Source organism: Anabrus simplex, chromosome 2 (assembly GCF_040414725.1).
Source record: "Anabrus simplex isolate iqAnaSimp1 chromosome 2, ASM4041472v1, whole genome shotgun sequence".
Lineage (NCBI taxonomy): Eukaryota > Metazoa > Arthropoda > Insecta > Orthoptera > Tettigoniidae > Anabrus > Anabrus simplex.
In genome coordinates this window covers 296,635,354-296,779,532 of record NC_090266.1, presented here as the reverse complement: position 1 = coordinate 296,779,532, position 144,179 = coordinate 296,635,354, and positions in this window count along the sequence as shown.

Here is a 144,179-nt window from a genome sequence, read left to right as displayed (position 1 = left end):
CACTGTGCCCTTCCCTTTTTAACACCCGTCAAGTACATTTTATAATCTCCTATCTCTTCCTCGTTATATCCCCTAACCCGAATATCATTAACTCCTGTTTTTTTTGCGAGTTGCTTAACGTCGCACCGACACAGATAGGTCTTATGGCGACGATGAGACAGGAAAGGGCTGGGAGTGGCAAAGAAACGGCCGTGGTCTTAATTAAAGTACAGCCCCGGTATTTACCTGGTGTGAAAATGGGGAAACCACGGGAAACCATCTTCAGGGCTGTCGACAGTGGGGTTCGAACACATTATCTCCCGTATACTAGTTACTGGCCGCATTTAAGCGACAGCAGCTATCGAACTCGGTCATTAACTCCTAACACATCCAGACGCATCCTCTTTGCTGACTCAGTCAGTTCGTTTTTCTTTCTTCCATAAGCCCCAGTAATATTGACAACTCCCCATCGAATTCCATTTCGTTCGCCAAGTTATTTTCAAGGAGTCCTTCGCCTGTCAAATGGGAGTAGGACTCCGTTACTCTGATAGGTCCAAGGCTTGTTTAATACGATCCGAGCGTCCTCGATGAAAAATTCTGTGAAGCAGGATGCTTCCCTTGCTTACACATAGTCCAAGTGAGGATCTCTGCTCTAACGGGTTAGGGACCACCGTAGGATTGCATAATCTTGGCTGCCTGAACACAAGGAAGGCCATGATTCAGAATATGTCCGAAATGCCCACCTCCTTCCCTTAGCAACTGGTATCCCGTACCTCAGGGCCACTTACTAGGCCACTCAGCCGTTGCTCATTGTTCAGGAACTAGAACGTGACTACAGTAACCCATACCATGAACCATGTGTTTGTTTAATGACTGCATATTTTATGATTTAAATAGAATGAGTTCCCGATACGTGAGATCAGGTAGTCTATCATTTCAACGTTCAGTATGCTGGATATCGACCTTGATTCTTGCATCCTGGTAGCCTGAGCAACAGTAGTGTATGCTGCTAATTATACAGTTCAACCATGGAAATTACGGGACTAGATTACATAAACTGACGCTCAAGTTAACGCAATTCCCTACCATTCATTCTAGGTACCGTGTTACTTCCTGTGGGAGTCACCAATGTGTTGTTTCTCGTAACAATTACCGTATCTTGAGCGAACACGCTACTGTTATCCAAGCGTTCAATTGAGCCAATATAATCTTCATCAATCACTCGAGCAGCGTAGTCCATACACATGGACGTTATCTCTGGAATTTTACATGACTGGACATGGCTAATGCGTCATTCATTGAGCCACTTATCCGGTAATATAATGTATACTTCGCTAATTCTGAGTAATCTCCTGTCTGCAAGTAACAACGAGCTACAAATTTTGTCTTTTTGAAGGTAGCTGCTAATTAATCCGCACTAAACATGCCCACTTGACACGCAGTGTGTACCGCTTCCGTTTCAGCCTTTGGAAATTTCGGTGACGATGGCTTTTCACTTCTAATGTGGAAATGTTATCTTAAACAAAATAGATGAGTATAGCTACGTACACATTACAATTACCAGTGATGTTAAAAGCAAGATGAATTAAAAATAGAACTATCTAAACAAAGGAATTGTATTTCGAAAGAAAAGAAATTTATTTCTCTTAGATGTGGCTATATATTAAATAGCAGCAGCATTAAATAGAATTGATACATGGACAGTATCTGCTGTAGGGAGAATGGAATTGCTGTCCGTGACTGTGAGAGAAGTGTGTTTATCCATTCATTCTGGCATGAACACAGTTCAATCTTGGGGGCATCCATTCATCAATTCATAATGCATGTAACTATCTCCGTTTTTTATGGTTATCCGCGACTGGGAGGGAGGACTAGGAATCTAGTCCATTCATTCATGCCCTCAGTATTTCATTAATTTATTCATTCGTTTAGGCAGTCAGGATTTCATTCATATTGATGTGCTCAATTCAGTCCATCAAAGCATCTACGCAACCAAGCAATAATTCATTCATCATTGAATGCTTTCTCCCAAGTTCGTGGCTATCCGTAATAGGGTGAGATGAGTACTATTCATTCATGCATAACCACAATTCAACCATGAAACCATCCATTTGCCAATTCATGCAGTCATCTACGCATTCAATTCAGTCATATTGTATGTTGTAATAGTTATAAGAGTTGTGACACAAAAGTATCGGTAAGCACTAAGTAAACTAAGGAAGGGAAAGATAGTCCTAGACTGTACAGCATAGTTAACGTCTAGGACAAAATGAATTATATTTAGTGTAGTAAAAGTCAAATAATAGAAAGAGGAAAACGTAATGCATATATCGAATTTAGTGAATTGCAACAAAAGAATGCTCTCACCCCAGTACAAGGAGACCCGGAACTAGGGTATGGAAGTATTTTGTTCTGTTTATTATATTGTAAGAACAGAACTGAAGTCTTTGAAATGTGTAGTTAGAGATAAATGTTGAAACTGGGATGTGTCAATAGTATGACTAATTAATATAAATGGAATAAACTAGGTCAACAATTTCGTAAAATTTCACTATATAAAGTTGGAGGCTAATGGGACAAATCTTGAGACGCCCTGAGCTCTCTTATTCAAAATTGAAGGGCAGTGTGAGGAACAGTAGCGAAGCCAGGATGGGGCGATGGAAGGTGTTATAGTTCACAAAATGATGATAGAACGTAACGAAGGTGCTTGTGCGTGTGTGGTTCTGGTACAAGTCAATTATGTTGAAATTCAGATTGCACTACCGGTACACTAAAAATATCTTACATTAAAACACAGAACAAAAACAATATGATTATGGTGAACTGTTTTAATGCGAATGCTATGTTCAGATTAAAATCTTAAATCCAACTTTTGAGGCTTCTTAGAAAATAGATTAAAGAAATCAGTTGGTTTTACAATTTTGTGTGTGTGAATGTGCACAAGAGTCAACCACTTGAATCGACTTTCATAGTTTATTGTCAGTTTCTTTTTATGTTCATTTGTAAAAATTCCACAGTGGAAGTGGGGGGGGACTTCGAATCCCCAGTAATACCACCTCCGTTTGCTACGCCCTTTGTGAGGAATAAGGAGGTTAATGCATGAATATGAGAGACTATGTGGTCTGTAGAGTGCAATAGAAATTAAAAGAATAAGAGGGTGGTGTGGCATAGAGTGCTGCACGAGATCTGTGTACAGTATATGGACCGGTGACCAAAACAACTTGTAGAGATGATTGAACACGAATGCAAGTCTTAAGGTGAATGGTGTACCTAGGCATTTTATGATTATATAACTTACCACAGTATTGTATGGTGTTCAAGTTGGGTAAAAGCGGTGTACATTCAGTATACTGAATGTCTGAATTACCGAGCTCGATAGCTGCAGTCGCTTAAATGCGGCCAGTATCCAGTATTCGGGAGACAGTAGGTTCGAACCCCACTGTCGGCAGCCCTGAAAATGGTTTTCCGTAGTTTCCCATTTTCACACCAGGCAAATGCTGGGGCTGTACCATAATTAAGGCCACGGCCGCTTCCTTCCCACTCCTAGCCCTTTCCTGTCCCATCGTCGCCATAAGACCTATCTGTGTCGGTGCGACGTAAAGCAACTAGCAAAAAAAATGTCTGAATTATGTTTTCCTAACCATTCCTATTCGAGAATTGCCTCAATAAAAGATACCTTCGTGGTATGGGTTAAACGCCACATAATTTAATTAATTAAGTATCCGGCGCACTGTAAGAAGACCTACTTCCACATGTACTGCATCGTGTATGTCTTTTGTTCGGAGTACCATGTCAACCCGAAATTCATTCACGACCATCCACATAGTGAAGTAGAAGAACAATGACAGCCCAGATCAAACTACCATCTTCCAGTCTTCTAAAGTCCAGTTTACATGCTCGTTCCATCTGCTGAGCCACTGAGCTGATCACGCACTCACATTTTTCTTTACCTCATACCTGGAGAGACATAAGAAATTTGTATCGTAAATGATATCAGAAATGTATTTGTATATATATTTTATATATTAGGGTTTACGAGTATGTAGAAGAATGTATGCCAACAGAACATGATTATTACATGCATGCCTTGGGCAGTCGAGGCCACTCTTCTAATGATTTACTTGAACTGGCCTTTCCAAGAATGATAATTAAATTGGTAAATGTGCTCATTTTGATTCTACCGAGCTCGATAACTGCAGTCGCTTAAGTGCGGCCAGTATCCAGTATTCGGGAGATAGTAGGTTCGAACCCCACTGTCGGCAGCCCTGAAAATGGTTTTCCGTGGTTTCCCATTTTCACACCAGGCAAATGCTAGGGCTGTACCTTAATTAAGGCCATGGCCGCTTCCTTCCCACTCCTAGCCCTTTCCTGTCCCAGCGTCGCCGTAAGACCTATCTGTGTCGGTGCGACGTAAAACAACTAGCATTTTGATTCTCTTCATGTGGATTTGCCAAATTTTCGAAATAATTTCACCCATAGATTCAAAGTCGAACCAATTCTACTGCTAGGTGCAGAATACAGCATAGTCTCATTTGAGAAAAGCGATGTTAGTACATTTAGTTCAGCAAAAAGTGACTCCCTCCAAAACTAAAAAATGTATATTGTTAGCCTCTGATTGTCATTACTGAAAGTGAAATACTATTTGGGTTATCTGCAATGATTTCGATTTTATTTTAGGTTAACATTTAGCTGGCCTACCCTGCATATGCCCCACCAGATTTTTGGAATGATCGAAGTCACTCTGGGAGATTAAGAACCGTCTAATGTGGGTTAATTGGTCGTCTGTTATACCTATCAGAAAATCATTCTACGATAAAAAACAGAACTGCTAGTATGAAGAGAACAGTGATCTCCAAAAGATGTATATCAGCGAACCATTAAGAAGATAATTTCTCACTGATCGTAGTTGATACACGTAGGTTTACAGACTAAACTATAAAAAACACAACAGTCCATAGAGGTTAATAATAATAATAATAATAATAATAATAATAATAATAATAATAATAATAATGGTAATCGTAATAACAATAATATAATAATAAATTTTGTCGTCGAATTCTGACGAGATGATTTAAATCATTTCGTGAAATTCCTTTCCTAAACAATCCATGAGTAAATAGAGTTTCTTATTTCCTCATTTTCAGGAATATTGTTCATATGTTTTTGCACGTGACTGGATTTAAAATAATTTACACCAGTAGCCTTCTAACTATGAGCAAAAGCTGAGTCTATAAGCTGAAGTATAGGAGTGTATGGCAGCAAGTACTCATGGAGGTAATGAATAGCAGACTGCTCTCGTCCCCTTTGCGATCTCTCATCGCATATGGAAAACATACTTTCAGGGCATTCATAAAACATTTCCTCATGAAAGATGAAACGTCACGAGGAGACCGGAATGTGAGCTTATGCAGCAGCGAGGCGTGTCTTATCGCTGGGAAGAGCGAGAACTCTACAGCAACACTCTGAATGTGACACCTCTCGTCATTATTCAAAAGTAATTTTGTAACAAAGTCCACATCATGCCTCATTTTGCTCATGCATCAGTCGAGAAAATAGAATTTCTTATTAGGAGAGAAGTCCCTGATGGTACTGACACCTTGAACAATTCAAATTTCTGCAGGTGAATATCTTTATTGGAAATATTTCTAAGCTTCTTCTGGCAAAGAAATTCTCAGCACGTAATAACATTACAATTACAGTTTTGTCGATTATTTTCGAAAGCACAAGTGTAAATTACACAGCTATATTTTATTGGGAGTTAAGATATTATCTCAGTTTTCGATTTATCCGAACACCATAAAATTCATGTACAGGTTATCGTTACCTTTCAGCATGACAGCGAATATATTCAAAATTGTGTATATCTCATCCGCTCGGAGAAGTTCTACTTTAAAGCAAGCTGGGATAGGTTACGACTCTCACAAGACGTGAAAAGTGTGAGCGAGTCGTAAAATAGTGGTGGAGTGAACAACAGCTTTGTCAAAGGAAGTTTCGAAATACTGTCAAATGGAACGTACGCGTACGCAAATAGAGATTTTCAAACGCTGAGAATTTGAAATAGATTTATTAGGCATGAACAAAAACTTTCCGTTTGAGGGCGTTATGGCAGTGGACGTGCAATATATCGCGACTCCGATGCGGGTATACTGTATAAACACGGACATCTAGGCAAAGGGATTAGGGCGGCAGTAGTGTCGTGTCGAGGCGCGTGTGTTAAATGCGCCCAAGTGAACTATGGCGATGTTATTACTGGGACCTTTACCGTTAACTCCCATAGCTCATGGGACAATGTGACGACGCAAATTTACCCCGACCGGGTCATAAACACGTGGGACCACGCGCCACAGAAGTTAACAGTCAAGAAACCTTTTCTGTCTAGTGACAAATGTCGCCTCATTTAGATTGAAATGACTAATCCGAACACGTGAGATGACAAATGCCCTATTTGACATAGCGAGGTCAACCGCTACCCTTCCGTTCCAAAACATGAGCACGAGCCTCTCAAGGCTATGGTGCGTCCGCAGCTACGAATTACAACCAACTCAAATCTAACTTATAGGCATAAACTGAACGGAAGAGGTAAGGATGCTAATTCCGGCAAAGATAGGCACAACAAAATTTTTCTGAAGGTTTAATTAGCTCTCGTTGAAACACACTTTGCACACTACAATCTTGGTGATTAAGTTCATTAATCTTCAAAGATACATTTGACATTGAATAAAGCAACGGGAAATCAATTCCGTGTTATCAATTAAGTCAACCTTCGGTCCACATCTTCACAAGTGTCTCTATGTGGATTATTGAAATTACGGTGTCAAATTTTACTTACTGACTAAACAATCCATACATATATTAATTAAGAACATGAGTGTTCCTTCACTCGATTCAAATAATTTGAGGAAGCTTGAATTACCTTTCTAAGTTTTAACTTTGTAACACTGCTTTTGTTGTTGATCAACCCTACAGTTCATTCCGGCTGTTGAATACGACACAAAAATAATTTTACCCTTCTAAATTTCATCATAATATAACATTTGACTATTTACAGTGATAAGTTAAGACCTTGCGAATGCGCTATATTCCCGTGGGAAGACTCCCAATTTACATATTCAAAACACTGATTTACTCTGAAATTAGTCTTAGAGTGGCCACCAAAATTAAATATAGTACGAATGAATTATATGTAAAATATAAATTAAAAGAATGCAATAAACATATTCCACATAATACCAACATAATCCTAGGAATAAGAAAAGTAAACAAAACTCTGGTGGAAACGAATCACCACATTTGATGAACCTACTGTACCTGTCATAAGGGTCTCTACCCCTTCACTTGAAATAAACTACAAATGGATTCTCACGAAATCTAACTTCAATAAAGCAATGATTATAAAAATATCAAATTCAAACACTTCTACAACCTGGAAGAGAAAACATATACCACACGCATTGGCTGCATTTATTTACATGTAGCTGTGTGACTAACGGTCCTCATCGTGCCTGCAAGGTTCGAAGTGGTGGCCTCGGTTTTGACATCATTTGGGACCCTGTAAAACAAATCTCTAGCTGTTGCGTTCTTAAGGGTAACAATTAAATATTCCAACATTAGTTTTATCATAATTTGTTACAAATGTGGAAACCAATTTAAAATATATCGTCTACTGAAGATGAATGCTATGTCTGAAAAAACTGCACTTCTCCACCAGTCAGTATAGAGACCTTGGGTCGCCTGTCTTCCCCTTTAAAGGCTCCTCACCCTCGGGTAGACCTTCATAAATTATTTGGACAGGGCTCACGCCACGGGACAAAAACCTCTTTGAAACAAACATCTCCACAAATAAATACGTACTCAATGCATCCTCAGCGGCTCATTATTTCAACGTAATAAACTGATGCACTTATTATATGCTAAAATCAGCTTAGGTGTTCATTATATTTTATAAATATTTCTCAATATAATGCCGCTATATCATTTCAATATATCTCAATCTTACAGAAGGCCAGAGTTCAGACATAGTTTCCTACCTAACATAGTTAACATGGTTTCCCCATCTTACAGGCTAACATTAAACGTATTCTCAAATAGAGATATAAGACTGTATATTTATAATGAATTGAATCTACTTTCAGTAAAGTCAGCATTTACTATCAAACCAATTAAATAAATGTAATTAAAATAAGAAAAAATTACATGGGACTAACTAATGTGGGAGGGTGGATTTCGAAAACCGGCACGAGGTATTCTTCACACACAGATCATACGCCCACTTATAATCTAACATGCAACAACTCTACTACATTACATTATAGATACAGTGCCCTACCTATCCCCACATTTAAAACACTGCCCGGGCAACGGTGAAGATCCTACCGTCATATTATCCTGACTCATATTGAATAATTAATTCATTAATTCATTCATTAATTAATTCGTTAATAATTAATTCATTAATTAATTAATAGATTTTCTCCATCTTTCCTATCAGCACTCTTGATCACTAATATCCCCAGTACATGTTCATGCAATTAAATAAAATGGGCTAAAATACATGCAATTATCCTAACTTATTCCCTTTCCAAATAACCTCAAGTAAGAAAGTTTAAAAAAATTCCTACTGACCACTGTAAGCAAACAAATCTGATAATTTAATATTTATAAAAGATACTAACCCTATCCTTAAATTCACTATATACACTGACTGACAGAGCAAATGCAACACCAAGAAGGAGTGGTCAGAACTTTATGCCAATTGCAGGGTAGACTGACGTCACTGAGGTATGCTCATGATGTGAAATGCGCCGCTGTGCTGCGCACGTAGCGAACGATAAATGGGACACGGCGTTGGCGAATGGCCCACTTCGTACCGTGATTTCTCAGCCGACAGTCATTGTAGAACGTGTTGTCGTGTGCCACAGGACACGTGTATAGCTAAGAATGCCAGGCCGCCGTCAACGGAGGCATTTCCAGCAGACAGACGACTTTACGAGGGGTATGGTGATCGGGCTGAGAAGGGCAGGTTGGTCGCTTCGTCAAATCGCAGCCGATACCCATAGGGATGTGTCCACGGTGCAGCGCCTGTGGCGAAGATGGTTGGCGCAGGGACATGTGGCACGTGCGAGGGGTCCAGGCGCAGCCCGAGTGACGTCAGCACGCGAGGATCGGCGCATCCGCCGCCAAGCGGTGGCAGCCCCGCACGCCACGTCAACCGCCATTCTTCAGCATGTGCAAGACACCCTGGCTGTTCCAATATCGACCAGAACAATTTCCCGTCGATTGGTTGAAAGAGGCCTGCACTCCCGGCGTCCGCTCAGAAGACTACCATTGACTCCACAGCATAGACGAGCACGCCTGGCATGGTGCCGGGCTAGAGCGACTTGGATGAGGGAATGGCGGAACGTCGTGTTCTCCGATGAGTCACGCTTCTGTTCTGTCAGTGATAGTCACCGCAGACGAGTGTGGCGTCGGCGTGGAGAAAGGTCAAATCCGGCAGTAACTGTGGAGCGCCCTACCGCTAGACAACGCGGCATCATGGTTTGGGGCGCTATTGCGTATGATTCCACGTCACCTCTAGTGCGTATTCAAGGCACGTCAAATGCCCACCGCTACGTGCAGCATGTGCTGCGGCCGGTGGCACTCTCGTACCTTCAGGGGCTGCCCAATGCTCTGTTTCAGCAGGATAATGCCCGCCCACACACTGCTCGCATCTCCCAACAGGCTCTACGAGGTGTACAGATGCTTCCGTGGCCAGCGTACTCTCCGGATCTCTCACCAATCGAACACGTGTGGGATCTCATTGGACGCCGTTTGCAAACTCTGCCCCAGCCTCGTACGGACGACCAACTGTGGCAAATGGTTGACAGAGAATGGAGAACCATCCCTCAGGACACCATCCGCACTCTTATTGACTCTGTACCTCGACGTGTTTCTGCGTGCATCGCCGCTCGCGGTGGTCCTACATCCTACTGAGTCGATGCCGTGCGCATTGTGTAACCTGCATATCGGTTTGAAATAAACATCAATTATTCGTCCGTGCCGTCTCTGTTTTTTCCCCAACTTTCATCCCTTTCGAACCACTCCTTCTTGGTGTTGCATTTGCTCTGTCAGTCAGTGTATTTACAAAGGGAATATTAGCATTACAAAGTCATAACTGGTACTCAACAGCCATTAAAAGTCCTCCATCGTCCGAGCCCGCAAGGGACCCGCCTGGTGAGTTTAGTCCATGGCTGCGCCTTGAAGGATCACGGGTTCAAAACGTCCCTAGATGACTCTTGATGTATCCATGGTCTTGAGTTCGTGAACACTGGAAAGATACTATTCACACCACGTTTCACTAATACTCTTTATCCACACGTCACAGTTAGAGCTTCCCTAATATAGTTATGATTGCGATCTTCCGCAGAATGAAAATTGCAGATTTGTTAATCTTATTCCGATACAAATAAGGTTACATCAATCAGACCAAACTAATACAACATCACTGTTTTAACACTCTCGTTTATATCAACATTTTCTATACAAAGAACAGGAAAGCCCGACCAGAAAACGACCGTCTGGTCTCCCCATAAACTGCCTGTTGACTAACTAACCACCCTGAGAAGTGCGAGCATATATGGACTCACATGGAGTGGGGGTTGAACAGAGGTACTGTTCCCCCTCCAACTTTGAGATCTCCAGATCCGCTAAGTATATGGAAATCAGCGATGCGGCAAATTGTGTGGCTCACCAATCACTAATATTAGATTTAATTCGGAATGCAAAACGATCAGTGTTTTAGTAGTAATTCGGTCGTCTAAATCAAGAGCCCAACGGGGAACCCCTGTTGGTTGTCTGCTTCACAGCTAGCGTCAGAACGCTACAGCCGGTTACGTAATTTCTTTGGGACGTAAATTCAAAAATAAAATTATATTATTTTAATTTATAATTTTTTCAATGACCCAATAATCTTGCTGTTACTTCGACGTGTGCTTCATAGTTCAAGCGTTATTATCCCGAAAGTGCTTCTAAAATCACCTCCTCACGTTGGCTCTCCTGTGAGTCGGCATTTGTTTTAGGGGTGGAGTCAGCAGAAACGATTTTTCTTCCTTGTCTTCCCTCATCACGCGCACTCAGTTGGGGGGTTTTATAAGCCAGGTTAGGCGCCAGGGTGGCGAAGATGTTACGCAACATGATGCAAGTGAGCTCCCGTACTGAGAAAGAAGCTCCAAGCATACACACTCCCCACATATTAATTTCCGAATGACTATTCAATGTGACGATACGGTCACATTACCAAATGCATCCAAAAAGGACCAACGTGCTGTTATTCTGTTCTTGGCTACCGAACGACAAACGCCGGTGGACATCCATCGGAGAATGAAGATTGTGTATGGGGCAGCCATGTCTGTCGAAAACCACCGTTGTGGAATGGTGCACCGAGTTCCGTGCGGGTCGCGTTTCGACACAAGATGCCGGTCGATCTGGAAGGCCAGACTCATCCATCACGGACAACAAACAACATGCGATTATCAAGCCTTCGGTCCCTTCAAAGAGGTCTTGAACTGTCCACTCCTTCTGTCGGAGGAGGATGTGCAGCAGGCGGTTGAGGACTTCTTCACGCAGCAGTGTACGGTGTTTTACCACACGGGGATCTTCAATCGGGTGCGTTGGTGGGATGAGTTCCTCAATGATCACGGCGATTTTGCCTGATTGGCACCCGATTCATGACAGTACGGCCGTCGAACGGAAACTTTTTGATCGCCCCTAATATGTTTATACTAGAATTTGTATCAGTTCTTCGCAAGGGGATTTGCAGTGGATTACATGTTTCCTTCAGGTATGTATGCGAAGTAACATGGCTCTATTCACACGTTTAATGCGACGTGTTAAAATTATATTTTCCTACGTTAGCCTGGGGGCGGAGGGGTAACAAAAATATGATGAAGCTGAACAAATTCAAGAGAGAGAGATTGAGAACGATTTCCGAATTTATTGTACGGTACAGTTCTTGGTCCGATGTTGAGCGAAATTTTCCTTGGTTCTCATGTTGCATATTGTATCTCTGACCGCTTGCATAGCGCTCTGACTTTGATGATACCTATCCTATCGAAAAGAGTAAAATGGCTCCTTAGTTTTTCCCGTTGCCCACCTTGAAGTGACATGTACGCATGCCCCACGGGCCTTGGACTAAAAATCCAAATTTTCGTAACCATTTACGTTATTATCCCTCGTCAGATAAATACGTACATGGCATGAAGGACAGGAAATAACATATTCTTAAGCGTTTGTTATTTATTTGTTATTTATTTATAATTTATTTCGGTTTTTTGATAGACCTAATGCCGACGAAAATATTTCAGAATAATCTTCCTCTAAATATCAACTCCATGTGATTACTATGATACCATATGCACCTGGTAACACAATCCTAAGTGAGTACATTCCAAATAAATAGTTTGATTGAAATAAGTCTACCAGTCTTCCACTTTTAGGAATATACAAAGAGACAGACAGACAGACAGACCGAAAGACAGATACCAAAGGACATGTTCTACCTCATGTTTCCTCGGTGTTCAGATACATTAAGTGGGGTTAAGTTTCAAGCTGGGAGAAGTACTATGCATCATCTGATTTTCTCCTGATATGAATCTTTCAAATACCTGTAGGTGTGCGAGGGGATCGGTCGCTGACTGCAGAGCATTAAGCCCGTAGCAAATAGTATTATTTCCGTAATTTGAAGAGTGAGCGAAATTATTTACATGACAAAAATTACTTAAAATGGAGGGGCGTTTCACATAGTCCACAGATTTTGCATATAATGAACAGCCGTAAGAGAAAATTGAAAATAAACCTCTTCTTGTCTTCATATAAACCCCCAGTCTGTTCTGTGATTTTAAATGATACACATATCGAAACCTGATCGTGGACGATTCGACTCTAAATATAAAGTTTGGTAGAGATATAGTCAATAGAGTAAAATAAAATTGAAAAGGACCCTCTTCTGGTCTTCCTATAAACGCTCAGTATGTTCAGTAGTTTTTAAACAATATGCGTATGAGAACCTGGTCCTGAATGTGTAGATTCTAAACATGATTTTTGGTCGAGAAGTAATCATTAGTGTAAGAGAAAATTGAAAAAACTCTTCTGATCTTCTTATAGACCCCCAGTCTGTTCAGTGATTTTAAATATTTTGCGTTTCGAAGCCTGCTCCTAGATAAGTACTCTAAATATGACGTTTGGTCGAAATATAATCAATAGTGTTGAGAAAATTGGAAAAAGTCTTCTGGTCTTCCCGTAAACCTCCAGTCTGTTCGGTGATTTTTTAAATTATTTGCATATCAAATCCTGGTACTGAAAGAATAGACCCTAAATATGAAGTTTGGTCGAGATATATTCAATAGTATAAAAGAAAATTGAAAAATATATCTTCTGTTCTTTGTATAAACCCCCAGTCTGTTCAGTGATTTTTAAATGATTTGCATGTCGAGACCAGTTCTTGGATGAGTAGGCTCACAATTTGATGTTTGGTTGAGATCTATTTAGCCTTTTGCGCGTGATGGTGGAACAAACAGACTAACATACAAACAAACAGACAAACAGACAAAACAGACACGTAAGCTAAAAACTACTGATATGATTTCGGGTTGAACCAAAACGGATAAATATATCGAAATTTGGGAAAAATAAATAACATTACAGGTAGCGAACCCTTTGAATTTTATTTATAAGATTTCCTACATTCCTGTAACTGATCGTATAAATGAAACATTCAACTGCGTATATAGGAAAGTTATTGTCAGATGAATTTAAAATGATGTTCTCCATCAGTGCATTGTCCTCGACGCTCTTGTACCTTAGTGGACGTTAGAAATGTGTATGGAAGGAAGTAGTAGGTCTTCATGACAGAACACTGAGCTGGTCATGCCACAGGGTGGTGTCATCTTCTTCAGAGCAAGAGCTGAAATGTAAATTTCACTTATGTAGACACGATATTTACACGTGTTTCTTCAGACTCGAACGACATATCCGAAACATTCATGCTGTTGAAAGAAAACTTCGATATCGTTAAATGAGACCAACAACCACTTAAGAACATTAAATCCATTACAGTCTAGCTACCATCAAATCATCTAACAAGACATTGCCTGGTTAGGAATCAAATAAATATGGCATTGAGTTTCAGTAACCCACCAATAGCACTTGAAAAGTATGAAGAGGACGTTGAAATTATTTTCGATAAATATCTTAGCAGATCGGAACATGCTACAAAATGGAATTGTTTAGGAATTTTCTGTTCGTTACATTTCCTAATAATAATAATTTCGTGTGGCTATTTCTAGCCGAGTGCAGCCCTTGTAAGGCAGACCCTCCGATGAGGGTGGGTGGCATCTGCCATGTGTAGGTAACTGCGTGTTATTGTGGTGTAGGATAGTGTTATATGTGGTGTGTGAGTTGCAGGGATGTTGAGGACAGCACAAACCCCCAGCCCCCGAGCCAATGGAATTAACCAATGAAGGTTAAAATCCCCGACCCGGCCGGAAATCGAACCCGGGACCCTCTGAACCGAAGGCCAGTACGCTGACCATTCAGCCAACGAGTCCGACGTTACATTTCCTGAAACGAATGAAAGACTAGGGGATGTCAGTTACGTGTATTTGTAAAAGGGGTTTATATAACCAATATTCTACTTGTGTGACGTAGTTAACTATAATTTGGGCATGATAGGTGAGTATCATCGTCACTGGCTTCCCACTTGTTCGCATCTCGGTCAGTGCACGTGGGATTTTCCGTATGGTAAATCACATTCCTGTGGTTCGGATTCCACATAAAACTGGAAGTATTGTGGCTATGATCAATAACTACATTCTCACAAAGCTACAAGCTTCCCTTGTCGCTCACTTGCTTTGAACTACAACAATTATGAATAATACATAGTATATTTTGACTAGAAAATCAACTTGCTCTAAACGTTTCAATTAAGTCCTGGGTAAGCCTATTCCTTTGTCAAATAACGAATATAAGATAAAATGATTGATGCAGATATCGTGTAGTTGCCGTTCCGCACTATGCTTTGCAGTCCATACTACCTTAAAATAGCTCTGTGCTTCAGGTAGTTATTCATAGTCGGTATTTCTAATTCTATGGCCGGCTGTATAGCCCCATTAATTATGTGCTTGTTTTTAGTCTCAGAATGTGTGTGAATAAATGCCGAAATAGAAGGTAGCGTAAAAAGTGTATTTAAATGGGATGGATCCTTGGTAGTAGTTTTCTTGGCTCGTGGTAGCAGTACTCTCAATGAGCCATTTGTACTAGAGACTGGCAGTGGTCTGCGGGGTCATTCTCCATAACGAGAGTTTCATGCTTCACTGTGGAAAATGCCGGAATGATAATGAAACACTGCTACGCCAAAACTTTCAAACTCGCTTATCTAGAGTCTACTCAAGACCCAAGTGGTCCCTTTGATGTTAGCCAGACTTCTGGTCAGTGAAGAGGCTTCCGCAGCGGTAAATAGTTCCCCATGTTTGTTGCTTTTTGCTGCAGTCCGGAGCTTCCCTCAGTCTGGTTAGATATTCTAGTGAACTGACTTGACCAATTATATTTTTTGCGCTGTAAAAATATGGAAAATATTTCACACGTTGCATGTTATTCCGGTTCCTTACCAACTCCTACATTTCATACGTAGATGGCTGTGAATAGTTATTGTTCTCGGTGGCGTATATAGCAAAATAAATAATTATTTAACATGAGTCTGATATCTTATTGCATTGTGTAATTTTAAGCTTTGTTCGGGTTTATTCCATTGCTGTTTAGTTCGCGTAATGTTTACGGCGTTGAAGATGGATCCAAGAAAACTGTTGGCAGTACTGGCTGCAATAGCATGTTCAATATTCATAATGGCTGCCAGCCGTGAGCAACACGTGGGTGATGCCGTGACGCTTGAGTCGCAAGTGAAATACTTGTTTGTTTTTTTTTTGTTTTTTTTTGCAAGGGGCTTTACGTCGCACCGACACAGATAGGTCTTATGGCGACGATGGGATAGGAAAGACCTAGGAGTTGGAAGGAAGCGGCCGTGGCCTTAATTAAGGTACAGCCCCAGCATTTGCCTGGTGTGAAAATGGGAAACCACGGAAAACCATCTTCAGGGCTGCCGATAGTGGGATTCGAACCTACTATCTCCCGGATGCAAGCTCACAGCCACGCCCCTCTACGCGCACGGCCAACTCGCCCGGTGTGAAATACTTTAAAGATAATAAAAGTCGGGGAGGGATTAAGTAGGATATCTAAACACATTTTTATGAACGTTTACAGTAGCGTACGAGATGAGAATCCACTGTGGACTGTGGAAGAAGTGGTGAAAAACCCACGCAAGCTGACCGGCGTTTCTACGTACAGAGTTTACACGGCTCGCGCGTAATTTAAAGGAATTCGTATGTTTTCTTGTGGTACCATATCGTATTTGCTGGCCTGTGGTTGTTTATGTATGTCGTGAGGATTTCCGACGATACGTCTCCCTAAAGTCGCTGAAAATTTAGTTTTAAGTAAGTGTTCAAATTATGCAAACAAACAATTAGGTGATAAGGAAACTGAAACAAAACGTAACTCAGCTAAGCTGAATGCCAGATTTATGTGACAGAAGAGGTTAGTTTGTTTGACTGTTCGTCAGTTGGCCTATGTGTTAGCTCAGTTCGAACTATGCACTCGCCTTAAGTAAAACAGGAAGGGCCATAACACGGTATGGGTATAGGGTCCTTAGCGTACTCGAAATAATAATAATAATAATAATAATAATAATAATAATAATAATAATAATAATATGCCGGGCTTAGTGGCTCAGACGGTTGAGGCGCTGGCCTTCTGACCCCAACTTGACAGGTTCGATCCTGGATCAGTCCGGTGCTATTTGAAGGTGCTCAAATACGTCAGCCTCGTGTCGGTAGATTTACTGGCACGTAAAAGAACTCCTGCGGAACAAAATTCCGGCACCTTGGCGTCTCCGAAAACCGTAAAAGAGTAGTTAGTGGGACGTAGAGCAAATAACATAATAATAATAATAATAATAATAATAATAATAATAATAATAATAATAATAATAATAATAATAATAATAATAATAATTTATACTTCATGTTCGTAACTGCCCTCTATCTGCAGAAATGTTGTCATGAGGGGATCATGAGTTCGTTTATACCTTCCGAATGAAGAGACCACAATATTTACAACATTCCTGGAAACACTGCATTTTGCAATCCGAGTCATTGGTGGGTTTTCAGCTTGTTGAACTGTGAGAAACTGCCACTAACATTCTTTGCACGAGAGCGGAATCGTATACTTATGTTGTAAGTTCCCATGTGCCTCACACAAATTGCATTATGAAATAAAAATAAACCTTGCTTCTCGTGCCTCGGTATTCGTCAGTAATCTGTAGGTTTTCCATGGTCAATAAAGGAATGAATAGGTATGGTACGGAATCAAAGTACAAATATGTGAAAAAAAAGTGATTTATTTTGATGCTTCACTATTTCAGAATGAAGTACTTGTCACATAGACGCACGGCGTCAATAATAAGCTGGTTGTGGCGGAGATGGAGAACAGAGACGGGAAGGGGAACAGGGGACGTGCTCACATGCGGAAGGATACTTTTCCTAAGCTCTTGAGTTGTCTTTCAGCATAGATGTCGGGAGGGGCTCTCCCATCAGTTCAGAGTTTCTTTTTACAGTTTGCATCACGTTCCACCGGCACAAGTAGGTCTTATGGTGACAGTGACATAGGAGTGGGACGGAAACGGCTGTGGCCTTAATAAGGTACTGTGCAGCCCCAACATTTGCCTGGTGCGAAAATGTAAAACCACGGAAAAACATCTTCAGGGCTGCCGGCATTAGGTTTCGAACACACTATCTCCTGAGTACAAGCTGATATCTACGTGAATCATTTGCGTGGTAGGCCAGAGTTTATGTTGCAGTCAGTGTATATGTCTTATACAGTAGACAATTAGTATTCCCGTTCCAAAAGTGAGTCATACAAACATCATTCCAAATCATCAAAATGACACTGGAAAGCTAGGACAGGTGAAGGCAAAATTAAATGAAAATATTTACATTTTACGAAACTTTTCAAATACTTCAAGTTCAGTATGCGCAGAGTTATCTCAAATTGTGGATCCTCTGACAAATCAGTGCGTTGATTATGTTCAATGTCTGCAATGTTTTGTCACATTAACATAAAAGTAATTCGAGTTCACCTCTCACAAGACTTATTTGTTCCAAATCCAGACCTAAGAAGCCGACGACAGGAATGTTTACACCTCTGTGTCCTCGATTTAAGACCCCTTGGAACCGTAGAGGGAAAACATCCTTTTAATCGGGAGAAATGTGCGGAGTTGTAGCTGCCGAGAGCATAATTACTACCATGAACAAGAAATGCGGACTGAAAAATACAGAGAATACAATTATCTGACAGTTACTTCTCACCACATAAATGTCAGTTGGGCATTTGAAGAATGTACTTATCATGACCAAATTTTTTAAGAATAGAGGTGAAAACGGATTAAATATTAGAGAATTAGAATCGAACCTACATTACAATGAACTAGGGAATGTAACCTTCGTCTCAGACGAAAGGGGCGAATATTAAATCAACACAATACGATTACAAAAGTTTAGCTTTTCCTCTCATTATACTAATACTCTTCTAAAGTACGTGTTTAAATCAAAGAAGAAAAGATAGAAACTAGATTTATAGACTTGTATTTGGCTATGAAAGCGTCCAAACGCACCGCGACTCAGTTGGAAAAGAGTGGTTTGGCAACAAAACAAAACTAGACTGTCTGTCAGTATACAGAGACGAGTTGGAACAGCTGTGCTCGATATATATACGACAATATACTAATGTTACTAGGCAGTGAAAAGAGTGGATCCCCAATGGAAAACTTCAATCAAGGCCTTGCCCAATGCGTGATTGGTTTTCTGAGACCTTAAAAAGAAGTGGCACAGATACTGGAAAGAGAGAACTTTCCTACTTTTCATCAGGTTCTCCTTTATCTACAGAAGCTGTTGAAACATTTGGAGGAAATAGAAGGCGAATGACAATTAAGTCTATGCTTAAAGGGTAAGATTCTGATAAACGTTAGTTATTACGTACAGCCGGTAACTCCACTTATTTGATGATTCATTTCGTAAGGACACTGAAAAAAGAGCATGGAGATTGATACCGCCTTAACCTGGATGTCACAATGACTCAAAACAGCAATATCTCTATGGTCGACTTTCCCCATTTAAATATTTTCTCATCCGACTAGAAATAAGATGTTCAAATTAATGTCAGAGGAGATGCATGAAAAGGTAAATCATATGGCCTAAATAAGTTATTAAAACTGTAAAACTATAACATTATAATTAAAGTATGGAGGCTTTCACGGCCGGTGTCAATATAATAAAAGTCTTCCGGGCTATTATGCCGTGGTCCACTCCTCTCGCTTCTCCCAGACGTTTTAACTAGAGGAGTGGACCACGGCATAATAGCACGGAAGATTTTTATTATATAACATTATAACTCATTGAGCCTCTGTGGCTCAGGCGGCAGCGCACCGGCCTGTCAGCACTGGGTTCCGACGTTCAAATCCCGGTAATTCCATGTAAGATTTGTGCTGGACAAAGCGGCGGTGGGACGGGTTTTTCTCCGGGTACTCCGGTTTTCCCTGTCATCTTTCATTCCGACAACACTCTTCAATATTATTTCATTTCATCTGTCATTCATTAATCATTGACCCAGAAGAGTGCGACAGGCTTCGGCAGCCAGCACAATTCCTATCCTCGCCGCTAGATGGGGGCTTCATTCATCCCATTCCTGACCCGGTCGAATGACTGGAAACAGGCTGTGGATTTTTCATATTATAACTCATATGTTAATGTTCAGAAAATGGAACAGAGGAAACGTCCGAAAAATTAAGTCTGTGTCTTACCGTGACGAATGGTTTCCGATTCCTGCAGGAAGCGATGGAGTTAGAATATTAATGTTAATGTTACAGAAATGTCAAAATGCTTATGTACTATTTCTCTTTGTGGTGTGATAGCTATAAGCACTGTATTATTGCTCAATATTCTCGCAAATTATTTATACAGAAGGAGATTTCATATTTCTTAGGAAGTATGATTTCATTCCATTTCCTATACTTGTCAATGACGTACAGTGCTAATATTATAATACTAATGTCTCAGTCCACAGATATCCGACTCGTTGGCTGAATGGTCAGCGTACTGGCCTTCGGTTCAGAGGCTCCCGGGTTCGATTCCCGGCCGGGTCGGGGATTTTAACCTTCATTGGTTAATTCCAATGGCCCGGGGGGCTGGGTGTTTGTGCTGTCCCCAACATCCCTGCAACACACGCCCCACACATAACACTATACTCCACCACAATAACACGCAGTTACCTACACACATGGCAGATGCCGCCCACCCTCATCAAAGTGTCTGCCTTACAAGGAATGCACTCGGCTAGAAATAGCCACACGAAATTATTATTATTATTATTATTATTATTATTATTATTATTATTATTATTATTATTATTATTATTATTATTATTATTATTATTATTATTATTATTCCTCAGATTTATGTCTTCATAAGTTCATTGCACTCGTGAGATAGTGACTCCGAACTACTCCCTGGGAGGACTTGCAGAATTCCTCCAGTTGTTACCCGTTCTTACACTGGGCAAATTAGATTTTCATTAAGGATTCGACAGCTACCTTCCCAATACTAGGCCTTTATCATCTGAGTTTCAACGGAAACCTGCATTAGTTAGCATCATCTTAAATCATTCGCAGGGGACGTATTAACTGCGCGGCATAGACACTGGTTTCTCACCCAGACACCCGCGGTTTGAGTTCCAACCAATCCATTTTAGATCCTTGAAATAAAAACTCACGTCCCCTGGTTCGGCTTCCCCGTTAAACTGGATCTCATAGAACCACAAGCTTGCCTGCTTGAACAATTTGCAAATAAGGAAATGCTTGCTATTTGACACTGTTATTTGTTCACACTGTGGTCAGGACAGCATACAGTATATCCGTTCACATCGGCATAGCAGTAAGATAAAAGAGACTGGCGGATACCTGTGTACAGCGAATTAAGCTGCAAGTGACACGTTCTCGCTTACTTCAGTGATCAAAGGGCACGCTCACTGCTTTGCTATACGGGGTCTCCCGTCTAAACTAAGACAGAAAGCACGCTGTTTGTACTCTGCGCTATGGCAGTTGCCTCAGCCAAACTTACGTCGCACACGGCCGCCCTGCTTTAAGCGTGTGCATGAAATCTTACCTTATAAAAGACTAAGAAATGTACCCGTGCTTTGCTACGGTGTTCTACATTGTATTCGAATATCGAAGTAAATACTGTGCGTGCAGTAAATGAGATTGTTTTAAAATTACATGTCTCTTGGCGTTATCCGAGAAACACCATGGGGAGGTCCCCATACGCGTGTTTGTTACGGATTTGTGATATAACGGCAGGCTCACTTGCCCACTGCCATTCACAATCGAGTTGGGAAATTTACCTTAAAATTGCAGGCACCAATGCCTACTGCGCGGTCACAATCGATTTGAGGAGTTTTCGTTACAATGGCAGCCCCCTTTCCTACTTTCAGACAGATAACAGTTGAGGAGTTCTTATTATAATGGCAGGCAACTACCCTACTATCAGTCGAAATTGAGTTGTGCAGTTATCATTATAATGTCAGGCCCCTTTTCCTACTGCCAGCCAACTTACTGCCAGTCACACCAAGTTGGTGAGTTTCTATCAAAATAGCAGGCCACTATTCCTAATGATAGTCACATTTTAGATGACGACATTTGTTTATAATGGCGGGCACCCTTGCCTACTGCCAAACACAATCGGATAGGGGAGTTTTAAACAAAACTGCATGCTCCCTTGCCTTCTGCAAGTCAAATCGAGAAGTGAAGTATTCATTACAATGGTAGACCTTCGTTACTAATGCTAGTTACACAGGAGTTGGAGAAGAACACCATTCCTACTGCCAGTCAAAGTCGGTGTGGGGAGTACTGATTGCAATAGCAGGCACACCCATTCTCGATCGCTACAAACCGACATCAGTGAATATTTATATAGATCGACATACGAAAGTATATGCGTGTTTACAATATTGCAGACCTTCATTTACAGATTAACTGTTGCTAAACGTACGCCATATCGACAAAGGATTATACAATCAGACGCCGGATTTAGTGGCCTAAATGGCTGGTCCTATGATACGTCATCTATTCTTGGGTCAGATTGAGTTAGAAACGTGGAACAGGGTAAAGGTTTTGTATTACTTTTCAGATAATTATCTGACAGCTATATACATAGCATTTAGCTCACATATGGCTACTGGGTGGGCCTATTTTCGTGAAGAATTTGATGATTCTATATTTCCTATAAGTAATTGAAAGTATGAATTATGCATGTGAAAAGTCCAAATTTACTTAACATCGATTAATAGAGAAAAATCGAACGTAAAAGGGATACAGATACCGACAAAAAGTCATAAGAGCAAGGTTGTAGATCATTCCAAATTGAACGAAGATTGTGCAATCCGTTATGTGATAGGACTTTCCAAAGGTCTGCACCATCATTAAAATTGCCTCCACATTTCGATATTCTTCGGGGATAAAAAGTGAAAAATTTAAAGATCTTGGAAGTTTTCCGTCCGTTTCAGGCTAAAACGTATAATTTTGTCAAATTTCAATTTTCTTTTTAGTCTGGCTGATTATACCGCAATCTGGATTTTGGGCAAGGAGGGTAAAAATGAGGAGGACTTTCAGGAAACTAAACCAAAGAAATGCAGATGGTCATTATTACCCCTTAAACGGAAAGCTGTACGAAAATTTCGCAAAATAGTCAATGCAGAGGCATACAGTCGTTACGATTTTATTTATATAGATAGATAAGTAATCAGCTCCACGTACATCTTTTGGGCTATGTCCCCTGCACTTAACCTGCAAAACTGACCATTCATGATATCTTCATTATTAATCCTCCTGACGAAAAAATGCACATGACAAAAGTTTTAGAGATGGAATTCCATCTCGTTTGGTCGATTTCCAGTCAGGTTGGTCTTGTACTGTATATATTGTGGAAGAGTAAAATCACCATTTCGGTTCCCTATAAACCACCAGTCCATTCCGGGAACATAAAATGTCATTGACCTTTAAAACCTACCTTTGGACAGGTGGATGCTAAATATAAAGTTTGGTTCGAATATCTTCAGTAGTTTTCAAATTGTAAGAAATACGCTTTACACGCACCCGCTCTTGATTTAAGTCCCATGGGACTTGTATCGAAAAACGGTCCGTTAATGATGTCTCCCTTATTAATCGTCGTATCGAAATGATGCGCATGAGAACAAAGGTTTAGAAATTAATTTCCATTAAGGCAGGTAGATTTCCATGAAGTTTGTTTGTGTATATTTTGCGGGAGTGCAAAATCACTGTTTCGGTTTCGCATAAACCCCCAGTCATTTCAGGGATTTAGAAACAATATTTGCCCTAAAACCTACCCAATTACAGGTGGATTCTAAATATGAAGTTTGGTGGATATATATCCAGTAGATTGTAGCACTCCCGTACATACGGAGTAATTAAGGAAGAAAATAATACAGTTAGGAAAGTTGAACTTAATAGAACATGGATTATAACTGAGGACAGCCGGATAACGACAAATATGTAAATGCCAAGTGAATGTATTGGAAAATCAAATGCCCCTCAATAAATTATGCTGGTGTGAGTTATGGATGTAATAAAGCCGTAACAGAGGAGAAATTTAGGCGCAGTGATTCTTAGGTAAACATATATTAAGATGACTAATGGTGTTATTACTTAATCTATTCGAGGAATGTTATAACCTCCAACGATATTCCGCCAATTTCCCGCAGCTAGGCCGATTGACGCCTCTCTTGCCTTATACCCAAGGAACAACCACGAATTTAAAAGCATGATGAGGAAAATGGCAATACGTTATTTCCCTGCTGGCAAGCAGTCAGAGACATTGTCATGGTAACCTGTAGGTTCGTTGTCGGTCTGTCGGTCACTCAATGTAGAGCATGATTCCCGCAGAAAATAGTAAATTTCTCCGTCATGTGAAGAGTAAGGTAAATTATGAACATAACGAAAGTTGTTTATAGTGAAGAGGCGTTTTACGTACAGTCCACTGAATTTACAGAAAATCAGTAGTATAAGAGAAAATGGAGGAAAACCGTTCTGGTTTTCCTATAAACCACCCGTCTATTGAAAGATTTTAAAATGATATGCATATCAAAACCTTCCCCGGGATGAGTATACTCTAAGTGTGAAGTTTGGTTGAGATCTATCCAGCCGTTTCGACGTGATGGTGGAACAGACAAACAGACAAACAGACACGAAAAGTAAAAACCACCGATTCGGTTTTGAGTTGACCTAAAACGGATAAATATCTGAAAAATTTGCAAAACAAAAGAAATTACAGACAGCGGACCCCCTACAACATTATTTATATAGATGCTGGAAGTGTCGTCCTTCCTGGGTTGTACAGGCACTGTATCTGGTAACCACACTCTGGCTGAGGCGAGTGAGTTTTGCCACTGTATGTTTCTGTTAGCAGCTAAGATTCAGACTGGCGACTGATGCTTGCGGGGTCGAACACGTGCACGCTGCTTGCAAGGTCAAGAACTATGCGCGCGCCTCCAATACTGCAGCTTACTTATTGGAGAGTAAAAACTTGGCTTGGACGGTTTTAGTTTAAATGGGAAACCCTGTACGTGCACACGTCGTAGCGAATGTTCGGATGTCTTCGAGACGTAACATTCTGGTATATAGTTCAATTCATTTCTGTGACATCAGACAAACAACACATAACGATTTAACCTAGCTACTTCACAGGAAGGAATGCATTTATCATTGAGATTTTTCCTGTTCTTAGATAAGTAGCCTACAGGAGGCAGCTGGACGGGTTGGTGCTCATCCTAGGTCTGTCGAGCGGTGAATGAGGCAAAGAAAATTAAGGTTGTAGTTTTATGTCTCTGTAGATATCATTATCATAGCCACGGGAGGATAGTGCAGTGGTGTACGTCAAGGCAAATTGGTGGCACTGGTAAAAATTGAGTTTCCTACAAGTCGGTAGAAGATCATTGAAGTGAACGTACCCAATGGACTGTTAGAATTCAGGCAAGTGACTCATTTTCAAGGGCGCTCGTACACAGTGAATCCAGTTCTTTTTGTGGTCAGACTGCTGTCAAAGGGGCACTTTCTACTTAAAATTAAGTTAGATCGTAATTACGATCAGGTAATCTTCTCTTACAAGACATCCTTCAGTTAGTCAAATGAGAGACCGGCACTTTTCTACAGGCGGAAGCACGAATCCGACCAGAGTTCAGAGGTCACAGCTATGGGGCGACTAATTTCGTTCAAAGTTCAGGAGGTTGATCTACATCTATATATATATATATATAATAAGAGTCTTGTCTGTACATTGCTCAGAATTTGAAAATAATGGTATTTCTGTATCGGCCATGTCCACAGTAACAAGGAAATGCACTTTGAACATTTTCGTAATTTCTGTCTGTCTGTCTGTCTGTCTGTCTGTCTGTCTGTGTGCACGCATCACTAGAAAACGGATAAAGAGAATTTAATGAAAATCGGTATGCAAAGTCGAAGAATAAGTCGCTATAATCTAAGCTATAAATAATTATAGTTTAGGGCAAGGCCTAAAATTTAATTTTCAAATATTTATGTTATTAGTGGCCCTATATTATTAAAAATTGGTAATGAAAGTGGTGGAGTAAGTCGCTATAATCTAGGCTATAAAAATGTTTATTCACGCTGAGTGAAATGGTAGTTTAGAGGAAGTCCTAATATTTAATTCTTAAATATTTACGTCATTAGTGGTCTTATCTCATTGAGGAAAATGGTATACAAAGTCGGAAAATGAGCCACTAAAATCTAGGCTATAAATTATTTTATTCACGCTGAATAAAATGGAAGTTTAAGGGAAGGCCTAAAATTTATTTCTCAAATATTTATGTTATTAGTGGTCGTATCGATAAATACTACATAACCGAAGTTATACAGAATTAAATTTCCGACCATTTATGTCTTATACATTTTTACCGTACCGGCTATGATAACACAGATATTCATAAAGTTGTGTTATTGTTGCTAAGTCCATATCGACGCCGAGCCACGAGAAAATGTGTTAACTGAATTTAATGAAAATCGGTATATAGAGTCGGATAATAAGGAACTACAGTCTAAGTTATAAACAATTTTAATCACCTTGGATAAAATTGTAGTTTACGGGAAGGCGCCTTAAATTTAATATTTAATTGCCTATATTTTTGGTCCTATGGAAATGTATTAAATAAAAAAATTACAGAGAATATAATTTCGGATCATTTATGTTTTATTAAGTTTTACCGTACTGATTATGATGAGTGGTCATCCGGGAGATAGTAGGTTCGAATCCCACTATCGGCAGCCCTGAAAATGGTTTTCCGTGGTTTCCCATTTTCACACCAGGCAAATGCTGGGGCTGTACCTTAATTAAGGCCACGGCCGCTTCCTTCCAACTCCTAGGCCTTTCCTATCCCATCGTCGCCATAAGACCTATCTGTGTCGGCGCGACGTAAAGCCCCTAGCAAAAAAAAAAAAATGATGAGTGGTATTTACGAGTCGGAAGAAAACTGAATGTGAAGGCCTATATTATCGAAAGCGCATAACATCTATATACATAAAATAAGAGTTTTGTCTGTACATTGCTCAGAATTTGAAAAGAATGGTATTTCTGTATCGGTCATGTCCACAGTAACATGAAAATGCATTTTTTACTTTTCCGTAATTTCTGTCTGTCTGTCTATCTGTCTGTCTGTCTGTCTGTCTGTCTGTCTGTCTGTCTGTCTGTCTGTCTGTCTGTCTGTCTGTATGTATGTACACGCATCACGAGAAAACGGCTGAAGAGAATTTAATGAAAATCGGAATGTAAAGTCGGGTGATGAACCGCTACAATCTAGGCTATAAATTATTTTAATCACGCCAAGTGAAACGGTAGTTTAGGGGAAGGCCTGAAATTTAATTCTCAAATATTTATGTTATTAGTGATCGAGTCTTAATGAAAATTGCTAGACAAAGACGGGAAATAAGTCGCTACAATATAGGCTATACACGCTGAGAAAAATGGTAGTTTAGGGGAAGGTCTGAAATATAATTGTCAAATATTTATTTTATTACTGGTCGTATCTTCACGAAAATTGGTATGCAAAGTCGGGGAATAGGTCGCTATAATCTAGGCTATCAATAATGTTATTCCCACTGAGTGAAATGGTAGTTTAGGGGAAGGCCTGAAATGTAATATATATATATATATATTGAACCCATAATTCTACGGTGAGAAAAATTTTCATTTTTCTCAAATATTTATTTGGTATTCAGAAACTACTGTATGTTTGAGGGCAGCCATTTTGCGCTCCCAAGAGCCCGATGTTGCGTGGGGAGGTTCTTCCTTCCCGGCGAGCTCGTGGATTGCCGGGACACCTCGGCGGGGCTCGAGTGCCCGACAATTCTTTTAATCCATGGAATTCTGCACCACGAGGGATTTTGATAATATAGTAAATGAAGAAATAAATGAGCAAAATTATTCATACACCCTCTGTGAAGGTAGAGACACCAGGGAAAATTTTAAAGTGCAGTTAAGCCCAAGTACATGGTAGCGTGAGACCAGCGAACTAGCTACACGTGCCAAGGTCATGGAAGGAAGAAAACGCGCGAAACGCACGGGCAGAAATAATTTATTTCTCCTGTTGTGAGTGTAGAAAAATTATAAAATTAACATCGAACATAAGTGCAAGTCTGTCCGGAGTTCTGGGACAAATCTTATCAAAATTGGTCTATTAGAAGCAAATTTGGCAGATTTCACAACCAAGCCTCATAGAGGGGATAGCGTCCTTCCGGAAATTATAAAAGAAACCCCCCACCGTAGATTTTTCAGTGTCGATCTGGAACTTGAAGCCGCGGGAGCTTGTGCCCGTCGTCATTAGAAATTCGCGCCAGATTGACCGACAATAATTCAATACATGTTCGTGGCTAAAGTCCATATATGTAGTTAAGAAGAAAAGTGATTGGAGAAGCTGTGAACGTTTGCAGACGAACTGGGAAGGTGTAGGCTGGTTGAAAATTACACAGCAGATTTTATTTTTATCATTTCCTGTACTCTTGTAAGTGAAGAAGGTCTGGGGGAAGCGATTCAAAATAGTTCTACTCCCTTATCGGCCGAACACCTGTTCTTGTTGAAACAACGGGGAGAGAAACCACTCTGGGAGGCGCATCAGACAGTTAGAGTCGACTGCAGAACGAGGGAAGTTCGTGGTGCAAGTTACAAAGAAAGTGCATTATTTATGGTAATTTTAATCTCGTGTGTGTGTGAAGGGTAGTGTTTGGATGAGTGAAATGTTGAAAATGAAAATGTTGTCTGTGAAAATGAGTGGTTAAGTACGAGGTTGCTGGAGATGATGTAATCAGAATGCTGAGAATGTCACCAATGTGCAGGTCTGTCTATTTTACATTATGTTGTAGTTAGTTAGTTAGTTACTGTCTGTCCTAACAAAATTTCCAGATGATTGTCGGGTGATATTCGAAAATTATCAGGCGAAAGGCGTTGTGAATTTTGGTCAGCGTGTGTAAATTTCAGTGTGTAAATTTCATGTCAAGAACGGTAAAATGCGACGCTTAAAATTTTGTGTCGAGATGAGATATCATTCAAAGTGCGGATTTGTGAACGTTATAAGTGTAAATTTGTCGTGGCGAATATTGTAATTTCAGGTGTCAGTTGCATTTAGAAACGCTGGTTAATAATAATAATAATAATAATAATAATAATAATAATAATAATAATGTTTACCGCGGGATAAGGAAATTCTTCTCTGTTAAATTACATTTAACCAGTTATTTCTACAAGGATCGTAAGCATATTTAGATAATGTCAATAAAATTTGTTAGAGTCGCAGTCGTTAATGGGAAGGAAATTGTGAGACATCGTGTATACTTGAATTGCGAAAGGTCGATGTGTGCTCTTGGATTCTTGAGGTCCGAAAGTCTTAATAATAGTAAGGTAAGAGATGTGTTTAATGATGGTTGTCGTTTTCACCAGGGGATCGAAGTATGAAAAAGGGTCGTGAAGGAAAGGGGATTGAGAGCGATGGATTGATATGTACGTGGAGATGAGAGAGAAGTAGTACCGCTGAAATAAAGCGAGGAGAAAGTGTGTTGAGACAAGTTGTATTTTTGTAGAAGAAGTATTTAGAAACAGGCTGTGTGAAACAGGCTGTATTGTTTTCCGCAATCAATCCGAATTTGAGACGACTATGGTGTGAATTTATAGAAAGATTCCAAGTGAAAACGACTCTTGTAAAATGTTACAGTCTGGGTAGTACACATCCAGTGATCTATGTTACGTAAAGCCCGCATGGATGATAAGAGAACGAACAATCTTCAGGATCAGAGAGCACTTTGGACACACGGTTGGGTTATATTTAATTTGTTCATTGGGGAGGTCATGGATAAGATGGTTGGAATTGATGATAGGCGATCTGAGAATTTCGAATGCGATGGTGATGATTATTATTTTGAAGGCGTCCACTAAAAGGGTACACGTGTGTGGGGAATTTTAATTTGCTTCCCTAATACTTCAGTGCACAGGCTGAGATTGTGTTCGAGGTGGAGAACCGTTCGTCACGTTTATTTATTTTTTTGAGTTCACATATTATAATGAGGTAGACACTTACTGTATTTTTCGAGAGGTAGACACTTGCTGTATTTCGACTTGCATTCATTTGATAATAGAGACGTGGGTTCCGTCGTGCATATTTGTTTGACGAAATCTAGTGTTAAATATCAGAGTTGTTTGAGAATTGCATTTCGCCTGATATGTTAAGGGAGACGTAGTACGACCCACTTTGACGCCCGACGATAGATTTAGGACGTCACGTGTTTATTCTTGGAGTCATTGATGATGAGACGTCCTAGGTCACGCCCGACGATAGGACTTGGAAGGCATCATGTATATACTGATTAGGTTTAGGGTGTACAGATTTCAAGTGAGCCCGACGATAGGTCTGGGATGGTAGCTGTACACACTCAAATCTCAGTTTAGAATTTTTTTCTTTTGTTTCTTTTGTGAAGTGGCCTGGTTGAAGGTAGCCATTACAGTGCGATATGATTTATTGTAGAGGGTCTATGCGAAGCTCTCATTGAGATAACGGGACTGCTGTTGACAAACGAGGGCTGTCCAAGTGTGGGACATCGACCCGATCTAGATTAAATATTTTTACTGTGTTTCTTCGTGCGTGTTAAGCTGTATGACTTCTAGATGTTAATTTATTTTTACGGACTTTATTGTTTCCTCGTCTTGACGTCCGTTTTCATTGATAGTGTGCATATTGACACTCAGTGTTTTAGAATGAGACTTGAGTTGCGAATGCGGTTTCGATTCGTCAGCCAGTAATTTATATTATTTTCACCTTGTCGTATTTTCATTCTTATTCATAGTTAGAGTAAGTAAGTAATCACTTTACCAGTAGTGTGTTGGGACAGACAGTAAATAGAGAGATCTGTACTGGTAGCATTGTTTTTCAAGGGAAAGAATTCCTTAAAATTGTAGTAAATTTTAGCGTGGACTGGTAAATTTATTAAGCATAATAAACCCATTTCTAACCTGAAAATCGGTTCAATAATAATATTTTCAAGTGACTTTTCACTTTTTGATTAACTTCAGTGTTTGGCATTTCTTCCAAATGCATGATTAGTAAGTGTTTCCTGCATTTCGCAGTTTTGTTCCTTTAGAACGACTTAACGTAAGATCCTCCCGGATCATGTTGTTGTTGGTTCCTTCCGAACAGTTGTTTGGGTGATGCACGTTTAGCATCGGGAGTACCTTATCACTTAAGGGTGTCATGAATGACAAATACATGGTGGAATTTTATTTCAATTGTGAATGATGCCATTAACTTGTAGTGAACACCATGCTTTCCCATAATATTTCGCAACCTATCCAAAGCAACTGATAGTCAGTTTGGTTCGATTAAGGGTCCATTCGGCGGATGTTCCGTATCCGTGAAGGGTATTTGACTGGTGGATAACCTTAATTAAGAGAAGATCAGGCGTTCTACTTGTTGAAAGTCAGATTTTCCACGGATCGTGTGGATTAACTCTCAGTTCTCGTTTGGAATGATAGGTGCCCGGTTTTCAGGTCTTCCCTTTTTCAGTTTTTCAGTTTCGCTGTCCACTAACATATTAGCTTCTCTGAAGCAACTCTTCGACATTGGAAGAAACGAAGTGACGTTATGTAATGTGACTGTGTTAGGAACTTTTCAAAATCAATAATTAAATGTTTTTATGTTTTGTGGCAAGAATGCATATTAAATTAACGATGTTATCGTGCTCTTTCAGTTTAAATAAAAGTTAGTAAGCACATTTTTGCTCCTCATTTCAAGTAGTTAGGCTTTCTTCTGAACCCCATCGTTTGGTTAAGATCGTGACCGAATTTATTCCCGCAACGACCCAAGATTTAAGAGTTCAAAATTGTTCTACTATAGCAGCCGTGGCCGACCAACGATGGAATGGTAAGTTCAAGGGTTCAGTAGAAGTGGCGCCATCAACTTTGGGGCCTTAATGTCACGATAACGATGAGGAGCCCAAAGTCACGATAACGATACGATGCCACGATAACGATAATGAAATTATCCATTGAAAATAAATGTTAGGAAAATATAAAATAATGTTGAGGCTTAAGCCACATTATAAATAATACAAGCGGGTGAAAATTATGGCTGAGCCACAGTTAAACGAATTATGCCCAATGAGAGTGCTTGATATTAACACGTTTAATGAGGAGCGTAACTACTTGGTAGATAATAATAATAATAACAGTCACAATGCATTTTAGGAAATTAGTATTTAAAGCTATATTGAAGCTTATGTCATGTTGCCAATATAAATTTTGGAAGTGGTAACGCTGAATTACATTCAAAGTTTATGCGTTAACATGTTCGTTATTTACTTAATTTACGGAAGCGAAACCATTTGGGATATTTATCCAGAGTAAATTATTAACTTTAGAATTTTCTTTTTATTAAACAAGTTTGTGATACCAGCCACCTAAACAAAATTTTATGAGACAACTGTTGGAATGTTGTCAGTTTCGGTATTAAATTATAATAGCGTTTGTATGTGAAAACGCAGTAGGTAGTGAATTCTTTCCCTAGTAGTTTGGAGTATTCTGGTTGCATCAACAGCCAGCGTACTCATTATTGTATTCTTTGTGGTATTGTGAGATGGAAGGTCAGGCGACCTTGGAGAAGTTAATGCAGATGATAGAGGACATGAAAGTCCAGAATGAGAGTTTAAATAGTAAGACAAATGAGAACTTGAATAGTAAGATAGACAGTTTGGATAATAAGATGGAAGGTTTGAGGGAGGACACGAAAGTCCAGAGTGAGAATTTGAGAGAGGACATGAAGGCTCATAACGAAAGTTTGGATGGTAAGATTGAGGAGTTGCAGTCTAGTTTGAAAGACACTCGTGAGGAGTTACAGAGTAGTATTGAGGATACCCAGGCTAGGTGTAAAGAGTCTAGTGATGAGTTGAAGGCTGGATTGAAGAACGTAGTTCAGGAGACATACACTATGTGCACCGAACTTAAAGAGGAAGTCAGGGGTGAGATAGGTAAACTCAACCAGCGTTTTGATGATAGCCGAGTGGAAATTAGGGATGAAATTGACAAACAATTTGCGGAAGTGCAGGTCAATTTAAAGAACGATTTTGACAAACAGTTTTCCAAAATCCATGACAGTTTAAAAACCGATATGGACAAGCGTTTTGACGAAAGCCACGACATGTACAGTAGGTTATGCGATAGTCAGGATGAGATGAGAAAGGAACTTGACAAGCATTTACTGGAAAGTCAGGCGGCGCATAAGCAGCTGATCGACAGCCAGGTTGAATTTAAGGACGACATTACACAACAGGTCGTAGAGATGCGGATCTCCAGTGATAAGGAAAAGGGGAAAACGTTAACCATAATAGAGGAACAACGTCAAATATTATCTGCGGACATTCAGTCACTGAACAACAAGGTAGATAAAATTAGTGTGGAATTGGAGAGTCAGGTATTGTCAAAAACCGAAACCATGGAGAAGAAACTGTTGCAAGTTAATGAGGAAGCAATTAGTAAACTCCAAGCGGCTAATGAGGACTCCGAAATTTTAATTAAAGAAATTCAAGAGGAGCTAGTTGAAATGAAAACTGAACATACCAGGGAATTCAATGACAGGCAAATTAGTATAGAACAGGATTTAAGGGAAATCACGTCAGCCCAGGAAGAGACAGACAAGAAAGTTGGGTTCATTAAGAGCGAAGTGAGCAGTTGGATTAGCAGCGTGGTAGATATGCAGTCCAAGGTGGACAAAGTATTAAGTCAAACCTCGACAGCTGTTAACTCTGACCTTGGTGGTCAATTGCCAAATGTCAATCATGTGAATAATAACGGTCAGAGCTCGAATGTAGATACTAGTCGATCTCAAAGCTCAGGGGTCACCAACGTTATTAACATGATCAAGTTACATGAGGACCAGCCTAAGAAATTTAATGGAGGTCCACATACCACGCCGAAGGGATTTCTTAAGGATCTCAGGGAGTACATCCGGGACGCCAAGATTCCTGAGGAACGTCAGTTGAGGGTAGCTGAAAGATATTTAGAGGGGGCACCACTTTTATGGTTTAAAGGCTTCCGATACCACTTTGATACCTTTGATGAATTCCAGAGGGCGTTTCTCAATAAATTTTGGAGTACGGAAATTCAGCAGAGTCTTAGATTAGAGCTATACTCACGTCGTTATAATGCAATAGGCCCTACAAAGTTTAGTGAATATTTTATTGCACAAATGGTAAAGTTCAGAGAACTTGAGGCGCCGCCCTCGGAGCAAGAGTTGGTACAGGCCATCCAGAAGCAGTTACCTCCCGAAGTACAAAGGATGCTCATTGCATCAAAGGTAGAGACCCCTATGCAGGCAGAAATGATCCTTAGGCAATTGGATCATACCCATAATCAAATAGCACCCAGAGGGGGACGATCGCACGAGCAACATGTAAACACTGTTAGCCAGGTTCCAGAGGGAAGTCCAGAGGCACCTGAGCAGGGGAAACCACAGCCGACTGAGCGGAGGCGTGAGTTTCGCAATAACTGGGAACCCTCGCATCCACGAAATGAGGATTGGAAAAGACGTAGGGGTAATTGGAATTATCGACAAAGGAGGAACCCTTACTGGAGGCGATACGATGGGGACAGAGAAAACCAGAGGAATTTCAGGAATGGACTTAATAACCGCAGGGATTGGGGAAATAATCGAACCCAGAACTTTCGCCGTGATGAGGATGAACGGTACCGTGAACGTGTTCAGTACACCGACGGGTTAAGGAAGGACCACGAAAGGAAAAAATGGCAGGGGGCTATACAGCGCCAGGACGTCAACACCGATTGTTTCGGGGCTGAAAGTCTGGAATTCCAGAAGGCACATAGGCAAGACCAGCGAAACTCCGGTCTGAACCCGTTTGCGCCGAATTTCGAGCAAGAGTCAATGTCGACTCTTGATAGAAGAAAAACAACTTCAAATTCCCAGTAGGAAAAGGTTCAGAGTCTTTCATCCCAGATTCTGAAGGAGAGACAACCAAATGACGCACATAACATCAGTAACATCAAGAAACAGACTCCTGGCAACTCCCAATTCAATGATGACCGCAACCCAACAAGAAATTTAAAGATTGATCATAGAGCCGAAGAAAGAGTTCCACTACAGGATGACGCAGCTTTACCAGCTGGGGAAATGGTCACCGAAGAAGAAGAAGAAGAAGAAGAGGTACAACCAGTAAATATGATCGTCACGTCGAGAGGAAGACAGGTCGAGGCACCACTCCAAGGACAGGCAAGCAGTGGGAGTAAAGAAGAGGAAGACGCTGAATGTTTACAATGTTCATTCTTAAGAGAAGACTTTATTGATGACATCTGTAACGCAATCCTATTGTTGGAAGAAGAAAACAGGGAAATACGTGAAAGTAACAGAGCCCTACGTCAGGAGTGAGATCGGCTGGGAAATTTTACGTAGAATCATGGTTCATTTGTATCAAAATTCCCATGTACAATTTAGAATTTTGAAGGAATATATCTGTTTAAATATTTCCCCTTTCTGGGTAAACATTTCGTCGTTGTAGGTGGATTATGAACCCATAATTCTACGGTGAGAAAAATTTTCATTTTTCTCAAATATTTATTTGGTATTCAGAAACTACTGTATGTTTGAGGGCAGCCATTTTGCGCTCCCAAGAGCCCGATGTTGCGTGGGGAGGTTCTTCCTTCCCGGCGAGCTCGTGGATTGCCGGGACACCTCGGCGGGGCTCGAGTGCCCGACAATTCTTTTAATCCATGGAATTCTGCACCACGAGGGATTTTGATAATATAGTAAATGAAGAAATAAATGAGCAAAATTATTCATACACCCTCTGTGAAGGTAGAGACACCAGGGAAAATTTTAAAGTGCAGTTAAGCCCAAGTACATGGTAGCGTGAGACCAGCGAACTAGCTACACGTGCCAAGGTCATGGAAGGAAGAAAACGCGCGAAACGCACGGGCAGAAATAATTTATTTCTCCTGTTGTGAGTGTAGAAAAATTATAAAATTAACATCGAACATAAGTGCAAGTCTGTCCGGAGTTCTGGGACAAATCTTATCAAAATTGGTCTATTAGAAGCAAATTTGGCAGATTTCACAACCAAGCCTCATAGAGGGGATAGCGTCCTTCCGGAAATTATAAAAGAAACCCCCCACCGTAGATTTTTCAGTGTCGATCTGGAACTTGAAGCCGCGGGAGCTTGTGCCCGTCGTCATTAGAAATTCGCGCCAGATTGACCGACAATAATTCAATACATGTTCGTGGCTAAAGTCCATATATGTAGTTAAGAAGAAAAGTGATTGGAGAAGCTGTGAACGTTTGCAGACGAACTGGGAAGGTGTAGGCTGGTTGAAAATTACACAGCAGATTTTATTTTTATCATTTCCTGTACTCTTGTAAGTGAAGAAGGTCTGGGGGAAGCGATTCAAAATAGTTCTACTCCCTTATCGGCCGAACACCTGTTCTTGTTGAAACAACGGGGAGAGAAACCACTCTGGGAGGCGCATCAGACAGTTAGAGTCGACTGCAGAACGAGGGAAGTTCGTGGTGCAAGTTACAAAGAAAGTGCATTATTTATGGTAATTTTAATCTCGTGTGTGTGTGAAGGGTAGTGTTTGGATGAGTGAAATGTTGAAAATGAAAATGTTGTCTGTGAAAATGAGTGGTTAAGTACGAGGTTGCTGGAGATGATGTAATCAGAATGCTGAGAATGTCACCAATGTGCAGGTCTGTCTATTTTACATTATGTTGTAGTTAGTTAGTTAGTTACTGTCTGTCCTAACAAAATTTCCAGATGATTGTCGGGTGATATTCGAAAATTATCAGGCGAAAGGCGTTGTGAATTTTGGTCAGCGTGTGTAAATTTCAGTGTGTAAATTTCATGTCAAGAACGGTAAAATGCGACGCTTAAAATTTTGTGTCGAGATGAGATATCATTCAAAGTGCGGATTTGTGAACGTTATAAGTGTAAATTTGTCGTGGCGAATATTGTAATTTCAGGTGTCAGTTGCATTTAGAAACGCTGGTTAATAATAATAATAATAATAATAATAATAATAATAATAATAATGTTTACCGCGGGATAAGGAAATTCTTCTCTGTTAAATTACATTTAACCAGTTATTTCTACAAGGATCGTAAGCATATTTAGATAATGTCAATAAAATTTGTTAGAGTCGCAGTCGTTAATGGGAAGGAAATTGTGAGACATCGTGTATACTTGAATTGCGAAAGGTCGATGTGTGCTCTTGGATTCTTGAGGTCCGAAAGTCTTAATAATAGTAAGGTAAGAGATGTGTTTAATGATGGTTGTCGTTTTCACCAGGGGATCGAAGTATGAAAAAGGGTCGTGAAGGAAAGGGGATTGAGAGCGATGGATTGATATGTACGTGGAGATGAGAGAGAAGTAGTACCGCTGAAATAAAGCGAGGAGAAAGTGTGTTGAGACAAGTTGTATTTTTGTAGAGGAAGTATTTAGAAACAGGCTGTGTGAAACAGGCTGTATTGTTTTCCGCAATCAATCCGAATTTGAGACGACTATGGTGTGAATTTATAGAAAGATTCCAAGTGAAAACGACTCTTGTAAAATGTTACAGTCTGGGTAGTACACATCCAGTGATCTATGTTACGTAAAGCCCGCATGGATGATAAGAGAACGAACAATCTTCAGGATCAGAGAGCACTTTGGACACACGGTTGGGTTATATTTAATTTGTTCATTGGGGAGGTCATGGATAAGATGGTTGGAATTGATGATAGGCGATCTGAGAATTTCGAATGCGATGGTGATGATTATTATTTTGAAGGCGTCCACTAAAAGGGTACACGTGTGTGGGGAATTTTAATTTGCTTCCCTAATACTTCAGTGCACAGGCTGAGATTGTGTTCGAGGTGGAGAACCGTTCGTCACGTTTATTTATTTTTTTGAGTTCACATATTATAATGAGGTAGACACTTACTGTATTTTTCGAGAGGTAGACACTTGCTGTATTTCGACTTGCATTCATTTGATAATAGAGACGTGGGTTCCGTCGTGCATATTTGTTTGACGAAATCTAGTGTTAAATATCAGAGTTGTTTGAGAATTGCATTTCGCCTGATATGTTAAGGGAGACGTAGTACGACCCACTTTGACGCCCGACGATAGATTTAGGACGTCACGTGTTTATTCTTGGAGTCATTGATGATGAGACGTCCTAGGTCACGCCCGACGATAGGACTTGGAAGGCATCATGTATATACTGATTAGGTTTAGGGTGTACAGATTTCAAGTGAGCCCGACGATAGGTCTGGGATGGTAGCTGTACACACTCAAATCTCAGTTTAGAATTTTTTTCTTTTGTTTCTTTTGTGAAGTGGCCTGGTTGAAGGTAGCCATTACAGTGCGATATGATTTATTGTAGAGGGTCTATGCGAAGCTCTCATTGAGATAACGGGACTGCTGTTGACAAACGAGGGCTGTCCAAGTGTGGGACATCGACCCGATCTAGATTAAATATTTTTACTGTGTTTCTTCGTGCGTGTTAAGCTGTATGACTTCTAGAAGTTAATTTATTTTTACGGACTTTATTGTTTCCTCGTCTTGACGTCCGTTTTCATTGATAGTGTGCATATTGACACTCAGTGTTTTAGAATGAGACTTGAGTTGCGAATGCGGTTTCGATTCGTCAGCCAGTAATTTATATTATTTTCACCTTGTCGTATTTTCATTCTTATTCATAGTTAGAGTAAGTAAGTAATCACTTTACCAGTAGTGTGTTGGGACAGACAGTAAATAGAGAGATCTGTACTGGTAGCATTGTTTTTCAAGGGAAAGAATTCCTTAAAATTGTAGTAAATTTTAGCGTGGACTGGTAAATTTATTAAGCATAATAAACCCATTTCTAACCTGAAAATCGGTTCAATAATAATATTTTCAAGTGACTTTTCACTTTTTGATTAACTTCAGTGTTTGGCATTTCTTCCAAATGCATGATTAGTAAGTGTTTCCTGCATTTCGCAGTTTTGTTCCTTTAGAACGACTTAACGTAAGATCCTCCCGGATCATGTTGTTGTTGGTTCCTTCCGAACAGTTGTTTGGGTGATGCACGTTTAGCATCGGGAGTACCTTATCACTTAAGGGTGTCATGAATGACAAATACATGGTGGAATTTTATTTCAATTGTGAATGATGCCATTAACTTGTAGTGAACACCATGCTTTCCCATAATATTTCGCAACCTATCCAAAGCAACTGATAGTCAGTTTGGTTCGATTAAGGGTCCATTCGGCGGATGTTCCGTATCCGTGAAGGGTATTTGACTGGTGGATAACCTTAATTAAGAGAAGATTAGGCGTTCTACTTGTTGAAAGTCAGATTTTCCACGGATCGTGTGGATTAACTCTCAGTTCTCGTTTGGAATGATAGGTGCCCGGTTTTCAGGTCTTCCCTTTTTCAGTTTTTCAGTTTCGCTGTCCACTAACATATTAGCTTCTCTGAAGCAACTCTTCGACATTGGAAGAAACGAAGTGACGTTATGTAATGTGACTGTGTTAGGAACTTTTCAAAATCAATAATTAAATGTTTTTATGTTTTGTGGCAAGAATGCATATTAAATTAACGATGTTATCGTGCTCTTTCAGTTTAAATAAAAGTTAGTAAGCACATTTTTGCTCCTCATTTCAAGTAGTTAGGCTTTCTTCTGAACCCCATCGTTTGGTTAAGATCGTGACCGAATTTATTCCCGCAACGACCCAAGATTTAAGAGTTCAAAATTGTTCTACTATAGCAGCCGTGGCCGACCAACGATGGAATGGTAAGTTCAAGGGTTCAATATATATATATATATATATATATATATATATTGTACCCGCTCAAAACCTGAGTCCCAACCAGCATTTATCTCAGGGAGTGTTACGGTCCGAATCCATCGCAACTACTACTCAATAAAAATATAATGTTTTGAGATATAAGATCTCAAACTAAATGTAAGGGCGCCATCCAATCAGTACAACAGGGTTGAACGGGACACTCTAATCTCTAACTTTAAGGCTCATCATGAAACACACAAATTATATATATTCAGATCAAAGGGAATTTATGAAGGCTCCGTCCTAGGAATGGGGACGGATATTTAAACGGTCACCAAGGGTTTACTATTCTACAAGAACAAGAACCTGGAACTGTTTCCTTGCAAATGCTAAAGGAGCATTTATTTAAGTAAACAAATAAATTTTTACACACAATCAAAATCTGTTGACCCTTGATTTGCCGGTAATTTGGCAAATTATTCCTGAAAAATGATTACATAATATTTGTCACTTTTGACCACCCTTCCATTTTGGTGGTAGAACCGTTGATATCTGAAGGTATCAGATTTACCTTCGTTAACACCATGACCATTATTTGATCATGGACCAATAACCTGTTGGCTAAGTAGGCGCGATCACATGGACCATGTTATCGCCTCTACTTTAATTGAGATGAGACCAACCCGGGAAACTACAAACTCTCCCCGGGTTCCTAACCAAGATATGCTAATCGTTAGTTGAAGGAATACGACAAAGGGACTCTAACCTAATGGTCCAGATGTAGGGATTTGCCTTCATTTACACATATTAACTTAACTTATTATTTACAACCAATTGACATTATTTCGTTAATTCGCCAGCTGACTTCCCTAGTATCATCCATCATCAGCATCCGAAATAATAAGAAAAATAAAAAAAAAATATTTTATTAAATATTATTATTATTATTATTATTATTATTATTATTATTATCATGTTTTGTGGAGATCATGATTTTCGTAACCCGTAATCATCCTCGGACTAATATTTCAACTTTTCGCGATTTTATTTTATTTTCATCTGAAATAAATAAAAGTACCTTCATTGATTATTCTTCTTCTCCTTCTTCAAATATTCTCATTATTATTATTATTATTAGTTAAAAATCTCAAATTTTTCATTTCAACTCCCAACATCATAATTATGTTCAAATTTTTTTAAAAAAGTAAATTCTTCCAAAAATAAAAAGTACCTATTTTTATTTTTATTATTATTATTATTATTATTATTTTAAAAAAATATTATTTTCGCCTGTTACACGGTAGTCCACTCTTAATCTGTTTAACGCATAACCCCTTTTACAATTCCTATTTATTTTGGCACTAATCAATCCAGATATGATTTACTTGGAATATTATTATTATTATTATTACTTCTTTCGAGAATCTTATTTTTATTCCCCATCTTTATAATTTGGTCACATACGTTCTCTCCCAAACAGAAATCACCAAGATCCGAATTCACATCGGTCAGGACATACTAGTGTTCGAATCCGCCACCTTATTTTCGTACTGCCGTTAATTCATGGAGGCCATATGCTCCTAAGACAATTCTCAAATCCCATAACATCTCGCAGTTGGGCAAATACCTCCAATCTCTGCAAGTGTTAAATTATTCCTTCCTTTTTCCATTTTGAAGTCCATTTATCCATTGGAACTCTTCAAAACATTTTCACAAATTAACCCTCGGTGTGTGGACTCTATTCTTCCACTCAATACACCGGTATATACATACAACCTCTATGTGGGCCTTAAGATCCATCTATTTCTTCATCAACACCAGTACAATTCACTTTCATTTCGGGCCGGATTTCTGTCCCACAAAACTCCAAATCTCAACCTTTGGCACAAATCCCTCTGGATCTCAAACATAGCGTGACCATATTATAACAGTGCCTATCTCGTTTCTACCAAAACTATTTATGATTATTATGGAGTCCAAAAAAAACGTTAAATCAAACATTTAGTGTTAAAACCCGATTCACTGCACAAATTATAATTATTCACGGCACAGGTGATCTCCACATTTAAATTACTTTAATTTGCAATCATACTATCCAACTAGGCCCGTGCCTTTATTCTCAAAGATTATTATTAAACACGCCTTTACACATTACCAAATTCTAATGTCCTACTTCGACCCTTGTACAGACTATTATTATTTTGTCCACTGGCGAACTTCGCGATGTTTACACACATATCAATGGACTTCACTCCGTCCGACAACAATTTAATCACTTGGCAATCCTACCTCTGGATTATCTTAACAACATGCCTGAATATCTATAAAAGTTCCGATAACGGAAACCCACTTTGGAAGCACTTCTAAATGAATATTTACATTATCTTTATGTGAAACGTGCTCCATATTATAGCAAACAACTCAAGCACTTGAATGAACAACTCAACCCTACTATACTCTATTTAATAATCAAAATTATGGTGAGTGCTTGATCTACTCTACATATTAATTTGTCCCTTTGTCTATCTATCTTTGAATTTATACGAGCCGTAACGGCTCGTTTCACAATCAAGTTACCATGATAAAATATGATTTCCTCCCCCTAACGATAGCTATCTATTAATACATTAAAAGGTACTCAACTCTGCCATTGTAGTCTGCTAAAACCGGACGAGAAGCCATAGCCCCTCCGGTTTTTAGCAATGCATTCCGCTGGTGTTCATGCCAGCTTGAAGAATTAATCCTTGACCCTTTTCAACTTTACACATTTTGAATAAAAACAAATAAATTAGCTGTTGCACTTTGGAATAATTTCCACCCTAAATTCTATTCACAAATTTTACACTCTCGGCCTTGTATCTAGCCCACTTAATGTAGATTTACATTCTTCATTCCTTTCCCGGACACTAGGAACATGGGATACCTCGGGATCCCCTTTACAACGGCCCGTGCGCGCACTTGAATTTCCCGTCTCACGTTCGTGTAGCTGACCAGGTATCAGTTTAGAATCGACTGTTTACTAGGTGACATAAACACTCGTGACCGTTCTCATGTAACGCACTTCCTAATCTGTTGGTAGAATCTCACACTCCGTAAGTTATGCTTTACTGAGTCCTGTCTATTTAAAACACTTCATACTAGTAGACTGCTCAAGTCCGTAATATGAGCTACATCACGTCATGAATCACTGCACTATGTAACAATATAATACTTCGAACTCTACTTTGAGTAAGTATACACTCGCACCCCTGGCGTAGTCACTGCTCGAACACACTGTCAAAAGTAGTCACGTACCACGGGCGTGGTATCCGCCCGAACACTTTGTCAAAAGTACTCCCGTCCTAGTGTACGACCTCATATTTATACTTGTATCCCCTCTCTTCCGAGTTCAACGGAGGTCATCTTGGAACGCACAGTCCCGATATCTTCATACGACAGTTTGCGGTTTGGCCGGTGGCTTAAATATATGATCCAATGATGTAATTATGTTCTCAAATGCTCTATACCAATTCTCAACTATTATCGTTCGCTGGTAATGGATATATTCGCGAATTTAGCTGCCGTAACCCGGCTCGGGGTTTCGCGCTCTATTGTGGCGTCCTTTGCTTTCAGCCAATCAACGAATAGCGTCCATGAATTCTCAGAATTACACCATGCAATCTCCCGCAATTATTAACTTTATATAAGTTTTATGGTATAGTAAGGCTCCTAAATTCCACTTTATTCTGAATCGATACTTCACTTTTTTCTATAAGTTTAATCCACGGAGTTAGCCTCGCTAGTGCTTCTTACAATACGAAGTTGTCACCTTGCTTTGGTCAAGTGAATTTTTCCATTGGTCCACCTTACCCACGTGACCGGGAAGGCTCATATTTTTTTCTTCTAGTGCCAACCCCGTGTCCCACTCCGGCTAGTTACATGGAGATACCTCGCCATCATTTCTCAGAATTTTGCACACGGCTCCCTGCGCTGTTGCTACTACCAAGACTGCCCCGGGCTAGGAAAACTTTGGCAACAAGCTAGCCTCTCTCTTTCCTTGTTGTGACAAATTCTGAGAAACCTAATTCTGTCCCCCCATTGTGTTTGTTAATCTCACTGGAGACAAGAGTCTGTGGTATGGTGAAACCTGCCATCTCGGCCTGGCCTGTTCTTACTGTCTGTACAGTAGGATACTATTTATTCTGAAAATGAAATATATATTCCTCATTAATTCCTCATAGTTTCAATTGCATGACGCTTATCATACCCCCACCAGGGTGCAATATATATTTGAAAAGAATGGTATTTCTGTATCGGTCATGTCCACAGTAACCAGAAAATGCACTTTTCACTTTTCCGTAATGTCTGTCTGTCTATCTGTCTGTCTGTCCGTCTGTCTGTCTGTACACGCATCACTAGAAAACGGCCAAAGAGAATTTAATGAAAATCGGTATAGAAAATCGGGGAATAAGTCGCTACAATCTAAGCTATAAATAATTTTATTCACGCTGATAGGAATGGTAGTTTAGGGGAAGGACTAAAATTTAATATTTAGATATTTACGTTATTAGTGGTCCTATTTCATTGAAAATTGGTATGCAAAGTCGGACAATGAACCACTACAATTTGAGCTATAAGTAATTTTATTTACGCTGAGTGAAATGGTAGTTTAGGGGAAGGCCTAAATATAATTCTCAAATATTTATACAGTATTATTAGTTGTCGTATGGATAAATACTACATAAGCAAAGTTATAGAGAATTAAATTTCCGACCATTTATATTTTATGCATTATTACCGTACCGGCTATGATAACACAGATATTCATGAATATTTATTTTTGTTGCAGTCGATATCAACGCCGAGCCACGAGAAAATTGGTGAACAGAATTTAATGAAAATCGGTATATGGAGTCGGGGAATAAGAAACTACAGTCTAAGCTATAAACAATTTTATTCATCCTTGATGAAATTGTAGTTTTGGGGGAAGGTGCCTAAAATGTAATTTTTAAATACAAATGTTATTGGTCCTATCGAAAAGTACTATATAAAAATGTAATGGAGAATGCAATTTCCGATCATTTATCTTTTATTCAGTTTTACCGTACCGACTACGGTAAGAGTGGTATTTCAGAGTCGGAAGAAAACGAAATGTGAAGGCCTATAATATTGAAAGTGCATAACATTGATCAACAATAACATTACATTGACCATTGTTTATTGTGATGTTCTTTGTATCTGATGCTGGCTCTCAACTCCGATAGATAGGATTACTGCTGCGTACCGAGTATAACATCCTGACTGAATATTGGCGGGAAGTAGCCGGGGAGTTAGAAAACTCTCTTCTTTAGCATGCCATTCCTCTGGTTCATACATTTTATGATACAGCTGGTACGTAACACACTGGATCATCATAGTATTTCAGCTATTCGATCCCTACTCTGGCGCTGTTTTGAATGAGCAGTGTGCATATTTAAGGCAGAGCCTCACTTCGTCGTAGTAGTAGTATTATGGCCTGGTCTAGAGTAAAAATTTAGGCCTTTTCCAAATTAAAGCACCACAATATTCACTAAATAACTCAAAATTCAACTCTGAAAAGAGCCGTTTCTTAGGAAAAGCATCTTTCTCTTCACTTGTATTAAATTCTGCATTCAATTTATTCCAAACTAGCAGTGAAGAGGGGGTTTCTCTTCTGGCTTGGAGGAAACATTTGCCTTCAATTCAGATAGATTTTTCCGCCGCCAGTGTAGTGAATTGATATTGTCCGACTCATCGGGTACTCCTAGGAAACAGAATAGTAATTGGCATAGATTTTGCCCTGGACCTCCATTATTCGACCCTCTCCCCGCCGAAGAAAGCCGAAGAGTGTTTATGGATCACGGCTGTCTTCGGTTTGGTCATTCCAGGTCTGGGACTTTGGACTGTTAGATAGGCAGCGTAGTCCTCTTCGTTAAAAGTGAGAAAATGTGTGGTGTTTCATTTGAACGAGTATTTCGTAATATGAAAGCATTGCTTTTACTCGCGCCGTTGTATGTTCATTTATGTTGAGAAAACCACTAAGACAGTCTTTCTGTGGATGTTAAAAGCATTATAATGTAGACTTCCCAACCTGATTGTGACTGATGATACGAAATTGGGTCTACCATTACAGTGAAAATTCCCTCAGTCTTCATATGAGAAAAGAAGTTTGGTGACCTCCCGTCGCGTTTCTAGGGTTACGTTAAGAGCTATACAATTTAAGACAATCTTGCTTACAACGTGTACACTACCTAACCTAGAATTCAGCATACAGTGTAGAATTCCGTACCGAAGCATGGGTACATCAGCTAGTTGATCAATAAAATTACATTGACCATTGTTTGTAGTGATGTTCTTTGTCTTGTATGCTGCCTCTCAACTCCGATAGATGGGATTACGGCTGCGTACCGAGTATAATAGCCTGGCTGAATATTGGTGGGAAATAGCCGGGGAGTTAGAAAATTTCTTCTTTAGCATGCTATTCCTCTGGTTCATACATTTTCTGATACAGGTGGTACGTAACACACTGGTTCTTTATAGTATTCCAGTTATTCGATTAGTACTCTGACGCACTGTTTTGAATGAGCAGTGTGCATACATAAGGTAGAGGCTGACTTAGTAGTAGTAGTAGTAGTAGTAGTAGTAGTAGTAGTAGTAGTAGTAGTAGTAGTAGTAGTAGTAGTAGTATGGCCTGGTCTAGAATAACAATTTAGGCCTATTCCAAATTACAGCACTACAATTCAATAAATAACTCAAAATTCAACCTTGAAATGTGCCGTTTCTTAAGAAAAGGTTCCTCCCCTTCATTTTTATTAAATTCTACGTGCCTTTTATTCCAAATTAGCAGTCAAGAGGGGTTTCACCTCTGGCTTGGAGGAAAAATTTGCCTCCAAGTCTGATAGATATTTCCGCCGCCACTGTAGTGAATTGAGATTTTCCGACTCATCGGGTAATCCCAGGAAACAAATTAGTAAAAGAGCATTGTTTCTGCCATGGGACTCGCCATTATTCGCCCCCTACCCGCCGAAAATAGACGAAGAGTGTTCACGAATCAAGGCTGTCCGCGGCTTGGTCATTCCAGCTCTGGAACTTTGGACTGTTAGATCGGCAGTGTAGTCCTGTTCGTTAAAAGTGAGAAAATATGTGGTGTTTCATTTGATCGAGTATTTCATATGAAAGCATTGCTTTTAATCGCGCCATTCCTACTGAAGTCATTGTAATGTATGTTCACTTCAGTTGGGAAAAACACTAAGACAGTCTTTCTGAGGTTGTAAAAAGGCAGTGGAGAGTGAGTGTATGCCATTATAATGAAAACTCCCCAACCTGATTGTGACTGATGGTATGCAAGTGGGTCTACCATTAGAGTGAAAATTCCTTAACTCAGTCTCATATAAGAAACGATGTTTGGTGACTTCCCCGTCGCGTTTCTAGGGTAACGTTAGGGACTACGCAATTTAATACAATCTTGCTCACAACGTGTACATTAGAATTCCGTATATAATGTAGAATTCCGTACCGAGGTACGGGTATATGAGCTAGTCAAAATTAAACCGTGTATGTCGGAGGGTTTGTGCCATTGGCCTATTTTAACGAGACACTAACCGTGTATGTTGAACAGCCTGATTATCTGTTGATAATGTGTGTGTGTGTTTTTGTAATACACTGAAGATAATGGAAATTGCAACACCCAGAAGGAGTGGTGCTACATTGCAGCAATTGAACATGCAGGACGAATGTTCGATTGTGATTCGATGATTATACTTTCAGGTCCCTCTGACCGCAAGTTTGGACAACAATCAATACAGGATGTGCCCACCACGAGCTGCAATACATTCATGAATTCGTCGAGGCATGGAGTCAATAAGGGCCAGGATCGCTTCCTGAGGTATTGTGGCCCATGTTTGCTGCACTGCACGGGTCAGATTTTCCAGAGTTGTGGGTAGCTGAGGACGATTGGCCAGTTGTCGACCCATCATGTCCCACTCACCCTCAATAGGAGTGAGGTCCGGGGATCTGGCGGGCCATTCTAAGGTTGTGATGTCGTGGAGAGCTTCTCTGAAGATGCGTGCAGTGTGAACCCGGGCATTGTCCTGCTGAAACATCCCATTAGCAATGTTCGCCATCATAGGGACAACCACTGGATTGAGTACCCTATCAGCGTACTGTCGAGTAGTCATAGTGCCCTCAACAAGCACTAATTGTGATTTCACATTAAAGCCAATAGCTCCCCAGACGATAATGCTTGATGTTGGCCCTGTGTGCCACTCGACAATAAGATCTGGGCGGCCCCTCTCCACGGTACGTCGGCGCACACGATTCCGGCGATCACTGCGGGCAAGACAGAAGCGCGATTCATAACCAAAGACGACCCTATGCCATTCGTCGACCCACGTCGATCTTTCTCGACACCAGGCCAGCCTTACATGTCGCTGTTGTGGGCTCAATGGAACACCTTCTGCAGGGACACGGGCTCGTAAGCCAGCTGCACGCAGGCGATTACCAACTGTTTGTTGTGTAACGTGGGGTGCCACAGCTGCTCGAATTTGCGCTGCTGTTACATGGGGTTCCATCCGGGCCATCCGAATGATGCGGCGATCCTCTTTCACAGTTGTCTGCCACGCTGGGCCTGTGCCAGGTCTTCGAGTGGCGGTACCTTCATTTGACCACTGCTACCATACACATTGTACCGTAGATGCCTGTCGGCCAACACGTGCAGCGACAGTCCTTAGCGATAATCCAGCCTCACACAGCCCAATTATCCGAGCCCTCTGAAACGGCGACAGTTGTTGATAGCGTGCTTTCCTCTGTTGTCGAGGCATGTTTGACGGGGAACACTTCACTGCACAGACTGCAAGTCAACTACGCTACACCAGAGTCCGTAGGCCTATAGTGGAGTTGATTCCTCCGCGACCAATCACGTGGGAAGGCCTGTAGCAACAATCCAATGGGTCTAAAACATGACATCCTTCCATATCTTGAAAATCAACACAAACGACCAATGCCTTCATGGTGTTGCAATTACCATTTTCTTAAGTGTACCATTGCCTAGTGGTCACTGTTCCTAACTTCCACGGGGGTGACTCGTGTTCGTGGAATGCAGTCGCTCACCAAATATTGTGTTACTTACGATATGATTGCACACTGTTATAAGGCAGGATTTTAAGAAACAGTAACAATAGCAGATAATTGCTTTGTTGTTAACGTTTGAATTGGAACATACTCATCAACAATTATTTCACCCCCTATCCTTCATTGCTTAAATGATCGGGTGATTTTTTAGTATAGGAAATATTCACTTGGCCTCCGTGGATCAGACGGCAGCGCGCCGGCCTCTCACCGCTGGATACCGTGGTTCAAATCCCGGTCACTCCATGTGAGATTTGTGCTGGACAAAGCGGAGGCATGACAGGTTTTCTCTGTCATCATTCATTCCGGCAACACTCTCCAATATCATTTCATTTTTCAGTTATTAATCCTTGCCCCTGTCCTGTCTCCGCTTTTTCCAGCACAAATCTCATATGGATTGACCAGGATTTGAACCACGATATCCAGAGGTGTGCGGCCAGCGCGCGGCCGCCTGAGTCACGGAGGCAAAGTGAATATTTCCTATAGGAGAAAATTTAATCACAGGCCTCGGCAACCGGCACAATTTCTATCCTCGCCGCAAGATGTGGGCTTCATTCATTCCATCCCTGACCCGGTCACTAACTGGAAAACAGGTTGTAGGTTCTCATTTTCAGGAAATATTCATTTCCGGCGTCGTGTATCCTTGAAATCCAAATTAGAGTTTTATTTTTCATTCACTGAATGAAATAGAACCTTACAGAGAATTTCTCGTAGCGTATCTTTACAAACTATGAATTTCCCAGTGGACCAAACATGCAGTATCTACTCTGCAACAGTAGGACATCAATCAACATCATAGCATCCGGAGTCCAAGGTTTCTATTTCCAGCAGTCAAATGCATCCTGTTGTGAATATTGAAATAGCAAATCTCTCTGACATGCCATTAGCACTCGATAAAATACTAAACTGACAATGTTATGGCGAGAGACAAAGAGTGATGAAAACCCATTTTAATTGTTTAACATCTGTGAATATAATGTGCACGAGAATTAACACTCACTCTCTACCTGAAAAATAATATCATATATTCCTCTAAGCAGCTAGCGCCACCAGCGTTGAATAGTTGGTATAGAAGGGAAATCGTATATTTTAATTACATCATACAATTAGAGAAGGTAATACGGCTAAAATCACTGAAGTTCGTATAGGATTATGTAGATAAATATGAAGCAGAATGTGGAGCACTTTGGGTTGATAGTAAGAATACCTGCATTCTATACTAAGAATAATACGGTGGCTGGTTTAAATAAAGTCATCTATATTTCAATACATTTAAAGCACAGCTTCTTATCCCAGGAATATCGTTTGCCAGTTGAAAAGGCAAAATTAGTGTCAATTATCTCTGAAGATTACTTCTTGCCGGCTAACGTCTTTGCAAATTGTGGGAAATGCTAATTTCGATTTAGCTTAGTAATACTGATTTCTATTCTATGTACCGTATAAAACGTCATTAGTAAAATATGTTAAGGAATTCCTTGTCATTAGCAGGAAGAATTAACAGATATATTTTTATTTATTTATTCACGAAGCACAAGATACAGCTACACTGAGCAAATTTCACTTGCACTGTCAACAGACTATTTAACAAACGTAAACTTTCATAATAAAATATAATAAACATAACAAAATATAACAAGATCAGGTACACATCCTACTAATAACTGTCCAAATCGAAAACCATAGAATGTCCATGTTCATAGCCAAGTCGTCGTGGGTCAAGATGGCGGTATAATCCCTTCACATCAACTTATCTTTAAGATACTATTTACACACCTCTCGAATTCACTTTTATTTGATGCTATATCAAGCTCTTGTCTCCTATTAATATTGTTAAAGAGTGTTGGGAGGCGGATTAGGAAAGATCGTTGAAGTATTGAGTGCTGAGTGTGGGGAATGTGGAGAAGGTCTTTGGTTCTGGTGGAGCGGGAAGGAACGCGGAGAGAGAAGAGAGAAACAAGATGTTCCGAGCGGTAATGTCCATTTAAGATCTCGTGGAGGAAACTCAGGTCAGCTACCTGTCGCCTGATGTGCAGCGGTGACACATTAATTGCCATTAATACCTGCTGCGTAGACAGATTTCTGAGCTTGGGGTTTCTTTTCCTTACAATTGCAGCAAAGAAGGACACTGCTTTGTCTAACTGCTTAGTATTGGAGGGGGCGGCTGTTGTCCAAATCGGAGAGCAGTAGTTTAAGAGAGGTCGAACGATCGTGAGGAAGAAGTGACGAAGAGCAATGGGGTCAGAAATTTCTGTGAAGCGATAGAGAATACCTAGTAATTTCATAGCCTTGGTTGTATATGTTTCTATATGGGTCTTAAATTGTAATTTTGTATCGAATATTACACCTAGGTCACGCTGTTGCTTAACCACGGTGATGGGCTTGTCGAGTAGGTAATATGATGTCGGTAGAGGAGATTTACGCAGTGTTATGGTCATGTGGCTGCATTTTTGTGGATTGGGGATACGTTTCCAAGTACGGCACCAGTTCGAGAGGGCATTAAGTGAGGACTGTAGCAGAGCTGCATCTTCTGGATTCCTAATCTCCCTAGATATCTTGCAGTCGTCAGCAAAGAGTAGGGTATTCGCTGTTTCGTTGAGTTCGGACGGCAGATCGTCCATAAACAAAGAAAACAGCAAGGGGCCAACAGTACTGCCCTGTGGGACACCGGAGGTGACTGGTAACCATGAGGATGAAGTGCCTGATATTACCACTCTCTGCCAACGGTTATGTAGGAAGCCAGCAAGAAGGGTCAGAAGACTGCCATGTATATTAAATCGTTCCGAGAGTTTATGGAGCAACAGAGTATGGTCAACAGAATCGAAAGCTTTCGAAATGTCTACGTAGCAGATGTCCAGCTGTGATTTAGCTGCAATGGCGTGTGATGCAAAGCTATGCAGAGTGGCCAGGTTTGTTAGACAAGAGCCACCTGGTAGAAAACCATGTTGCGTGGTTGAGATATACGGCAAAGTGAATGCGAGGAGACGCTGGTGTATAATTTTTTCAAAGATAAAGGATAGTGTGGGGAGAATAGAGATTGGTCGGTAAGATGAAACATTAAATTTGTTGCCTGATTTGAGAAGTGGAACAATATTTGCCTGTTTCCAGGTAATAGGAAAATAGCCCGCGGCAAAACATCTGTTAAATAATTTAGAGAGAGGGACGCAAAGAGTGCTGGCAGTATTTTTTAGGAAAAGAGGACCTATAGTGTCGGCACCGGTAGCTTTGTTGGTATGAAGAGTTTGAAGAAGGTTATGAACTTCACTTGGCGTGGTAGTTATGCTTGATAGGGTTCTGTTTGAAGCTGTACCAACGGGAGGGAGCGGTTGGTTTTGTAAGGGAGGAGAGAAGTTGGAGAAGAAATACCTGTTGAACAGTTCATTGCGATCGGCGCCATCTGCTGTTGCATCGTTGTGGTTCACGCTGACAGGAATCCGCTCCGTCCTTCTCCGTGTGTTGATGAGACTCCAGTAGCGCTTGGGATTGCTGCGGACGTTTTCAGTGACAGTGTCTACGTGTGCTTTGTAGTCTATTCTGACCATAAACCTCGCGTGGCGGCTGATTTTAACGAAGGTATTGTGAGTGTGTGGGTTAGGGAAGTCTTTCCACAGGCGCCAAGCTTTCTTCTTATTAAATAGTATCAGTCTGGTCTCTTGTGATATCCAGTGTTGATGTTTGCTAGTAGTATCCCGCTGTGCAGGTACGAAGTCTTTAATTGCAGCTTGCAGCCAGTCGTACAGCAGGTCAAAAGCCGATTCGATATCAGCTATTTCGAGCAGACTCCAGGGAAGGCATTCCAGGGCACGACACATTGCAGGCCAGTCGGCACGGCGCCATATGTAGGTAGGGCGGTAGGATGTCCTGCTGTGAGGCTTTGAGGAGGGGTGGGGAAGGAGGAGTGTAGCATCGAGGGACTGGTGGTCGCACAGGAAAAGGTTTCTGCCTGGGGTTATTTGGATTTTGGATTTTGATACATATTACATCATAATAAAACATATCCTTTTTCTTCTCAGTACATGCCTATACGTTATCTCACTTTGTGCGTGTGATTGTATTTGACTACACATAAATTCCAGTCTTAAGTTCAATGCAAAATGGATGGCCTCCGCCTGTGCATCAGCACTGTGACCGCAAGTGCAGCCTACCACTGGGGAACTAATAGTTTCGTTTATAACATTGTATGAACGTCTTGTAACAAGTGTAATAAAGCTGTGGCTCATGAAACTCTCTCCTGAGGTAGAGAACAAAAACTTCATATATTTTAAAATACATATTTTAGGTTTATCTGACAAGGATAGTTGCATCATATCAATAGTAAATGAGATTGCTAGACTTGTTTGATACATTTTAATTCGTGGTTTACAGGGCTGATCACTGGCAGGTCCTTTGTAGGTGAGACTTCAGCAACTGTAGCGATATTGTGTTGCAAATTCCATACAGAATCCATGCATATTTAATGTTGTAACTTCAGAATTTCAATACCTATCTCATATCGAGGCTGTTGGTGGTGATGTTCAGGTCATAAATGCCTCATTTTCGTATTTATGTTATGATCGACTGGTTTATTTTCTATAATAGGCTACTGGTAAATTACATAATAAAAATCAATCAGGTTGTTGCACATGAAATTTCCAACATTTTATTGAAAAAAGGACACTCTATGAGGATCAACGTATATTAATCAAAGCAGATACCATTAAATACGATACACTTCTCCCAACGAGGTGCAAGTTCATTCATGATGGTTTCGTAGATGTATAACTGTCTGGACGTAAGAAATATCTCTAGGTCGTCTTTGACGACTACTTAAACGTTGAGCTGCTTATCAACCAAACGGTTGGCAAATGTTCATAAAGGTGGTAGTTGGTTACCGAGAGGTGTAGTTAGACGGGGAGTGGAAAAAGTGTCATCATTCGCACTGTGAAGTTTTTCACACTTACCTACTTCAAATGAGCCACACGTTGTGATGAAGTGGCTTAACTCCACGTCTATTGACAAATGTCGTCTGCTTAACGCGTAATTGATGATGCAATTCATCCAAGTGGGTACAATGCTTCTCAGCACTCATGGTTTAACCACATTTTAAGAAGGAATAGTCAACGAGAGTCGCCGCCAAACGATCACAATTCCTCGGTTCAAGGTTCGGATTCCGTATGTGTTTATGAACCTCACGAGCATTTAGCCTTTGTGCAAATCGGTGGATCTTTCACTTTATTGACTTTTTCGTTCATTGTGTTAACTTCACTTGTTATGTTCCTGGACATCCCAGTTGCGTTTGGACCAATTTCAAACTTGTAAAAGAAAATTAGAGTATATATTCATTACCATGTTGTGTCTATCTGGTCACAGTAAAACTAGAATTCAAGTGAGTCAATGCACACATGCAAGGATACTTTAATTACACTAGTGAATATACTGGAAACATCTGCTGGCGTTGGTTAATGTAAAAATAATGTTCCCTGATCGATACTTCATGTAAAACAACCTGACATATGGGCTATATACTACCATTTGCGACGTAACACACTTAAGAGAAATAATAATAATAATAATAATAATAATAATAATAATAATAATAATAATAATAATAATAATAATAATAATAATAATAATAATAATAATAATATGTGTCTAAGGCCGTCTCAATCTTTGGAGAACTTTTAGAGATGTCGATGTTCCAGAATTTTGCACCAAAAATGGGTTCATTAATATTTCATTAAATCGTTTCACGGTCTTGCATTTAAAATATTTAATGTCTATTAACTCCAACTGATTCGATCCCACAACCTTAAGAATTGCAGCCATCGTTCTAATCAATTGCGCTACTAAGTCAGTTATATTTCCTCTCTTTAGGGGTACTCGTTACGATAAATCTGCATGGCAGTTGCATTGTCGTTCGACAATATTGTTTCCCTAGACCATAAATACATGACGTAGCAGGAGATATTTTGCACTCGTACGGTTGGATAAAGCTCAGAATCGTGAGACTCTAATCCATCAAACCTTACGTTATGTTGGTTGCGTTGCAAATGGAGTGGTTTCGCGTGACAGTAATGAAGTTGCTTGGGAAAGATATGACGAATGATGTTCCATTCCTTAGTGCGTTTAAATTCCTGGCAACATGCTGAACACAAAAGGCTCGGTTAAGGATCACGTGGTTCATAAGAGAGTACAAGTACAGTGCTGTTTAATTTGAGAATACAACGGTGATAAATGTATGTCTGTTCCCAAATGTGTTTCCTTATTTTCCTGTCATAATGAAGGTAAGAATATACAGGTTGTAGCAATAATCCGGAACCAATCTTCAGAGTGAATTTCTGATATCTAGAGAAAAAAAAACATAGATTACATTTAAAGATGTGGAAATGCTTAATTCTCGAGTTATACAACTTTCAAGTATCATCCTAATGTATTCCATTATGATTACTTATTGGAGTTATAATCTGTTGACATCATCTTGACCGAGCTCGATAGCTGCAGTCGCTTAAATGCGGCCAGTATCCAGTATTCGGGAGATAGTAGGTTCGAACCCCACTGTCGGCAGCCCTGAAGATGGTTTTCCGTGGTTTCCCATTTTCACACCAGGCAAATGCTGGGGCTGTACCTTAATTAAGGCCACGGCCGCTTCCTTCCCACTCCTAGCCCTTCCCTGTCCCATCGTCGCCATAAGACCTATCTGTGTCGGCGCGACGTAAAGCAACTAGCAAAAAAAACAACAACATCATCTTGAATGAAATATCCACCCCCTTCCTGAAAAACCCTTCAACTCCTCTGCACACTGATTTATAAACATGTTTCAACATTTTTTTTTTTTGCTTAGTTCATATGACATGCCGCACATTGCACTCGTGAAGAGTTGACAATATATCGGTCCATTCAGCCAAGTCATACGTACAGATATTAACATGCACGAGTTTCAGATTGAATTCCATAAAATAAAGGCATTTGTATAGAGCTGAATTCGATGTGAAATGATGTTCTGGTAATGAAATTAAAAATTTTCAACTTAGAATGCTTTCACTGCGTATTGTAGGTGCAACAAGATTCATATATATAAACGTGTGGGCGGGACTTATGTGGCCCAGATTTGACTGAAGCTGGCTTGCAACACAGTTTGCTGCTGGATTCAGAGTGGTTTCAATGTCTGGAAAAGGCCTCGAAAGTTCAAAACACCGGGCGAGTTGGCCGTGCGGTTAGGGGTGCACAGCTGTGAGCTTGCATCCGGGAGATAGTGGGTTCAAACCCCACTGCCGGCAGCCCTGAAGGTGGTTTTCCGTGGTTTCCCATCTTCACACCAGGCAAATGCTGGGGCTGTACATTAATTAAGGCCACGGCCACTTCCTTCCCACTCATAGGCCTTTCCTATCCAATCGTCGCCATAAATATATCTGTGTCGGTGCGACGTAAAGAAACAGCAAATAAAATTCAAACCGCATCAGGGATTTATGAGGTATGCTCTTAAATTTATGCTTTCCAAAAACCAGCCAATACCAAGAAATTACGGGATTAGCTTTAATGTATGTTACGTTAAAAGGTCTCCACAACAACATTTTTGAAGCGCCTTCTCAACTGTATTTTCCGGATGGTCATAGAATACAGAAATGTCGCAATTAATGTGGCATCCTTCAAATTACCTGACAAGCCACCCAATATGCAAAGTCTAATGGTAGAAAGAAAAAAATGTATGTGAATCCATCCAGAATATGGAACACCATGCGAATTCAGAACAAAAATCTATCTGTGATGAAGGTATGCAAGCTGTGATAAACTGTGATGCTTGTTTCTGCTTAACAAAGGCCTGTCACCGACTTGGTTGTGCCGTTATGTTAGTGGTATGTCCGGATGTAAATGAAATACGTTGCCCGTTGTACAAACTCTTTATAGTTACTTCAAACTCAACGACACATTTGTATCGTTCAAAATGAATAGCAGGGAATAGCAATACTTTCTTCCAAACTGATTACTTGGATGATGTTCCATTTGCTACAGCCAATGAACACTGACCATGCAAAATAAATAATAATTTTTGGGTGACATGAAGATAAAACATTCTATTAAATTTTAATTCAAAACGTAAAATTAAGTACGGTACGTTGAAATTAAAGTGAACAGATCTCAGGTCGTAAGATGATTCGGGAATCTGATTCCGACGGTAGGTCCCACCTCATCTACACCTGAAAACCTGTTTTCGATGGTAGGTGAACTGATTACTGAGCAAGTAAAAACAATTTGAATATTTCTTTCATTACTAATCTATAGTTTAAATAAACATGTCCTTATATAGAAATACGCTACGCATTGTATGTCACTAGGATAACTTGTTATCCTGATCATGTATATAATTTTTATAAGAATTCTCCTTTTGAATTTTCGAGGATTATACAAAGAGCTCTAACTGACTAGTTGATCAACTAACAGCTAGGTTACCGCTTATCTTGCATTTGGCTATCTCGTTATCTGGAGGATATTGAATGATACATTCCATTTAGGCAATTACTGAACACGTACAACGCCCTTGTGCCCTATAGCACTAGCATAAGAGAAGATTTAGAAAGCTAAAACTAGACGTTACATACTAATGCTTATTTCAAACTAAGCACAGGAAAACCTTTTTCTCTACATAACATCTGTTGTCATTATATTTAGTGTTTTCCACATTTGTATTTAACCTAAGTTACTGGGATACTTCCCCGTCATGTAACTATTACCATAGCCTGTGCCGAATGGGAAGTATGCTGGCATCGAGAGGTTATTAGGATTTGGATGGCAATAAGCAAAAAAGAAGCAACCCTCAAAATGATTTTAACAATTGGTGGAAATTTTGAGTGTGGTTTAACATTGTGTATTTTCAGATAAAGAAATAATTCTAAAACGTTTATTACTGGATAATATTCTTGTTTGAAAATGTTCTCGAAATTAAACGCGGCATTTCACTTAAAATGGAAAAGAATAATATAGTCGCCACTTTGACATCTATATATTCAACCACTTGTCAGTGGTTCTTTTATATGAAGTACCTTTATCCATTTACTTTCATTGGAGAGGGCAGTTGGTTTAACTTTGGTTTCTGTGTAGGTTCCTTTCTGATTAATGCTCTCCTATTGTTCAACTAAGCGGCTATTCGGAGTCTGCGTTATCCCAGTCCCTCAATGCGTTGCCGTCCGCAGAAAATTTCACTGCGTTAGTTATAACTTGCGCCAGGTCAAAATATTTTTATTTCATAAGGGCGAATTCAACGGTAACAGCTTACTATTTGAGACGGACTGTTAACTAAGTTGCACATACCTTAGAATTATTATGTCGTGATTGAAGTTGAGAGTGCTCCCGATAGCTCTTTATAAAGCATGAATCAACTAGCACCAGTACAAGTGTCCTATGTTGTGGAGACCTGTCTAAAGCATTTGATAGGGTGGATCATGGGAGACTACTTGTAAAAATGAGTGCAATTGGACTAGACAAAAAGTAACTGAATGGGTTGCTATATTTCTAAAATATTGATCTCAGAGAATTAGAGTAGGCGAAGCTTTATCTGACCCTGTAATCATTAAGAGGGAAATTCCTCAAGGCAGTATTATTTGATAACACCATTTTTTATCTCAATTACACAATTCATGTTCCAAAAAGAAACACTACAACACGATTAATAACATAATTACGCAAGTGTTGGAATCTTCAAACAAAATTTACATCATTTGATTTCCGACAGACAAGCGACATACTACAATTTTCTACCAAATTCATGACTTGCTCGAGAGCTTGAGTGTATTGCCTTCCTGTGCCCTGAAATTTAGAGAAAGTTGATTTTTGACATTGCATTAGGGCTTATGAATGACATTCGGTTAGTAGTATGAAATATGTTGGAAATTCATGGCAGTTATAGGGTAATAGAGGTCAGGCAATTGACAAAATAGTTCTCTTACCACGTAATTCATTTGGTTTCATCAGATACGACATTCACTTCTCTGTTCAATAAAGGCAATCTTCAGTAAGGCTTGCGTTTTGTGTAACAAAACCCAGAGGTAAATTTCTCAGCCTGTGTCACTGAGCATGAGTATCTGTATGTTTCTCTGTCATTTGTTCGAGGTTTGAAAGCCATGAGACTAGAGAGAATGACCCTAAAAACACAAATTTAAATTTCACTTAAAGCCATTTCTAGCAGAAAAACGCTTATCTTTTGAGAAATGTTGTGGAATTTTGGCAACACGTAAGTTAAACGTGAAATAATGATGAGAATAATATTTGTGATAATGATGATGGCTCGTATGAATAAAGATACCGACTTCGCGAATGATCCTTGATTTGCAAACTGTGGACTCTGCGACGTAGGAAACTCACTCGACAGCGAGTTGGAACCTCTTATAGACTGGTATTAAAGAAGTTTGTCTTCGAGTTAACATCTTTTTCAAGGTTAAGGGAAATTATTAATACCACACTGTGACTTTGTGACTTTCCTACCTAGCTGACTAACTTTTGAAACATATATATTATATATAAAACTGCTTTTATATTGAAAAATCTGAATATCTGCATTTAAAATGGAAATTATGAAAATTAACATTCATTAAATAAAATACACACTTGTTGAACCTTGTACTCACACTTACTTGTTACCTGCTTACTTACACATACATTATTTGAAGGGCGCCAGCTGCCACTCAGTACAGCAATAATAGAATGAGACTCTTGACTATCTCTAAGGTGTGCTGTAATAAGCTTACTTTTGACAACATACCATATAAGTTCTGGGAAAAGGAGATTGGCGTTCGGTTTCCCCATTAATTTTGAGGTTAAGGTATTTTACTGTCAATGAAATGAAACTATGAATTCGTTTGATAGAACAATATATATTCTTTAAAAAATATATCAAAAATAGTGAGTCTTGTTGCGATAAAACAGATGAGAATATGAAATTATGACATTGCAACTGAAAGAAACTAGGCATGAATTTGAATTATTCTTGACCGGACATTTAACAATTTATACGAAATATTTCCCTCACTGATTCACTTGACTGTACCTTCAACACTTTTAGTGTAATTACGACGTATTCCTTTGATCTGGTGTTTACTGTAGATGTGTCACGCCTAACGTGGTGATACATCCTTGAGACTGCTTCTTCTCCATATCATCTGACTTCTTTGTAAGTCAATATGGTATGACCTCTTGGCAGGTCCAGGGTTGCCCTCTCTGACTCCTTGGTAAGCCTTGCGTCCGCGTCTTCCACTAAGTGACGGACCAACCATTTGGTCTCACTCTCTCAATGACCAATAATGGCTCACTGAGTCTTCACCATCTCTCGTTCACACTGGTTAACTGACCAACTAAGGCCTCTTGATCTAGTAGACTACTTCACTGTACTGCATCCGTATAAGTAATGACTGACGCTACAATATGCATCCACCTTATATAGACGTTGGTTGACACAACTACGTAATCTCCAGAAATAACAATGACATACTCCCACAACGCGACAGATATTACATACAGTGGTGAAATAGCCCCGCGGCGACCGACTCCGTGAGCGCATATCTAAATAAATACAATGCCGTAGCCATGGCGCGGCGATGACTTGGCAGAATCGCCACTAATCTTGCACAATGTCCCAACGTCACACCCAATCTCTGATATATACAACAATTCTCACTGTACAGGTATTGAGTGGTATTCTCCACATACGTATATATGCATACATCTAAGTACAATCTTGCAAGCAACAGGCAATTGCAAAATCGAATTAAATAAGACTGATAATTACAATAATAGTAACAATATCACAGATAACATAATAATAATAATAATAATAATAATAATAATAATAATAATAATAAAATATAGATAAAATCATACAATAATAAAAATACAGATATCATCTTGTAACGGGATTTGAACCGTTACAACACAGTCTTAAATATCTAACATATTCTCGTAATAATTTCAAAAATAATTTAACTTGCGTTTGCATGACTTGTTTCATAAAGAAAAATCTACTTTCACACTCAGACGAACAAAATTAAGAAAGGAAAAATACGAGTCCCATGAATTTATTCATGTATATTTGAAACAAGGCACAAGTTTCTCACTAGACTACAATTTGAATTCAGAAACTGACAAGGCATTTTTACGTGGCATATGGCGGTAAATCCTAAATTATTTTCAAGACTACTCGACAGAAATGTCTGAATCTCGACTCGTAACTTCTATATTTGGAATACAGTATACCTGAACAGTTCCTTCCATGCGTGAGAATTTTCAGGATTTCCGCATTATTTAATTGCAGGAGATAAAGTAAAAAAACATCTTTGAATCAGCAATACACTTTCTACTAGTTGCTCGATATTCTTTACTTAAATCCAGATATTTCACTGTCAAAATCATCTGATATTGGAAATCTTTTCGTGGCCATTTTCACAGTAATATTTACAGGTATTGTACTATCACAAAATGTGGATGTGTAAAACCCCTGTCGTTGTGTAATGGATATTGCAAATTCTTTCTCAATCGATTATCATGTACACTAGCTCTGAACAGGTATCGGCTCATCAAACAGCATCACGCTCGTAGCATAACATTAGATCTATACTGAGGTGAGTTGCGTACCATCCTGGAGAATGTTTCATAACTGCACTCGCAGTCCCGAAGTGTGGTGTCAACAATGCAGGAATATCCCAGACGTCATTACTACGACATTTAAGAACCGAAAACTTAATGGTACTTTTGAGCAACATCACTTGTAACGAGTCACAGTACTTTGTGTCATCAAAATGTATGGCATCACGAAGCAAGTGTGCTGGATCGTCTTGATTTCCGGTCCCTATCATCACTGACTTTCATTCATTCGCCTCAGAATTTGTGAATGTCACACACACACACACACACACACACACACACACACACACACACACACACACACACACACACACACACACACACATACACATACACATTCGCGCGCGCGCGCGTGCGCGCGCCGATGGTAAAGTACAAAAAAGTAATTGGGCTGAATTACATTTACCTCAGGTATGTTTTATTCAATTACAATATGAGTAATTTTTTCAACACGTACTCAGTAAAGCTAAAGTATGATATTACTTAATTTGGTGTTATTTTAGTATACAAGTATTAAGGGACTGTCATCACAATGTGAAAGTAAAAATGAAACCAGGCAACATTCAGAATTATTATTTCCCATAATTTTTTTTGCTAGGGGCTTTACGTCGCACCGACACAGGTAGGTCTTGTGGCGACGATGGGATAGGAAAGGCCTAGGAGCTGGAAGGAAGCGGCCTTGGCCTTAATTAAGGTACAGCCCCAGCATTTGCCTGGTGTGAAAATGGGAAACCACGGAAAACCATCTTCAGGGCTACCGACAGTGGGATTCGAACCCACTCTCTCCCGGATGCAAGCTCACAGCCGCGCGCCTCTACGCGCACGGCTAACTCGCCCGGTGTCCCATAAGTTTTACTTCAGTTAGTGTCTTCAAGCATTTAGCATGTTTTATCCTCTTTACAGACCAATTGTTAGTGCTATCAAAAATAAATTACAAAATATGACTTGAAATTCAGTTTTGAAAGAAAGGAAGAAGTAATACACATTTTCTTTCTTTTAACTTTAATGGTTCTCCAGAAAATAACGCTTTTCATTTCAAAGCACACGTTCCTATTCAACTGCTGGCCAAGAGCTGTTAGGACTGTCATCACTATATGAGAGTAAACACGATACAATGCAACATTCAAAATGATTATCTCCGATAATTTATACAATATACAAAGAGGCCATTGGGAACTAATTTGCAGAGTTGTTAACTAAACTCACTTCGTCACCAGTGGCTTAATAAAATGAAAGCCCACGCGGTAACTTTGAGTAGAAACAGGTCGGTGACATCACCAACTACCGGTCTGTCAACGCCGGATAACATTCTGCTAGTTTATTTATAACTTTATTATGTGTTGGTATTACACCGTGAGTGATGTTCACACAATGCATCCACGAATATTAACAGAGTTTTGAAGGCTTCATTTATCGTTAATTTGTTACTGATCTTCCGTTATATCCAGGTTTGAAACTGCCTGTACAATACTGTCAATATCGGACGATAGTACTGGTATCGATATTTATTTCTAGTATTATCGGAGTATCGATATTTTTGTGACTTTAGTATTGCCTCCATTTACCAAGTCTCACTCAGCGAGCATAGGAGAGATATCAAGGTGGACCGTTCGTTTGCTAGTTGCCCAAATCTAGAGGCATTTAAAAGACAAGGGTTGACGACCAGACAAAAGAAAACAAATTATACCACGTAAGGTAAGGTAAGGTAAGGTAAGGTAAGGTAAGGGTTATTCTGCCCGAAGGCAGGTCCGAACCTCCGCAGAGGTGTTCCTGAGCCGGAGTTTACGTGCGGTAGAGTGGCCAATTCCTTTCCGCTCCTCCATTCCCTTACCCCCCACCAAAAGCGCGTGGCAACCCATCCAACTCTTGACCACGCCCAATGTTGCTTAACTTCGGAGATCTCACGGGATCCGGTGTTTCAACACGACTATGGCCATTAGCATTATAACAAGCTTGACATTTATTTTACAATATGCACAAAACAAAAACCATAATTTAACAAAAATCCTCTCTTCCTAGACGTTGCTTGAATGACTCAAGGATTTACAAGTTCCAAAAATTAATGTTTTTACAAAATTAAATTGCTGAATTTTTTATGACGATGATGTATCTGGAATATTGTGCAAGAAAAAGTAAATAATAAAATTAGCCATATATTGTTGCTGCGCAAAAATGAATAAATAAGTAAATAAATAAATAAGTAAATAAATGGAATAATATCGTTTTTATCCTTGAATAATTGATGCATACTAATAAATTATCCCATAATTTGTCATTTCAACATCTTTAAACATAATACCAGCAGCATTGCTTCGAAAATAATTAACTGTCAAACTTTGTACACGTGGTCGATGACCATGCTCTCCATATACCTATTTTGTACACTATATTTCAGAGAAACACATGATATTTCAGGCATATTTGACATCATTTAAGCATCATAATAATTGTACTTTAAATGACTGTAGTCTCTCAGCTGACTCAGGTTTCTGATTAACAACCTCGAATTAATATTTGAGTCATAAGCATCCTTAAAACATTAATATCTGCATAATTGAGTCGACTATGACTTTAAATATCCTCGTAAACATTTACATTAAAATAATTTCCTCTGTTGGTACTTGCTCATTTTTAGAACATTTTTCGATCTTATTCAGTTCGAAATAATTCACTAAATAAATGGTTTGATCTTGTCGCTAATCTTTGTTTTAAGAAATAAACAAACAATCCACAGTAAAAGAACAAAAGCACTGACAACGCCGGAATAATCTGGCACTCCGTGATGAACACGAAGTCAGATTATGAACCACATTTCAAATAAATGACACTGAAAAATATTTCTGACTACAGCCACATTCATTCCATGCACTCAGGGTACTCGACATTTATTTACAAGGTCATATTCGAACTGTAGGCTTTATTTTTAGTCCTAAATTTTATGGGGAAAAGAGGGGTGGATTTCATCCACTGATGACCTATTAAAATATATACTGCCAACAACTGACGTATGACTTGTGATTGAACATGAATTATCATTTAATTGCATCTTCCTCTGACATTACAACGACGATATATTCCAAAATCATTTATATCATTCAAAAGAATAGGTAGTAGCTATGCACAATACCTGGGTTAAAGTTGACTCCAGTTTACCACGTGGTCATTGAGTGTCGAGAATTTATTATTATTATTATTATTATTATTATTATTATTATTATTATTATTATTATTATTATTTTTATTATTATTATTATTATTATCATTATTATTATTAATATTCAAATGCTGTAAAACTTTTCAACGCGAGCTCCCCTTTCATCGGAACGCATTGTATCACTTTTGTTAAAAAAATAAATGCTATTTGTTCGGGGCGTCGACCATTGTGGATCTTTTGCCCCTGCTGGCACCATATGATATGAACCTGCGTGTAAAGTGTAATGGCGGATGTATAGAGTTTTGCATGTGAAGAAAGGAACATTAAGGACGACACAAACACACAGTCCCCAGGCTAGGGTTATTAATCATTACAATTAAAAACCCCTGACCCGGCCGGGAATCGAAACCGAGGCCACTGGGTGTCTGGCAGACGCATTGCCCCCTACACCGCGGGGCCGGACATTGTATCATATTACTAATGTTTCCAAAAATTAAACATTTACCCGCATGCATACCATTTTCCAGGTAAGTATTTCTACAGCTGAGCACAACTTCGTTTTGTTCCACATGAGCAAATCTACTTTCATTTATCACTCAAGAACTTTGTCTCCATTTAACCAGATCTCTAATTACTTCATTATTATTATTATTATTATTATTATTATTATTATTATTATTATTATTATTAATTTTTAATCTACCATAGGCGTCTGAAATACACATTACTGGAAGATGACATAATTCGCGTGGCAATGTAGTGAATGAAGCATAACTACTCCGTCCTAGAATATATCCCACAATGTTTCATGAAATTCATAAATGATCCTTTAAATTCTCATTTATCCGGGAGGACAATGACTTATTAAATTCTTGTTTTTAGAGATTACACTGGGGTGGTGACATTTTAGAAGACAAACTACCGTATTTCTTGTCTAATGGAACCCAATACACGTACGCTCACTTCAAATCTACCTGTACCTGGTTAAGAATGAAGTAAGAAAATATTTCAAAACTACTACAACTAATACAGAAGCGAATTACATAGACTTATCACATTTCAGGACTCTCAAATGCTACCGACGCCGGCCGGTATTAAACACACTATCCTGGGAACAGAAGGACACGTCTAGCTAACTGCGCCATTGAGTTCCATAATTTAGCGTACTGGTAGAAGTTGACGCTTAAACACTTCTGTAAGCCACATATAAGGTGCACATCATATCTTCCGCATAACATATCAGCTAAAGTGCTTATCGATTGTGTTGAAAGTAGCATACTGTCGTTTTTTTACGTACTGTATGGTACACGAAATATATGATAAATTGACTGTAAAAATATAAAATAAATTTCCAGTTAATTATAAATTCAAGATGAAATTGAAATGGTCACAATATACGTTAACAGATCTCGGGCTATGTCCGATTATTCGGGGATCCATTTACAGTGTTAGACATGAATTTGTCTACATCTGCAAACGTGCTGTCAAGGGTAGGTAAACTAATTGTTACTGAGCAAGTAAGAAACAATAGGAAATAGGAAATCCACAGTTTATGCAATACACACCAGGGCAAATGGAAATCGCAACACCATAATGAGGTGTGCCCACAACGCCCCAAGTATGCATGGTGGAAGGGTGAGAAGTAGTGATGTAATGATAACATGTTCTGGTGGTTCAGTGAGCACATTTGGACAGAGGTCAGTACAGGGTGTGCCCAACCCGGAGATGCAATATATTGTTGCATCTTACCTACATCAATATACCCTTGGATCACGTCATGCGGATTAGCGGCGCATGCTTGCTGCGCCACGATGGTCAGTTCATCCTCAGTTCGGAGTGAGGCAGGGGATTTGTGTAGACTCTACCCATCATGTCCAACACATGTTAAATAGGAATTAGGTCCGAGGACCTGGCGGGCCACTGTCAAATTGTTATGTTTTGGAGAGCATCCCTGGATATGCATGCAGTGCGAGAGTGAGTATTTTTTTGCTGAACATCCCATTTGCAACAGTGGTCATGAGAAGAACAACAGCTAAATAGACAACCCTGTTCAGATACTGTCGAGCAGTCATTGTGCCACCAACAACGACTAATGGCGATTTCGCATGAAAGCCAATAGCTATTTGGACGATTATGCCCGGGATTGGTCCCGTGTGCCTCTCGACATTAAGACTGGCAACGCCTCTCTCTCCCGTACGCAATCGGACACGATTGCGACGATCATTGCTGCCAAGACAAGATATGCCATTCGTCGGCTCAATGTGACTTTCACCGACGCCAGGACAGCTTTACATGTCTGTGTTGTGTGGTGAGTGCAAAACTCGCTCCAGGGACACAGAATCTTAAGCCATGTGCACATCAATGGTTACCAATTGTTTGTCGCGTAACATGTCGTGCCAAAGTAGCTCGAATTTTTGCTGCTGATGTGCGGGCGTCTGGCCGGGATATCTGAATGATGCGGCGTTCCTCCAGCATTATTGTCCGTCAAGTAGGTTCTATGCCAATTCATCGAGCATATAATCTTTCATTTTGCCACCACTACCATGCATGTTGTGAGGTAACTGCAATTTATAAAGCCTTTATGCGCTTCTCATGCATGAGGTGATTTTAGTGACAAATCAGGTCGGGAGGGCCGTATGGATATCCTATTGGCCTGAAACTGGTATCATGTTCGTATCTAGCTGGCCCGTTTCCATATATCCAATATCAAGACAAATGACCCCGTTGCTACAGGGGACTACAATTTTTATTTTTCGTAGTGTGTAACATTAAATAGTTTCTCTATTCAGTAAATTAAATTGTCTAGTTTGTCACTGGGTTAAGTTGTGGCTTGATAATAATATTCAAAGGATATTCACTGTAAATATAAATGAATTGCTTTCTGTAAAATGGACCTGGCTGTTGTCACAAGGGCAGATAATTTCTTTTTGAATTCTGGAATATGCCTAAAACGTTCTGGTAGAACACCACACTGATTTGTAACTTCATTGCCATTATTCTTCTTCCACTTGGTGGTTTCGTTGTCTCCTTGTCCTGATGATGATGATGATGATGATGATGATGAATGATACGTACAACGCACGTAATTATTGAATACGTACAACTTGGGCATCTTGTGTCGTTTAGTTCCAGCAGACAAGATGTTTTAATAAACTAAAACTTAATCTTATAGATAAAATTCTAGGGGGTCCGTTGTCTGTAATGCCATGTATTTCACCAATTTTTGATAACTTTATTCGTTTCAGGTCAATTCAGGTTCGTATCAGTAGTTTTTAGCTTTAGTGTCTGTTTGTCCATTTGTTCCACCATCACGGGTAAGTGGATGAATAGTTCTCGACCAAACTTCATATCTAGAGTCTACTCACCCAGGAGCAGATTTCCGCATACATATAATTTAAAAATCACTGAACAGACTGGGGTTTAAAAGAAAAACTAGAAAAGTTTCTATTCAAGTTTATCTTACACTATTGACTATATCTCGACCAAACTACATAATTTAGAGTCTACACATCCTGGCGCAGATATCAATACGCATCTCATTTAAAAATCACTCAATAGAGAGGAGTTTTTATTCAATTTTCTCACACACTATTGATTATATCTCGACCAAACTTCAAATTGAGAGTCTACTCATCCAGGAGCGAATTTCGATAAGCACACCATTTAAAAATCACTGAATATTCTGGGGTTTACAGGAAGACCAAAAGAGCATTTTCAATTTTTCTTTTACACTATCGATTATCTCTCGACCAGTGTCTACTCATCCAAGCGCAGGTTTCGATATTCATATCATTTAAAAATCAGTGAATAGACTGGGGTTTATACGAAGACCAGAACCGGTTTTTTCATTCTCGCTTACACTAATTATTATAGCTCGACAAAATTTCATATTTAAAGTCTACTCATGCAGGAGCAGGATTCAATATGCATATGATTTAAAAATCACTAAATAGACTGGAGTTTAAAGGAAAACCAGAATTTTTCAGTTTTCTCTTACACTATTTATCATATGTTGTAGCCTATATGTGAAACGCCCTCATTTTAAATAACTTTGGTTATATACATGATTTCGCTTACTCTTCAAATGGCGGAGAATATTAATATTTCCTACAGGCTACACGCTCTGTAGCCAGTGACCGACACCCTCGCAGACCTACAGTTATTTGAAGGATCCAGAACAGGAGAAAATCAGAGGATGCAGCATATTTCTCTTGGCTTTAAAATTACCCCCACCCAATATAGCTGAACACCGAGGTAACATGATGTACAACTTTACCCTTTGTTGTCTGTTTGTCTGTCATCTATCTGCTTGTATATTCCTGAAAGTGGAAAGCTGCTTGACTTATTTCAACCAAACTATGTATTTGGATTCTACTCACTCAGGATTGTGTCATCAGGTGCATATGATGTCATGGTAATCACATGGAGTTTGGTATTTATAGGAAAATTATTCTCAAATATTTTAATTAATATTTCGTCTATCAAAGGACTGTATACAACATACGTTTAAGGATATGAATTTTTATTTTCGTTCCATTATGCCATGTACGTATTTACCGTACGATGGATAATAACGCAGATGATGACGAAAAATTGGATTTTTAGTCCACGTCCCGCGGGACATGGCGTGAATATAACTTCAAGGTGGGGAACGGGAAAAACAAAAAAAAGCCATTTTACTCTTTTTGATAGGGCAGATATTAAGGGAGGTATCATCAGAGTGCCACACCAGTGGTCAGAGATACAATTTGCAACCTGAGAACAATGGAGAATTTCGCACAACTTCGGACCAGGAACTGTACGGTACAATACATTAGGAACTCGTCATCATTCTCTCGCGACTTTGTTCAGCTTTATCATATTTCACGTTACTGTAACGCGTTTTCGTATGACAATATAATTTTAACATGTCGCAAATAACATGTGAATAGAACCATTTACTTCGCACGTATACGTATGTATGTGATGTGTGTATGTACGGTGGGTATTCAACCGGAAGGCTTGATGGATCCTAAACAGGTCCACCATTAGCTGTCATAGATGACCTAGGTGTCACTGAAGAGGCATACTAGGGAAATGAGGAGTGAGGTAGTTTCCCGTTGCTTTCCTCACTGAGACAGAATTTGCTATTGCATGTCAGTCTGCCAAGCCCACTGAAATGCGTGCACCATCTGACCCTATGAGCGACATATTCACGCCATTCACAACGGGAACTGTCTACATAAAGAATGGCATTACTAGCATTGTCATATTGTCAAAGGCAAGGATAAGACTGAGACAGGTCAATGAAATTAACAAATTTATTCTAGCCCATACCAGAAGACATAGTGCGCTGTAAACACTACATACTGCCAGCATAGGCAAGTTACTTCGAATAAATTCCTCAATATAATATGTAATATATTGCAAATTCCCGTGCGAAGAACGGGTTTAAATGCTTGTTTTAAATAATTTCGTGTACCTCAAATAAGCAAAGAATTGACAGCACTCGCTGCTGGAAAGCTCGGTGGCCTACTTATTTATGTTTTTCTTGTTTATGCAATACATTGGGTTACAGGATGTCACTCCAGTTAAGTATCCATTTCGAAATCCTACCCGTTACGTTCGTTGAGGAAGGGCAAATACTGTGCTACACACAGAGATATAATGACGACGAGACTGGGAACGAGCTTAATCAATACATTTCTTTGGAAAGCAAGAATCTTCACATCCTTCCTACATTCTCTTTCAAACTGATCACATACCGAGCGAGCTGGCCGCGTGGTTTCGGGCGAGCAGCTGTGAGCTTGCATTCGGGAGATAATGGGTTCGAACGCCACTATCGGTAGCTCTGAAGATGGTTTTCCGTGGTTTCCTATTTTCACACCAGGCAAATGCTGGCGGAGTACTATAATTAAGGTCACGGCCGCTTCCTTCCGACTCCTAGCCCTTTCTTATCCCATCGTCGCGTAAGGTCTATCTGTGTCGGTGCAACATAAAGAAAACTGATCACTAAAAAGCCTGTTATTGTGTGGAGACTCTATGAACGTTCCAAACAAACCTGGAATCCCGATAGGCCTATAGTTCATTTCTTCGGAAAACAGGACCATTTCACATTCGAACACCTTCCAGTTCTTTTATCTAACTCCAGTAGGCTATTGACAAAATTATTTACTCTTTCTCAACACTTCCTGTCCATGTGCTTCGTAATACATGAGGCTACTGGATATCATATTCTTATGTTACAATTTTATGATATAGGCTATGAGATGCTAAATATAAATTATAGGCTACATATTAGTGATCACCACAACGTAATGAAAACCTATAATTTACATAAATAGGATGCAGGATTTACGGTTTAGAATTTTGAAATTAGTACTATTTCTTGTACTTTTTTTTCCATGGAATTGCTTGTCGCTCTTTTATTGCTGTAGTAGTTGTTGTTTTTGTTGTTTGCTGTTTTAAGCCAAACATTTTTAAATACTTCAGGTACGTGTGAATTTGCATATGAAGAAGCTGGATTACGAATTTCAAACGAGTAGTACGTATTTCTTGTAAGACACTCATGTACTTAAAAAACAGAACACCTTGAAAGACTACAGATAGGAAGTTCGTATTCACAGGACATATTCATTAGTATGTTCTCCAGAAACGATTAGGACTTCAGTCACCTAGATTCAGCACGTGTCATGTTGCACTGGGTCCTTCATTGGCACTGATAATTTGTTCCATGCGTGATGGCATTAACGGGTATAAGGCGCGAATGGCGTCCTTGGGTATAGCCATCCATGCTAAATTCACCTGGTTCCACAATTCAGCTTTGGTGGTTGGCATTGGTTCAGAGCACCGCACCCGTCGTTTCACCATATCCCACACATTTTGGATTCGCGATAAGTCCGGTGATCGGGTGGGCCAGGGCAACAGTCTGACATCCTATGACACCAAGAAGGCACGCGTTCGTGAAGGAAAATGTGGTCAATTTTTTTCCTGCTGAAATACGGAGAATGGGGTGTCGTGCAGAAAGGGTATGGCTACGGGTCGCAGGTTTTCATTCACGTATGTCAAATTCGTCACATTGCCCTGGACACACACCAACTGTGATTTTTGGTTGTACCCAATAGCACCCCACAGCATACGGCCTTGAGTTGGCGCTGCTTGTCGTGTGCGAATGCAGTCATTGCGTTGCCTCTCCCCCTGTCTGTAGCGAACCAGAATGCTGCCATCATTTTCAAACAAACACAACCTGGATTCCTCCAAAAACATTATCTGCTGCCATTCCTGTCCCCAGTGACGTAGTTCCATATAACGTTGCAATCTAGCATGTTTATGCACATTAGTCAAAGGTAGGTGTAGAAGTGGATGACGCGCCGGTAATGCAGAGTGTAATAAAACACAACGGACTGTCACTCCTGCAAGTGTACGATGTATTGCACTGTTCTGTTTTGCCAGAGCCAAGGAGGACACAAATCTGTCCTGCAATTCCATTCGGACGAGGTGTCGATCTGCTCCGGGGTTGGACTGGGAGGTGCGACCAGACCCATCACGTCGTATTCTATGGCCTTCTGTGAACTATTCTGTACACACCCGTTGCACTGCCGACACACTTCGTCCCACAAGAACAGTAGTTTCCCGGATGGATGCATTACGTACTCTCATGCCCATGATGCTTCCTCTTTCAAACTCACTCATTTGATGGTACGGTTCTCGCATACGTCTGCGAGGCATCCTGCATGTCTGCACAAGTCACACTGATCCATTACCTTCGGTTTATAGCGACAACGAGAGCCGCAGGCACATTTTACCAGTCGGTGGTGCTGCGCCGAGATATCGATGTGGACCTTGAAACTGAGGGCCGATATGTTTCAAATACTAATGATTTCTTCAGAACGCACATGTCCTGAGAATATGCATTTCCTCTCTATAGTCTTTCAAGCTGTTCGGATTTTTATGAAGGTGACTGTATTTTCTTTCCATAGAATTGCTTGTTGTACGCGTTGTTGTTGTTGGGAAATTATGTTTTAAATTTAAGTTATTATCACACTAATGTAAGTGACTAATGCCACCGATGTACTTCACAACTGCGATGTATTTGTTAATAATAATAATAATTATAATAATGATAATAACACGTTAATGACAGCTGAGGAATATCGCGTCATTCGTATAGGAATATCATGATAAATACTGTATTGTATATTGTATTTTAATCATCTTAGAAACATGCAGTTTTCTGTATGTGTTCCTAAACCACTGCAGTGCACTCTGATGTGAACACCACGAGCGTTTCCACTTCTTCGCACGCACAAGGCCTTAGGAATGTTAGAAGAAGGCAGTTTCTGAACAAGAAAAGAACTTGGGTGTCGCTGATTAAAGAGAGGATCAACCAAGAGCAGACACATTCCTCTTCACTCCGCCGATAAGAGAAATGCAGCAGCAGAAGTTTTCTAGAAGTAATTCAGGCAACTCCTTGTAGAGCAAGGAAGAAGTAAGGGAATCTACAACTCAACAGCAACACCGGCTGAAGGTTATCTTTTCGTATCAGAAATGAGAAAACAAACCATCAATTTATCTTGATAAGCTGGCAGAAACTCGAAGTTAAACAGCTTTTAAAAATTATCAAAATTAGGGTGACTTTTCCATTTGCGATAAATACCAAAAAAGTATTAAATTTAGAAAAAAACTCTACTTCCTATGGTTTGGAAGAACATCCTATGTAATTTATTGTTAAGAGACATTGTACAGCGGAGATCTCGAGAAATGGAGCAATGCAGGCTTGGCTCGCAATGGAAGGTATGAAGTTTATAATATGGATAATATATTTAATTATAAAAATTCGGATTGTTTTTCAGAAGTCATTTACAACTTACTATCACGTAATTTTTCTTTTGCATGTCATTGCCTAGGTCGTCGTAATCTATTCTTAAGTCTGTCTGAGCTCTGTATCAGCCGCATTCGGATGGCATTTAAGCATATTTTCTGTGAAATAGATTTTTTGAAGTAGGAATATATTAAATTAATAAGCTTAATGCAGGTTATGATACACACGATCATTTGGTGGATTATTTTTGCACTTCATACTTTCTCCCGCGCAACTACGTGTAATTATCATGGGTGTAGTGAGAGGTAACAGATATAAGTATAAAGCAGTGTTAGAAAGTTTGCAACTTAATCCGAAACATTTACACTTCACCTCTCTAACATCCAGACGGTGGCGCATTAGGTTCATTTTGTACAATATTTTACTATTTCTGGCAGACTACACACTGATGGAGTTTAAAATCAACTAATGATCGGTATACTGCCGCGCAATGCCTATTTGAATTCGCCCGCGAAGCGATCAGATTGGCTAACTTTATCGGCTGAAAATATTACAACGGTGAGAGATATATAATTAGTTCTTTTAAATTATTTATCAGTATGACCAACACTCTAACACTCATATACCCGGCTCACGTTGTTTTCGATCACCCCGTATAAATCACTGATGACTCGCACCAAAGGTAGTTAGTTTTTATTAACCATTACTGACCGGATCCCAAGGAGGAAATTCCTGTCTTGTGTGTGTGAAAGCTCTTAGACATTCCTCCATAATCGTATACAAACCACGACCACTGGGGCCTTGAGGGAGCAAAGTATGTAAATGAAATGCAGTACATGCACTTTAAGCTCAATGGGTTCCCTAAGCGGATAGATATAATAGCCGTCTTCTGAGCCCAACTTAGTGGATCCGATGCTGACTCAGTCCGTGGTATTTGACGGTGTTGAAAATGTCAGCCGCGTGTCACAAGCTTTACTACCACATAAAATTACTCCTGTGGGACAAAATTACTGCACCTCAGCTTTCCCGCAATCGTAATTGATAAATTATCCCAATCCGTAACTCCTCATCCTGTAACGAATATTTGACCCAGTTTGTCCCCTTGAATTCAAAATTTATCACCAAATTGTGACCTGTACTACGTTTATAAACACCACTCAACCTGTTTCGTCCACAAATGTCACCCCACTGGCAACTCGGAACACACCACTTAGCCGAGAAAATCGTCTCCTTACTCCACAGTCTTTCCAACCCAAAGTTTTAAACATTTTCTTAGCACTACGTTTTCTTTGTCTGAAATTACCCAGAGCAAATCGAGTTGCTTTTTTCTTTGGATTTTTCCAGTCCTCGAATCGAATAATCCTGCTAAGGGTCCCATGCACGGGAACCATACTCTGACTGTGGTCTTAACAGTTACTTTTACGTCTTCTCCTTTACTACAACCACTAAATACTCCGATACCAGTCCTAGGTGATCTGTAACCTTTATATACAATCCCATTTATGTGTTTAACTATATGAAGATCTTTGCTTATATTAAAACCTACGTACTGCCCCCGTTTTGCCGGGCAGCTCAGCCGGTAAGCAAAAGTTCCCAGAGGCGGAACGTTCGCTTACAGGCGACGCTAAATTATAGGGGTCAGGGACAATCTAAGGACTGACGACAAATGAAAACACTAGAAAGAAATGGGTTTTAACATTTATTAAATAAATATTAGCACTTTCCAGGTTCTAGAAATATTTTCAAAATCTTGAAATAAAATTAAATAATTCTTCCCTGCCGGAATTCTTCCGCAATTCTCCATTAATTTGAATTCTGTAAACAGACGAAATTAAGCCTTAATAAATCGTCCTAAGAAATTAAACAAATTATTATTTGAGAGAAACCTATCTCAAAATCTCAAAATATGAATTATTCTTCCTTTTCTTGAATTATAATTTAAACTGACAATACTCTGCGATTCATTTAAATTGTAAGTCAAATTTCTACGTCACATGAAAATCCAATAACTCCCTTCTATTAATTAAATATTATTTCAATTAATTATTTAAGCTTCAAATTATATAACGAAATTATTTTGAGATCAAATATCTAACTCATTTGATTCTTATTCTTACGTCAATTGACCTAGTGTTGTGCACAACTCACAATAAAGGCTTAAAATTCTCGCATTATAGCGTTAAACATTTTACATTTTGTGAGCTTATTTCATTGACGCGATCCTTGCTTAAGTATTTTTTCTCGAAGCAAAGATCCTAATCTATCTTATTTCGTCATAAAATCACTTAAAAATTCAAAATTGAGCCAAATATGCTCGCCACAAAACAACAAAATAAACGAAACTTTACGCGCTCAGCGTACACACAACATGACGAAATATAACCATGGAAATCACAATTATAAATAAAATCAATCATTCATCCATCTCACATTCAAGCTTTGGTCCACGTTAATATTATTAAATAAATTTATCGAATCCTATCTTTTGATTTTTATTTTTAAATTTTATCTGAAACATGAGAACTTCTCTCGATGACCATATCAGACAAGGGTTACCGTTACAAACGTCTGACGTGTGATTGTGACAGGATTACCACTTTTCCAATGAAATAAGTTCCACAACGATGTTCCAGAATAATTTTGTAGTAGAAATCGTCACTAAAAATTCCATAGAACTGCCTACAGTCACAGATAAATAAACATTCGCGCATACGGTCTATGAGTCACGACTACGTTATTTTTAATCTCTCATTATCACAAATTATTGACCAACATGTGCTGCACAAGAAGAAATTATGTTTAAAAACACACTCTCTTCCTTAATTGACTCATGCAATGGACACACAAATAAAAACCTATCTTAAGATCCATTTACAAGTCTCAAAAATACCAATAACAGTAAATGCAAAATCTGTGGACATTCAAGCCACGACCAATATTCCAGGTCACATCTACTTCAAAATAGCACATATTAATCATTTATAAGCACAGCAATAATTACACTCATGACCTTTAAATATTCTATTAGACCGTAATAATGTCAATTATTATTATTATTATTATTATTATACGCGCGCGGTCGCGTCATCGCAGGCTATGGTTTAAGGAAATCATAGATGACTCTATTCTATTTCGGATCTATGGTAAACCACAAAACATCAAGGAAAAATCCTAAATTCACAGAACACGTCGATATTCTGTCCCAGATAAATCAAAAATTATTCCATCATTAATTTATAAATTAATAATTATTATCGCGTGGGTCAAATATTTTTAACATTTCCCTAGACTTAACATGGGACAGTGAGAATATGTCACGAAGCACTCACTCACATAGAACAAATTATAGGTCCCAAAAACACTCTCACACACATCAAATCTACCAACACCAGTGAAAGAAGAGTGAAATTTCTAACTACAAAGACTATTAGAAATGACTTTAAATATTCAAGCAAGGACTACGTCTACATAATTGTTACAACAAAGAAAAGAGAAAAGTATAATTTAAAATCTTAGCTGTAGTAGACTTGACTTCTGGACTCGGCTGATGATCAATGAATATTTAACCAAACTCCATCTCTGATGTTATTCTCTCCCGGGCTGAATTATGCCTCACATTTTAAAGATACATGGCTGCAGCAGGCGAGGACTCACGACAAATACATACTTCGTCGTAACGCTGAAGTTCCATTCTTCCAAACTATTTAAGGTTGCTGGGGATCTTGCGTCTTCTGGTTGAAGCTGAAACTAAAAGATATGTCTTAGAAAAAATACTCCACACACACTCGATTCTTCAAGATGGCACAGTTTTACCTACTTTATAAATTCTCTTCAGGTTTATAAAACTAAAGAAATCTGAACTGCGGCGTTTCCGATATTTTTTTGTCCCAAAATTTCCTCGGAAGCAGAAAATTTCTCGTCTTTCCTTAAATGAATACTGGTAAGATTCCACGTCGAATACGTCGTTTCCAGTAACACATGTGCTCGAACAATTCTTCCGGTAGACAACTGAGCAAAGACCAAATGAGCACTGAGCGAATGCAAATGAGCAAAGAAAGCAAAAGGGCAAAAGAGAGTGATTTCCTCAAGTACATGGGTATTTATTCCTTCAAGACGTAGGTGTGTCTGTTAATTAATTTTTATTGGCTAAGACTTTGCGATCAGGCTAACCTTGCGGTCCAATTGGTTGAATATCATGACGTCAAAATCTCAAAGTATTGATCGCTTTTAATCTGGTCGAGTTCCTGTCCACGTGCCACCTTCTGCTGTCTTTAACAAGGCACAAAAAAAAACCCAGACTCGTATGCACGGCACGGGAAAAACCTGTTCCCCTCGCTGGCTAGCAAACGGTGCAGAGTTGAAATCACCTGCCGGGATGATAAATTTATGCATGGTTCCACACTAGAAATAAAATATTCTTCCCAAATAAACTAATAACCAATTTTCAAGGGTGCATATTTCTCCCGTGGCTGAAATAATGATTTGATGGGCAGATTAAATCATTATTATCTGGAAATATAATTAACATGTCCCTTGAAAATTTTGAAGTACAGTTATGTGTCACACTATTCCGTAATTATTCCAGATGACGTTCCAGCACGTAGCCTACTATTGTCCAGTTCCAGCGCAGCACAAAGCAAGCGTAATTGGCTCATGGCGGAATTTTGTAACTCCTGACATTCTTTGCATACTTCTTCCGTCATATTGACCTGCGTTGAAGCATGAAGGTAGATCGGATCCTCATCTTCGTTCCATGACGTTACCTCTTCCAAGATGACATTTATTTGATTTACAGCAGATTGTTTAGGACAGTTATAACTCTTCAAATTTGAACCATTATGAACTCCTTCGTACGATTGATCAAGACTTTGTATGCGGTAGGCATTGTTCCCATAGACTTTAATAATTTTGTACGGCCCAATAAATAACGGTGCAAACTTGGCATAAAATTTACTTGTGGTTTCTGAGGAAGCTGGTTTCTTGAGTAACACAAGCTCATGTAATTTTAATGGACGACGAAACTTCTTATTTCTGACACGTGTTTGTCTTCTCTCAGCTTGTTCCTTTAGAGATTTAGCTGCCTTCTCAATATTCTCCTCCAGGGTAGGTTTTACATTTCCTGGGCATTGAATGATACTATCCCAAGGTCGGTAAGGTCGTCTGTCAAAATGGAGAACAACTGGAATCTGAGATGTTGCCTCGTGCACAGTGTTATTTAAGCATTCCATCATAATTGGTAATACATCTACCCATAACCAATGTGTATTTCCGCAGAAAATACGGCAGAATTTTGACAGTTCCTGCATTACTCTTTCAGCTGGATTGCTCGATGGATGGCGGACAGAATTCAATATATGCTTAATGCCTAATTGTTCCATAGCTTGACGAAATTCAGCGGAGGTAAATTGTGATCCGTGATCAGTCAATATGGCTTTTGGCTTGCCCATGTGAGGTATCAGGTTGCGGATTATCCGACGGATTACAGATTTTGAATTCGCCTTTTGGATAGGATACAAGGCAATATACTTAGAAAATACGTCGATAGTGACTATTACATGTCGGTTTCCCCTCCTAGAGATCGGGACTGGTCCAAATAGGTCCATTGCAAATAACTGTTTAGGCCCTGTAGGTAATATGGGAATAGGACTATGCTGAAGCAGATGAGAGCTGGGTTTTACTCGCTGACAAGTATCACATGTGCGGACTACATTACGAACAATGGTTCGAAGTTTCTCCCAAGTGAATTTCTCTTGAATAGTGGCAACCGTCTTGTCAATACCACCATGACCTGTTATTCTGTGTGTATGCCAGATAAGGGATTCCTGTAATTTTGGAGGCACCACAACTCTAAGTTCAGATTTTGCAGAATCAATGAATTTAAATAATATTCCATCCAAATATTGGTAACGTGAGGCTTTCCTTTTATATCTTCTATAATTAGGTTCTCCAGGTTTGATTCTCTTCTCCAAAAAGTCTATGATGTTTCTTAAATCTTTGTCTCTCTTTTGGGCTTGGCGAATATAACGTAATTTTCTCAAAAATTCGTGGTCCTCTGGAATTAATTCAATCTGATGGATTTCCTCAATATCGGCATTCGGGTTACGACTTAAACAGTCAGCTAACAAATTGCTTTTTCCAGTACAGTGCTCCAGTTTGATGTCAAATTGCTGGACAAACATCGTCCACCTGAATATTCGTTCAGATGCCATGGTAGTTTTCAACATGAACGTCAGAGCTTTGTGATCAGTCCTGATAATAATTTGATAACCATATATTATCTTCTGCCAGTATTTGAGAGCATATACTATTGACAACATCTCCAATTCAGTAACCGTGTAGTGCTTTTCGTGATTTCTCAATTTTCTGCTGACGAAGGCAAGATAAATTCTCCTTTCAGGGTCTTCCTTATTTTCTTGGAATAGCACAGCTCCAATCCCAATACCTGACGCGTCTGTTTGTAATATGAATGGTTTTCCAAAGTCTGGATATCCCAATTTGACGTGTTGTATCAGCATTTCCTTGGTCTTATTAAATGCTGTCTCACATTCATCATTCCATTTCCATCTGTTTCCCTTTTTTAGCATATCCTGTAAAGGTGCGACAGTCTGCGTAAAATTAGGGCAATGGTTGGCGAAAAAGTTGGCCATTCCTAAAAATTGCCTTACATGTTTCACTCTTAAGGGCCTTGGAAATTTACTTATGGCTTCAATCTTGACCGGGTTAGGTCTGATTCCTTCACCATCTATTATATGTCCTAAAAATAGAATTTCAGTCTGACAGAATTTTGACTTGGCTAGATTTATGTGGAATCCTGTTCTAGAAAGATTCTCCAGCAATTTCTCCAGTTTAGATAAGTGATCTTCGAAGGTTTCACTGGTCAACAGTAAATCGTCAATGTACTTAGTCGTGAAGCTCTTTACTTCCTCCGTAAGACACCGATCCAATGCTCGGATAAGAGCGCTTCCTGCATTAGATATGCCAAAGGGCAATTTTCGGAAGACGTAGGTCTGTTGATTAAACATGAATCCAGTTAGGAGTCTAGATTTTTCCTCCAGGAGAATGTGATAGTATGAGGAAGTGAAGTCGACTGACGTAAAGAGATTCATCCCTCGAAATTTCCTTAGAACTTCCTTAATAGCAGGTGCCTGGTCTCTTTCAGGGATCAACTTCCGGTTTATCTCACGAGCGTCTAAACACAAACGAAGGGATCCATCTGGCTTGCTTACGATGACCAAAGAACTAAGAAAGGGTGTACTAGCTTTCATTATGATCCCATCCTTTTCCATGCCTTCGATTAATTTTTCCACTCTAGAATGGAATTTCTCCGGGATCGGGTATGGCTTCTTCTTGAAAGGAGTCCAGTCAGTTACCACCAATGAATATTTAAAATCTGGAATTTGTCCCGGTTTGTCATCAAACAAGTTCTTATATTTTAATAATAGATTTCGTAGTTGTTCCTTTTCCTTGTCATTTCCCTGAGCTGAATTCACCTTCTGATTTATAAGATCCAAGGGATGCGTTCTATTTTCGCCCTCTTCAATGATGTCATCCAGAACCTGATGAATTTCTTCTAAGGCCTCATGGTCTTCTTTCTCCCTCGATGGTAAGGCGCAATTTATGTGGAACACCTCTTGGTCGGTTACATCAACAGGATTCATGACTGTAATTTCTGAAAATTCCTCCAGACGAAATATTATTTGGTTGGAGTCCAAACTAATGTTTGCGTGGTATGATGTAAGAAAATCCATTCCAAGAATGATATTAAATTTAATATTTGTCATGGCCAAAAATATATTAGGGAACTTGGTGTTTCCGATTTCCACATCGAGAAATGTCTGCTGCTTGCAAATCACAATCTTGTCAGGGATAATTCCTTTAATTTTAACATGTGAGACGGGAATGATAGGTATTTCATGCCTTTCTCTTAAGTCATTCATAAATGATGTTGATATTACACTAATAGTGGAGCCGGTGTCAACTAAGCATTTAACTCTCACGCCACAAATTTTAGCTAATATTATCGGTAATGTCCTTGCATCATTTCTACTAGTCTCAAGATTTTCTTCTAACAGATCATCAGATTTAGTAACCCATGAATCAATCTGAACTACAATCCATTCCTTCGGGACCTCTGAATTACAAGAGTTAGGATTCGAACTATCATTTTCTAGTTGGATGGATGTTTTTTTTTTTAATAGCCCCTTGGCTATAATCTACCTCTTCATAGCGCTGGCGATTTTCTTCTTGCTTAGCCCTTTGGTATTCTAAGCTTTCCGCTCCTACTATATCTGGGTTCACGTCCTGGTCCTGAATCGCGTGACGCCACTTGGATTTCTCCTGATTTTCCTTGCGTAATTCCTGGATGTATTTCTCTCTCTCTTCTTGTCTCCAGTTTCTTTTTCTTCCTCCCGTATAGTTAGTCTCGCTATTTCTTCTCCACCTTCCTCGAATATTTTCATAGGGTCTGCGTCGTACATTCCTTCGGTAATAATCTCTCTCCTCGTCACTTCTGTGTCCTGACCTAGGAGAACGGTCTCTCGATGACATTTCCTTTGTAGTTCGACCGCTAGGTTTCCCTTGGTTGAACGAAGCTCCACTGTCGGCTCGGATGACTGTAGTTTGTAACACCTGTTGATCTTGACCTAGATTACGCCTTGGTTGCTCTCTCGAAGTTAGGTCGAGCTGTCGGAGCACGGCTTCGGCCTGAATTGCGGTCTGCGCGTTCGAAGCAATCATTATACGTTGAATGTCCGCTGGAAGTTGCCTTATTATTACACGGACTACTTCAACTTCTGAGGGTGGCATATCAAGCTCCTTTAGTTTACGTAGCTGGGCTGAAAAATAATCGGCGTAGCGTGTGGGCGTAGAAGAAGCGTACCTCTTAGCGTAAAGTTCTGTTTTTAAATTATGCTGTAGGTCACTGTTCCAATATCTCTCCAGAAATGCCTTCTTGAACCCTTCAAAATCTTCAAATGAATATTTGAATGCTTCATACCATGTTAATACTGAATTCTCTAAATAGCGTTCAGTTACCCTTAGTTGGCGTTCAGGAGGTATCTTATTATCTCTGAAGTATTCCTGAAGTTCACGAATGAAGCTTTTAGGAGTAACGCCTTTAACGTTATTGAACTTCTTCGGTTGTTCCTCATGAAGTTTAATAATATTAACAATTTGAGTCTGACCTGAAACATTTGCCGAATTTATCCCACTACTGTCCTGATTTATGTAAGGGTTGGTGTTATTTAAGGGATTAGCCATGTCCACCACTTTTGGAGTCCAAGACGGGACTTCACCAGACGTCCGCTTCTCTAATTGACCTTGCCTTTCCAATAATGTAGAAGTGACAATATTATGCCTCTCGCCCTGAAGTTTAATTATCTTAAGCTCTTCAACAAGCTCCTTAATTCCGTCCTGAAGTTCACGCTTCGATGCTTCGGACTCAGCTTTTACTTCGCTAATTTCCTTGTCCATTTCAGTTTTTATTTCTTTGAGACCTGTCTGCGTCTCTTCGATAGTCTCACAGAAATATTCTAGCCTTTCTGACGTGGTTACTTGGGAAACTTTTATTTCTGCTATGACTCCCTTTTCCACTTGTTTCAAAGTTTCGTAAAGGCCGGTAAACTTCTTGCTCCATGCCGCCTTAGTTGCTGTAAGGTCGTCTGCATTATCCACAATTTTCTCCTCAATATTCTGAAAGTTTTTCTCCACCTCATTTTTGTATTTATCAAGCCCCTGTAGTACATCTGTCTGGACTTTAGCGAGTCTCTCACTAACTTCGTTCGACATCTCAGCTAACGAACTTGTAATACCCGCCTGTATTTCACCTTTAAAGTCTGAGAAATTCTGTTTCACTGCTACAAGTTCACTTTGAATGGATGCTATTTTCCCATTAAATAATTTCACGTCCATGTGCAGTTTATTAATATTTTCGTCCGTCCTATTCTGTATTTCTTCCAATGCATTTTTAAGATCGGATTTAAATTTATCCTGTCCCTCGTTCAGTTCTAATTTCAGTTTTTCATTATTTTCACTAAGATCCTGTTTTAATTTATCATTGTTCTCGGTCAGTCTAAGCTCAAGTTTAGCTTGATTTGCACTAAGGTCCTGTTTCAATCGCTCCTGATTTTCATTAAATTCAGCACTAAGTTCCTGCTTTAGTTTAGCACTACTTTCACTTAAATCCTGCTTCAAACTATCCTTCAAATTCCCTAACGCATTCTCCAAAAATGCACGCCATTCATCCATAATAACAATAAACTTTTCAAGAAACGGCAGTTCAGACCTCGGGGAGAATAATATCAGAGTATAAACCAGAGTCCAGTTCCACGTCTACTAATGAATTAAGCTCACCTCCTTAGGGGAAGATTTGTATATCATTTCAATAATATTTAACTATTAAAATCCGAAATGTTGCGCAAATGCAGTCGCATAAAAAAAATGAAATTTTCCTAATCTCCAAGATTTTGTTTCAATCATTCAACATGGCCCTTCCTAACTTTAACAAAAGTGCTCTCTGCCACAGAGATCTGGGCTAATAAATGTTATCAAATAACCCAAAATCCTATTGTCGCCGCATCTTGCTTATGTCCAAATTGTGGACTGCAAGATCGAGTCCTTAGATTGGCGTCGTCAATTAAATTCGGGCCAAACACGTTACGGGCGCCAAATTTGTACTACCTGCCCCCGTTTTGCCGGGCAGCTCAGCCGGTAAGCAAACGTTCCCAGAGGCGGAACGTTCGCTTACAGGCGACGCTAAATTATAGGGGTCAGGGACAATCTAAGGACTGACGACAAATGAAAACACTAGAAAGAAATGGGTTTTAACATTTATTAAATAAATATTAGCACTTTCCAGGTTCTAGAAATATTTTCAAAATCTTGAAATAAAATTAAATAATTCTTCCCTGCCGGAATTCTTCCGCAATTCTCCATTAATTTGAATTCTGTAAACAGACGAAATTAAGCCTTAATAAATCGTCCTAAGAAATTAAACAAATTATTATTTGAGAGAAACCTATCTCAAAATCTCAAAATATGAATTATTCTTCCTTTTCTTGAATTATAATTTAAACTGACAATACTCTGCGATTCATTTAAATTGTAAGTCAAATTTCTACGTCACATGAAAATCCAATAACTCCCTTCTATTAATTAAATATTATTTCAATTAATTATTTAAGCTTCAAATTATATAACGAAATTATTTTGAGATCAAATATCTAACTCATTTGATTCTTATTCTTACGTCAATTGACCTAGTGTTGTGCACAACTCACAATAAAGGCTTAAAATTCTCGCATTATAGCGTTAAACATTTTACATTTTGTGAGCTTATTTCATTGACGCGATCCTTGCTTAAGTATTTTTTCTCGAAGCAAAGATCCTAATCTATCTTATTTCGTCATAAAATCACTTAAAAATTCAAAATTGAGCCAAATATGCTCGCCACAAAACAACAAAATAAACGAAACTTTACGCGCTCAGCGTACACACAACATGACGAAATATAACCATGGAAATCACAATTATAAATAAAATCAATCATTCATCCATCTCACATTCAAGCTTTGGTCCACGTTAATATTATTAAATAAATTTATCGAATCCTATCTTTTGATTTTTATTTTTAAATTTTATCTGAAACATGAGAACTTCTCTCGATGACCATATCAGACAAGGGTTACCGTTACAAACGTCTGACGTGTGATTGTGACAGGATTACCACTTTTCCAATGAAATAAGTTCCACAACGATGTTCCAGAATAATTTTGTAGTAGAAATCGTCACTAAAAATTCCATAGAACTGCCTACAGTCACAGATAAATAAACATTCGCGCATACGGTCTATGAGTCACGACTACGTTATTTTTAATCTCTCATTATCACAAATTATTGACCAACATGTGCTGCACAAGAAGAAATTATGTTTAAAAACACACTCTCTTCCTTAATTGACTCATGCAATGGACACACAAATAAAAACCTATCTTAAGATCCATTTACAAGTCTCAAAAATACCAATAACAGTAAATGCAAAATCTGTGGACATTCAAGCCACGACCAATATTCCAGGTCACATCTACTTCAAAATAGCACATATTAATCATTTATAAGCACAGCAATAATTACACTCATGACCTTTAAATATTCTATTAGACCGTAATAATGTCAATTATTATTATTATTATTATTATTATACGCGCGCGGTCGCGTCATCGCAGGCTATGGTTTAAGGAAATCATAGATGACTCTATTCTATTTCGGATCTATGGTAAACCACAAAACATCAAGGAAAAATCCTAAATTCACAGAACACGTCGATATTCTGTCCCAGATAAATCAAAAATTATTCCATCATTAATTTATAAATTAATAATTATTATCGCGTGGGTCAAATATTTTTAACATTTCCCTAGACTTAACATGGGACAGTGAGAATATGTCACGAAGCACTCACTCACATAGAACAAATTATAGGTCCCAAAAACACTCTCACACACATCAAATCTACCAACACCAGTGAAAGAAGAGTGAAATTTCTAACTACAAAGACTATTAGAAATGACTTTAAATATTCAAGCAAGGACTACGTCTACATAATTGTTACAACAAAGAAAAGAGAAAAGTATAATTTAAAATCTTAGCTGTAGTAGACTTGACTTCTGGACTCGGCTGATGATCAATGAATATTTAACCAAACTCCATCTCTGATGTTATTCTCTCCCGGGCTGAATTATGCCTCACATTTTAAAGATACATGGCTGCAGCAGGCGAGGACTCACGACAAATACATACTTCGTCGTAACGCTGAAGTTCCATTCTTCCAAACTATTTAAGGTTGCTGGGGATCTTGCGTCTTCTGGTTGAAGCTGAAACTAAAAGATATGTCTTAGAAAAAATACTCCACACACACTCGATTCTTCAAGATGGCACAGTTTTACCTACTTTATAAATTCTCTTCAGGTTTATAAAACTAAAGAAATCTGAACTGCGGCGTTTCCGATATTTTTTTGTCCCAAAATTTCCTCGGAAGCAGAAAATTTCTCGTCTTTCCTTAAATGAATACTGGTAAGATTCCACGTCGAATACGTCGTTTCCAGTAACACATGTGCTCGAACAATTCTTCCGGTAGACAACTGAGCAAAGACCAAATGAGCACTGAGCGAATGCAAATGAGCAAAGAAAGCAAAAGGGCAAAAGAGAGTGATTTCCTCAAGTACATGGGTATTTATTCCTTCAAGACGTAGGTGTGTCTGTTAATTAATTTTTATTGGCTAAGACTTTGCGATCAGGCTAACCTTGCGGTCCAATTGGTTGAATATCATGACGTCAAAATCTCAAAGTATTGATCGCTTTTAATCTGGTCGAGTTCCTGTCCACGTGCCACCTTCTGCTGTCTTTAACAAGGCACAAAAAAAAACCCAGACTCGTATGCACGGCACGGGAAAAACCTGTTCCCCTCGCTGGCTAGCAAACAGTGCAGAGTTGAAATCACCTGCCGGGATGATAAATTTATGCATGGTTCCACACTAGAAATAAAATATTCTTCCCAAATAAACTAATAACCAATTTTCAAGGGTGCAGTACTTAAAGTGAACCTCATGAAGGACAGCCGCTCCATAAACACAGTAATTAAAACTCAGAGGACTTTTCCCCTTGGTAAAACTCACAAGCTGACTTTTCACCCCGTTTACCGTCATACCATTGACTGCTGTCCAGCTCACAACATTGCTGAGGTCCTTTTTGCAGTCTTTCACAGTCCTGTAACTTATTTATTACTGTATACAGTACTAGCAAGATACCTGTGCTTCGCTACGGCTTCTAATGAAAGTTATTTTTCAAAGTTTTACATTTTGGAGAGTCCACTGTCAGCTTAGCCTGTAAAATACGTCCTCAGTCCGTACGTCGAACGGTTTGGGGAAATGATTATTTATTTTATAATTCACCACTCACTTGAACCCCGTACGGAGGAATTTGAATGTTCTAAACCATGCCTGATTTCACATATAGGACATAAAAGCGACCAGCCTGTGAAAGGGGAGAAAGTTTTTGAAGAATAGTCTACGGTATTTTACACCTAGGACATAAAAGAATACTCTTCTCGTAAAATTACAACATTTTACGCCAAACGGGTTTGGACTGTTGAATAATTTAGTTTACGGAGCTATGCACATTTGACACTTTAGCGGTGGAACGTTTAAACAAATTTCCTATTTCACACCTAAGATTTAAAATCTATACCGCTATTTGGAATTTTGTCTTCGTACGTTAAACCGTTTCGGACGAAAGAATTAATATAATAGTTTCCGGACTATAACCCCCATTTAACTCTCTGAGGGGTTAAATTTGTATCAAACCTTCTGTTATTTAACACCTAGGATATCATTTGATATTTTAACTTCGTAATTCAAACGGTTTATTATAAACGTATATTTTTGTCATCATCCCTCAACCCCTTAGGTGTGTATTGTTTTAAGTCCACTTCTTATTTGTATCCTCATAAAAATAATTCAACTCCTTTTAATTCCCCTTCAGTTGTTGCCCTCCCCCCCTCAATAAAAATGCATGTTTCTTTATTTTCGAAAGGAGATTCCAAACACCAATTTTCACGCCCGTAACATCCTTCCTTTTTGTGATATAAGTATCCTCATACATTTTCCAATTCATTTGCCCACCCATAATTGAATTTACCGAAAAGAGGAATGCGCGTTTCCTTATTTTTCCTTATTTCAGTCCTTTTTACACTGCCTTTAAGTGATTTTTCCGAAAACAGGAAAGTATATGTTACTTTATATTTAAGAGAGGTTAAACATACCAATTTTCACGTCCATAACATGTTACGTTTATGAGATATACTCATTTTAAACATCCGCCCGCTTTGTCAGTCCTGTTCACCCACTTCCCCTTAAATAGCTTTTACAAAAGCAAAAAAGTGCGTGTTTTATAAAGGAGATTACAAATAAAGCTTCTCATGAGCCTAACACCTTCAGTTTTTGAGATATACTATAAGTAACCTCAAAACGTTATTCAATCCCTTTCTCACCTCTTTTCACCTTTTTCTGAAAAAAAAAGTACGTGCTTCCTTATTTTTAAAGGAGATTCCAAAAAGCAATTTTCACGTCTGTAACATCTTCAGTATTTGATGTATAAGTATCCCCATAAAAAGAATTCAACTAATTTCACTTCTCTTCACCCACCCCACCCCCTTAAGTGGATATTCCGGAAACAAAAAAACATGTGTTTATTTTTAAAGGAGATTCCAAATACCAATTTTCATGACTGTAATATCTTCCGTTTTTGAAATACAAAAATCCTCATACAATAAATTCAGCCACTCTTTCACCTTCTTTTCAACCCCCTTAACAGGATTTTCCGAAAAGGAAATACTGGTTTCTTAATTTTTAAAGGAGATTCCGAATGCCAATTTTCATTTTCATAAACTGTTCAGTGTTCTATGTATAGATATCCTAATTTAAAAAGTTCACCCCCCTTTTTCATCCCCTTAGGGACAAAATATCCAAAAATTCTCCCTTAGCGAGCGCCTACATTGTACTATGTATGTATCCATGAAATTTATTCCAGCAGGAAAACGTCAGCTTTTCCTTCTGTCACTCGTAACAGTTACACAAAGAAGATTCAACCTTTTACAGCCACGAAGCCACGTTCATGTATTGTTACACAATCTGAAAAGTTCTCAGAATTGATCAAATCTGGCAAGTTGTGAAAAAAGCTGTGGGAAAGTATTATTTCTGACTATTAGACATGTTTGCGAAATTACTAACTGGTTTGATAGAAGGCAGTTCGAGTTTAGCAAATGCCATTTCCACGAGGCTCAACTTGTAGAATCCCTCCAAGATATAGCAGATATTTGAGATTCAGGTGTCCAAACTGACTGTATCCATACTGAAATATCCAAGACTGTTCATAGGGTAGATCATAGTAGACAACTAACAAAAATGTGGGAAATGGTCTAGACAAAAGGGCTGACTGAATGCTTGGCTAAATTTTTAGAAAAGAGAAATAGAATTGTAGTAGGAGAAGCATTATCTGATCCTGTAATGATTGAGAGGGTGAATATCTCAAGGCAGTATTGGGCCTTTATATATAATTATGCATATAAAATAATATGAGCAAAGAACTGGAATTACAGATCAGGATTTTTTGGATGATGTATAAAATAACTTGTCCTGACTGACTGACACTGACTGACTGACTGACTGACTGACTGACTGACTGACTGATTCATCATCGCCGAGCAAAAACTACTGGACATAAAGTGACTGCACATAGGAAGCTGAATGAAAGGAAATACAGACTGTTTACTGGTGATATAGAAATGACCTACTTCCTTTACGGTCAGTTTTATTAGTAAGTACGCCAAATGTTTGGTAATACTGGAAGTAAAACTGCATATACTGTAGTAACTATGTTTCCGAAACACACCTTCTCTTGCAATGTAACATACGGGTACACATTCAGGTCACTCTCAGAGGCTTTGCCTGAAATTTTGAATGTATAAGTTAATGTTTAGCAATTCCAAACCCATATGTAAACACCGATTTCACGCACTTTCGTTGACGTACTCCTGCTGTTCTTTCTGTCATGATCCAACTCATTTGAGTAACATGAAATAAATAACTAGAGCCTACGGGATGTATTTCACTTGACGATCATCACGTTAAACGTACGGTTTTTACTGTCAGTAGTAATTTTCATCAGTAATAATAATAATAATAATAATAATAATAATAATAATAATAATAATAATAATAATAATAATAATAATAATAATAATAATAATAATAGTATGCATTAAGCGAAACTGGAAATAACAAAAGTTCTAAGGAAAAATCCTTGTCCCTGTTGAAATGTGGATTTCACGATAAGACGTTACACGAACTACACAGAGTGTATCGAAACTCAATGAAAAAATAAAAAATGAATATCTCACGTAGGGAGAAGGAAAAGAAAAGTTATGACAACGTGGGTGCGGGAATGAATAGTTAAAGATTTATCCGAGCGTGCATTTACTGAGTGCACGCCAACAGGTCCTGATTGCCAGAATAACATGCGAGACATCGGTTACACTTGTTACACAAGCAATCAGGTGGCGAATTAATTTTATGTTGCCCTGATTTGCTTCTAGGCCCTAGCACATGATATCCTGTCCTCGCCATTTGTTGGTGGTTGCTTCTTGGGACCCTATGCTCTTCCGTACAGGCTTACTGGACAGAATCACACCGATTTCTCGCGTACTACATTGCCTGATTACTTGGAAGACATACCATTAGCAGCCCGTCGACAGCTGTAGTTCATGAATGATGTTGTTCCAGCACATTTCAATAATCATTCGATGTTATCAATAGCGTGATACGTGATTAATTCATACTTCCTGACTCATTAAATATTCATTTTATTACCCTAATTGATTATGTGTTAAGGCTTGCTCGGTTCGCCCGGAAGGACGTGGGTTCGAATCCCCGTCAGGAAGTTGTAAATGTTAAGAAACGAGATTTCCACTTCCGGAGGTGCATATGGCCCTGAGGTCCACTCAGCCTACTCCAAAAATGAGTCCCAGGTTAATTCCTGGGGGCAAAGGCGGCCGGGCGTACAGCTAACCACTCTACCCCATCACGTGCCGAGGTTAACAATGGTGGAAGCCTTCACCTTCCGCTCCTCCCAGGGCCTTCATGGCCTGTACGGAGGTGAATTTGCTTTGCTTTGCGTTTTAATTGATTATGTGTTAATTGCTGTAATATTATCCTCATGGAATATGCATATATAATATTTCTGCTAATTTCCTTTTGTGTTCGTAATCAGTGATCACCTATTGCACATCTTGATTGGGTTTTACTAGTTACCTACCTTGAGATCCCATTCTTTTTCCTTTTCATAAGATTACATATTTTCCTTTCCGATATCCCATTACATAATTGCCCGTTTTTGGCCTATTTCATTTTTATTAATTTCGTCATGTTATTTCCTTTTATCGTAAGATTAAGCTGCAGTTGAAAGTTTCGTTCTATTAGAGTAACTTTCGTACTTTAATATGTGCATCCTTATGTTAACCGTATTTTCCTAAGATTCCCTGATTTGAAGTATTTATGTTAATTTATGTTGTTTCCTTATTATCGATGTAGGACATGTAGTACAGGGTATCAGTGTCCCTGTTTATATTGCAGTGTTGTTACTGTTCATTGTTTTCCCGTCCTTCTATTGGTTGAATAATTAGATATTGCGTTGTTTGATTTTATCTTTTACGATTGCAATAGTTGACTGATTCGCCTCTGACACAGATAAGTCGCGGAAGTTTTCTGGGATTCGGACTGGTAATCATTGGTGCGTTGATTTTATTGTAACTAATGCTCATTAAATTTATATGAGGGATGTGAATTATTTTAATTAGAGGTGTTATTGACGCCTGTTTCACTTTATTGACGTAGATACTGGAAAACAGGTCCTAACATCCATACGTTGATTTTCAAACGCGTCCCCCTCCCATTTTAAATTAATGCAAATTGATTGTGGTGTTGTTTCCTTTTATTCTGAAGTTTAGTTCTAACCAAATGTTTACATTTTCACTTTAGTTATTAATTACATTTTGTTTTTGATTTCGTCACTGGGGCTGTTTATTAATGTCAGTACAGCATTTATGGTCCGACTCCTTGGCTAAGTGGTCAGCGTTGAGGCCTTCAGTTTAGAGGATCCTGGGTTCGATTCCCGGCCAGATCGTGGATTTAAATCGCGTCTGATTCATTATTCTGGTTCCGGGACTGAGTGTTTGTCCCAAAATACTCCTCTTCCTATTCAGAAAACACACCACAATACCAACCACCACAGAAACACGCAATCGTGATTACATCACTTCACATATGGTTGGCGTCAGGAAGGGCATCACACCGTAAAGCAGGACCAAATTCGCATATGCGACGCAGTCGCACTTGCGACCCCTCAGTTGTGTGAAAAGCGGTAGAAGAAGAAATTTATGTTTTATTGCTCGATATTCCACTTTAATATTGTAATTTTCATGGGGTATGGTTCCTTCAGCTTCCACTCGTTGAATGAGTCGTGCTGTAGTGATGGTAAATATTGTGCTTAGCAAACGTTGCTACAGTTATATAATTCGATGTCTTCAAATATTTTGATGGGTTGTCGAGCTCCTTAAAGCTAAAATTACTACACAGAGATGCAACGTGTTTTAATGTTCACTAAATTTATACAACTACTATTTACAGTTATTCACAAGTTCACTCGCGTTTAAGTTTTCCACTCAACTCAGTTTTGACTTACGACGGCAACACATACTCACTCACTTGGGTGATCACTCTGCAAATGGGTGCGTCGAATTCCAGGTCCCCAACACTGTTCCTCACAGTGCAGTGTTATTTCAGAACAGTTCACCGTCATTAAACCCCGCGTAGCCGTCTTGCGGACTCACTCCCAACGAATGACTCGTCACGGACTCGCGACCGTCTCGTACTTCTTACTTTCGCTCGTGATTTATGCACTCGCAAGCTCATTCATTTGAGACTGACTCCAGACTGATTCCACGTTCCCAAGGTTGCGCTCATATTGTATATTCGAGCAGGATATACTGAAAGCTTCTACCTCCAAATCATTCTCGGTGCCTGATCCATTGTCAATCTGCTCGTATTTTCATCTGAAGCTTCAACAATTCGCCGGCGTCATTATTTTCCTTGCTACTGGTCCCACGCGTATTGTTCCCGTACGCCGCGGTTTTTTATCTCTCGCTGGCATTCTTGCCGATCTCCTCACACTCAGTCTTGACTGTCATACTATCATAGCAAATGTAACTTTTGTGTTCTAACTGAATCAACTACCTCTTTGATCGTTCTGAAGTTTAATTCTGACCTGTCTATTCTTGGTGGCTGGCTGGTTCCTATATAACAAAAAACTTGACTTATTCTGAATATTTTTCAAATTTTACTTGTTTTCCAGGTTTTAGGGAAATATGAGAAAAGCGTCTAATATGAAGGAAATACCAATTTCAGAGGTCTGTGACATACTTTGAAACGAAATATCATAGCTCCCCCTCCAGTTAAGGTAAATGCTACACTTCACCAAAGGGGTCGGGGTGGACATCCGCTGGCTTCAGATTCAAATGGTAGTGATCTTTGTAATCTAATATCCCACCAAAATGACTGAAATATTTGCATCTTCTCACTTAACGTGAGATATCAGCTACGATTACTGAGTGAGCACACTGTGATGAGCGTTTTATTAATTGATCCCTTCGAAACTTTACAGCTGGAGAATGTATTTAGAGGTATTTATATTCCTCAAAAATACAGAAATGCACATGTTATCTGTTAATCTTCTCGGATACTTATCTTTCTTCTCTAATAAAGCATTCAACATTGGAGTGCGTGTACAAATCTCGACATTTTAAAAGATTTTGTTTTGCTAGTGGTTTAGTCACATTGACACGGATAGTAAGAAAGGGAGGGAGGATTGGGGAAAAACGTGGCCCGGCTTCGATGAAGGAACATCCCCAGTTTTTGTCTGGTGTGAAAATGGGAAAACACAGAAAACCATCTTCAGGGCTGCCGAAGGTGGATTTGGAGCCAGTTATCACCCGAATACAACCTTACAGATACATGGTACTGAATGGTACAGCCAACTCATTGGATCTAATTTTTAGAATGGGAAGATTAGTTGTGAATCACGTACCTATAAAAATACTGATTAGGCAAGTAAATGCTTGCAGATCTTTACTTTCTTATATCTCATGACTACAAGCAATGGGTCACGAAGTTCTTGTCTGGAATCTACAGATTATGGATGTCGTTTTGAAACTGTGGGGTACACTGGGTGGAACCGAAAAAGGGCCATCTGGATGAGAGACCATCGTCATGAAATAAATAAATAAATAAATAAATAAATAAATAAATAAATAAATTAGTAAATTAGTAAATAAATAAATAAATAAATAAATAAATAAATAAATGGAATTCTAAAACTCGCTTCAAAACCTGAATGTTCAAATTATTACATCCTATCAGGTTCGTGCTGAAGTTGCCACTCAAGAAATTAACTTGATGTTAAAGTAAATGTTGCAATGGCTTTAATGGTTCCCGTGTTCTGTTCGAAATATTATATCACTTAACATACTTTGTTCAGCTGGTGGGTTAAGTTCATTTTTTCATTCCTCTCTCGAGAGAACTTAACAGGTTCATTCTACCCATCACAACGCATTTCTCCTGCTGCTACATAAAAGCGAGGGGTTAATAAAAAGAATCTCGGAGGAACGAAACCAACACACAGGATTCAGTTGATTAAAATGTTTGCTGACCATTCTTCTCTAACATTCTCATATTACCACCTCGTAACTCTATGCACATAGTGTAGGATTACCTGCGTTTGTATAACCATGTGGGAGAGTTATAGGACGCTATATTGTGAGTATAAACTTTATGTCTACTACAGAGTTTCCAGAGGTTGCTGGGTGTAATATTTGTAAGGTTGTATGGTACTGTATCAATAAATGTTGCTAGAATAGCTTCACGAACCCATATCGACGACGCTATGCGAAGAAAATTGAGCGGTTACTCGATCACATAAGTGGCATTATAATCATGTTCTGCACGTCCCGTACAGTAAACGTTTCATGGACGAGACGTTCGGACAAGTTGGAATGTCAGTTGATCCCTCAGCAGGGGAGTTTCAACGTTCACAATGGTAGGAACACCAGTCGGCGATGCCAGAATACAAGAGACGATTTTGATAAGGTCCTGGAGATGAGTACTGTCAAGTTTACTGGGTATTGAAGATCGTGAAGGACGGAACACTAGGCTTTGAGGCCTACGAGATGCAGCACTTCGACTACCACCCTTAAAATTGCCCGATTAGCGTGATGCAGATAACATCGATCCTGGACTGGGTAACGACAGGGCATTGTACTGCTACAGACAATTATAGTCAGTATCGGGACGATCGTGAATATGAAGTCCTCATATTGATCTCGCATGCTGCTGTCGATGTGCCCGACTGTAGCTCTGTAATAGGCCAGGTGTTCAGCATGCCATCCTTCGTCAAATTGACGGGATGTTCATGGGTGCGAAGATGCACGGATTTTGTTTATGGATGATAACACACGTCCACATATGGCTGCACTGGTGGTTGACAACCTGTAAATCAAGGATACCACTCGTCCTAATTACGAAGCCAGTTTTCTATATCTCGATCTTACTGAATGCACCTGAAACGCACGCACGTGCTGTATTGAAACACATTCGGCACCTCTACGAAGGATTCAAGAGCTGCCGTTCACTTTGATGTAAGATTGAGACTGCATGTCACAGCACTTACAGACAAATTTGTTTTCGGCATGGGAACTACTGCACTGCACTGTACCTACTGCACACGTGCTGCCGTCTGGGGTGACCTCTCGTCATGACCTCTTACTACACTATCCGTAGATGCATGATCAGCCATTAGTCTTGTCTTGTCTGCTAATGGTTACCGTACTCCTGTCTGGCTCAACAGTCCTTTTCCTTATTGGCCTTATCCCAATTAGACCTATTTGGAATCGACACTACGTATGGATGAAGCCCTGTTTTAGGCCCTGATGCCTTTCCTGACGGCCACCTTCTGTGGAGGGATACATTTACGATGTTTGATGTTTACGATGTATAAAATTATACTTGATATATAAATAAACAGCAGTGCTGTTAAAAGAGGATATCGCACTCCTTACAATATATATACTCTCTTTACTAATACTCAAGATTCATTACGGAGTATTAAATGTTCACTTCATCTGAATCATCTAACTAGTAGTGTGCTTTGTGTAAATGATGATGTGTATCAAAACGAACACAAACACAACATCTTCCAGACAAACGCAGTTAAATCGCCAGCGCGGCAATCGAATCAGGGACCTTCTGAACCGAAGACCTTTTCACTGACCATTCATCCAAAGAGTTGTACTGGTTCAACAGTTCGTATTCCTCCAAAATCGACTTTCAGCTGAACAACGGAACGATAGAGTCCTCTCTAGGTGGCGCTCTGTTCTGAGTCGCATCGTGCCCTATATCTTCGTAGAGGGTCCACACTAAGTGGCTCTATGTTCTGAGTCGCACCGTACCATGTAACTTCGCAGAAGGTGCAAACTAAGTGGCTCTCTGTTCTGAGTAGCATCGTACCCTATAACTTCACAGAGAGTCCAAACAATTTGGCTCTATGTTCTGAGTCGCACCGTACCATGTAACTTCGCAGAGGGTGCAAACTAAGTGGCGCTCTGTTCTGAGTCGCATCGTGCCCTATATCTTCGCAGAGGGTCCACACTAAGTGGCTCTCTGTTCTGAGTGGCATCGTACCCTATACCTTCGAAGAGGCTCCACACAAACTGGCTGTCTGACCTGAATCGCACCGTACCCTATAACATTGTAGAGAGTCCAGACTAATTGACTCTCTTTTCTGAATCGCATCGTACCCTACACCTCCGCAGAGGGTACACACTAAGTGGCTGTATGTTCTGAGTCACATCGCACCCTGATCCTTCATAGAGGGTCCACACTAGTGGCTCTCTGTACTGAGTCGCATCTTGCCCTATATCTTCGCAGAGGGTGCACAATAAGTGGCTCTGTGTTCTGAGTCGCATCATATTCTGTTCCTTCGTAGAGGGTCCACACGAGTGGCTCTCTGTTCTGAGTCACATCGTGCCCCATACCTTCGGAGAGGGTGCACGCTAAGTTGCTCTCTGTTCTGAGTCGCATCGTGCCCTATATCTTCGTAGAGGGTCCTCACTAAGTGTCTCTCTGTTCTGAGTCGCATCGTACCCCATAACTTCGTAGAGGGTCCACACTAAGTGTCTCTCTGTTCTAAGTAGCATCGTACCCTATACCTTCACAGAGAGTCCACACTAAGTGGCTCTCTGTTCTGAGTAGCATCGTACCCTATACCTTCGTATAGAGTCCAGAGAAATTGGCTCTCTGTTCTGAGTAGCTTCGTACCCTATACCTTCACAGAAAGTCCACACTAACTGGCTCTCTGTTCTGAGCAGCATCGTACCGCATGCCTTCGTAGAGAGTCCACACTAATTGGCTCTCTGTTCTGAGTAGCATCGTACCCTATACCTTCACAGAGAGTCACACTAATTGGCCCTCTGTTCTGAGTAGCATCGTACCATATGCCTTCGTAGAGAGTCTACACTAATTTGCTCTCTGTTCTGAGTAGCATCGTACCCTGTACCTTCACAGAGAGTCCACACTGATTGGCGGTCTATTCTGAGTAGCATCGTACCCTATATCTTCACAGAGAGTCCAGACAAATTGGCTCTCTGTTCTGAGTAGCATCGTACCCTATACCTTCACAGAGAGTCCACACTAATTGGCTCTCTGTTCTGAGTCGCATCGTATCATATACCTTCGTAGAGAATCCGGACTAATTGGCTTTGTGTTCTGAGTCGCATCGTACCATATACCTTCGTAGAGAGTCCGGACTAATTGGCTCTCTGTTCTGAGACGGATCGCTCCATGTACCTTTGTAGAGAGTCCGGACTAATTGGCTCTCTGTTCTGAGTCGCATCGTACCATATACCTTCGTAGACAGCCCGAACTAATTGGCTCACTGTTCTGAGACGGATCGCTCCATCTACCTTCGTTGACTCAAAGTTTTCGTTAAGGGATATCACGTGATCTGTTTTAATCATTATCGAGCAATCCACGGAGATCTAGGTTATTTTCAGAACATTAGCCTCCGATCAATGTACCCAACAACTTCGAAAGAGGAACTGAGAACCTTAGCTCGATAAGTTAGTGGTCATCAGATCAGAGGTTGTTCGTTCCTTTAGAAATCTTCGACGTGGGATCTATCACCGTGGACTTGAACCTTCTAACCCTCGAGCACTGTCAACCAATACACATCCTACCGCGCGATAGCCATGTGAACTACTGCGACACTTGACCTACGGCGCCCAATTCCCAGCCTATGCAGTACCGTGCCCCCCGGTCTCTGCGTCCACCTCCTGCTTTAAAGCGCGTGTTCTGCGTAACAGTACTCGTTTTACGGGTTCATTCGAGGTACCAATAATGAATTAATAGCGGCCTACACCGGACTCTCTACGAAGGTACATGGAGCGATCCGTCTCAGAACAGAGAGCCAATTAGTCCGGACTCTCCCAGTTTAGGGAGATGGACCGATGTCTTTCATAACTGTAGTAAATGTGAAGGGATGCATAATACTGGATCAAAAGGGACTGGTGGACTACCCGGTATATATCTGATGCAGCATTATAATTTTAATTACGAGAACGAATTCCACAGGCTGGCGTTTTCTTGCGGTGGAAGTTTCTCGCTCTGTCTCTCTCTCTCTCTGTACGTGTAGACTATATGTGTGTGTGTGTGTGGCGGTGTGCGTCAGGGATTAGGGATTCAGAAAAAGTAGATGAAGGATAACTTTCATTATAAGTTTCGAGCATTACTAAAACTTTTTCTTTTTCTTAGTGGTTTAACGTCGTACTACCACATTGAAGGTTTTTGACGACGGAAGGATTGGAAATAGCTTGCACTGAGAATAAAGTGACCGTGGCCTTAATTAAGGTAAGGTCCGAGCATTTACCTGGTTTGAAAATGGGAAACCACGGAAAACCATCCTGAGAACTGACGACGGTGGGATTCGAACCCACAACCTCCCGAAATGCAAACTCACAGCTACGCGACCTAACCGCACAACAAACTCACTCTGTGTTAAGCACATTATATTATCTGAGAAAATAATAATTTTATTGACCAATACTAATAATTATTATATACATTATAGTATTATTTATTCATAGCCGGTCTTAACAGTGGTTGAAATGTCGGGATCTCGTCCCGTAGTATTGCATTCATTATGACTATTCAGTCTTTCAAATAGGGGTTGCCTGGTCGAGGTGGTAAAGGCGTGCTGGGTTACCCGGAAGCACGCCGGTTCAATACCCCGTCAGGAGGTGGACAGTTTAAGAAACGAGATATCCACTCCGGTGGTGCACATGGCCCTGATGTTCACTCAGCCTACACCAGAAATGAATATCAGATTAATTCCTGGCCAGTCCCGGGGTCTAGGTGTTGCGTACCTGTCTCTTTTCCGGAGTCCTCGGTTTCGATTCTATGCCAGGCCAGGGATTTTTACCTGGATCTGAGGGATGGCTCGAGGTCTGCTCAATCTCAGTTGATGAGCTGTCTGACAGTGAGATAGCGGCCCCGGTCCTGAAGGCCAAGAATGAAGGCCGAGTGTATTCGTTCGGCTGACCACACATAACCATGTAATCTGCAGGCCTTCGGGTTGAGCAGCTGTCAGTCGGTAGGCCAAGACCCGTCAGCGCTCTATTACAAGGGCTTTGGTTTGGTTTTAGGTTAATTCCTGAGGGCGATTGTATAGCTAACCACTCTACCCTACCAAGTACCGGCGTTACGGGTAGTGGAAGCATTTACCTCTCACCCCTTCCCGGGGCCTCCATGGCCTGTACGGAGATGATTTCCTTTTTTCCCCTGTATTTTATTTTGCATTCTTTCAAATGATCAGTCACGGTACTAAAGTAATAGGAATATATTGTTCGTATCTGAACAACCAATCTCTTTTATGGCACTACTCCGATGTAGATGCTGTGGAAAACCTTAGTTAACCAGGTAGCGATTATACTCGCAGAATATGTGTAAGGCTATAACCTTAGTTCCCTTATAACCTGAAATTTTCCAGGAAGCTATATTTTACCCTGCTCATGATAGCCATTAAATTGATTATGTATTGAAAACCCCTTACTTCGGCAGGTTTATTTGTATAGAATATTATATTTACACGTCCAGCTGTATAGCATATATGGCCTGGACGAGACTCCCATTTTAATAATAATAATAATAATAATAATAATAATAATAATAATAATAATAATAATAATAATAATAATAATGTTACTTGCTTTATGTCCCACTAACTTTTTTTTACGTGCCAGTAAATCTACCGACACGGGGCTGTCGTATTTGAACACCTTCAAATACCACCGGACTGAGCCAGGATAGAACCTGCGAAGTTGGGGTTAGAAGGCCAGCGCCTTAACCGTCTGAGCCACTCAGCCCGGCAGACTCCCATTTTACATGTTTAAAAAGATAATTGATATCATTCTACAATAATGTTAGAATGGTAAATTAAATCAAAGTATCGCATACCTAAACCAATGCTCTCACTATTGCGATCAATAGTATTCTGTAAGAAGGAAGGGAGCTCCCAGAATGCGTTAGCATTACGACGCTCGGTTTAAAAGCCTACTTTCTTACATAGGAATAAAAGCTAGGTGGACTCATAAAATGAGCCGGCCCCGTGGTGTAGGTTTAGCATGCCTGCCTCTCGCCCGGAGTCCCCGGGTTCGATTCCCGGCCAGGTCAGCGATTTTTCTCTCGACCTGAGGGCTGGTTCGAGGTCCACTCAGCCTACGTGATTAGAATTGAGGAGCTATCTGAAGGTGAGATTTCGGCCCCGGTCTCGAATGCCCAGAATAACGGCCGAGAGGATGCGTCGTGCTGACCACACGACCCCTCGTAATCTGCAGGCCTTCGGGCTGAGCAGCGGTCGCTGGGCAGGCCAAGGCCCTTTCAAGGGCGTTAAGTGCCTTGTTTTTTTTTTACTCATAAAATCGCATTCATAAGTTTCAAATAACAGACACAGAATTAGCGACTAAGTTTGGTGGTAGAAAAATGTGGGAATAATGACAGGAGGGTGATTTCAATAAGGAAGTAAAAGCTAAATCAGGCATGAGCTTGATGGATGACGTGTCCATAAGAAACAGTTTTGGTGGTAGGATGATGTAAGGAATTGAGTAGTGTAGGTTACCATGGAGAATATTGAACTCTGCCATAGGGGATAAGAGAAGCAGAGACGAAGGCGACGATGGGTGGTGATAGTTGTTAAAATTATCAAGGTAAGGTATGTGAAACTATGAAACCATGTTTCTAGCAGCAAATATGGGATTGTGGTGACGCGTAGTTCTTTCATATTGGCTTGCGGACTGAAAATTAAACAACATAATAGCCTATAATATATGTACGTATGTTTGTATATATGTATGTATGTCCCTATAGATTTGTACGTTGTGATGGACACGAGTTTATAAAACTCAACTGTCTAATCCTCCTATTAGAACTGACATCGTGAAATAATGAACTTGTGGTTTAGGAAGCTTTACTTGATGAATTGTGCTGCAAATAGTTCAGTAACTCGGCCTTGTTTGGACAGCGGTAAAGTGCTATCATTAGCTAGCCACGCCATAGGGATTAAAGATTAAGGCCAGTGGGACAGTGACTCATCCCCTAGTCGTCTCTCCACAGCCCCTTAATTCCTTGGCTCTGCCTCTTCTGTGATTGACAGACCTCGTGGTTAACCACTTTGATGTGAGTGGCGGCTAAACCAAGCCTGACTTCCTTGAAAGGCCACTTTCTGCTTTTGATGTGAGAATAATAGTGTAAAAGCCATCAAACCCCAATTTCTTCTTTCACTTGTAGAATTCATTAAGCCTGAAAACTTGTTCGAACTGAAACTTGGCTGAATTGAAAGAAACTTGCCATCATTTGAGGCTGTTATAATTAGGTTATCATATTTTTAATTATCAAAGTTACCTCAAGCAAGAAACGGTGGTGGCTCATCTCTCATTCTAGGGCACTCTGCCCAGGCGAAGAATCCTGCACAAGAAAGCTACTGTTCGATACTATCTCTATCTCAAACAACGCTCAGTGTATGTGGGCTTATAGCGTTACAGTTTACATATCTGCACACCCGTGATGCCTTCTAAAAATCATGAATAATTATGTTTAAACGACAAGATATTAAATCAGTGTGGTGAAAGTTTTACTTGCGTACCACCTAGAAGTTTCCGCTCAATTTATGTCTGAAATAAATAAGGATACCTAAACGCTTCGATTATTTGAAAACTTAACAAAAATTGAACTTGAAGTGTGTCTTAAATTCTGGAATAAATATTAATTTTTATAGTTAACCCTGTAGTGTAAGCGTAGCGTGCCTACATTTTACCCGCAGGTCCCAGGTTCGATTCCCGGCCAGTTTAGGGGTTTTAATTCTAGACTGACGACCAGAACGGAGTTCACTCAGCCCCACAAGACAGACTGATGAGCAACTTGATACGAGGGACTGGGACTTAGTTAAGACAGCCAAGCAGTATGGCTGAGGATTTCGTCACTTTGAACACGTAGTACTCCACTATCTGGATTCCATGTGGCTTGGCAGCATTCGTCCTGGCAGACCTAAGCCCTAATGGGCTTTGCGCCACGGCTTTCTAAAATTAATTTTCCATCTGCTTACCTCACACTATCACAAAGAGAGTATTGCTTGGCAGTCCGACTCGTTGGTTGAACGGTCAGCGTACTGGCCTTCGGTTCAGTGGGTCCCGGGTTCGATTCCCGGCCGGGCCGGGGATTTTAACCTTAATTTGGTTAATTCCAGTGGCACGGGGGTGGGGTGTATATGTTCTCTTCATCATCATTTCATCCTCATCACGACGCGCAGGTCACCTACGGGTGTCCAATAGAAAGACCTGCACCTGGCGAGCCGAACCCGTCCTGGGATATCGCGGCATTTCATTGCTTGCCACAGTAATAGGAAAGACCTAGTACTAGGACATGTTTATCCGCGTGACTTAAATTTAGGCACATCCACAGCATATGACTGATGTGAAAAGACCACTGTTTTCTGGGCTGCTTAGGGCGAAGTTCCGTCTTTAGAATGCAAGCTTACCGTATGATGTAGCCAACACAATCGGTAAGTTTATTCATGAATTTTTCATCATATCTACATCTGACAGGCGTATGTCTTTTCGACTTTGGAAAGGCATTCGTTTGTGTTAACCATGCCTTACTTTTTAATAGGATGGATACAGCTGGCTTTTCGGAGATGGTGGAGTTTGAATCCTACGTTTCACAGATATCACAATTGATAAATTTCCTGTATAGCACAATTTTAATTTGGAAGTTGAACCATCATTTTTAATACACAGTGTTTGTCGAATACACACTCCACTTACGGTAATTGAAGAGAGCTACCCGGAGCAAGCGGCAGGCCATCTTACCATGAAGCTCGGCCGACGGGTGTGACGATACTGTACCCGGATGAGATAGCCCATAGTTATCATGATTTGATATTATAAAATATATTAAGGCATATGAGAGTATTGAAATATACACATTGTCATTCTGGTGTAGACCAAGAGATTTCAACATTGCCAGACGTGCTCCGGACAATCTGTCGCCAAGAGTTAAGCCTGTCATAATGGATAGTAAATTTCCTTGTCAAAAGCTAAGAGGATTAAATCTAGAACTCAGAACAACAGTCCTAATTGCAACAAGGAAGTGAGAGAGCATTTATTGTTGAACAAGAACCTTTCCGTGTGTCACAAAATATACGGAGAATATTTCGCAATAGAGTTTCCCACGCCTCGAGGCATTTTGTTGTTAAGTTGTCAGAGGGAGATATTTAAACGAACCGCTGCAGTGTTAGCCAATGACAAAATTAATAAAGGACTCGCAGATGCGCCAACATAACCGAAATCAAAATGAACTCCAGTTATCTCCAGTAATAATACTAATTAAAATATTCCAACCACCGAATTGAACAGATGGGATTTTTGTGATATCATCCCCATGTTGATTAATTGTAATCTTGATGAATTAAAATAAAGAATTATAGGAAAAGACCCACGCTGTACTCCTATTGGTTAGTGATCTCGCACCAGCATAGACGCCGACTTAGCGCGCGAAATATGGAGGACAGAAATCAAGTAATATCTCCGTGATCGCCGAACGATATGAGATCAGAATACGACGCGTGAATGTGTATCGCCAGTTTATTAAGTGGGATAAATTAGGAGATCCAAATCCACCTGCAAGTGCCGATTTAGGATAACCAAACCCCCTCCCTCTGGTATGATCGCGGATGACCCCGGCGGGAAACCATATCGTCCAAAAATAACCAGCAGTTGGACCTCACATCACCAGTTGTTACCAGTCGCACCAGTCGTATGAAGTAGTTGAGACTCTGACATGTTGACTCTGTAAGTCAGTACCTCGGGACGCATTCGAAGTCAGTTAGTGCTGAATGTACGTGAGTGTTATGAAAGTGAAGACGAACAGTGAGATTATTCATAGTACTGAGTGTTAATAATCAGTATATCAGTATGGTGAAATTAATCTATCTATATATATAAAATAGCTTGTCCTGACTGACTGACTGATTCATCATCGCCGAGCCAAAACTACTGGACATACAGAAATGAAAATTTGGGGATAAATTCATATTAACATGTAGGTACTCGCTAAGAGAGGATTTTTGGATATTCCGTCGCTGAGGGGGTTAAAAGTGGGGGTGAAATTTTAAAATGAGTGCACCTATATCACAAAACTTTAAAGGTTTACAAACGTAAAAATTGGTATTTAGAATCTTCATTGAAAATAAGGAAACACGTATTTTTTTGTTTTCATAAAATCCCAATAGGACGGGTGAAAAAGGGTGAAAAAGGGGTTGAATGCCTTTAATCAGGATACCGGTACTTATATCTCAGAAACTGAAGATATTGCAGACCTGAAAATTGGTACTTTTGATCTCTTTCAAAAATAAAGACACAAGTGTTTTTTTGTTTTTCGAAATCCAATTAATGGGAGGGGGGAAAAGGGGGGTGAATTTTTAAAATGGGTGTATCTATATATCAAAACTTTGAAAGTTTACAGATGTAAAAATTGGTATTTAGAATCTTCATTAAAAATAAAGAAACACGTATTTTTTGTTTTCAGAAAATCCCAATAGGAGGGGGGGAAAGGGGTCAAAAAGTGTTGAACGCATTTAATGAGGATACTTATATCTCAGAAAATGAAGATGTTATAGACCTGAAAATTGGTGTTTTGGATCTCCTTTTAAAATAAAGAAACACGTATTTTTTTATTTTTGGAAAATCCAATTAATCGGGGGGTGAAAAGGGGGTGAATTTTTAAAATGAGTGTATCTATATCTCCAAACTTTGAAAGTTTACAGGTGTAAAATTTGGTATTTAGAATCATCATTAAAAATAAAGAAACACGTAATTTTTTTCAGAAAATCTCAATAGGACGTGTGAAAAAGGGTGCAAAAAGGGGTTGAATGCCTTTAATCAGGATACCGCTATTTATATCTCAGAAACTGTAAAAATTACAGACCTGAAAATTGGTACTTTTGATCTCTTTTAAAAATAAAGAGAGATGTAATTTTTTGTTTTTGGAAAATCCAATTAATGGGAGGGGGAGAAGGGGGGTGCATTTTTAAAATGAGTGTATCTACATCTTAAAACATGAAACGTTTACAGATGTAAAAATTGGTATTTGAAACCTCCTTTAAAAATAAAGAAACATGCATTTTTTGTTTTCGGAAAATCCCAGTAGGAGGGGTGTAAAAGGGTGAATAATGGGTTGAATGCCATTAATGAAGATACATATATCTCAGAAACTGAAGATATTACAGAACTGAACATTTGTACATGGGATATCCTTTAAAAATAAAGTAACATGTATTTTTTTGTTTTTTTTTTTTGTTTTTGGAAAAATCAATTACTGGCGGTTAAACAGGAGTGACAAATTGGGGTGAAATTTTTGAAAGACTATATCCACAGAATACCTGAGAAACGTAAAATTTTACAGACGCAAAAAGTGGTATTTGGAATCTACTGTAAATGTAAAGAAACATAGGTGATTTTTTTGAAACTCCATTTATGGGAAACTAAAAACGGGGCGAAATTTTAAAAGGAGGATTTCTACAGTATATCTCAAAAAATTAACATGTTACAGAAGTGAAAAATGGTACCTTTTATCTCTATTAAAATTCAAGAAACGTGCATTTTTGTTTTCCGAAATACCACTTGGCTGGATGGTGGGGGGGGGGGGGGTGTAACGTGACTGAAAATGGTGTTGAATTATTTTAATTAAGCTACTGATATCTCAAAAATGAAGATGTTACAGACGTGAAATTTGATATTTGGATTCTGTTTTAAAAGTAAAGAAACACGTATTCTCGAAAAATCCAATGAAGGGGAAGGGGGAGGTGCAAGAATTGAAAAATTAATTGACTTAATTGTATGAGAATACTTACGTCTAATAAAAACTAAAGTTGTTACAGACGTGAAAATTGGTATTTGGATCACCTTTAGAAACAAAGAAAAACGTGTTTTTTGGGGGGGATCATCTTGGGGGGCGGGATTGAAAAAGAGTTGAATTCCTTTCATGAGGTCACACAAATCAAAAACTGAGGAAGTTAAAGTCGTGATAATTGGTATTTAGAAGATCCTTTACTATTAAAGAAACAAGGTTTTTACCGGAAAATAAAATTGGGGCGGGGGGAGGAGTGTGAAAGGAAGTGAAAAAAGTAAATTATTTTTATGGGGATACTTATATCTCAAAACTGAAGGTAATAGACGTGAACATTGGTGTTTGGAATCTCCTTTAAACATAAAGAAACATGCCTTTCTGTTATTTTTTGTGGGGGGGGGGGGTAAATAAACTTAACGGCGGTGGGATGTAAAAGGAGGTGAGAATAGTTGATTTTACTGTTCATAATGTGCTTATAAGGAGCCTCCCTTGCTAAGGTGGCAGCGCGCATGCCTCTCACAGCTGGGTTATGTGGTTCAAATCCCGGTCACTCCATGAGACATTCGTGCTGGACAAAACGGAGGCGGGACAGGGTTTTCTCCGGACACTCCGGTTTTCCCTGTCATCATTCATTCCAGCAACACTGTCCAATATCATTTCATTTCATTTGTCATTCATTATCCATTGCCCCAGACGAGTGCGACAGGCTTCGGCAGCCGGCACAATTCCTATTGCCGCCGCATTCTATTCCTGATCCTGTCGAATGACTGGAAACAGGCTGTAGATTTCCGATGTACTTATTCTGATCATAAACCGATCATTTTTTATCTTTCCTGGGTTCGTTTTCAAGAGCCATCTTTTTCTTCGGAGAACGTTCTTAGATTACAGTAGATTCTCCTGGCATATAAATAAAAATTTAAACACCTTTGAAATAAACGATAGGAATGAGATTGACCGTCCAATTGTTCACCTCTATAATAAGGTCAACATCGCACGGAGTATGTCATTCGTATTACCAGAAATCCCGCACACTTGGCTACGCGCGGCAATGGTGCTGGTCACATTGTTAACAATGACAGTGGCAGCAGATGTAATTTACCGCCAAGTAGCGATCTTGCATCTTGCTATGGGGTCCAGAACATCTATAATAATAATAATAATAATAATAATAATAATAATAATAATAATAATAATAATAATAATAATAATAATAATAATAATGATAATAATAATAATAATAATAATAATAATAATAATAATAATAATAATAATAATAATAATAATATCTGGACCGTCGTCAAATGTGCAGACCGCGCTGGAAACGGGTCCTGGACGGGTAATGACTAAGAATGCAGTCCAGCCGCGGGTTCAGTACCGCCAAAGCACCCAAGAGGACACTACGCCGGATCTCCTCAAGGATTTGATCCATATTAAAAATTCTTATAGGAAAAGATGGCAAAGATTTAGGGACCCAACTGACCGGGTGGAATACCTGGGCCTAGCCCGGGAAGTACGAAATCGATTGCTGGAGAGAAAGATTGAAAAATGGGAGGTAACTTGCCGTAATCAATTAGAAAACGAGTCAGACTGCGAATTTTGGCGGATTCTGTCAGATAACCAGTCAGATCGCGAATTTCGGCGGATTATATATAAACAATAAGCATTCAATTCTAAATTTCAGTATAATACCGTAGCGAAGCACGGGTATCTTGCTAGTCTATCTATATATATAAAGTAGCTTGTCCTGACTGACTGACTGATTCATCATCGCCGAGCCAAAACTACTGGACATAAAGAAATGAAACTTTGGGGATATATTCATATTAAGATGTAGGTGCTCGCTAAGAGAGGATTTTTGGATATTCCGTCGCTGAGGGGGTGAAAAGGGGGGTGAAATTTTAAAATGTGTGTGTCCAAATCTCAAAACTTTGAAAGTTTACAGATGTGAAAATTGGTATTTAGAATCTTCTTTCAAAATAAGGATACACGTATTTTTTTGTTTTCTGAAAACCACATTAGGAGGGGTGAAAAAGGGTGAAAATCGGGAAAAATGGGTTGAATGCCTTCAATGAGGATACCGGTACTTATATCTCAGAAGCTGAAGATATTACAGACCTGAAAATTGGTACTTTTAATCTCTTTTAAAAATAAAGAAACACGTATTTTTTTGTTTTTGGAAAATCCAGTTAATGGGAGGGTGAAAAGGGGGTGAATTTTTAAAATGACTGAATCTATATCTCCAAACTTTTAAAGTTTGCAGATGTAAAAACTGGTATTTAGAATCTTCGTTAAAAATAAAGAAACACGTATTTTTTGCTTTCGGAAAATCGCAATAGGAGGAGTGAAAAGGGGTGGAAAAAGGGTTGAATGCCTTTAATGAGGCTACTTATATCTCAGAAACTGAAGATATTACAGACCTTAAAATCGGTGTTTGGGATCTCCTTTAAAAATAAAGAAACACGTACTTTTTGTTTCTGGAAAATCCAATTAGGGGAGGGGGTGAAAAGGGGTAATATTTTAAAATTAGTGTAACTATATCTCAAAACTTTTAAAGGTTATAGATGTGAAAATTGGTATTTAGAATTTCCTTTAAAAATAAAGAAACACGTATATTTTGTTTTCGGAAAATCCTAATAGGAAGGGTGGAAAAGGTTGAAGAAAGGATCGAATGCCTTTCATGAGTCTACTTATATTTCAGAACCTGAAGATATTACAGACCTGAGAATTGGTGTTTGGGATCTCCTTTAAAAAAGAAACATGTTTTTTTTTGTTTTCGGAAAATCCAATTAATGGGCGGGGGTGAAAAGGGGGTGATTTTTTTAAAATTTGTGTATCTATATCTCAAAACTTTTAAAGTTTATAGATGTAAAAGTTGGTATTTAGAATCTCCTTTAAAAATAAAGAAACACGTATTCTTTTGTTTTCGGAAAATCCCAATAGGAAGGGTGTAAAAGGGTGAATAATGGGTTGAATGTCTTTAACGAGGTTACTTATATTTCAGAACCTGAAGATATTACAGGCCTGAAAATTGGTATTTGGGATCTACTTTAAAAGTAAAGAAACACGTATCTTTTCGTTTTTTTTTGAAAATCCAAATATTGGAGGGTGAAAAGCGGGGGTGAATTTTTTAAAATGAGTGTGTCTACATCTTAAAACTTTAAAATTTACAGATGTAAAAATTGGTAGTTAGAATCTCCTCTAAAAATAAAGGAACACGTATTTTTTTGTTTCCTGTAAATCCCAATAGGGTGAAAAATGGGTTGAATGCCTTTAATGAGGATACATATATGTCAGAAACGAAAGATATTACAGAACTGAAAATTTGTATATGGGATCTCCTTTAAAAATAAAGAAACACGTATTTTTTAGTTTTTGGAAAATCCAATTAATGGCGGTTAAACAGGAGTGACAAATTGGGGTGAATTTTTTGAAAGACTATATCTACAGAATATCTTGGAAACGTAAAATATTACAGACGTAAAAAGTGTGTGATTGGTATCTCCTGTAAATGTAAAGAAACATAGGTGATTTGTTTTTGGAAACTCCACTTAAGTCGAACTCAAAAGGGGTGAAATTTTAAAATAAGAATTTTTACAGTATATCTAAAAAAACTTAACATGTTACACAAGTGAAAAGAGGCATTTCTTTATCTCTATTAAACATAAAGGAACGTGTATTTTTCGTTTTCGGAAATATCCCTTGGGTGGAGGGGGGGGGTAAAAGTGACTGAAAATGGTGTTGAATTCTTTTAATTAGGCTACTGATATATCAAAAATGAAGATGTTACAGACGTGAATTTTGATATTTTCAATCTGCTTTAAAAGTAAAGAAACACGTATTCTCTTAAAATCCAATGAAGCGGGGGGGGGGGTTGAAAGAATTGAAAAATTAATTGGCTTAATTGTATGAGAATACATACCTCTAATAAAAACTAAAGTTTTTACAGACGTGAAAATTCGTATTTGGATCTCCTTTAAAAAGAAAAAAAAACGCGTTTTGGGCGGGAAATCATCTTGGAGGGCGGGAGTGTAAAAGAGTTGAATTCCTTTCTTGAGGACACGTAAATCAAAAAATAAGAAGTTAGAGTCGTGATAATTGGTATTTAGAAGATCCTTTACTATTAAGGAAACAAGTATTTTTTGCGGGAAAGTTCCCTTACGTGGGTGGGGGGGGGGAATAGTGTGAAATGAAGTGAAAAAAGTAAATTACTTTTATGGGGATACTTATATCTCAAAACTGAAGGTAATAGACGTGAACATTGGTGTTTGGAATCTCCCTTAAACATAAAGGAACAAGCCTTCTTTTAATTTTCTTTTTGGGGGCGGGGGTGGCGGTAAATTAACTTAACGGCGGTGGGGTGTAGAAAGAGGTGAGACCAATTGATTCTACTGTTATTAATGTACTTATAAGGATCCTCCGTTGCTCAGGCGGCAGCGCGCCGGCCTCGCACAGCTGGGTTCCGTGGTTCAAATCCCGGTCACTCCATGTGACATTCGTGCTGGACAAAACGGAGGCGGGACAGGTTTTTCTCCGTCGTCAAATGTGCGGACCGCGCTGGTAACGGCTCCAGGACGGGTAATGACTAAGAATGCAGTCCGGCCGCGTGTTCAGTGCCGCCAAGGCACCCAATATGACACCAAGCCGGATCTCCTGAAGGATTTTATCCATATTAAAATGATTAAATGAAAATATGGCAAAGATTTACGGACCCAACTGACCAGGAGGAATACCTGAGCCTAGCCCGGGAAGTACGAAATCCATTGCTGGAAAGGAAGATTGAAAAATGGGAGGAAACGTGCTGTAAAATAATAGAAAACGAGTCAGATCGGGAATTTTGGTTGATTCTCGCAGAAAACGAGTCAGATCGCGAATTTCGGCGGATTATATATCTAAAACAATAAGCATTCAACTATAAATTTCAGTATAATACCGTAGCGAAGCACGGGTATCTTGCTAGTCTATATATATAAAGTAGCTTGTCCTGACTGACTGACTGATTCATCATCGCCGAGCCAAAACTACTGCACATAAAGAAATGAAATTTTGGGGATATATTCATATTAAGATGTAGGTGCTCGCTAAGAGAGGATTTTTGGATATTCCGTCGCTAAGGGGGTGAAAAGGGGGGTGAAATTTTAAAATGGGTGTGTCTATATCTCAAAACTTTAAAAGTTTACAGATGTAAAAATTGGTATTTAGAATCTTCTTTTAAAATAAGGATACACGTATTTTTTTGTTTTCTGAAAACCCCAATAGGAGGGGTGAAAAGGGGAAAAATGGGGAAAAATGGGTTGAATGCCTTCAATCAGGATACCGGTACTTATATCTCAGAAACTGAAGATATTACAGACCTGTAAATTGGTACTTTTGATCCCTTTTAAAAATAAAGAAACACGTATTTTTTTGTTTTTGGAAAATCCAATTAATGGGAGGGTGAAAAGGGGGTGAATTTTTAAAATGAGTGAATCTCTATCTCCAAACTTTTAAAGTTTGCAGATGTAAAAATTGGTATTTAGAATCTTCATTAAAAATAAAGAAACACGTATTTTTTTGTTTTCGGAAAATCGCAATAGGAGGAGTGAAAAGGGGTGGAAAAAGGGTTGAATGCCTTTAATGAGGCTACTTATATCTCAGAAACTGAAGATATTACAGACCTGAAAATTGGTGTTTAGGATCTCCTTTAAAAATAAAGAAACACGTATTTTTTTGTTTCTGGAAAATCCAATTAAGGGAGGGGGTGAAAGGGGGGTAATATTTTAAAATGAGTGTATCTATATCTCAAAACTTTTAAAGTTTATAGATGTAAAATATGGTATTTAGAATCTCCTTTAAAAATAAAGAAACACTTTTTTTTTTGTTTTCGGAAAATCCCGATAGGAAGGGTGGAAAAGGGTGAAAAAGAGGTTGAATGCCTTTAACGAGGCTACTTATATTTCAGAACCTGAAGATATTACAGATCTGCAAATTGGTATTGGGGATCCACTTTAAAAATAAGGAAACACGTATATTTTCGTTTTTGAAAAATCCGGATAATGGGGGGTGAAAAGGGGGGTGAATTTTTAAAATGAATGTGTCTATATCTTAAAACTTTAAAAGTTTACAGATGTAAAAATTGGTATTTAGAATCTCCTTTAAAAGTAAAGGAATAAGTATTTTTTCGTTTTCTGTAAATCCCAATAGGAGGGGTGTAAAAGGGTGAATAGTGGGTTGAACGCCTTTAATGAGGATACATATATCTCAGAAACTGAATATATTACAGAACTAAAAATTTGTATATGGGATCTCCTTTAAAAATAAACGCGTATTCTCGGAAAATCCAATGAAAGGGGGGGGGGGGAAAGAATTCTAAAATTAATTGAGTTAATTGTATGAGAATACATACATCTAATAAAAACTAAAGTTGTTACGGACGTGAAAATTGGTATTTTGATCTCCTTTAAAAACAAAGAAATACGCGTTTTGTGGGGGAAACCATCTTGGGGGGCGTGAGTGGAAAGGAGTTGAATTCCTTTCATGAGGACACATAAATCAAAAAGTGAAGAAGTTAGAGTCGTGATAATTGCTATTTAGAAGATCCTTTACTATTAAAGAAACAAGTATTTTTTGCCGGAAAATTCACTTAAGGGGGGGGGGGGAGAAGTGTGAAAGGAAGTAAAAAAAGCGAATGATTTTTATGGGGATACTTATATCTCAAAACTCAAGGTAATAGACGTGAACATTGGGAGTTTGGAATCTCCTTTAAACATAAAGAAAAACTCCTTCTTTTAATTTTTTTTTTGGGGGGGGGGTAAATAACATTAACGGCGGTGGGGTGTAAAAGGAGGTGAGACCAATTGATTTTGCTGTTCATAATGTACTTATAAGGAGCCTCCGTTGCTCAGGCGGCCGCGCGCCGGCCTCTCACAGCTGGGTTCCGTGTTTCAAATCCCGGTCACTCCATGTGAAATTCGTGCTGGACAAAACGGAGGCGGGACAGGTTTTTCTCCGGATACTTCGCTTTTCCCTGTCATCATTCATTCCAGCAACACTGTCCAATATTTCATTTCATTTGTCATTCATCGATCATTGCCCCAGAGGAGTGCTTCGGCAGCCGGCACAATTCCTACTGTCGCCGCTAGATGGGGCTTTATTCATTCCATTCCTGACCCTGTCGAATGACTGGAAACAGGCTGTATATTTTCGATGTACTTATTCTGATCATAAACCGATCTTTTTAATCTTTCCTGGGTTCGTTTCCAACAGCCAACTTTTCCTGCGGAGAACGTTCTTATATTACAGTAGATTCTCCTGGCATATGAATAAAAATTTAAACACATTTGAAATAAACGATAGGAATGAGATTGACCGTCCAATTGTTCACCTCTATAACAAGGTCAATAATGCACGGAAGTATGTCATTCGTATCGCCAGAATCCAGCACACTTGCCTACGCGCGACATTGGTGCAGATCACATTCTCAACAATAACAATGGCAGCAGATGTAATTTACCGCCAAGTAGCGGTCTTGCATCTTGCTGTGGGATCCAGAACATCTATAATAATAATAATAATAATAATAATAATAATAATAATAATAATAATAATAATAATAATAATAATAATAATAATAATAATAATAATAATAATAATAATAATAATAATAATAATAATAATAATAATAATAATAATGTTCTGGACCGTCGTCAAATGTGCGGACCGCGGTGGAAACGGATCCTGGACGGGTAATGACTAAGAATGCAGTCTGGCCGCAGGTTCAGTACCGCCAAGGCACCCAAGACGACACCACGCCGGATCTCCTCAAGGATTTTTTCCATATTAAAAATGCTTATAAGAAAAGATGGCAAAGATTTAGGGACCCAACTGACAGGGTGGAATACCTGGACCTAGCCTGGGAAGTACGAAATCGATTGCTGGAAATAAAGATTGAAAAATGGGAGGAAACTTGCCATAATCTATTAGAAAGCGAGTCAGATCGCGAATTTTGGCGGATTCTCGCAGAAAACGATTCAGATCGCGAATTTCGGCTGATTATATATCTAAAACAACATTCAATTATAAATTTCAGTATAATACCGTAGCGAAGCACGGGTATCTTGCTAGTATATATATAAAGTGACTTGTCCTGACTGACTGACTGATTCATCATCGCCGAGCCAAAACTACTGGACATAAATGAATGAAATTTTGAGGATATATTCATATTAAGATGTAGGTGCTCGCTAAGAGAGGATTTTTGGATATTCCGTCGCTAAGGGGGTGAAAAGGGGGTGTGAAATTTTAAAATGAGTGTATCTATATCTCAAAACTTTATAAGTTTACACATGTGAAAATTGGTATTTAGAATCTTCTTTAAAAATAAGGAAACCCGTACTTTTTTATTTTCAGAAAATCCCAATAGGATGGGTGAAAGAGGGTAAAAAAGGGGTTGAATGCCATTTAATCAGGATACCGGTACTTATATCTCAAAAACCGCAGACATTACAGACCTGAAAATTGGAACTTTTGTTCGCTTTTAAAAATTAAGAAACACGTATTTTTTTGTTTCTGGAAAATCCAATTAATAGGAGGGTGAAAAGGGGGGTTAATTTTTTAAATGAGTGCATCTATATCTCAAAACTTTTAAAGTTTACAGATGTAAAAATTGGTATTTAGAATGTTCATTAAAAATAAAGAAACACGTATTTCTTTGTTTTCGGAAAATCCCAATAGGAGGGGTAAAAAGAGGTGAAAAAAGGGTTGAATGCCTTTAAAGAGAATGCTTATATCTCAGAAACTGAAGATATTACAGACTTGAAATTTGGTGTTTGGGATCTCCTTTAAAAATAAAGAAACACGTATTTTTTGTTTTTGGAAAATACAATTCATGGTGGGGCTGAAAAGGGGGTGAAATTTTAAAATGAGTGTATCTATATCTCAAAACTTTGAAAGCTTATAGATGTAAAATTTGGTATTTAGAATCTCCTTTAAAAATAAAGAAACACATATTTTTTTGTTTTCGGAAAATCCCAATAGGAAGGGTGGAAAAGGGTGAAAAACGGGTTGAATGCCTTTAATGTAGCTACTTATATTTCAGAACCTGAAGATATTACAGACCTGAAAACTGGTGTTTGGAATCTCCTTTAAAAATAAAGAAACACGTATTTTTTAGTTTCGGAAAATCCAATTAATGGGGGGGGGGGTGAAAAGAGGGCTTATTTTTAAAATTTAGAATCTCCTTTAAAAATAAAGAAACATGTATTTTTTGTTTTCGGAAAATCCCAATAGGAAGGGTGGAAAAGGGTGAAAAAAAGATTGAATGCCTTTAATGAGGCTAACTATATTTCAGAACCTGGAGATATTACAGACCTGAAAATTGGTATTTGGGATCTACTTTAAAACTAAAGAAGCAGGTATTTTTTCGTTTTTGGAAAATCCAAATATGGGGGGTGAAAAGGGGGGGGTGAATTTTTAAAATAAGTGTGTCTACATATTAAAACTTTAAAAGTTTACAGATGTAAAAATTGGTATTTAGAATCTCCCTTAAAAATGAAGGAAAACGTATTTTTTTCGTTTCTGTAAATCCCAATAGGATGGGTTTAAAAGGGTGAACAATAGGTTGAATGCATTTAATGAGGATACATATATCTCAGAAACTGAAGATATTACAGAACTGAAAATTTGTATATGGGATCTCCTTTAAAAACAAAGAAACACGTATTTTTTTGCTTTTGGTAAATCCAATTAATGGCGGTTGAACAGGAGTGACAAATTGGGGTGAATTTTTTGAAAGACTATATCTACAGAATATCTGAGAAACGTAAATTGTTGCAGACGTAAAAAGTGTGTATTTAGAATCTCCTGTAAATGTAAAGAAACATAGGTGATTTGTATTTGGAAACTCCACTTAAGGGGAACTAAAAGTGGTGAAATTTTAAAATGAGAATTTCTACAGTATATCTCAAAAAAGTTAACATGTTACAGAATTGAAAAATTGTATTCTTTATGTTATTAAAAATAAAGAAACATGTATTTTTAGTTTTCGGAAATACCACTTGGGTGGAGGGGGGGGGGTAAAATTGACTGAAGATAGTGTTGATTTATTTTAATTATGCTACTGATATCTCAAAAATGAAGATGTTACAGACGTGAAATTTGATGTTTTGAATCTGCTTTAAAAAAGTAAAGAAACACGTAATTTCTGAAAATCCAATGAGGGGGTGGGGTGAAATTATTGAAAAATTAATAGACTTAATTGTATGAGAATACTTACATCTAATAAAAACTATATTTGTTACAGGCGTGAAAATTTGTATTTGGATCTCCTTTAAAATCAAAGAAAAACGCGTTTTGGGGGGGAATAATCTTGGAGGGGGCGGGAGTGAAAAGGAGTTGAGTTCCTTTCATGAGGACACATAAATCAAAAACTGAAGAAGTTAGAGTCGTGATAATTGGTATTTAGAAGATACTTTACAATTAAAGAAACGAGTTTGTTGCAGGAAAATTCACTTAGGGGGGGGGGGGGTGGAGTGTGAAAGATATGAAAATATTGAATTATTTTTATGGGGATACTTATATCTCAAAACTGAAGGTTATAGACGTGAACAATGGAGTTTGGAATCTCTTTTAAACATAAAGAAACACGCCTTCTTTTCTTTTTTGCGTGGGGGGGGGGGGATGAAACTAACGACGGTGGGGTGTAAAAGGAGGTTAGACCAATTGATTTTACTGTATATTCATTCCATTCCTGACCCTGTCGAATGACTGGAAACAGGCTGTGGATTTTCGGTGTACTTATTCTGAGCATAAACCGATCATTTTTAATCTTTCCTGGGTTCGTTTTCAAGAGCCATCTTTTCCTTCGGAGAACGTTCTTTGATTACAGTAGATTCTCCTGGCATATAAATAAAAATTAAAAACATTTGAAATAAACGATAGGAATGAGATTGACTGTCCAATTGTTCACCTCTATAATAAGGTCAATAATGCACGGAAGTATGTCATTCGTATCGCCAGAATTTCCGCGTACTTGCCTACGCGCTACATAGGTGCTGGTCACAATGTCAAAAATGACAATGGCAGCAGATGGAATTTACCGCCAATTAGCGGTCTAGCATCTTGCTGTGGGGTCCAGAACATCTATAATAATAATAATAATAATAATAATAATAATAATAATAATAATAATAATAATAATAATAATAATAATAATAATAATAATAATAATAATAATATTCTGGACCGTCGTCAAATGTGCGGACCGCGCTGGAAATGGTTCTGGACGGGTAATGACTACAAATGCAGTCCGGCCGCGGGTTCAGTACTGCCAAGGCACCCAAGAAGACACCACGCCGAATCTCCTCAAGAATTTGATCCATATTAAAAATGCTTATAGGAAACGATTGCAAACTTTTAGGGACCGAACTGACCGGGTGGAATACATGGTCCTAGCCCGGGAAGTACGAAATCGATTCCTGGAAAGGAAGATTGAAAAATGGGAGGGAACTTGCCGTAATCTCTCAGAAAACGAGTCAGATCTCGAATTTTGACGGATTATATATAAATCGATATCCATTCAATTATAAATTTCAGTATAATACCGTAGCGAAGCACGGGTATCTTGCTAGTACATTTATAAAATGTCATGTGATTGAAATTTAATGATCAACGGAACGCCGATAGTACTTTTGAAGGCAGTAGGCGGAGCCTGAAGTAAATATTTCAAGATGGACGGTGAATAATTATCCGAGCAGGGAACTGTAGGAGCGAATCGATCACGAGACGGCCTAGAAATACGTCAGAAAGTGCCGGTTGACTAGCGCGATACGCGCCGGGTCGAATAAAACGACACATCGTCGTAAAGTGTCACGACTTGTGGTTCGGGTGCAAGTGGAGAATATAATAGTGAGAGTGTAATGGGTCTTTAGGCACCTATAAGTGTTGTTTTTGTATAAATCATTGTAAATTCTTTAGTAAGGTGTTAATAATGGGTAATCGCCCAGAAGTGTTTTTGTTTTGTTTTGTTTTGTTTTGTTTTGTTTTGTTTTGTTTTGTTTTGTTTTGTTTTGTTTTGTTTTGTTTTGTTTTGTTTTGTTTTGTTTTGTTTTGTTTTGTTTTGTTTTGTTTTGTTTTGTTTTGTTTTGTTTTGTTTTGTTTTGTTTTGTTTTGTTTTGTTTTGTTTTGTTTTGTTTTGTTTTGTTTTGTTTTGTTTTGTTTTGTTTTGTTTTGTTTTGTTTTGTTTTGTTTTGTTTTGTTTTGTTTTGTTTTGTTTTGTTTTGTTTTGTTTTGTTTTGTTTTGTTTTGTTTTGTTTTGTTTTGTTTTGTTTTGTTTTGTTTTGTTTTGTTTTGTTTTGTTTTGTTTTGTTTTGTTTTGTTTTGTTTTGTTTTGTTTTGTTTTGTTTTGTTTTGTTTTGTTTTGTTTTGTTTTGTTTTGTTTTGTTTTGTTTTGTTTTGTTTTGTTTTGTTTTGTTTTGTTTTGTTTTGTTTTGTTTTGTTTTGTTTTGTTTTGTTTTGTTTTGTTTTGTTTTGTTTTGTTTTGTTATTATAAAGTGCGGCATGATGCACGAGTAAACCGATATGGGGCCATGAGGCTTCTCCATCGCCACGAGACAATGGAATTCTACACAGGCATGATTACACAAATTTGATGTATTTGGGGATGTTGTCGCGACAAAACGGGACTCAGTGTAAATTAATCATGGTTACTTAACGTAACATATGGATCGCTTCCCGAATCCATGATTTATTTAAGATAGACAGACGAACTAATGTACATTAACGTAATTATGGGTTAGACTAATTAGTTGAATATTTGTTTGTTGTATATAATGTAAATATGGGATATTTCTTTCAATGAATGCATGTTGTTTGTGAATACTTTGATTTAAGTTCATTTCAAGTGTTAGATTTTTCTTTTATGCTAACACAGTTTATTTTGATTTTCCAATCACCACGGTGATTATTTGTACCGTAGTTGGACATGTTTGTTACTAGACAACCAGATTATGAAAGTGCCAGGGTGTATAAAATATGTGTTTGCGTACGGAAGGTCATAAAATATAATAATAATATTAATCCTTTGGGAGTGTGCAAGTTAAAGTGAAGAAAATAATCATAATGCTTTATCAGTTCGCAAGTTAAAATATAATAATAATGATAATGCTGTGAGAGTTCGCCGGTAAAAGTAATAATCAATGTAGAGATAAATTGTGGCGTAAAAGACTTTAATTCGCGCAGTAAATTTGATTTTTACGTAAATTGTTGATATCACGTTTTTTGGACTTTATCATAACCATAAAAATTTGTTAGAAGTGATAGAGGCACGTGTATAGGATGGTCACGTTATGTTGAAAGCCCAGAGTGGTTTGATCCGATTTTTGAGATTGGAAGCCTTGCGAGACGAAAATGCGGCATGAGGTGAGAATCGAGCCGTACTGTTTTTGATGATGAAAAAGATAAAGCTCGATGCCTAAGACGATAAAATGTCGATTCCGATGTTATGAATGGCAGAATCCACGCACCCAGGATTAGTTAGTATATTAAATGTTGAAGAGTTCCAGTGGAATACATGGACTCCAAATGAAAAGGAAGGAATAATTTTGCAGTCGCAGGCATTGGATGTATTTTCCCAGCCGCGATGTGCCAGGGGATTTGAGATGTATCTTGGCAGGACATGATGTCCCCATAAAATCAACGGCAGTACGAGAATGAAGGTTGCGGTTCCGAATACCGTGGTGTCCCGATCGATATAAATCGGATCTTGATGGTTCATACTGGGGCTCAACATATGTGACTAAATTCTAGAGAGTGGAAATAAAAATATAAAACTTTCCATATTATTATTAATAATAATAATAATAATAATAATAATAATAATCCAAGTGAACGTTGTCTTAAATCAATTGCATAGTGCCAAAGTAGACCGAAATTGTAAAAGCTTATGCATTAACCATAAATATCGCTAACGGTAGTGTAACACGTGAAATAGAGTTATAATAATAATAATAATAATAATAATAATAATAATAATAATAATAATAATAATAATAATAATAATAATCCAAAGAGGAATAATAGGAAGAATTTATTAGATTAATTTGAGAATAATTATGGTGATATCAATGTAAAATATTAAATCCATGATGAATAATGTTGTATGTCCGGCGCTCCCTTCTCGCTCCGCCAGCCAGCTACACGCGCGCCAAGTGTCATTCTTCTAGCCTCGACGCGCAGCCCTCAGTGCGCGTGCCTGAACAGTCGTGTGTGTACTATAAAGAGGAACTCCCAGCCTGTCCAGATGCCCACTTGCCCCGGTGTCCAGCTCCAGAATACACCCTACGTCGAGCACGGAGGCTACTCCTCTTGAAAATGTGCTTCGACCAGGTGGACTGAATTTCTGGCAGTACGAGGTCTCACCTCTGGTCACCGCTCCTCTTCCGCTGCCCATATCCAGTCATACTATTACATACCGTTATATTTCCCTAATTAATGCAAGCTCCCTTGGTTTCGCCAAGTAAGAATTCTTCCAACATTGAACTTGCCTTTATGAACTCAACAAGGAAGGACTTTCCAAAACATTTATGTCAGTACTTCTGATAGTTTTCGACTATCGACTTTTCATATCAAGGACTATCTTTTCGAGATAGAAGTGGATGTAAATACTGTAAACTTGTATATAGTGTACAAAAAATAGACTCTTTCTCAAGATTCCTAATTCATTTGCTTCAAGTTAAATTTCATTCTTATTTGTGTAAATAGTGTATTTTGCATTTGAAGCGAATAATAAAGTTGTGTTTTGTAAATCTCAACCTTGGTTAAAACAAATAAGTGATACGTTAATGATAATCTCCACTGATGAAAATAATAATAAATATAATAATAATAAAAAGTTGAAGAAGCAGAAGAAGGAGAACTTGCAATAGTACACTGACTGACAGAGCAAATGCAACACCAAGAAGGAGTGGTCAGAACTTTATGCCAATTGCAGTGTAGACTGACGTCACTGAGGTATGCTGATGATGTGAAATGCGCCGCTGTGCTGCGCACGTAGCGAACGATAAATGGGACACGGCGTTGGCGAATGGCCCACTTCGTACCGTGATTTCTCAGCCGACAGTCATTGTAGAACGTGTTGTCGTGTGCCACAGGACACGTGTATAGCTAAGAATGCCAGGCCGCCGTCAACGGAGGCATTTCCAGCAGACAGACGACTTTACGAGGGGTATGGTGATCGGGCTGAGAAGGGCAGGTTGGTCGCTTCGTCAAATCGCAGCCGATACCCATAGGGATGTGTCCACGGTGCAGCGCCTGTGGCGAAGATGGTTGGCGCAGGGACATGTGGGACGTGCGAGGGGTCCAGGCGCAGCCCGAGTGACGTCAGCACGCGAGGATCGGCGCATCCGCCGCCAAGCGTTGGCAGCCCCGCACGCCACGTCAACCGCCATTCTTCAGCATGTGCAAGACACCCTGGCTGTTCCAATACCGACCAGAACAATTTCCCGTCGATTGGTTGAAGGAGGCCTGCACTCCCGGCGTCCGCTCAGAAGACTACCATTGACTCCACAGCATAGACGTGCACGCCTGGCATGGTGCCGGGCTAGAGCGACTTGGATGAGGGAATGGCGGAACGTCGTGTTCTCCAATGAGTCACGCTTCTGTTCTGTCAGTGATAGTCACCGCAGACGAGTGTGGCGTCGGCGTGGAGAAAGGTCAAATCCGGCAGTAACTGTGGAGCGCCCTACCGCTAGACAACGCGGCATCATGGTTTGGGGCGCTATTGCGTATGATTCCACGTCACCTCTAGTGCGTATTCAAGGCACGTTAAATGCCCACCGCTACGTGCAGCATGTGCTGCGGCCGGTGGCACTCCCGTACCTTCAGGGGCTGCCCAATGCTCTGTTTCAGTAGGATAATGCCCACCTACACACTGCTCGCATCTCCCAACAGGCTCTACGAGGTGTACAGATGCTTCCGTGGCCAGCGTACTCTCCGGATCTCTCACCAATCGAACACGTGTGGGATCTCATTGGACGCCGTTTGCAAACTCTGCCTCAGCCTCGTACGGACGACCAACTGTGGCAAATGGTTGAAAGAGAATGGAGAACCATCCCTCAGGACACCATCCGCACTCTTATTGACTCTGTACCTCGACGTGTTTCTGCGTGCATCGCCGCTCGTTGTGGTCCTACATCCTACTGAGTCGATGCCGTGGGCATTGTGTAACCTGCAGATCGGTTTGAAATAAACATCAATTATTCGACAGTGCCGTCTCTGTTTTCTCCCCAACTTTCATCCCTTTCGAACCACTCCTTCTTGGTGTTGCATTTGCTCTGTCAGTCAGTGTATTTTGAGAATAATAATTATGATGAAAGGAAATTAAGATATTTAATGGGCGATGATTCATTGTTACGAAAATGTTAATCTATAATAATAATAATAATAATAATAATAATAATAATAATAATAATAATAATAATAATAATAATAATTTATTATGAAACTGATCATTACTTTGTGCGGATTAATTAAGAGGGAAAACGACCCTTTGTTTGAAACGTCGGCAAAGGATAGCATAAAATCATCCCGGATGATAAATGATAATAATCAAGTATAGGATGATAATTGACATTAATTATAATAATAAAATAATTGATGGTAATCACAAAATATGATAATGATCAGATAAAGAATGATAATGATAATGATAATTATTTAATAATCATAGGAAGATCTGATAGGAACAGTCGTCATGTGTCGAATTGGTCGGAACCAGATGTTGGTTTTCCACGAGGGAGATTGTTGGCGATATGTGCGGAATAACCCACGGACGGCACATGACTTCATTGTGCGAGCATAGTAATGAACCTTTCCGTACCTCTTGTCGTATTGTACAAATGTAAATATTGAGATGAGCTTTGAGTTAACGAGCTACATATGGCATGTTTGTGAATCTGGAAATAAAGGCTAGAGTTTGTCCGTACAATAAATTCCCGTTTTAGATACGATAGCATTTCCACGGTGGGATCCGGCCAACTAGTATGTACATACCGGAAGTGACTCATGTCCAGCGGAACGTGGAGATGACAGTAAATAGTTACTCTCATGCCCATGTCTCCGGAAGAAGATCTCCAGCGGTGAAACGTCCACTCATACGGATGTGGATTCGATCCCCAGTAACCCATGGGGCGAATTCACCAAATATTTCACACTACCAGAGTCGTGAGGTAAATTCAAATGTATGTATTCTTTTTCAGGAAGGAAATTTCTACATGTAATAATTGTCATCATGTGTAGTTTGCAAAATAAGTCAATAAATTGCTCCTTATTGCAATTTCAATAGGAAACAATTTTCATATCTTTTTGTTGTAGTTAGTCCAGTATGCCCATGGAATTTAAGTTTTCACTTCCCAGTCCTATTATGGAGTCTGTAATTAGTATCGATGAATGAGCGGCCCCCTTTACCTTAATTTGCATGTCCCGTTCATACCTGTGTTCATTTGGTGCGCCTATATATATTTTTTGTTATTGATTAAAATTTTTAACATCTTTTACGAACTGATCACCCCTGAGATTAAGGCTAGTCTGGGAGTCAGGATGTGAGCGGGTGCAATACGTCAAACAAATGCGTTCCAGAATCATGCATTTTGTAAGTGTAAAATATAGGGAAAGTGTAAAAAGTGAAAACAACTGCGCATTCTATCTTCTTCTGTAAGTTTCTGAAAAAAGTACAATAGTATTTTCGATTTAGCATAAGGGATTAACAGTTTCTTATATGAAAATGAGACTTATGATTCTGAACTACCGAACGTTAACCAAACACCTGGCTTTTAAGTCATGCGATGGGATCTGAAAAAGAGGGCCTTGTTCTGAACTCCAGTGTCGACTATTTTGAGCAACGTCAGTAGTGGATCGACAAATTGTGTACAACCTGTAAAAGCCAGTTGCAAAATTATAACTGGATGATGATGTTAATGTTGTTATCACTTTAAAATTAAATTTCTTATAATATTTCCTGCTTTTCTGTGAAAGGGTAGCGTATTTGCCTCTTCTACAGAGGCATTGGGTCCCATCCCTGTTTTGGAAAAATAGTTTAAGTATTGGACTGTGGACTGGAACGAGCTTCACTCAGCCTCGTGAAACCTTCTGAGGGTCTGTCCGATACGCCAGATAGTGAACACGGACAAGAAACCCAAGCAATAATCTCTAAGGATATCGTCATTTCTATGTTAGAGACTCTTATATCCACTAGCCATTTAGATGAGTAGCAATCATCTTGGTAGGCCAAGGGTTGTAATGAACTATAAACTGTATGCCACAAGGGTAGTACAGTAGCTCTCAGGTATCTAGTCATACTATAAGTGTATGGATTAAACTGTCTTCATTCAGGTCCGACTAAGAAGGTCTCCACAAGGGCAGATAATCTCATCAAAAGGAAACATGTGAAAAATCAACGCCACACTGCTGTTGACATACGTGATGATCTCTAGGGAAATTATGATGTAATGTACCATGTCTTCACAGTAAAGGGCACCTGAATTGTGTTAATTTAAATGGTGGGCGAGCAAGTAAGAAGCCTCCCATGTGATAAAATAAGAGGGCGACTCTACTAATCTTTGCTAAAATGGACGAACACTGAACCTCGGAAAACTGGGCTTATGTGCTTTTCAGTGACTAGGGTAAACTCTGTTTACTTTCTTCGGATGGAATTCATTATGTTCGAAAAATCGAAACAATTTGTGGCATCATATTCCTACAGTGAAGCATGCTGGGAATAGTGTTTAGGTATCGAGATGAATTTCTTGTCATGGAACAGGTCCTTTGATACGTCTGGATGCGACACTAGATCGCTTTCAGTACGAGGATACTCTAGAAATAGGGCCGATGACCTTCGATGTTAGGCCCCTTAAAACACCAAGCATCATCATCATCATTCTAGAAATGGCATGTGATGTCGCATTACAAAAGAAAATTTCCTCGGAAATGGGTTTTAAACATGGCAAAAAACCATGATATACGTACATAGTATGTGAAGGATCACCTTAAGGAAGCGAAGGTTCAAGCATATATACGGATCACCTATGGGCGAAGGTAGACAAACGTATCAGACGCCACGGTTACACACATTAATGTACTTTTCTTGAGGCTTGTGTGATGCATAGATAGCCTGTAACTACTGAAGACATGAACTTGAAACACACAATGCCGAGACGTTGCATTACTGTCATAGCAGCAAAACATTAGACAATAGAACCGTGCGCATGATAAAGCATTGCAATAAAACAGTTATGGTGACTTCATGAGCTGTCATTTCCCCTTTTCGTTCTTAAAGTATAGGAAAGAAGAATGTTTTTGATGCGGGATTTATGTTACGGTTGATAAATTCTGCCCGTAATTTTGCTGTAATACGATAAATACACAAGAGTTGACCAAATAGTTCGTCAACATACTTATGAGCGCCACTGTATTATTTGTTTCAGTAATTAACTCTTAATGCTAACCACATGTAACAAAGATGAATCGTCCAGTTCTTGTCACAATACCAAGGTGACTAATGGAATGTGCCTCACGGCTGATTAGAGTTGAAATACTATCCGCGGAAAGTTTGAAGTAGACCACATTCAGAGTAGCAGCTATCATTTCGAATTTTCGAATTTCGAATGCATCTTTCCAGTTTACTGATTTTCAGCCCAATCTACGAAAGTGCGTTACATGTACGGATAACTTACGTGAAAACAAGGTGTGCGTATTAGAATAGTAATTGACTGTGAATTGACACAATGCTATTAGGCCTATGAAAACGTGCATTACGCTATCACAACAAACTTCTCAACAAAGGGGAGTTCACGTAGGCTGAATGAAAGTATAATGAAAAAATTTCCAATGAATAATTTTCTTCGAAACGTTTTCATACCGGAATAAAGTGTACTTGATCACATTATTTTCAACCGGCTTGTGTAACAGTACGTACCACGTATCAAGAAGTGAATATCTATTAGTTGCGACGGTGATTTCTTATAGGGGTGTGTTATTTGTCATTATTCTCCATTTTTCTGCATTTACTTTAAATCAATATTGGGATAGCTCCCTAGGCAAAATCCTAGAGTAAAGTCTCCAGTAATAGCTCCGAAATAATTAGTTATAAGTAACACAATAACGCACTTTGTGTAACAGTAACCACTCAAAGTTAGTAAATAGAGCTGGCTAGTAAACATGAAGTACAGGAACAGTGTAATGAGTTCTCTTTACCTTCCACCCAACATACACAATTGACACAATATGCACGGCTATACATGACCCGCACACGCCGTTAAAATTTTACTCGAACTGGACACAACACTTTCGTACATAATTGAAAAAGCCAATGGCTCTACAGCCGTAACGGGCCTTGGCCTACCAAGAGACCGCTGGTCAGCCCGAAGGCCTGCAGATTATGAGGTCACATACGGTGAGCACAACGAATCCCCTCGACCGTATTCTTGTCACGACGAATCCCCTCGACCGTATTCTTGTCTTTCAAGACTGTATGTACGTGTGTCGAGTGCTCATTCCGAAGGCTGGTCTGGACCTCAACAGCTTCACCATCAGCCGTCATATGTGGCCCAGGTGTCACTGAAGAGGCATACTAGGGAAATGAGGAGTGAGGTAGTTTCCCGTTGCTATCCTCACCGAGCCAGAAGTTGCTATTGCACCTCAGTCTGCAAACCCACTAAAATGCCCGCATCAACCGACCTTATGAATGATATTTTCACACCATTCATAACATCAACTGGCTGCATATGGAATAGCATTACAAGCATCACTCATATCTCAGTCACTTTCATGTTGTCAAAGCCAAATATGAGATTGAGACTAGACAATTAAAGTAACAATTTTATTCTAGCACACACCAGAAAACATAGTGCACTGTAAACACTAGGTCTTGCCAGCAAAGGCATTTGTAATTACTATGGGTAAAAATTTGGAGTCCGCCTCAGTGGTGTAGTGGTTAGCGTGATTAGCTGCCACCCCCGGAGGCCCGGGTTCGATTCCCGGCTCTGCCACGAAATTTGAAAAGTGGTATGAGGGCTGGAACGGGGTCCACTCAGCCTCGGGAGGTCAACTGAGTAGAGGTGGGTTCGATTCCCACCTCAGCCATCCTGGAAGTGGTCTTCCGTGGTTTCCCACTTCTCCTCCAGGCGAATGCCGGGATGGTATCCAACATAAGGCCACTGCCGTTTCCTTCCCTCTTCCTTGCCTATCCCTTCCTATCTTCCCATCCCTCCACAAGGCCCCTGTTCAGCATAGCAGGTGAGGCCGCCTGGGCGAGGTACTGGTCATTCTCCCCAGTTGTATCCCCGACCAAGAGTGTGAAGCTCCAGGACACTGCCCTTGAGGCGGTAGAGGTAGGATCCCTCGCTGTGTCCGAGGGAAAAGCCGACCCTGGAGGGTAAACAGATGATGATGATGATGATGATGAAAAATTTGGAAAGGTATGACCGTATTTATTCTGGACAACCTGATGAAATGGATACCGCCAGTTTAGTGCCTTGGATTTTCAACGAAACTCTTGCCTAGCAGATGGGCTGCAGTTTTTGGAGTGTCGCATGGTCAGCGTATGACATCCTCAGCCGTATTCCTTGGCTTTTCGTAACAGGATACTTTGTCACTCATATCAGTTAGCTGCTCAGTTGGTCTCACGGGGCTGAGTAAACTCCGCTGCAGGAAGAACAACAAATCCGGGTAATAATATCAGACCGTATGTATTCGGGACCGGGCCGAAGACCTTCGATGTTAGGCCCCTTAAAACAACAAGCATCTCATCATCGTATTCGGGACAACGAGATGGGGCTATCAATGAATTAACTTATAGATACTGAGATTTATTTGCCTATGACAACACCTTTCACCCTGCTCGTCTTTTACTTTCTTCATTTAAACAGTTGTCTCCCAGCAAACGTGAAAGCTCAATTAATGTGCATCTTTTCTATTTTTTCAGGTAAGACTTGCCTGCATGAAAAGGCTGATGTCTGCAATAAACGCGTTGTTGACATAACTGCTTTGACAATGGACGTCATAGGAACAGGTAAGTAAAAATTAACTGTCAAAGGGCTTAGCTGCTCTGGCTAGGTGTATAGTGTACAAGGCAAGAATGTGCGGTTACTCACAGCGGCAGTTAACGAAGTTGTTTATTAGTTTCATTTTGTTGCAAAAGCATAGCTTAAACCTGTTTAAACTTAAAAGCATTCACTTAAGAACGCCGGTATATGTTAAACCCCGATAGTTGGGTACACACAGTTTTACAAAGTGGTGGTAGTTCAGGGACGACTACCACGAAGAACTAGTTTTGATTATTAACCCTGACAGTAACACCGTACGTTTTTCTGACGTGTTGTGCGAATGAATGCCATCTATTCCTCTTAAGGAGGGGAGAGTTATCCCCTCCACCACCTCTATTCCTTGTTCATTCCATCTGGTAACTTTAATGTAACTTAAATAATAGGCTTTGAGTGACACGTCTTCGAAACGTGTGGTGTAACTAAAGCGATATTTATAGACGTGTTACTGTCAGGGTTAAGGAAATACCGTAACGAAATTAACCCAACTTTCATTCAATTAATAATAGTATTAATAATAGTAGTAATAATAGAGACTGGGCGAGTTGGCCGTGCGGTTAGGGGCGCGCAGCTGTAAGCTTGCATCTGGGAGATAATGGGTTTGAACCCCACTGTCGATAGCCCTGAAGATGGTTTTCCGTGGTTTCCCATTTTCACACCAGGCAAATGCTGGGGCTATACCTTAGTTAAAGCCACGGCCGCTTCATTCCCATTCCTAGGCCTTTACTATCCCATCGTCGCCATAAAACCTATCTGTGTCGGTGCGACGTAAAACAATTAGCAAATAAAAAATAATAATAGACATGTGACTTTTACAGTTTATTAACGAAAATAGGTAAATTAATCAGAATTATGCGACCACTTTTAGCTCCGTAGCACTTACGCCCATTACATATTATTAATAATAATATTAATTTTGCATCCCACTAACTTCTTTAACGGTTTGCGGAGACTTCCAAGTGCCATAATTTTGTCCTGCAGGAGTTCATTTACTATACGCGATGATTAATTTTCTGGCACGACGCTGGTGTAATTAAATACCGTGAAATACCACAGGACTGAGCCGGAATAGAACCCACCAAATTGGGTTTAGAATACCAGCACTTGTACCGTCTGTCCCCATCCACCTTGGCTGCAAATGTGAAAGGCAGGGGAGCGGGAAAGGAGACAAGGGGAGATAGGTGTTTTAATATCCCACGTACAAGAACTGCGTGCAAGAAGAATCCATGATGTCATTCGCAAGATTTTATGGTTTGAGTATAAAGAATTAGAATAAAGAATAACCTTTAGCGATGTGACATTAGTAATACCACGGTACACAAAAGCAAAGTCATCTCCGAAACAGGCTATGAAGTCCCTTGGAGGAGTGAAAGGTAAAGGCTTCCACTATCCGTAACCTCGGCACTTCAAGGGGTAGAGTGTTTAGCTCTACGCCCGGCCGCCTTTGCCCTGAGGAATTAACCTGGTACTCATATTTTATGTATACTGACTGAACGTCAGGGCCATGTGCACCTCCGGAAGTGGAAATCTCGTTTCATAAATTTTTCGACCTCCTGACGGGGAATCGAACCCACGTCCTTCCGGGTGAACCGAGCACGCCTTTACCGCTTCGGCCAGGCAGCCCCTATCCCACGTATACTCTTATACCAATAAACCATTTACATTGCATTTAGCACACACCATATTAATTTAATTCGACAAAATTTAACGTTTTTTAATTAGTTGTATTCAGGATCAATACAAATTATTTCGAAGAAAACACACCGTCCGCCTCTGTGGTGTAGTGGTTAGTGTGATTAGCTGCCATCCCCGGAGGCCCGGGTTCCATTCCCGGCTCTGCCACGAAAATTTGAAAAGTGGTACGAGGGCTGGAACGGGGTTCCACTCAGCCTCGGGAGGTCAACTGAGTAGAGGTGGGTTCTATTCCCACCTCAGCCATCCTGGAAGTGGTTTTCCATGGTTTCCCACTTCTCCTCCAGGCAAATGCCGGGATAGTACCTACCTTAAGGCCGCGGACGCTTCCTTCCCTCTTTCTTGTCTATCCCTTCCAATCTTCCCATCCTACCGACCTCGATAGCTGCAGTCGCTTATGTGCGTCCAGTATCCAGTATTCGGGAGATCGCTTGTTCGAACCCCACTGTCGGCAGCCCTGAAGATGGTTTTCCGTGGCTTCCCATTTTCACACCGGGCAAATGCTGGGGCTGTACCTTAATTAAGGCCACGGCCGCTTCCTTCAAACCCCTAGCCCCTTCCTGCCTCATCGTCGCCATAAAACTTATGTGTCGGTGCGACGTAAATCAAATAACAAAAAAAAAAATCCATCCCCTACCAAGGCCCCTATTCAGCATAGAAAGTGAAGCCGCCTGGGCGAGGTACTGGCCATCCTCCCCAGTTGTATCTCCCGACCCAAAGGGTCGCGCTCCAAGACACTGCTCTTGAGGCGGTAGAGGTGGGATCCCTTGCTGAGTTCGAGGGAGAAACCAACCCTGGAGGGTAAGTAGATTAAGAAGGAGAAGGATAAGAATACACACCACTATACCTAAAGAGCCATGATTCATAACTTACCGCTAATAACCTTCTTAGCACATATGAAACTCCTATGTCATGCAACCAAATATACCGGGGCACCATCCACAGTTACGAGATATAACTTCAATAAGTGGACGGTAATTTAGGAGCCACACTGTATGATAGCAGGTTGAATGTGGTATCTAATCTAGGCAGACTCTCCGGGTTCGAAAGTGCCATAAATGCCAACGAATGGTAGATTTAGCAGTACCTAAAGAAAACCCATTTTAAGACGAAATGATATCACTTCGCGTTTCGTAATGCAGGTAAAAGCTAAAGGTAAGCTAAACACACGGAATCTATTATTATCAAATATCCTTAAATGATATTTTTGTCGACGAAATTCATGTGTGGATGTATTTTGATATATGTGTAAAGCTATGAATAATGCCGCCTCTGAACTAGGTTGACCGGGCGAGTTGGCCGTGCGGTTAGGGGCGTGCAGCTATGAGCTTGCATCCGGGAGATAGTGGGTTCGAACCCCACTGTCGGCAGTCCTGAAGATGGTTTTCCGTGGTTTCCCCTTTTCACACCAGGCAAATGCTGGGGCTGTACCTTAAAGCCATGGCCGCTTCCTTCGCACTCCCAGGCCTATCCCATCGTCACCATAAGACCTATTTTTGTCGGTGCGATATAAAACAAATATCAATAAATAATAACTAGTTTGGAAGCATATGGTTTCCATTTGCAGGGTGGGTAAGTGCGGAAATGACCCTTGTTAATGAACAATAGAACTGCCAATCACAGGAAATGCTGGAAACAGTAATTTCGATGCACCAATCTTTGCTGTCACATGTCTGTTCGTGCGCATCTCCCGAGTCTATCCAGTATTCTCCCTAGGACCTTTTAAACAGGCGCACCGCGCTGCCGTTTTTACAGTTTACAGACCGCCGAGCTAATACAACCTGTGACAATAAAGTTCGGTGAATGAAGTCAGAACGGTCGATCCGGAAACACTGGCGACACACAACGCTGCACCTGCGTAGCAGCAGGTCTTGCCCACCTGCTCCCGACGTTGTTCAGTTGATCATCGTGTGTGTGTCGTGTAAGACCTGTTTGACACAGTGCGTGTTTAGCGCGTTCATTCTGAACGGCGCACAGGTACATGAACGACCATAATATCAATGTACAGTTTTGTTATAAGCTTGGCAAGACACCGAAAGAAACGCATGCGATGCTGGTACGTGTTTATGAAGATCAAGCACTCTCCTTGAAGTATGTGTACGAGTGGTACGTCCGTTTTCGAGGAAGCCGGGAAAGTGTTTTTGACAACCCCCGTAGCGGAAGACCGAAGACCGCCGTCAGTGACGAAAACATTGAGAAGGTGAGGACATTAATCACGAACGATCGGCGAATAACTGTGCGCATGATAGCGGATGAACTGCAGACTAACCGTGTATCCGTGCGACAAATCGTTACCCAGAAGTTAGGGAAGAGGAAAACGTGTTCTCGTCTTGTGCCACATCGCTTGACTGACGATCAGAACCAGGAATGTTCAGAGGCTTCACAGGATTTTGTCGAAACGGCGAATGCGACACCAAATTTCTTGAACTGTATTATCACTGGGGATGAAACCTGGTGTCTCAAGTACGACCCTGAAACGAAACTACAAAGCATGGAATGGCGTTCTCGGGGATCCCCTCGTCGGAAAAGAAGGTCAGAGCCGAAAAGTCAAGCATCAAAACGATGCTCATCACCTTTTTCGATAGTCAAGGCATTACCCACAAGGAATTTCTACCTGAGAGAACGACATTGAACGCTGCACGGTACATTGGAATTTCGATCCGTTTCATGAAACGTCTACGCAGGGTTCATGGTTTTTTGTCCATGACAACGCTCGCCCACACACATCCAGTATCTTGAAAGAGTTCATGGAAAAAAAGGGGGTCGTGCAACTTGAACATCCCCTATACTCGCCAGATCTCAATCCTTCTGACTTCTTCCTATTCCCACGACTCAAACTCGCTTTGAAAGGAAAGAGATTGGACGATATTTCTGACATCCAGCGACATATGACGAGGCTTTAGAACACCATCCTAAAGTTGCAAAGTTTCCAGGACGTGTATCGCCGATCTCAGCAGTGCATAGTTATGGGAGCGGACAATTTCGAAGGACAGTAAGGTCACTGCCGTGCAGTGTTCATCAATGTTGATAGTACAGGACTATTCACCGATCGTTATTGTCACAGGTTGTATATCCTAGATATGTGCTAGTTACATAATATTTTTTTACAAGTTGCTTTACGTCGCACCGACACAGATAGGTATTATGGCGACGATGGGACAGGAAAGGGCTAGAGTGGGAAGGAAGCAGCTGTGGCGTTAATTGAGGTACAGCCCTAGCATTTTCCTGGTGTGACAATGGAAAACCACGGAAAACCATCTTCAGGGCTGCCGACAGTGGGGTTCAAACCCACTATCTCCCGAATACTGGATACCAGCCGCACTTAATCGACTGTAGCTATCAAGCTCGGTAGTTTCCTGATATTAATACATACCGGTATTTGAGTCATTGGGTGCTCCAAATTAACATACAAACATTGTAAAACTGTTAAATGAAAAATCATTAATACTAGCATAATTGCATCAACTACGTCGGAGATTAAATGTTCAGCTTGACCAACACGTAGAGTCGTGCACGATCCGTGTCTGGATTAGTGTGGAATCGCATGCGAGCCCTCTATTCCGCATGACGTCACAAATCCGTATGGCAGTCCACATGTCCACAGCAACGGGATACTAGACCCAAGCCCGCTGTTACGTGATTTGGAAGGAGCAGTAGAACACTAGAAGTTCAAAAAACCTCTCTTATGCATTGTTCGTGATAATAACACTAAAATAGTTCAGTTTTTCAGTTAATGTTTACCCGTCTGATATTATAGTTAATGCCCTAAAGGGAATGATTTTTTTATCATACTGAAGCTTTACGTATTCCCCGTCCAGCTACTCATTCCTACCACCCGGATGACAAAAATTTCTGGGGTAAACACTGACATCGCTCTGTCATTACGTGTGAGTGAGTGAGGGGAGCAGATGTATTTTGTGACCAGTTGAATGCAGCGATAAAACACCGCCTATTCATTGCCAAGTGTCATGCGAAGCACTTCACGTGGAAAACCTGTGCGCTACTGTGTGCGACGAGTTTAAGGCTGGAAGTGTTTTGGCAAAAGCTCCAACAAAGTCTGCAATGCGAAACTTAGTGGCAAAATGGCATGAAACGTATTCTGTAGCGAATTGAAACCGTTAACTCTCCGAAATGATTTCCAACACCAGAAAACATTGCTCGAGTGACGGAATGCCTGGAGCAAAGGCCGACGTAAACTCAATGCCGTTTATCTGTGCAAGTGGTAAATGAAGATATCGTCATGTCGAAACATTATCAAATGGGATCTAAATCTGTATCCTTATAAACACTTATGCGATGAACATCTGGGTTTACCAGAAGAGATAGAAAGAGGGCCCATGACATAAGAGCAGTCACAAATGTCGTTGACATCATAACGAGAATATCAACCTTGATGTGGCAATGGGCAGGACATGTGGCTCGAAGAAGGGATGACAGATGGGCCAAGGTTGTTCTGGAATGGAGCCCAAGAGATAAACTGAGACCGCGACGAAGGCCACCGGATCGCTGGGACAAAAACATCCGCAAAATCGCAGAAGTAATTGGGCAGAACATCGCTCACATCGCTCAAGATCGCTGGAAGTGGAGGCAACTCCTAAATACTTACCTAAGTTTCAGATTTCAAGAGGCCACATCAGTTATTGTTAGAAGTGGCTGATTGTGATAAGCTCACTCTTGTGCATGCGTTACAGCGTCCAGACGAACCTTCACGTGTTGAGTTCTGCGGGTGGTTTCTGAGTGAAGTGTAGTCAGGACTTCTGAATCCTCAGATTTTCTTTTTTTGAGATAAGGTCGTTTCCAGCATCTTCTGTAAAGTTCATTAACGAGGGTCAATCCTGCGTCAGTCCCACTGTAAATATTTTCCAGGCCAGTTTTACTTTGCCCACCCGGTATGTTGCTATCGTTTCCTCTTGGAAACTTCCAGTATACTTGGTTGTCAATTTTACAGCAGCATCGATTGCAAGATTAGTGTTACAACCAAATGAAGGCATGCTGAATTAATTTGATTTCTGAAATGATAAAAATATGACATTACTTCGCTCGATAATGGTTCATTAACCCTCGACTGGCGTTGTAGGCTCTTTAAAGGCACCAATGACTTTGTACACCCCTGGCGCTCCCTCTGCATTCCAGTCTGGCTATAGCCGTTCACTGTAGCTGTCAATTAGTGCAAAGTCAACTGCTATCTTGAGTTGTAGCTTTTAGTACATATTGGTTTTCTCAGGAACTTGATTTAAATATTGTGTGGTGCCGTTTACGAACCCACAACGGCGTTTGTGTTACGAAGTTTGTCGCGACTTAAAATTTTGTAAGTTTTCATATTTCATTCGAAGTGCTTGTTTGATACTTTTTCTTCGTGTAAGCCATGCTATGGCTTCCAAATCTCGCCCTGGCATGTCAGTGTGTAATCCTATGTTCAGAACGCGCAGGTGGCCTCTCGCGATTTTCATCACCATCCTCAATTTTATTGAAATAAATTCTTTCATTATACAGACATCGCTCAAAAAGCTACATCCCTGTCACTAGCCTTCAGTTTGAAAACACTGGAAGGACAATTAACTGAACCCTACCTCAATGAAAAAATTGTCAATGACTGACTTCCGAAAGAACTGCGAATATCAGTGTCAAGAATTGTTAATAAGGAAACTGTTCCAAAGGTGCAAACACCCAATCAAAACTCAAAAGGGAAATGATGTGCACTGCATCCTCGCTGTGCTGAAAAAAACACAAATCAATACTGTGTGAAATGTGACCGTCCAAACTGCCAAACTTACCGTTCCGTGGTGTTTAAAGATGGCGGAGAGTGTGGGTGTTAAGTGGTTGTGAAAATGACGTAAATGACTATGAAATTCAAAAGTTTTATGAGCTTCGTATACTATAATATTTAAATGTACCTTTGAATTTGCTTTGGAGCAAGGAATATTTAAAATTTGTTTTCATTTAAGTTTAATTCATGGGAGTGCGATATCCTTTTAAAATCACTGACGGTAAAACAATTGTGCATTATCTCACAAGCTGTAATCAGTAAAGATGTTAATTTCTCATTTTAGGTAATGCAAAATGTATAAGGAAACATAATGTACGTGTATTTATTTTTTTAACTTAATAAAAGGTGTTTGCAGTCACCCATTCTATCCTATCATTTTCGACCCCACAAAGCCATTTGCGTAACAAAGTCTTCACAACGCCAGTCGAGAGTTTTAATACCTTCGTTAAGTGCAGACGTAGAGTATTATCGGTTATAGTGATGTAGGTATACTAGTTTAGATGTTCTATTAGCTTCATTTCTGTAATTGGATTACTTATCCCGAAAACCTAATGCTACGGAAGTCACCTCATTGAATGAATAACCACATTCTGCAGGAGTTTAAATAAAATTTTAGCCAATTTTTAAATCATGAATAACGAAGTTCGCACATAGATGAACAATAAATATTACGTTGATCACAGTTTCAAGCATGTATATGCATTCATGGAAAATATTCCATTGGAATTTACAATTAGTTGTGATGTCCATTGCACATTCATAGCTTTTTCACAATAGAAGTGCGGGTAAGAAATATTTTCATTTCATTTAGGAAGGACTACGAAGTAATATGCCTACTAATATCACCATATTGGCGGGGGGAGGTTATACAACGTCTCTCATTTGGCCAGATACTAATGTTGTATGCTCCGTACGGACTGATTGTGAAAAGTAAGATGGATATAATCCAAGAGAGATCTTCACTGAATGGTTTAACGAAAATTGTTTGATTCTTTGTCGTTCACCCATAACTAGTGGTTAAATTAAAATTATAATAATGTAATTTGTATTACGACCCACTAACTACTTTTGACAGTTTTGGGAGACGCTGAGGTGCCGGAATTGTGTCCCACAGAAGTTCTTTCACGTGCCAGTAAATCTACCCACACGGGACTGAAGTATTTGAGCACCTTCAAATACCATCAGACTGAGCCAGGATCGAACCTAGCTGGGGTCAGAAGGCCAGCAGCACCTCAACCGTCTGAGGCACTCAGCCTGGCAAATTAAAAAGATATGCATTAACATTATGGTATTCAGTAGTGGCATAAATCTATTTATAAAATCAATCAGTGTGTTGCATATAACTTACGGAGTAAACGAATGACGTATCGTCTCAGCATTGTCTAAATGTTTAGTTCCATTAGTTAAAACAACAAAGTCTCGTTTCAAATCTAGAAGAGTAGTCGTAATATTTATCACAGCTAAAACATGACCAATCTGAAAAAATCTCCGAGATTCCGCCATATCCTCAACGTACTTATCCACGCAGAGGAATAAGATTCTCAGTTCATCATTAGACAAATTATTTTACTGTAACTAGTGACCGCTTCAATTGGAAGATTCAATTAAGAAAGTAAATATATTTATTCAGTTCATGCATGGAAATCACTGTCAGTAGTCTTTCATGATTGCAGCGTTCCTGAGTGTTAGTATGAAGATAAGATGCACGATATCAAAATACGTTGTCATCGATTTTTCAGTCCCTCCATGTTTATTTCTCAGATGTTATGATCTACAGTAACAACCACTCAATTGTGCATTGCGGGAAATTACGTTGCCACTATGCCTACTATTTTAACTAGAGTCATATACAACTGCTTGTAATCGTGAATATCTGGATATTGTTTCCATCATCATGGTGTGATTAACCTTACTAAGTGATAAAAATGTACAACGTGTTACATTATTCTCACCTGCACCAATGAAACATGCAGTCCAGACACTTGATAATCCGGATACTAGTACCATAGCGTGTTGAAGAGAAAGTACCAGCTCTTCAGTTGTTTACACTTGGCCAGTATAGGGACTGCGGTGATTCGTTCGCTGGAGGCAACACTGTTGCTATTTGAGTGTTGGAATCTGTAGTTATAATAGTTTCGTATTTAGTAATGTTGTTCTGTGTAGGCAAGAACCTAAGAGAGTGAAGGGAAAGTGAAGAGCGTGTGATTTTGTCAGTGTAAACTTAGTGCTGAGATTATAAAACTTACAAATCAAATGCGTACAACTATACCGAGGAGGAATAAATGTCTACTTGATTTGTTCCAGGCTGTATGTCTAAAGGAAATATGCCTTCAAGTCATCTAAAGATGCACTAGAATTTTCAAAAATGAGAAGAGCCGCTTCCTGGAAAAGACAAAAATCATTCTAATAAGTGTTACTCGAGCGATTTACAGTTTTTGTGATGAAAATGCAGTTAAAACATGATCATTTGTTGTACAAGGGGAACAAGTGAAAATTGCTAAATATAGTTGGAAACTGAAAACTGGCCCAGTATCTCACACATAACTAGTGATGAAAATAAAATTATAATAATGTAAATGGTATTACGTCCCACTAACTATTTTTGACAGTTTTTGGAGACGCTGAGGTGCCGGAAATATGTCCCACAGGAGTTCTTTCACGTGCCAGTAAATCTACCCACACGAGGCTGAAGCATTTGAGCACCTTCAAATACCATCGGACTGAGCCAAGATCGAACCTAGCTGGAGTCAGAAGGCCAGCAACACCTCAACCGTCTGAGCCACTCAGCCTGGCAAATTAAATTGATACAATATCTCAGGAAACAATTAAAGAGAAACAAAGATCAGCCCATAAGGCATCCTCCGGAAACGAGGAAAGTTCAGGAAGCAAATCACACTGGTCTCACTGCAAATTAAATTCTAATGTTCGTTCTGAGAGTGATAAAAGAAATGAAGTATGTTATGACATAGCTTAGAAGACAATAAGTTTACTTACATGAAAACTAAGGAGACAGGAAGGTGATTTTATGAATGTCCGTAACAAACTGAAAATAGTAATGCTAAGATTTCAGTGCTAGAAAAACAACTGATTCCAAGTCAGTGCAGTAAGGTTATATAAGTTAGTCGACATTAAGCTGAAAGTAAAAGGTGATTATTGACACCGTGTTAAAAATGTCTCCCATTAAATAAGGAATGAGACATGACAACGAATGTCCCTTAGATAGTGTATTATTTAAAATTAAATCACCTATGAGTTATATTTACATTCTATGGCATGATATGCTTCCCCTTCCTTTGAAGAATCATCTTTCAAAATTATTTAAAAGTCTTAATAGAGGGCTGCCTGGCCGAGGCGGTAAAGGCGTGCTCAGTTCGCAGGGAAAAACGTGGGTTCGTATCCCCGTCAGGAAGTCGTAAAATTTAAGAAACGAGATTTCCACTTCTGGAGTGCATATGGCCCTGAGGTTCACTCAGCCTACTCCAAAAATGAGTACTAGGTTAGTTCCTGGGGGCAAAGGCGGCCAGGCGTAGAGCTAACCACACTACCCCATCACGTGCCGAGGTTAACAATAGTGGAAGCCTTTACCTTCCACTACTCCATGGGCCTTCATGGCCTGTATCGAGGTGACTTTGCTTTGCTTTGCTTTGCTTTTAAAAGTCTTAATTGCCCGTATGCTTTGAACACCCACGCCATTAGTGTTACGGGGAACTATTTCCGCTGTAGGAAGTGTGAAAACAGTCGCACGGGGATTCTCATATTTGTCGAGGTAAAACAAAAGGAACATGTTCAATTTAATACCAACTTATTAAAAGTCGATAGATTCGTGAATTTAGGAAAACACACCCAAGAACACGGGAAAAATAAACTCTAAAATCATACGCTGATGTTTGTGTTTGTGCTCCGATTGCAAAATTAGGTTCAACTGATTGCTGTCTGTGAAAAATGAATTTCCACACCTGGTGATATTTTGTCACAAATTTTAATCCAGATTGTCTTACAACTGGAGAAAATTGAAGCTATATTATTAATACTCACCTCAGATCTAAGTCAATTTAATGAAACAGGTGTAGAAAGTTTTAGGAATAAATGGGAAAGAAGGTACGGTCATATGCTCGATTCATAACCTTTTCATGGATATTGGAGACTTTGGACATTTTCAGATGCTGTATATATAATTAAATGTATCAGATAATTATCATAAATATGCAAGTTTGAAACCTAGCTACAAACTAACGTCTTCTTTATTTCAGGCCACGAACATGAGACATGCTCTTCTGTTATTAATTAATTCTGTTGCAAATGATACAAAGTTACCTAAACAGTCAAGCTCAGAGGGATTTGAAAGCAGTGAACTGAAAAACTTTCACTAGGGAATTACATTTCTTAATGTATTAAATACGTCTGCAACAGCAGGAGCTCTTTATAAAGATTCAATAGGGCATCAAACCTTAATTAAAAGGAGAGAGAACGTCACAGGGACTAAGAATACTTTTGCTTTTTAAAGAATACTTCAATCAAGAGTTAAAATCGAGAGCACCGCACAGGTGTCCAGTATTTATGGATTAATGGATTCAGATATGTGCTCACAGTAAAGCTTAATCAAGATCCGCTAGATGGCACTTAGTTATATTACACGCACTAAGTTGTGACAATCACCCTTCAACAATAGTTTTAATGAGTTGACTATGTTGCAGATCATTTATGTTCCAATAAAACTAGCTCAGTCATCAGGTAATAATTGTGAGAGCAAATCTCAATTACCATTGACATCATTCACCAATCAAATGAGAGCAATGGCTAAGAAGGCGGAAGAGACAAATGAAGCTGCAGTGTTAAACGCACAATATAAAATAAAGCAATCACTAGATTTTACTAAGAACCCAGAAGACCTCTTACCAGACTACGATAACAGCTCAGGACTACTTATTTTTGATAGCCACAGTCTTGCTAAGGAATGTTTGACTTATTATCTGGAAGGATATATAGGGTGTAATTGATGTAAGGTTCGTCAGTTGAACTGGTGTTGGAAGATGGTTATTCTAAGAAAATATCTTCGAAACATTTACCCCTCTCTTAATTGTTTTAGAAGAAAATAAATCACAAAACTTAGGTCAATGTCTTTGAGAAGTCGAAAAACGCACTGGATACTCTACTCTACTAAACAGAATGTCAACACAGCTGTAATTTCCGCACGTCGCCATCCCATCTAAGGTTGTGCTATGTGCTAGGTTAATGTGTCTCGAGGACAGTGAACTACACCCTGCAGACGGGTTCGAGCTCTGAGTGCAGGCGGAATGGATACTTATGATGAGGTAACAGACCAAGGGTGTTAGGGAATAAAACACGACACACCTTCAATACAGTTATTTGTTATTCTCTCAACTCGATACAGAAATGTCGGAATCGATACAGATATGTCGATACATGAATAGTACCAAAACTCCCCGGTAGATGGCGGGGCACTGTTTATTTACAATCCTCAACATCCTCCCCTCCCTGGTCGATCTCGAGGGGAATGACCAGTTGTATGGGCCTGCAGATGGTGGTCCCGTCAGCTGTCCGTAAGATGAGTGTCCGCACCTTGCCGTCTCGTCCGGGTCTTCTCTTCGCCATATATGCCTTGGTCTCATGTCGTCTTGAAGAAGGACAACGTCTCTTACTCTGCACTCCGTCAATCATCCTTTCGGGCTCTGGACTTCATGGTAGTTCCTGAGTTCGAGAAAATATTCCTTCTTCCATCTCTTCAGGAAGTCCTCACGCAGCTTTTGTCTGAGTCTCACTTCTCTTCTGAGGTCTTTGAGGATACTGGGCTCTGGACCAGTGGGCAAAGTCGTCAATTTTTCACCATTTAAAAATGCCTTGGTGTCAGTGTCTCGGCTCCATCTTGAATAATAGGTCGAAAGTTTAGGGCGGCTTCTATTTCCACCAGTAAGATTGTAAGTATCTCCTCGTCAACCTGCGACCGTCCCAAATCCGATATTACTGGCTGGCATCTCGTGTCTTATTTAGTGTAATCTAAACTTCACTTTCCACTTCGAATTTTCGTCGAAGAATGCTCAAAGAACGTCGTCTCGTGATGCAGTGATACGTAATTTGAACCGTGAGCGAGTTTTCGGCACCAATATATTAGGGAATAAAACACGACACATCTTCAATGCATTTATTTGTTATTCTCTCAACTCGATACAGAAATGTCGGAATCGATACAGATCTGTCGATACATGAATAGTACCTATAATCCCGGGTAGATGGCGGGGCACTGTCTGTTTACAATCCTCAACAAAGGGTGGGGCGAATGTATCGGGAAAGTTTTCCCAACCAAAGGCGCCCAAGTGATCGGGCTTTTGTCAGTATTCTTCAGTGACTTCGAACGACTGGACAACCACAGCCGAAATCTGAGGGTCGTTGACGGCAACAACATGTACTGACGAAGGAGAAAGACTTTATATAGCCTACTTGGTCGAAAACTGTCCCGGGGAGGAGCTCTTGAGGAATAGCCCATGATGTCGGTGTTTTCCACTATGTTGTACACAGAATATTTAGGGAATAGCTGTTATATCCATACCATCCTTGGATAGCTCTATCAAACTTAAAAAATCAAGTTTCGGAAATCACTTTCAGTCTAAATGCAGTTCTGAAAAAACAGTCTAAAATCCATTGTTACTTCACTCATTTCTTTTTTTATTCAAATCCTTGCCAAATTGACTTATTTACATAATTATTTCTGAAATGTGTTCCTTGGTTCAATACTCTCGGGTGTTTTTGATTTTTGAAACAGATTTTTACCGCAGTGAGCGATTCTGTCAGTGGTTTCTGAGTCAGAAAAGGCAACAGCCGGATCTCCGTACCTGCCACTGACGATCTTGCTTCACACGAGATGGAGTACTGAATTTTTACAACACTCATACCCATATCTGGAGTGTAGAAAAACCCCCACTTTGTTGCTCAGAGAGCGCTTCTCCTTAAACGTGTGGGTAGAATAGTACGGAACATAATTATTAGTCCTTTTGTACTTTCACCACGTTTAATAGGAGAACGCTACTAGCAAATTCTCATGGATACGTTAGCAGAAGCTATAGATGACATTGCTTAGAAAATATGTAGGTATATTTTGTTCTTACGTGATGGTGCGCCGCCTCACATTTATCGACCTGTGTGCGAGTTTTTATACAAAACATTTCCGGACTAGTGATTGGACGAATTGGTACTCTGGTGTTATTATTATTATTATTATTATTATTATTATTATTATTATTATTATTATTATTAGTAGTAGTAGTAGTAGTAGTAGTAGTAGTAGTAGTAGTAGTAAAATGAAATCTTCGTACGATTTATCCTCTCGTCTTAGTGATTAGTGACACTGCATTAACTAATCCAGTTTTCTAGATTAATTAAAAACATGCATGCAGCAACTACCACGTGAGAAGTGTGGAACTGGCTTTAATAGCGAAAACATTTCTTAGCAAAGTAGGGGACCACATACTACAAAAAACGTGAAATTAAGAAATTTCCCCAATTGTGCCAAACGTTTAATGGCTAAACGGCCCGGAAAGGTTTCAAATTGTGAGTCTTGGATAGCTCTATGCAACTAAAAAGTCAAGTTTCGAAAATTATTTCTAGCCTAAATCCAGTTCCGCAAAAACAGCCTAAAATCCTTTGTTCCTTTCCGCGTTTCTTTCTGATTCAAATCTTAGCCGAATTAACTCATATACGTATTTCTTTTTCTAATGTGTTCCTTGGTTCAATACCCTCATGTGCTTTTTTAATTTTTTTAAATCTCCCTACACCGAATGAAGTTATTATGTCTTAAGTGAAACTCTGCATTGACTCACATTAGCGCTCGTAGTTAAGAAAAGGACTGTAAATTTTGGGAATAAATAAAGGTTATATTTTCATTCTTTATTTTATTGTATTTGCCTAAAATTCGTAACTCAAATCCGTATGATGTTTTCAACATGAATTTTTTGCAGATAACTAAGTACTGACGTACGGTTTATGTTCAGTAGTGCTGAGCAGTAACACGTATTGTAGATGACCATTACTCAGTGTCGATTTCCATCTTGAATTCCGGATCTTCAACTTGGGACCTGTCTGATACACGCGGACGATTTGAAAGTATTCAAAATCATTGAAAACATAAATGACAGTAAACAGCTTCAGCTAGACCTGATAAGAATACTGCTCTGAAATAAACTGAAAATAAACTGTACTTAAATACAGAAGAATGTGTATTGATGTCGTTCCCGTCCTCTGCAATTACAAGCTGGGTGACAATGACTTACGGTCGGTTTGCGAGATGAGAAAACGCGGGGTTTTACTCGACCACGAGCGTACTTTCAATTCGCATATACTGAAATTGGTAGCTGAGAATTAC